The following is a 102,775-nucleotide window of genomic DNA, read 5'->3' as shown; positions in this document are numbered from 1 at the left end:
TTGAAAGATGAAATGAACAGCAATATACTTGTATACTAGGAACATCATTTCACAACTTTGCCATGTCACTGGTACAGTATTTGCTCTTTTTGTTGCGTATGGGCCTATATAAATTACAGCTGTATTTCTATGGTCGAAAATAAGTGATTTAGTATACAACAAATACAATTTTTGGTTTATGTCCACATTTATTGGAGATGCGCATCTAATGAAGCAAATATAGTACATTGTATAAATTTGGTTATTTAATATTTGAATGTCAAAGTCAACTGTCATCACCTGTCACAATTTGAAACCTGTGTGTAATTTTTTCATATTTCCATAAACTAATTTGCTGAAGATATGTACATGTATGTGGTGGAAAATCATTTCATTTGGTGGAAAATTACGAACAAAATTATAGAAAATATCTAAAATGTACCAAACAACTATATAGCAGCTGTTGAATGTTTTAATATTTAAGTATTTAAATGAAATGAAAAATGTCATAAAATAATATAAAAAAGAATAGCAATTTCATTGTTCCTGTGGAAAATTAATCTTATTAGCAGAGTTATCGCCAATAAATATTTCTATTTCATTGGATACTGAGGATTGTCACAGTCACAATCAAACCTTTTCTTTTCCGTCCCTTAAAATTGTCTATTGACAATTTTTCCTGTCTATAAAAAAATAAACTCCATTTAAATTGATAGCTGAAATAATGCTAAAATACTATACGCGTAATTTAGTGAATGCATCTTCTTCAATCCCTTCACTGCTTAGTTTAGAAAAGTTTCTTATACTATTTTATGTAAACATAAATTTATAATCAAAATTGCAACTTTAATGCTGGCATTTTGTTGTATTCAAGAATAAACAATAAGTTGTATTATTTGTAATTGTTGTAATATGTGTGCAATTGAACATCCCTCCTTCCTGTCTTGGTGATTTTACAACTGAGGAAGCCCTGTGTCTCAGTGAATTTGAATTTATTCCATATGTGTTTTACTGGATGCTAATAATGGTTGTCATCTGGAAGATGAAATGTGAACCATTTCAAGGTATTTCTAGTTCAATGCCATGGATACTTCTTGTACTAGGACTTGCATCCATACTGAGAAGGCATTTTGATAATGCAGTCCACAAGGGGTGGGTCATTCAGTTTAAGGTTGAGGCATTAATTTGAGAGAAATGGGAAGTGTTTGGTGTCTGATACACCGAATAAGTTTATTGAGAACATGAGAACACATGAAAATTTCCCAGGAGGAATAAAAAATGGTAACGCAGCAAAAATACAATAAAAAGATACCAGTAACACCATTAGGTTGCATATTTACCTTGCTATCATGTGAAGGTGCAAAAATCCCCCCCTCCCCCAAGCAAAAATGCTTGACCCTAAAGCAGGGATCAGTTTCTGAGAGGCAACATACAAATTGATCAAAGCTTGGGATAAAATATATTAGTTACTGTCAATAACACAGGGAATCTCTCGAATACCAGCCATGTTATCTCAAGTTCAAAGTGCTAAACAAGCAAACTGTAATGACAGTATATAGACTGTAAATGCCTTGACCATAATTCTCCCACTTTGGGTGTTTAAATGTACAAGTATTCATAAAATTGTATTCTTAGGGTCAAGGTTAATTTAAACTGCAGGAGTTTGTACCCCCAATTCCTTACCATACATACTTTCACAAAGTTAAATTCAAATCGAATTACTGCAAAAGCTCAAGCTTATGGGGAAAATTTCTAGACTTTCATCATGAGTATAATGATTGTAAAGTCTTATTCTTCAATTTATTTATTTAGCCAAGTGAAGGGTAAAATTGTTTCTGATACCAATCTCCTATGTCCAGGTCATTTCACTAATTTGTTGATTGAGAAATACAACCATGGACAATGAAGATCATTCATAGTGTATGCAGGTAATCTCGATTACAGCAAACATAGCCCCAGGTATCAAATACTTCCAGTTATAACAATCTATTTGTCCGGCTCCAATCTCACTGTCTTGAAATGTACAAACAACTAAAATAAATAAATAGACTGTGTTACATTTACAGTTCTATTGGTCCCTTGGGAGACATTTTTTAACAAGTCAATAATTCAGTCTACTTAATCTTGCTGTCAAGAACAATCTTATATAGTGCCTCTAGTCATCCAAAATAATCTGGTTAGCACTATTTCAGTATATGATTCATTCACTGTAATGTGACACACATGCAGCTGACTAGAACCATACACATGTGTGTCTCTTTAAAAGAAGCAATATCTGTAACTATCAATCTTTTTTTCCCCCAACTTCTATTTTTAATAAAACATTTCCTGTGTCATTAGTGCCAATTTGTAATGGCCATTGTCGAAATGTGAACACTGGAAGCATAGCTTATACGTTATAGAATGACGTACATTAAATCACTCGTAAAAAGATGGGGACAGGGTTGTCCAGAGCGCACCATCTATTGAAATCAAGTTTTATCAAGCGAACCAAGGAATTATGTACATGATGACAACTTATCGGTGAAATGTCAACAATACCTAGCAATGTTGTGAGCCTAAGCCTCTCTCAGACGGTCTCTCACTGATGATATTATGTGTTGTAATGTTCTATGGTCCTCATCACATGACCAATTTCAACAAAATGGTGACTACTTGACCCTTTGTTTTCACATTGTATTTTTATAAAACTTTAGCCTTGTGTGGGGTTACTTTGCCATGTAATATTTGGTAAGATTTGGTCTTCTTTGAAAGCATAAGCTGTTTTTTAACGAATTATTTTTTTAACCAATGTAGTACTGGGTATTGAGCCAAAATCACATGTACCCTTGTGAACTGAGTGATATGTCATGCAATGTGGTATATATATTTATGAAAATAGCCAGAATAAAATTTTTTTGGTTTTCCAAAAATATCTAGGTGGTGTTCACATACAGTGTATGCATGCCATAAACATTCTAACATGTCATTTCATTTTTTAGCTGTCGACTTAGCTTATAATATGAGTGATCGTCCTGCGTCTGTGTCAACTTTTTACTTTTTCGACTTCTTCTTGAAAACTACATACTTATTGCTTTAATACTTGGTGTATATGTACCTTTGAAAGACCTCTCTTAGATTTGTTCATTTCATGATGATAACTTTAATTCTTTAATAAAAGTGATATTTTTGACTTCTTGTTGGAAACTGCAAGTCGGATTGCTTTGATATTACATATATATGTACTACATATAGACCTCTCTCAGATTAGTTCATTTCGTGATGATATCTTCAATATTCTACCACTAATTTTGATGAATATTTTTGGTAAAAAGTGATATTTTTAACTTATGTATGCTTGCTTTGATATTATATATATATAGGTCCTACATGTGGACCGCTCTCAGATTTGTTCATTTCGAGATGACATCTTTGATTCTCTGATTTTGATGAATATTTTTATCCCTTTTGGTAAAAAGTGTTATTTTTGACTTCTTGTTGAAAACCGCAAGTCTGATTGCTTTGATATGATATATAAATGTATAGGTACAAATGATAGTCCTCTCTAAGATTTGTTCATTTCGTGATGGTATTTAAATTTTCTAATTTTGGTGATTATCGGTATATGTATCGCCAAAAGGGTTCCCAAAATCACCACTTCTGTCTGTAAAGGCTATGATATTTTACCCTGTCTGTCTAAAAAGGGGTATTCTTTTTTCATTATTTCTGTCTGAGAAGGTGTCCATATTTTCCAAAAACTGTCTCTAGAGCTTGAGTGATCAAACAATCAGGAGAATGAAGCTGAATTTTTCTTTCTGTAACTTCATTTCAATCGTCATATTGCATTTTTTCTTTCAAGCCCACCTGCTTTTCCCTTGGTACCATATATGCTTACCCTATTTGGAAAGGGGTGTCAAATATCAGTTTGTCACAAAAGGGGTAGGGATTTCAAACAACCAGCAACACACCCCTGTCAGTATTTTTTGCAAGTACCCCACCCCCCCCCGAATATATAGGTACTACATGTGGACCGCTCTCAAATTTGTTCATTTCGAGATTATATTTCTGATTCTCTAATTTTGCTGAATATTTTTGTGATTTTTGGTAAAAAGTGATATTTTTTTAATTCTTGTTCAAAACAGCAAGTTTGATACTTTGATACACATTTTCTAATGATATCTTCTGTTCTTTAATTGAAATGTGCATTGCTAACAGCAGAGCTATCTCAGCCGAGAGGCTGCTTGTTGTTCATTTAGTACAAGGTTCATTTTGGTTCATTTACAAATTACAATATGAACACATTTTATCAACACTTTAAATTGAAGTTTAATTGATCACCTGACCATTCATTGGTATGTAGTAAGTGCCACCATCAATTGCAATGGAATCTGTCATGTAATTGATACACACCTCAATTGATTGGCCCACTGTTCCTGCTTGTAAAGTATCACTGAAAGTACATACCAGTATATACTGGTACTGTAAACATTTAATTTTCAAGGTTTGATGGTGCTATGTATGTATATTTTTTCCATTAGAAGCACATGTTTGTATAAAAAAAAATCTTAATAAGTTAGTAATAATAAATCAAAACATAGTGTTAGATCTCAGTGTAATAAAACCCAAACGAAAATGTGGCTTATATGTGCACATTGGAAATGTGCTCTAAGAAAAAGATGTCTTCTAACAGCAGTTATTTATAGTTAAGAGTTGATTTGTTATATTGAGTCAGGATCAGGGGTTGCCAAGGGCAGAAACGTCTGCCCATCAAGTTGTTGGAAAAGTTGTGAAAAGAATATAAAATAACTTTTTGATTCAAATAATCAATTATAATCAAATGAATTTACAATTTCAAATGTGTATTTATTCACATTAAAGGTGAAATCCAAGGGATTGTACCAGAGAATCTTGTGACCACCAATCTTTATATTGATTACCTAGTGGGCCGGGTTTCACAACACTTTAATAACTGATTGCCAATTACTGTATTTAATAAAGGAGCATATAAATAAAAAAATTAATTGTATACTTGAATATTTTGAACATAGACATTTATGTTAGCACTTGCACTACTATAGAATAAATATGATAATTGTTGTTTTATTTCCTATAAACTATAAACATTACATTTATTTCAGTCTGCGTCAACAATTAGTTGAAGAAAATCTAACAATTTTTTTTGTCATGGAATGAAAATATTTATCTTTAAAGCAGGAGGACCGTCACCTGCAAAGGATCATGGGTAGATGCTTGTTTGTAAACAATGACACGCTATGGCCATCTGACGCATGCGCAAGTGGCAATTCTCCCACTTTAATAAAATATTTTATTGTACTGTGAAATACTTAATTTTTGCTTGGAAAAAAATTTTCGCTATTTCTGCTGAAGGAGTGATTCAGTGAAAATAAAATCCAGCGAATATACCTTTTTTCCTATATTTTTCATTAAACTCGCCAAAAATCAGTGAAAATAAATTCCATGCAAAACACCTAAAGTCTTTTCAGCGAAAAATAATTCCAGCTTAAATAAAGTATTTTACAGTATTGTATTGATCTGCATGCTCTAAATGGATTTCTTGTATTTGTACTTGTTCATGTTTACTTTGATTTATGAGTTTCTAACTCAAAGATTCCTATTTTCAGTGTTCAGACAATTATATCAAGGTCAATCAGTTCCATGATGAATTCTTCACTGAAATGATTAGTTTTTATGGCAACCTTTATTACATATATTGTTCAAAAAACAAATAGTAATCCACAATGGGATATGAATCGCCTAGGTGGGTGGCCCCCATGTCTGGACAAAACTACATGTGCCACAGAGCCGACTTGACTACCTTGGTACACAATTGTTATCAGTGGTTTTAATTGGTTCTGTGTTCATACATGTATAAAAACTAAACTGAGCCGGTGTTGATGCCGACTTAACTATGCTGTTCTCCAAACTAGCGTTTTGGCACGTGTATGAACACAGTGTATGTGTGAAGAGTACCAGGTGTACCATATGTAGAACTTGTTTGTTGACTTGTTAATTTAATAGTGTCGTCCTTCGTCCGTCCTTGACGTTGCATATGACATGTTGATTTGTTATAAGCACTGGAATGAATAGAGTTGGATTTAAAAGTACATTAGTACATGTACAATATGGACAAATGGTAATTTTTCATATTTGTATTCATGAAAATTAAAAATAACTACATAGTAATTATTTTTGATAATTTGGGCATAAGCTGCTGCATTTTTTCCAAAAAATGTTTAATCTATGTAATACTGCATAAAAAATAACCTGAGTAGTGCCAGATGAACACACATCGATAAAATGTTTGAATGTTTTCATCTATTTTTATTCTATTATCATAAAGATATACCCATGTTACATAACAATTTGTTTACTTATACAAAGGTAATTTTGGCTGGGTAGATTAAAAAATAAATTGGTAAAAAAATACAAAATACTGCATACTCAATTATAGTGTAAGTTAGTAACAATTTAAGGTTCAGGCCTGCCTTGGTCATGTTTGGTTTCAGTAGTGTATATATATATATATATATATATATAAATCAATATAATACAAGATAACAAAGTTCTAATCAGCTGCCTTGGTGGTTTTAGTAGCTTTACTAGCGTACATAATATGACCATTAAGATTCAGCTCTGCCTTGGTGCTTGTGTTAATTGGTTTCAGTAGCCTAGGTAACATTAAATAACCTGGCTCAGATATAAGTGGTATTATGTTCTGTGAGTCTAGGTCAGAGGTCAAACACTGGAAGCTGATCTGTTCATTCCTTGGTTCTTCTAGAGTAATATTCAGTCTATGTATGATTCATAAATCACAATGTATGCTATATGATGTCAACCTATATTCTGTAACTTTCTTATGTATATGAAACTTCTGCATTATAACTAATGAAAACCAATAGATTCCTACCAATTAACAATTATTACATATCTCATATGTATAGTCCAGTTCCATCTAGGGTTTGACATGTAATGCCAACTTTGCACAGCCAGATAATTCAATAATAATAACTACGGAACCATCAGCGAGTTTAGTATGGTAAAAAAAAGGTATTACAAGACTAGGACAATTCTAAATACAATACAATAATAAAAAATAAGAATAAAACTAAACTAAAACTAAATTTTGTCCCACCAAACCCTCTCCCATAGATGAAGTGATTAAAAATTCAATGTACATTGCTCACAAGTTATGATCAAATTGTTGCAAAGAAAAACACCTTTATATACATATACTTTATATACATATACTTTATATAAATAAAACACCTTTATATACATATACTTTATATAAATAAAACACCTTTATATACATATACTTTATATACTCATATACTTTATATACATATATACTTTGTATAAATAAAACACCTTTATATACATATACTTTATATACATATATACTTTGTATAAATAAAACACCTTTATATACATATACTTTATATACTCATATACTTTATATACATATATACTTTGTATAAATAAAACACCTTTATATACATATTTTTTTTACTTATACAGCTTTGATTAAAACCTTACAGCTGCAGTCTTAAAAACAAATTAAAAACTTTTTTCATTATGAGAAAAAAAAGAAGGATAAGTTAAATACAATTATTGTCAATTTTTTTTCAATAATAAATATTTCAAGGTTTTCAGAATTTAAAAAAAAAAAAAAAAAAAAATACATCTATGTCTTGCTTTTATAAGAATCTTTTTTGAAAAATAGAGAATATAAGCTCACATAGATTTTGGAAAATTAACCAGAAACTTTTTCTCAGGCTCAATTGTCAAATTGAGAAAAGACTGCAGTTTAACACTACAGCTGGCCCCATTACGTGTTTAGAACTTTGACCTACTCAACCGTGTTACAGGCTGCATTAGCTCATTTGGGGAAAAAAACATCTGGTAGAATATATTATGGTTTTCATAATAAATTATTAAATTATAATACAGCAAATTTATTTTTAGTTGAATAGCCATTTACTGCTTAGTAATATTAAAAACATCACAAGTATATGTAATTATCATAACTTATAGTGCTAATGAATATATCTCAATATACCGTATTTACTCTATTAGATGCGCATCTCCAATAGAAGCTCATATAAATATAACTTATAGTGCTAATATGTATATCTCAATATACCATATTTACTCTATTAGAAGCGCATCTCCAATAGAAGCTCATATAAATATAACTTATAGTGCTAATGAGTATATCTCAATATACCATATTTACTCTATTAGATGCGCATCTCCAATAGAAGCTCATATAAATATAACTTATAGTGCTAATATGTATATCTCAATATACCATATTTACTCTATTAGAAGCGCATCTCCAATAGAAGCACATATAAATATAACTTATAGTGCTAATGAGTATATCTCAATATACCATATTTACTCTATTAGATGCGCATATCCAATAGAAGCACATATAAATATAACTTATAGTGCTAATGAGTATATCTCAATATACCATATTTACTCTATTAGATGCACATCTCCAATAGAAGCTCATATAAATATAACTTATAATGCTAATGAGTATACCTCAATATACCATATTTACTCTATTAGATGCGCATCTCCAATAGAAGCTCACATAAATATAACTTATAATGCTAATGAGTATACCTCAATATACCATATTTACTCTATTAGATGCGCATCTCCAATAGAAGCTCATATAAATATAACTTATAGTGCTAATGAATATATCTCAATATACCATATTTACTCTATTAGATGCGCATCTCCAATAGAAGCTCATATAAATATAACTTATAGTGCTAATAAGTATATCTCAATATACCATATTTACTCTATTAGAAGCGCATCTCCAATAGAAGCTCATATAAATATAACTTATAGTGCTAATAAGTATATCTCAATATACCATATTTACTCTATTAGAAGTGCATCTCCAATAGAAGCTCATATAAATATAACTTATAGTGCTAATAAGTATATCTCAATATACCATATTTACTCTATTAGATGTGCATATCCAATAGAAGCACATATAAATATAACTTATAGTGCTAATGAGTATATCTCAATATACCATATTTACTCTATTAGATGCGCATATCCAATAGAAGCACATATAAATATAACTTATAGTGCTAATGAGTATATCTCAATATACCGTATTTACTCTATTAAAAGCACATCTCCAATAGAAGCTCATATAAATATAACTTATAGTGCTAATAAGTATATCTCAATATACCATATTTACTCTATTAGATGTGCACATATCCAATAGAAGCACATATAAATATAACTTATAGTGCTAATGAGTATATCTCAATATACCATATTTACTCTATTAGATGCGCATATCCAATAGAAGCACATATAAATATAACTTATAGTGCTAATAAGTATATCTCAATATACCGTATTTACTCAATTAAAAGCACATCTCCAATAGAAGCTCATATAAATATAACTTATAGTGCTAATGAGTATATCTCAATATACCATATTTACTCTATTAGATGCGCATCTCCAATAGAAGCTCATATAAATATAACTTATAGTGCTAATAAGTATATCTCAATATACCATATTTACTCAATTAAAAGCACATCTCCAATAGAAGCTCATATAAATATAACTTATAGTGCTAATGAGTATATCTCAATATACCATATTTACTCTATTAGATGCGCATCTCCAATAGAAGCTCATATAAATATAACTTATAGTGCTAATAAGTATATCTCAATATACCATATTTACTCTATGAGATGCGCATCTCCAATAGAAGCACATATAAATATAACTTATAGTGCTAATGAGTATATCTCAATATACCGTATTTACTCTATTAGAAGCACGTCTCCAATAGAAGCTCATATAAACTATAAATTGTATGCTGAATCAATTAAATATTATTTAAATATTTGATAGAATAGAATATTTGTATTTGGAACATATCAAAGAAACCTTGAGGTTGTTCAATAACAACAACAACAAAACTAAACTTACAGAACTAAAACATATCAAGAGTATAACAAATTAATTTTGCAAAAATGCTAAAAATGAAAGAATCATTGCATGGAATAATGATCAATGCCAAAATCTTCCAACTTCAGAGCTGCAAGGAATCTAGATCTTTGTTCTTTGATTTGACAGTTATTACAATATAAAATGTAATGTTTCTCATCCCCTACTGCATTACTTACATGGAGATTACATTGCCCTTTTCCTTTCAAAACATATTTGTATGGGTAAGTGCATAAAAGAGCAAATATGGTAATTGTTTTTTCTCAGTAATAATAAACATGCTATCATCATGATGCTGTTATTATAGCATTTCAGACTTCATAGATTGTGACATTAGTTCTTATTTATTTATTTATCTGTTAAGTTGCACTACTTAGACATGTTTCTAAAATAATTACCTGACTTTGTTTAAGTCATTGACCTGAAAGCTATATATGACTATGTAAATTATCACTGTTAGAGATCTCTTGTTGCTATAGTTACGTGAACCACTGTGATCAGCAGCACTGTCTTGATGATCCAAGGCTATTCAATTTATCCAATAAGCTTTTAAGAATATGTCAGAAAAAGAATTCAAGCATCCTGAAACTGTTTTTACTGAGTGACTGCATCTGATGAAAAGAAATGATAATAGTAAGGGATCAAGCAAACATGAAAGAAATAGGGATAAACCAAACATGGATAAAATAGGGATAAACCAAACATGGAAGAAATAGGGATCAAGCAAACATGGAAGAAATAGGGATCAACCAAACATGGAAGAAATAGGGATCAACCAAACATGGAAGCAATAGGGATCAATCAAACATGAAAGAAATAGGGATCAACCAAACATGGATAAAATAGGGGTCAACCAAACATGAAAGAAATAGGAATCAACCAAACAAGGAAATAACAGGGGTCAACCAAACATGGAATAAATAGGGGTCAACCAAACAGGGAAATAATGGGGATCAACCAAACATGGAAGCAATAGGGATCAATCAAACATGGAAGAAATAGGGATCAATCAAACATGAAAGAAATAGGGGTAAACCAAACATGGAAGAAATAGGGATCAACCAAACATGGAAGCAATAGGGATCAATCAAACATGAAAGAAATAGGGATCAACCAAACATGGAAGAAATAGGGGTCAACCAAACATGAAAGAAATAGGGGTCAACCAAAAATGAATAAAATAGGGGTCAACCAAACATGAAAGAAATAGGAATCAACCAAACAAGGAAATAACAGGGGTCAACCAAACATGGAATAAATAGGGGTCAACCAAACAGGGAAATAATGGGGATCAACCAAACATGGAAGCAATAGGGATCAATCAAACATGGAAGAAATAGGGATCAATCAAACATGGAATAAATAGGGGTAAACCAAACATGGAAGCAATAGGGATCAATCAAACATGGAATAAATAGGGGTCAACCAAACATGGAATAAATAGGGGTCAACCAAACATGGAATAAATAGGGGTCAACCAAACATAGAAGAAATAGGGGTCAACCAAACAGGGAAATAATAGGGGTCAACCAAACATGGAATAAATAGTGATCAACCAAACATGGAAGAAATAGGGATCAACCAAACATGGAAGCAAATAGGGTCAACCAAACATGGAAGAAATAGAGGTCAACCAAACATGGAAAAAATAGGGGGTCAACCAAACATGGAATAAATAGGAGTCAGCCAAACGTGGAAGAAATAGGGGTCAACCAAACATATAAGAAATAGGGGTCAACCAAACAGGGAAATAATAGGGGTCAACCAAACATGGAATAAATAGGGGTCGACCAAACAGAGAAGAAATGGGGGTCAACCAAACATGGAATAAATAGGGGTCAACTAAACATGGAATAAATAGGAGTCAGCAAAACATGGAAGACATAGGGGTCAACCAAACATGGAAGAAATAGGGGTCAACCAAACATAGAAGAAATGGGGATCAACCAAACATGGAAGAAATAGGGGTCAACCAAACATGGAAGAAATGGGGGTCAACCAAACATGAAAGAAATAGGAATCAACCAAACAAGGAAATAATAGGGGTCAACCAAACATGGAATAAATAGGGGTCAACCAAACATAGAAGAAATGGGGAGTCAACCAAACATGGAAGGAATAGGGGTCAACCAAACATGGAAGAAATGGGGATCAACCAAACATGGAAGAAATAGGGGTCAACCAAACATAGAAGAATGGAGGGGTTAACCAAACATGGAATAAATAGGAGTCAGCCAAACATGGAACAAATAGGGGTCAACCAAACATGGAAGAAATAGGGATCAACCAAACATGGAAGCAAATAGGGGTCAACCAAATAGGGGTCAACCAAACATGGAATAAATAGTGATCAACCAAACATGGAAGAAATAGGGTCAACCAAACATGGGAGAAATAGAGGTCAACCAAACATGGAAAAAATAGGGGGTCAACCAAACATGGAAGAAATAAGGGGCAACCGAACATGGAATAAATAGGGGTCAACCAAACAGGGAAATAATAGAAGTCAACCAAACATGGAATAAATAGGAATCAACCAAACATGGAATAAATAGGGGTCAACCAAACATAGAAGAAATGGGGGGTGTCAACCAAACATGGAATAAATAGGGGTCAACCAAACATGGAATAAATAGGGATCAACCAAACATGGAAGAAATAGGGATCAACCAAACATGAAAGCAAATAGGGTCAACCAAACATGGAAGAAATAGAGGTCAACCAAACATGGAAAAAATAGGGGGTCAACCAAACATGGAATAAATAGGAGTCAGCCAAACGTGGAAGAAATAGGGGTCAACCAAACATATAAGAAATAGGGGTCAACCAAACAGGGAAATAATAGGGGTCAACCAAACATGGAATAAATAGGGGTCGACCAAACAGAGAAGAAATGGGGGTCAACCAAACATGGAATAAATAGGGGTCAACTAAACATGGAATAAATAGGAGTCAGCAAAACATGGAAGACATAGGGGTCAACCAAACATGGAAGAAATAGGGGTCAACCAAACATAGAAGAAATGGGGATCAACCAAACATGGAAGAAATAGGGGTCAACCAAACATGGAAGAAATGGGGGTCAACCAAACATGAAAGAAATAGGAATCAACCAAACAAGGAAATAATAGGGGTCAACCAAACATGGAATAAATAGGGGTCAACCAAACATAGAAGAAATGGGGAGTCAACCAAACATGGAAGGAATAGGGGTCAACCAAACATGGAAGAAATGGGGATCAACCAAACATGGAAGAAATAGGGGTCAAAAAAACATAGAAGAATGGAGGGGTTAACCAAACATGGAATAAATAGGAGTCAGCCAAACATGGAACAAATAGGGGTCAACCAAACATGGAAGAAATAGGGATCAACCAAACATGGAAGCAAATAGGGGTCAACCAAATAGGGGTCAACCAAACATGGAATAAATAGTGATCAACCAAACATGGAAGAAATAGGGTCAACCAAACATGGGAGAAATAGAGGTCAACCAAACATGGAAAAAATAGGGGGTCAACCAAACATGGAAGAAATAAGGGGCAACCGAACATGGAATAAATAGGGGTCAACCAAACATAGAAGAAAGGGGGGGGTAACCAAACATGGAATAAATAGGAGTCAGCCAAACGTGGAACAAATAGGGGTCAACCAAACATGGAAGAAATAGAGATCAACCAAACATGGAAGCAAATAGGGGTCAACCAAACAGGGAAATAATAGGGGTCAACCAAACATGGAATAAATAGTGATCAACCAAACATGGAAAAAATAGGGTCAACCAAACATGGAAGAAATAGAGGTCAACCAAACATGGAAAAAATAGGGGGTCAACCAAACATGGAATAAATAGGGTCAACCAAACATGGAAGAAATAGGGTTAACCAAACATGGAAGAAACAGAGGTCAACCAAACATGAAAAAAATAGGGGGTCAACCAAACATGGAATAAATAGGAGTCAGCCAAACGTGGAAGAAATAGGGGTCAACCAAACATATAAGAAATAGGGGTCAACCAAACAGGGAAATAATAGAAGTCAACCAAACATGGAATAAATAGGAATCAACCAAACATGGAATAAATAGGGGTCAACCAAACATAGAAGAAATGGGGGGTGTCAACCAAACATGGAATAAATAGGGGTCAACCAAACATGGAATAAATAGGGGTCAAACAAACATGGAAGAAATAAGGGGCAACCAAACATGGAATAAATAGAAGTCAGCCGAATGTGGAAGAAATAGGGGTCAACCAAACATGGAAGAAATAGGGGTCACCCAATCAGGGAAATAATAGGGGTCAACCAAACATGGAATAAATAGGGGTCAACCAAACATAGAAGAAATGGGGAGTCAACCAAACATGGAATAAATGGGGGTCAACCAAACATAGAAGAAATGGGGGGTCAACCAAACATGGAATAAATAGGGGTTAACCAAACATGGAATATATAGGGGTCAGCCAAACAGGGAATAAATAGGGGTCAACCAAACATGGAAGAAATAGGGATCTACCAAACATGGAAGAAATAGGGATCAACCAAACATGGAAGCAAATAGGGTCAACCAAACATGGAAGAAATAGGGATCAACCAAACATAGAAGAAATGGGGATCAACCAAACATGGAAGAAATAGGGGTCAACCAAACATGGAAGTAATAGGGATCAACCAAACATATAAGTAATAGGGGTCAACCAAACAGGGAAATAATAGGGGTCAACCAAACATGGAATAAATAGAGGTCAACCAAACATAGAAGAAAGGGGGGTTAACCAAACATGGAATAAATAGGAGTCAGCCAAACGTGGAACAAATAGGGGTCAACCAAACGTGGAAGAAATAGGGGTCAACCAAACATGGATGAAATTGGGATCAACCAAACATGGAAGAAAACGGAGTCTGCCAAACGTGGAACAAATAGGGGTCAACCAAACATGGAAGATATAGGATCAACCAAACATGGAAGCAAATAGGGGTCAACCAAACATGGAAGAAATTGGGATCAACCAAACATGGAAGAAATAGGGATCAACCAAACATGGAAGCAAATAGGGTTGACCAAACATGGAAGAAATAGTGGGTCAACCAAGCATGGAAGAAATAGGAATCAACCAAACATGGAAGAAATAGGGATCAACCAAACATGGAAGCAAATAGGGTTAATCAAACATGGAAGAAATAGGGATCAACCAAACATGGAAGAAATAGGAGTCAGCCAAACGTGGAACAAATAGGGGTCAACCAAACATGGAAGAAATAGGGATCAACCAAACATGGAAGCAAATAGGGGTCAACCAAACATGGAAGAAATTGGGATCAACCAAACATGGAAGAAATAGGAGTCTGCCAAACGTGGAACAAATAGGGGTCAACCAAACATGGAAGAAATAGGTATCAACCAAACATGGAAGAAATAGGGTCAACCAAACATGGGAGAAATAGAGGTCAACCAAACATGGAAAAAATAGGGGGTCAACCAAACATGGAAGAAATAAGGGGCAACCGAACATGGAATAAATAGGGGTCAACCAAACATAGAAGAAAGGGGGGGGGTAACCAAACATGGAATAAATAGGAGTCAGCCAAACGTGGAACAAATAGGGGTCAACCAAACATAGAAGAAATAGGGGTCAACCAAACAGGGAAATAATAGGGGTCAACCAAACATGGAATAAATAGTGATCAACCAAACATGGAAGAAATAGGGATCAACCAAACATGGAAGCAAATAGGGTCAACCAAACATGGAAGAAATAGAGGTCAACCAAACATGGAAAAAATAGGGGGTCAACCAAACATGGAATAAATAGGAGTCAGCCAAACGTGGAAGAAATAGGGGTCAACCAAACATATAAGAAATAGGGGTCAACCAAACAGGGAAATAATAGGGGTCAACCAAACATGGAATAAATAGGGGTCGACCAAACAGAGAAGAAATGGGGGTCAACCAAACATGGAATAAATAGGGGTCAACTAAACATGGAATAAATAGGAGTCAGCAAAACATGGAAGACATAGGGGTCAATCAAACATGGAAGAAATAGGGGTCAACCAAACATAGAAGAAATGGGGATCAACCAAACATGGAAGAAATAGGGGTCAACCAAACATGGAAGAAATGGGGGTCAACCAAACATGAAAGAAATAGGAATCAACCAAACAAGGAAATAATAGGGGTCAACCAAACATGGAATAAATAGGGGTCAACCAAACATAGAAGAAATGGGGAGTCAACCAAACATGGAAGGAATAGGGGTCAACCAAACATGGAAGAAATGGGGATCAACCAAACATGGAAGAAATAGGGGTCAACCAAACATAGAAGAATGGAGGGGTTAACCAAACATGGAATAAATAGGAGTCAGCCAAACATGGAACAAATAGGGGTCAACCAAACATGGAAGAAATAGGGATCAACCAAACATGGAAGCAAATAGGGGTCAACCAAATAGGGGTCAACCAAACATGGAATAAATAGTGATCAACCAAACAAGGAAGAAATAGGGTCAACCAAACATGGGAGAAATAGAGGTCAACCAAACATGGAAAAAATAGGGGGTCAACCAAACATGGAAGAAATAAGGGGCAACCGAACATGGAATAAATAGGGGTCAACCAAACATAGAAGAAAGGGGGGGGTAACCAAACATGGAATAAATAGGAGTCAGCCAAACGTGGAACAAATAGGGGTCAACCAAACATGGAAGAAATAGAGATCAACCAAACATGGAAGCAAATAGGGGTCAACCAAACAGGGAAATAATAGGGGTCAACCAAACATGGAATAAATAGTGATCAACCAAACATGGAAAAAATAGGGTCAACCAAACATGGAAGAAATAGAGGTCAACCAAACATGGAAAAAATAGGGGGTCAACCAAACATGGAATAAATAGGGTCAACCAAACATGGAAGAAATAGGGTCAACCAAACATGGAAGAAACAGAGGTCAACCAAACATGAAAAAAATAGGGGGTCAACCAAACATGGAATAAATAGGAGTCAGCCAAACGTGGAAGAAATAGAGGTCAACCAAACATATAAGAAATAGGGGTCAACCAAACAGGGAAATAATAGAGGTCAACCAAACATGGAATAAATAGGAATCAACCAAACATGGAATAAGTAGGGGTCAACCAAACATAGAAGAAATGGGGGGTGTCAACCAAACATGGAATAAATAGGGGTCAACCAAACATGGAATAAATAGGGGTCAAACAAACATGGAAGAAATAAGGGGCAACCAAACATGGAATAAATAGAAGTCAGCCGAATGTGGAAGAAATAGGGGTCAACCAAACATGGAAGAAATAGGGGTCACCCAATCAGGGAAATAATAGGGGTCAACCAAACATGGAATAAATAGGGGTCAACCAAACATAGAAGAAATGGGGAGTCAACCAAACATGGAATAAATAGGGGTCAACCAAACATAGAAGAAATGGGGGTCAACCAAACATGGAATAAATAGGGGTTAACCAAACATGGAATATATAGGGGTCAACCAAACAGGGAATAAATAGGGGTCAACCAAACATGGAAGAAATAGGGATCTAACAAACATGGAAGAAATAGGGATCTACCAAACATGGAAGAAATAGGGATCAACCAAACATGGAAGCAAATAGGGTCAACCAAACATGGAAGAAATAGGGATCAACCAAACATAGAAGAAATGGGGATCAACCAAACATGGAAGAAATAGGGGTCAACCAAACATGGAAGTAATAGAGATCAACCAAACATATAAGTAATAGGGGTCAACCAAACAGGGAAATAATAGGGGTCAACCAAACATGGAATAAATAGGGGTCAACCAAACATAGAAGAAAGGGGGTTAACCAAACATGGAATAAATAGGAGTCAGCCAAACGTGGAACAAATAGGGGTCAACCAAACGTGGAAGAAATAGGGGTCAACCAAATATGGATGAAATTGGGATCAACCAAACATGGAAGAAATAGGAGTCTGCCAAACGTGGAACAAATAGGGGTCAACCAAACATGGAAGAAATAGGGATCAACCAAACATGGAAGCAAATAGGGGTCAACCAAACATGGAAGAAATTGGGATCAACCAAACATGGAAGAAATAGGGATCAACCAAACATGGAAGCAAATAGGGTTAACCAAACATGGAAGAAATAGTGGGTCAACCAAACATGGAAGAAATAGGAATCAACCAAACATGGAAGAAATAGGGATCAACCAAACATGGAAGCAAATAGCGTTAATCAAACATGGAAGAAATAGGGATCAACCAAACATGGAAGAAATAGGAGTCAGCCAAACGTGGAACAAATAGGGGTCAACCAAACATGGAAGAAATAGGGATCAACCAAACATGGAAGCAAATAGGGGTCAACCAAACATGGAAGAAATTGGGATCAACCAAACATGGAAGAAATAGGAGTCTGCCAAACGTGGAACAAATAGGGGTCAACCAAACATGGAAGAAATAGGGATCAACCAAACATGGAAGCAAATAGGGGTCAACCAAACATGGAAGAAATTGGGATCAACCAAACATGGAAGAAATAGGAGTCTGCCAAACGTGGAACAAATAGGGGTCAACCAAACATGGAAGAAATAGGGATCAACCAAACATGGAAGCAAATAGGGGTCAACCAAACATGGAAGAAATTGGGATCAACCAAACATGGAAGAAATATGGATCAACCAAACATGGAAGCAAATAGGGTTAACCAAACATGGAAGAAATAGTGGGTCAACCAAACATGGAAGAAATAGGAATCAACCAAACATGGAAGAAATAGGGATCAACCAAACATGGAAGAAATAGGTATCAGCGAAACAGGGAAATAATAGGGGTCAACCAAACATAGAATAAATAGGGGTCAACCAAACACAGAAGAAATGGGGGGTTAACCAAACATGGAATAAATAGGAGTCAGCCAAACGTGGAACAAATAGGGGTCAACCAAACATGGAAGAAATAGGGATCAACCAAACATGGAAGCAAATAGGGTTAATCAAACATGGAAGAAATAGGGATCAACCAAACATGGAAGAAATAGGAGTCAGCCAAACGTGGAACAAATAGGGGTCAACCAAACATGGAAGAAATAGGGATCAACCAAACATGGAAGAAATAGGAGACAGCCAAACGTGGAACAAATAGGGGTCAACCAAACATGGAAGAAATAGGGGTCAACCAAACATGGAAGAAATAGGGATCTACCAAACATGGAAAAAATAGGGATCAACCAAACATGGAAGCAAATAGGGTCAACCAAACATGGAAGAAATAGGGATCAACCAAACATAGAAGAAATGGGGATCAACCAAACATGGAAGAAATAGGGGTCAACCAAACATGGAAGTAATAGGAATCAACCAAACATATAAGAAATAGGGGTCAACCAAACAGGGAAATAATAGGGGTCAACCAAACATGGAATAAATAGAGGTCAACCAAACATAGAAGAAATGGGGGGTTAACCAAACATGGAATAAATAGGAGTCAGCCAAACGTGGAAGGAATAGGGGTCAAACAAACATGGAAGAAATAGGGATCAACCAAACATGGAAGCAAATAGGGTCAACCAAACATGGAAGAAATAGGGATCAACCAAACATAGAAGAAATGGGGATCAACCAAACATGGAAGAATGGAGGGGTTAACCAAACATGGAATAAATAGGAGTCAGCCAAACATGGAACAAATAGGGGTCAACCAAACATGGAAGAAATAGGGATCAACCAAACATGGAAGCAAATAGGGGTCAACCAAATAGGGGTCAACCAAACATGGAATAAATAGTGATCAACCAAACAAGGAAGAAATAGGGTCAACCAAACATGGGAGAAATAGAGGTCAACCAAACATGGAAAAAATAGGGGGTCAACCAAACATGGAAGAAATAAGGGGCAACCGAACATGGAATAAATAGGGGTCAACCAAACATAGAAGAAAGGGGGAGGGTAACCAAACATGGAATAAATAGGAGTCAGCCAAACGTGGAACAAATAGGGGTCAACCAAACATGGAAGAAATAGAGATCAACCAAACATGGAAGCAAATAGGGGTCAACCAAACAGGGAAATAATAGGGGTCAACCAAACATGGAATAAATAGTGATCAACCAAACATGGAAAAAATAGGGTCAACCAAACATGGAAGAAATAGAGGTCAACCAAACATGGAAAAAATAGGGGGTCAACCAAACATGGAATAAATAGGGTCAACCAAACATGGAAGAAATAGGGTCAACCAAACATGGAAGAAACAGAGGTCAACCAAACATGAAAAAAATAGGGGGTCAACCAAACATGGAATAAATAGGAGTCAGCCAAACGTGGAAGAAATAGAGGTCAACCAAACATATAAGAAATAGGGGTCAACCAAACAGGGAAATAATAGAGGTCAACCAAACATGGAATAAATAGGAATCAACCAAACATGGAATAAGTAGGGGTCAACCAAACATAGAAGAAATGGGGGGTGTCAACCAAACATGGAATAAATAGGGGTCAACCAAACATGGAATAAATAGGGGTCAAACAAACATGGAAGAAATAAGGGGCAACCAAACATGGAATAAATAGAAGACAGCCGAATGTGGAAGAAATAGGGGTCAACCAAACATGGAAGAAATAGGGGTCACCCAATCAGGGAAATAATAGGGGTCAACCAAACATGGAATAAATAGGGGTCAACCAAACATAGAAGAAATGGGGAGTCAACCAAACATGGAATAAATAGGGGTCAACCAAACATAGAAGAAATGGGGGGTCAACCAAACATGGAATAAATAGGGGTTAACCAAACATGGAATATATAGGGGTCAACCAAACAGGGAATAAATAGGGGTCAACCAAACATGGAAGAAATAGGGATCTAACAAACATGGAAGAAATAGGGATCTACCAAACATGGAAGAAATAGGGATCAACCAAACATGGAAGCAAATAGGGTCAACCAAACATGGAAGAAATAGGGATCAACCAAACATAGAAGAAATGGGGATCAACCAAACATGGAAGAAATAGGGGTCAACCAAACATGGAAGTAATAGGGATCAACCAATCATATAAGTAATAGGGGTCAACCAAACAGGGAAATAATAGGGGTCAACCAAACATGGAATAAATAGGGGTCAACCAAACATAGAAGAAAGGGGGTTAACCAAACATGGAATAAATAGGAGTCAGCCAAACGTGGAACAAATAGGGGTCAACCAAACGTGGAAGAAATAGGGGTCAACCAAACATGGATGAAATTGGGATCAACCAAACATGGAAGAAATAGGAGTCTGCCAAACGTGGAACAAATAGGGGTCAACCAAACATGGAAGAAATAGGGATCAACCAAACATGGAAGCAAATAGGGGTCAACCAAACATGGAAAAAATTGGGATCAACCAAACATGGAAGAAATAGGGATCAACCAAACATGGAAGCAAATAGGGTTAACCAAACATGGAAGAAATAGTGGGTCAACCAAACATGGAAGAAATAGGAATCAACCAAACATGGAAGAAATAGGGATCAACCAAACATGGAAGCAAATAGGGTTAATCAAACATGGAAGAAATAGGGATCAACCAAACATGGAAGAAATAGGAGTCAGCCAAACGTGGAACAAATAGGGGTCAACCAAACATGGAAGAAATAGGGATCAACCAAACATGGAAGCAAATAGGGGTCAACCAAACATGGAAGAAATTGGGATCAACCAAACATGGAAGAAATAGGAGTCTGCCAAACGTGGAACAAATAGGGGTCAACCAAACATGGAAGAAATAGGGATCAACCAAACATGGAAGCAAATAGGGGTCAACCAAACATGGAAGAAATTGGGATCAACCAAACATGGAAGAAATAGGAGTCTGCCAAACGTGGAACAAATAGGGGTCAATCAAACATGGAAGAAATAGGGATCAACCAAACATGGAAGCAAATAGGGGTCAACCAAACATGGAAGAAATTGGGATCAACCAAACATGGAAGAAATATGGATCAACCAAACATGGAAGCAAATAGGGTTAACCAAACATGGAAGAAATAGTGGGTCAACCAAACATGGAAGAAATAGGAATCAACCAAACATGGAAGAAATAGGGATCAACCAAACATGGAAGCAAATAGGGTTAATCAAACATGGAAGAAATAGGGATCAACCAAACATGGAAGAAATAGGAGTCAGCCAAACGTGGAACAAATAGGGGTCAACCAAACATGGAAGAAATAGGGATCAACCAAACATGGAAGAAATAGGAGACAGCCAAACGTGGAACAAATAGGGGTCAACCAAACATGGAAGAAATAGGGGTCAACCAAACATGGAAGAAATAGGGATCTACCAAACATGGAAAAAATAGGGATCAACCAAACATGGAAGCAAATAGGGTCAACCAAACATGGAAGAAATAGGGATCAACCAAACATAGAAGAAATGGGGATCAACCAAACATGGAAGAAATAGGGGTCAACCAAACATGGAAGTAATAGGAATCAACCAAACATATAAGAAATAGGGGTCAACCAAACAGGGAAATAATAGGGGTCAACCAAACATGGAATAAATAGAGGTCAACCAAACATAGAAGAAATGGGGGGTTAACCAAACATGGAATAAATAGGGATCAACCAAACATGGAAGCAAATAGGGGTCAACCAAACATGGAATAAATAGGGGTCAACCAAACACAGAAGAAATGGGGGGTTAACCAAACATGGAATAAATAGGAGTCAGCCAAACGTGGAAGGAATAGGGGTCAACCAAACATGGAATAAATAGGGGTTAACCAAACATGGAATATATAGGGGTCAACCAAACATGGAATAAATAGGGGTCAACCAAACACAGAAGAAATGGGGGGTTAACCAAACATGGAATAAATAGGAGTCAGCCAAACGTGGAAGGAATAGGGGTCAACCAAACATGGAATAAATAGGGGTTAACCAAACATGGAATATATAGGGGTCAACCAAACATGGAATAAATAGGGGTCAACCAAACATGGAAGGAATAGGGATCTACCAAACATGGAAGAAATAGGGATCTACCAAACATGGAAGAAATAGGGATCAACCAAACATGGAAGCAAATAGGGTCAACCAAACATGGAAGAAATAGGGATCAACCAAACATAGAAGAAATGGGGATCAACCAAACATGGAAGAAATAGGGGTCAACCAAACATGGAAGTAATAGGAATCAACCAAACATATAAGAAATAGGGGTCAACCAAACAGGGAAATAATAGGGGTCAACCAAACATGGAATAAATAGGGGTCAACCAAACATAGAAGAAAGGGGGGTTAACCAAACATGGAATAAATAGGAGTCAGCCAAACGTGGAACAAATAGGGGTCAACCAAACGTTGAAGAAATAGGGATCAACCAAACATGGATGCAAATAGGGGTCAACCAAACATGGAAGAAATTGGGATCAACCAAACATGGAAGAAATAGGAGTCAGCCAAACGTGGAACAAATAGGGGTCAACCAAACATGGAAGAAAAAGGGATCAACCAAACATGGAAGCAAATAGGGGTCAACCAAACATGGAAGAAATTGGGATCAACCAAACATGGAAGAAATAGGGATCAACCAAACATGGAAGCAAATAGGGTTAACCAAACATGGAAGAAATAGTGGGTCAACCAAACATGGAAGAAATAGGAATCAACCAAACATGGAAGAAATAGGGATCAACCAAACATGGAAGCAAATAGGGTTAATCAAACATGGAAGAATTAGGGATCAACCAAACATGGAAGAAATAGGAGTCAGCCAAACGTGGAACAAATAGGGGTCAACCAAACATGGAAGAAATAGGGATCAACCAAACATGGAAGAAATAGGAGTCAGCCAAACGTGGAACAAATAGGGGTCAACCAAACATGGAAGAAATAGGGGTTAACCAAACATGGAAGAAATAGGGATCAACCAAACATGGAAGCAAATAGGGGTCAACCAAACATGGAAGAAATTGGGATCAACCAAACATGGAAGAAATAGGAGTCAGCCAAACGTGGAACAAATAGGGGTCAACCAAACATGGAAGAAATAGGTATCAACGAAACAGGGAAATAATAGGGGTCAACCAAACATGGAATAAATAGGGGTCAACCAAACACAGAAGAAATGGGGGGTTAACCATACATGGAAGAAATAGGAATCAACCAAACATGGAAGAAATAGGAATCAACCAAACATGGAAGCAAATAGGGATCAACCAAACATGGAAGAAATAGGGATCAACCAAACATGGAAGAAATAGGGGTCAACCAAACAGGGAAGAAATAGGGGTCAACCAAACATGGAAGAAAATAGAGGTCAGCCAAACGTGGAAGAAATAGGGATCAACCAAACATGGAAGAAATAGGGGTCAACCAAACATATAAGAAATAGGGGTCAACCAAACAGGGAAATAATAGGGGTCAACCAAACATGGAATAAATAGTGATCAACCAAACATGGAAGAAATAGGGTCAACCAAACATGGAAGAAATAGAGGTCAACCAAACATGGAAAAAATAGGGGTCAACCAAACATGGAAGAAATAGGGTCAACCAAACATGGAAGAAATAGAGGTCAACCAAACATGGAAGAAATAGGGGTCAACCAAACATATAAGAAATAGGGGTCAACCAAACAGGGAAATAATAGGGGTCAACCAAACATGGAATAAATAGGGGTCAAACAAACATGGAAGAAATAAGGGGCAACCAAACATGGAATAAATAGAAGTCAGCCGAATGTGGAAGAAATAGGGGTCAACCAAACATGGAAGAAATAGGGGTCAACAAATCAGGGAAATAATAGGGTCAACCAAACATGGAATAAATAGGGGTCAACCAAACATAGAAGAAATGGGGAGTCAACCAAACATGGAATAAATAGGGGTCAACCAAACATAGAAGAAATGGGGGGTCAACCAAACATGGAATAAATAGGGGTTAACCAAACATGGAATATATAGGGGTCAACCAAACATGGAATAAATAGGGGTCAACCAAACATGGAAGAAATAGGGATCTACCAAACATGGAAGAAATAGGGATCTACCAAACATGGAAGAAATAGGGATCAACCAAACATGGAAGCAAATAGGGTCAACCAAACATGGAAGAAATAGGGATCAACCAAACATAGAAGAAATGGGGATCAACCAAACATGGAAGAAATAGGGGTCAACCAAACATGGAAGTAATAGGAATCAACCAAACATATAAGAAATAGGGGTCAACCAAACAGGGAAATAATAGGGGTCAACCAAACATGGAATAAATAGGGGTCAACCAAACATAGAAAAAAGGGGGGTTAACCAAACATGGAAGAAATAGGAGTCAGCCAAACGTGGAACAAATAGGGGTCAACCAAACATGGAAGAAATAGGGGTCAACCAAACATGGAAGAAATAGGGATCAACCAAACATGGAAGCAAATAGGGGTCAACCAAACATGGAAGAAATTGGGATCAACCAAACATGGAAGAAATAGGAATCAGCCAAACGTGGAACAAATAGGGGTCAACCAAACATGGAAGAAATAGGTATCAACGAAACAGGGAAATAATAGGGGTCAACCAAACATGGAATAAATAGGGGTCAACCAAACACAGAAGAAATGGGGGGTTAACCAAACATGGAATAAATAGGAGTCAGCCAAACGTGGAACAAATAGGGGTCAACCAAACATGGAAGAAATAGGGATCAACCAAACATGGAAGCAAATAGGGGTCAACCAAACATGGAAGAAATAGGGATCAACCAAACATAGAAGAAATGGGGATCAACCAAACATGGAAGAAATAGGGGTCAACCAAACATGGAAGTAATAGGGATCAACCAAACATATAAGAAATAGGTATCAACGAAACAGGGAAATAATAGGGGTCAACCAAACATGGAATAAATAGGGGTCAACCAAACATAGAAGTAATAGGGGTCAACCAAACATGGAAGAAATAGGGATCAACCAAACATGGAAGCAAATAGGGGTCAACCAAACATGGAAGAAATTGGGATCAACCAAACATGGAAGAAATAGGAGTCAGCCAAACGTGGAACAAATTGGGGTCAACCAAACATGGAAGAAATAGGTATCAACGAAACAGGGAAATAATAGGGGTCAACCAAACATGGAATAAATAGGGGTCAACCAAACATGGAATAAATAGGGGTCAACCAAACATGGAAGAAATAGGGATCTACCAAACATGGAAGAAATAGGGATCTACCAAACATGGAAGAAATAGGGATCAACCAAACATGGAAGCAAATAGGGTCAACCAAACATGGAAGAAATAGGGATCAACCAAACATAGAAGAAATGGGGATCAACCAAACATGGAAGAAATAGGGGTCAACCAAACATGGAAGTAATAGGAATCAACCAAACATATAAGAAATAGGGGTCAACCAAACAGGGAAATAATAGGGGTCAACCAAACATGGAATAAATAGGGGTCAACCAAACATAGAAGAAAGGGGGGTTAACCAAACATGGAAGAAATAGGTATCAACGAAACAGGGAAATAATAGGGGTCAACCAAACATGGAATAAATAGGGGTCAACCAAACATAGAAGTAATAGGGGTCAACCAAACATGGAAGTAATAGGGATCAACCAAACATATAAGAAATAGGTATCAACGAAACAGGGAAATAATAGGGGTCAACCAAACATGGAATAAATAGGAGTCAGCCAAACGTGGAACAAATAGGGGTCAACCAAACATGGAAGTAATAGGGATCAACCAAACATATAAGAAATAGGTATCAACGAAACAGGGAAATAATAGGGGTCAACCAAACATGGAAGAAATAGGGATCAACCAAACATGGAAGCAAATAGGGGTCAACCAAACATGGAAGAAATTGGGATCAACCAAACATGGAAGAAATAGGGATCAACCAAACATGGAAGTAATAGGAATCAACCAAACATATAAGAAATAGGGGTCAACCAAACAGGGAAATAATAGGGGTCAACCAAACATGGAATAAATAGGGGTCAACCAAACATAGAAGAAAGGGGGGTTAACCAAACATGGAATAAATAGGAGTCAGCCAAACGTGGAACAAATAGGGGTCAACCAAACGTGGAAGAAATAGGGATCAACCAAACATGGATGCAAATAGGGGTCAACCAAACATGGAAGAAATTGGGATCAACCAAACATGGAAGAAATAGGAGCCAGCCAAACGTGGAACAAATAGGGGTCAACCAAACATGGAAGAAATAGGGATCAACCAAACATGGAAGAAATAGGGATCAACCAAACATGGAAGCAAATAGGGTTAACCAAACATGGAAGAAATAGTGGGTCAACCAAACATGGAAGAAATAGGAATCAACCAAACATGGAAGAAATAGGGATCAACCAAACATGGAAGCAAATAGGGTTAATCAAACATGGAAGAAATAGGGATCAACCAAACATGGAAGAAATAGGAGTCAGCCAAACGTGGAACAAATAGGGGTCAACCAAACATGGAAGAAATAGGGATCAACCAAACATGGAAGAAATAGGAGTCAGCCAAACGTGGAACAAATAGGGGTCAACCAAACATGGAAGAAATAGGGGTCAACCAAACATGGAAGCAAATAGGGGTCAACCAAACATGGAAGAAATTGGGATCAACCAAACATGGAAGAAATAGGAGTCAGCCAAACGTGGAACAAATAGGGGTCAACCAAACATGGAAGAAATAGGGATCAACCAAACATGGAAGCAAATAGGGGTCAACCAAACATGGAAGAAATTGGGATCAACCAAACATGGAAGAAATAGGAGTCAGCCAAACGTGGAACAAATAGGGGTCAACCAAACATGGAAGAAATAGGTATCAACCAAACAGGGAAATAATAGGGGTCAACCAAACATGGAATAAATAGGAGTCAGCCCAACGTGGAACAAATAGGGGTCAACCAAACATGGAAGAAATAGGGATCAACCAAACATGGAAGCAAATAGGGGTCAACCAAACATGGAAGAAATAGGGATCAATCAAACATGGAAGCAAATAGGGTTAACCAAACATGGAAGAAATAGTGGGTCAACCAAACATGAAAGAAATAGGAATCAACCAAACATGGAAGAAATAGGGATCAACCAAACATGGAAGAAATAGGGATCAACCAAACATGGAAGAAATAGTAATCAACCAAACATGGAAGAAATAGGGATCAACCAAACATGGAAGGAAATAGAGGTCAGCCAAACGTGGAACAAATAGGGGTCAACCAAACATGGAAGAAATAGGGATCTACCAAACATGGAAAAAATAGGAATCAACCAAACATAGAAGAAATGGGGATCAACCAAACATGGAAGAAATAGGGGTCAACCAAACATGGAAGAAATAGGGATCAACCAAACATAGAAGAAATGGGGATCAACCAAACATGGAAGAAATAGGGGTCAACCAAACATGGAAGAAAATAGAGGTCAATCAAACATGGAAGAAATAGGGGGTCAACCAAACATGGAAGAAATAGGAATCAACCAAACATGGAAGAAATAGGGATCAACCAAACATGGAAGGAAATAGAGGTCAGCCAAACGTGGAACAAATAGGGGTCAACCAAACATGGAAGAAATAGGGGTCAACCAAACATGGAAGAAATAGGGATCTACCAAACATGGAAAAAATAGGAATCAACCAAACATGGAAGCAAATAGGGTCAACCAAACATGGAAGAAATAGGGATCAACCAAACATAGAAGAAATGGGGATCAACCAAACATGGAAGAAATAGGGGTCAACCAAACATGGAAGTAATAGGGATCAACCAAACATATAAGAAATAGGGGTCAACCAAACAGGGAAATAATAGGGGTCAACCAAACATGGAATAAATCGGGGTCAACCAAACATAGAAGAAATGGGGGGTTAACCAAACATGGAATAAATAGGAGTCAGCCAAACGTGGAACAAATAGGGGTCAACCAAACATGGAAGAAATAGGGATCAACCAAACATGGAAGCAAATAGGGGTCAACCAAACATGGAAGAAATCGGGATCAACCAAACATGGAAGAAATAGGAGTCAGCCAAACGTGGAACAAATAGGGGTCAACCAAACATGGAAGAAATAGGGATCAACCAAAGAGGGAAATAATAGGGGTCAACCAAACATGGAATAAATAGGGGTCAACCAAACATAGAAGAAATGGGGAGTTAACCAAACATGGAATAAATAGGAGTCAGCCAAACGTGGAACAAATAGGGGTCAACCAAACATGGAAGAAATAGGGATCAACCAAACATGGAAGCAAATAGGGGTCAACCAAACATGGAAGAAATTGGGATCAACCAAACATGGAAGAAATAGGAGTCAGCCAAACGTGGAACAAATAGGGGTCAACCAAACATGGAAGCAAATAGGGTCAATCAAACATGGAAGAAATAGGGATCAACCAAACATGGAAGAAATAGGGGTCAACCAAACATGGAAGAAATAGGGATCAACCAAACATGGAAGAAATAGGGGTCAACCAAACATGAAAAAATGTATTATATTATCCACTTTATTATAATAAAGAAACCATGAATTCTGAAATGTCAATAACCTTTGTCTCATGCTTTAGTTAAAAAAACTATTATTTCCTGGTGTTAGTTTGAGTAATGGTCATATATAATGTAAACCAGGATGTAAACCAACTCTACATAGGTATCTATTATACATGTAGTTCCTTCTATATTTATTGACATACAGGGAAGAATTATAGTCGTTTACACATACATAACCTCTGCTTTTTCACTCACGTTTACTGTTTGTATGCGGCTGAGATGAAAGTGCATTTGAGTTGTAGAAAGCTTGTGTAGGTTCTATCGGGAATGCTCCACTCACTCGATAAACAATGTTCCATTGTAATAGAGCAATGTCAGTATTTATCAAGGGGTGTTGAATTGTCTATAAACCAGTTACTCTAAAATTCCCCTAATTTTTCGCTTGGAATTTATTTTAGATTAAGGGATGATTTAGTGAAAATAAAACCCAGTGAATATTTCACATTCAACTCAATGAAAATAAACTCCATACAAAACACACAAAAAACTTTTTCAGCGAAAATTAATTACTGCTAAAATAAGAATATTTTAAAATACAAGCTTTTTAGTTGGTTAATAAAGTTGGCCACTAAATTTTGTATATTTGTAATAATTTATAAAGAAAAACGACTTAATTTAACTTTTAACAATTCAAATCTAAACTATGTGGTTGGATTGCTACTGCTCTATACAAAAATTCTCATGCCACATCATGATTAACTGTACTAAGCCAACAAATCTTAATGCCTTTTCTTAACTGCCGTTTTGCATTTATAAATAATTAAAAACGATATGTTAAAATATGACATTTCTGCCGTAGAACTATAATTTCGATCACTATTTCTGGCCCTGGACTTTTGCCAAAGGCGGTCTATTCGGCTACCGACTGCCATACTTGTAAATGCATAGTTCTTAATACGTAAATATAATACACCATGCCTCAAGTTGTATCGCACATCAAGGGCCTTTCACAATAACCATAATTTTCCGATTAACGCATTTTGATAAAATAACATTTGACATTAATGCACGTATACATGTGCCCACAAACATGTATGTTTTTTTATATTTTTTACAATACCGGTAAATGTTGTCGTAGTTAAAAGGAACATTTATACAGACAGTATTATTAATCTGTAAATGGGCGGTGGTCGTCGCGTAGCACGTGATTCACGTAAATAAACAATGTATTTTACACGCGTTGTGTAAGTCGCTGTGAGTCCCATATCGAACGGGACGCGACACGACGAAAACCACCCTTTAAACTACAAGAACCATTTTATATAACGAGTGTCCCATATACAGTAACTGTATTTATATGAAGTCTGTAAGCATTCAATAATAATAATATGCTGTATCAATATTGATACAGACATGAACACTGACAATGTTCTGACATGCATTGCAGACTGGATCCAGGTGTGTTTGTTTTAACCATTATATTGTCGGCACTTTTGAATTTTTGTTCGGATGTCATGGTAATCTTACCCGATTATACATTGTAACTTTGCCATTGTTGCCATTTTGAATATTTATGTCCACCAGCAAAATATATATGAAGGTAATTGTTAAGTTAAATTTTTTTAACCAAGTCAGTCTGTACAAGTATATAACACCATGTGTACTGCGTATTTCGTTAGGGTTATGCCGCACTGTGAAACAGACTGACTTGTACGTTGTTTATTTTCCATGTGTCCAAGTAACTCCCGTGGGAAATCTCGGTTCAAGGTGAAGTCATTGTCAGCTGCGTGGCTATGTCCTACACCTGTGTGTACAGGGATTTATTGATTCTACAGGGATTGTATTTTTTATGAGTTTGTACTGCAAAACAAAAGCTGAAGTGGCATTACTCATACATAGCTTTATTTAAACAAGAGTTTCATTTCATCAGGTATGGCCACTGAAATGTGGGGGTGGTATTGGATGGAGAGTAAACCATTATGGAGGAAAATGTTAAATAACAAAAATGTTTCATTGTCCCGTCCCTCAATATAATATTTATGTTTGTATTATATATAATTTGAAATGTGAAACGAAATTCTGGGCCAGACAGGTTAATGAAGGTCATAAGTGAATAAACTGAGTCCAATAATTTAAAACTCGAAACATGTTTATTTGAGGGGACTACCTTCAATCTACTCAAGTAATTTGTATGTTTAGTACAACAACAACTTGGGAATAACTTTGCACGTACATGCAGGGAATGTTCATAAATTTGAAGTGAAAACAAAATGATATCCGATTATTACGAGATGATAATTTGATACAACGATATCTCTCCAGTGGACTTTTTTTACACACAAACACAGCTGTGTTTAAATTCAACTAACACCTGTTATGACGATCTAGCGTTAAATATTTTATCTTACAATTTATTATCTGTGCATGAATATTACCATAATAGATTGTAACTGTACCATTCCACTAAGTAACTTATAAAGTTATACTCATCTATACACCAACCCTGGCCACCAACTACGAAAGCCTGGAGTGGGTGCAGTGGTGTTGAAATCATTAGTTAATAGACATCATAAGTTTTATTTATTTTTCAAAATAATTATGATTATTCACGCAGTATGGAATCTTTAAAGGGCGGCAGTCGCCGTGCCGCGTCCTGTTCGACATGGGACTCATAGCGACGTATACAACGCGTGTAAAATACATTGTTTATTTACATGAAATTCGAACACACGCAGCGCGACGACTACCGCGCTTTAATCTGTAATATATTCAGATAGTTTTGATGAAGGGTCAACTAATACTCGAAGCGTCTGATTATATTCAAGAATTACATCTCCTGTTACTGGTTGATTAAAAGGGTTATACATGGATTGAAAAATAAAACAATTGTGTCCAATGACAGTGAAACAAATACCAGTGGTTTTCAATAAAAAAAAAGAAAAAGTTCTAGGATTATATACATTTCTTAAACTGATCCGTTCCACCCAATGTAATTGATTCCATGTGTTCATACAACACAGATACAATACCATATTGTGAAATGTTTGATTTCGACATCTTCATTAAGTGGCCCATCGTGTTCCGAATATAATACAACCTATGTAAACCCAACATCCATTGGAATGGATGAAAATCGATACATGACAATAATAAAAAATTAAACAAAAATACAATACAAACATTAATAAAAATAGCTAACTACAAAAGAGAAAAACAAATCTTTAGGAGAAATATTTTGAAGAAATAAACTATAACACTTGTTTGTGTGTGTGCCAGGCGAAAGTTCCGGACATTTAATGTCACTGTTGTCTCTCCTGACTTTTTTTGTATGTGCAAATTGCAAGTGACAGTGCATTTTTGTCACAGAAGTCATATTCATGTTTGGGACTACATGACAGGGCTGTGCGGCCATCTCCCTATCAAATGGCAGTTTAATGCGCTACCCTGGCGTCAACCAGGCTCGGTCGAACACAAGCACCCGCGGACCTTAACCATTGACCGGTCTTAAGCTATAACACTTATACATTATTAATAGTAAGCCAATGTATAGGTGTAGTTCTTTTATATAACCAGCCATTTGGAAGAACATAGAAATCAGACTGGTTCTTAACCTCAGACCACTTTTAGTTGTCAGCATGTCAGTTGCCGGCGTGTCTTTATCAGTTTTACTTTGAGCCACACACATTGGATATTGGCCTTTTGCCAGTCTGAAATAAGTAACAGGAAATGACAACAAAGAACCAATATCTGTAAAAAATAAAGACCACTGTGAAGTAGGTGACCTCAGGTCAACGACACTGCATTGGGGTTATATACTGTCAGATAACAATTCTGGTTTAGAACACAAGAGGGCAGTATATACATTATTGGTAAAGATCTGGGAGAATGTTCTTTAATAAAGCCAATTCCGTTTACAATCACGACCACAGACGTGGGAATTAGTCATGACAACCCGTATACCGGTATGGGATAACTAATAACTAAAGTATTAGTTGTCTGAGAATAAACTTATTTAAGTTTGAAAGATGCTAGATAAAGGTATGGAAACAATTAATGAGTAAAATTTAGCAATACTCATTAAAATGACATCAACTGGCAGGATTTTCATATGGACAGACTCTCAGCCCGTTCATATTTGAATTAATGAAAAGTGTAAAGCCAAAATACTGTTCAATAATAATAACTTTATTGTCTCCGTGCAAAGAAGAGTTTTAAAATAATAAGATATATGTAAGAATTGTACAAAAAACAATACAAAAGGACTCAACTAGTATTTAAATGTTAAATAAATCTTTGTGTTGTGTAAATATAATTGGCAAGTTTTATAATTATTCCAGGATCTTGAGAGTATATATGTGAACTGTATATTTTTATTGTTGGATGAAAGTAGTGTCATAATTTTTTGAATGAAATTTTCCCTGTGTGTGTTATATTTTGGGCAATTCAATAGAAAATGTTCTTCATCTTCAATTGAATTTGTGTCACAGTTATTGCATATTCTTTTATTTAAAGGTTTCTTAGGAAATAAATCTTTGTGTTGCTAAACAATACTGCCCTCTACAGGCCAATACCATAAAACTGGTGGAAAAGGTTGGAGTCAGCTGGACGATGAGTGAGACTGAAAGGTGAGTGAGCCACCCCCTCCTCACCCCCAAAAAATACTTTTTATGTTATTATTTATTATCTTGGGAGATGAGATATGCACATTGAATTCCATATTACTGATTTGTTGAATTCTGTATGCAAGTCATGCAGTCTCAATTAACTGCTTTCAAGAAAAAACACAATTATACACTACTTTGTCTATCACTGTATTCTCTAAAATTAACACTTGTAAGGAAAAAACAGAAATAATTAAATAGTACATATAGATGAGGGCGCTCTTTAACTAACACAACAAAATTGTGAGTGCAAATTTGATCAATTTTATGTTCTATTCACCCAAAATTGAGATGTTAATAACAAACAAAGCTTTATAAATAGATTATCAAATAGGGACTACATTGTTAGAGCTTAATAACAAACAAAGTAAAATTTATGTCAGGTTTGCTGCACATACACACTACGTAAAGATTTGTGTACTTGCTACTGACACTGGTTAGTTACAAATAATTCATAAAATTTAGATTTCTGGGTAACTTTTTTTAAACATGGACATCAAATATTTTATATGCTCTAGCAATAAAGAAAGGCAACCCACTAGAGTCAGTTTAAAATCTGTATCTCGTGCATATTTAATTTTTTTGCAATTCAGCATACTGGTAAAAATGTGTCACATAAAGTAGAATGGGGAAATGTTTGTTTTTTCTGTTTCAGAGGATGTGCTGTCGATCCAAATCAAGTTTCATTAATAAATGTATTTAAAAGCATAATTTGAAAATATGTTAATTGTTGAGAGAAAATATGTGTGTTTTTCATTTAAAATGAGAAGTTCCCATTTATTATAGGGTAAAATGTGAAATATTCTCTTGATACAGATTGATGTTGTAGGAAACATTTGTAATTTACTAGTTCGTGAAGGATACATTCTATTAAATTAAAATATTCTGTGGGTTTTAAATAAAAACATTTACAGTACAGGGAATATTATCGTTTTATTTAATTTGAACTCAGACTAAATCTATAAACCTTTCTGCCTGCAGTCAGACATAACGCTGTACTAATCAGTTTTCATAATCCATAATATTACTCTAATGTTCAACACATCAGTGTTGTACATGAGATGAATTCAATATTCTTTAAATTGCCTCCAGTATAAATTTTATTTCTAGATCAATCTTCAGAGAGATGAAATAACAAAAAGCTAGTGAATTTTAAAACAGTCCATCATAGGTAGACAAACAGTATATAGTGGTTATCGATCAAATTTAAACATTAATATCAGAACTGTATTTTTCTTCCATAATTCTTCTCTTAATACTTGAAAGATGTGGTTGCTATGGCAACCAGTAGACAGATCGCTTCAAACTTTGAGTGATTCTTAAAGGCTACCATATTGGTTTCTTCCTTGAGGACACTGACAACTAAAAAAATAATATGAACAACTATATTTGTCATAAATAGACACATTGTTTTATTACTGTTATTTATAATAAAGTGTTGTATTGCTGAAGACATGTTAAAAGCTTTCAAGCTATTAACTGGTGTAAACTAACAGTGAAACATGGCACCAAAGTATGTGTATATTTATAAATATATTATAAATATTTACAAGAGACTCAAAACAATAGAAACTGTCCGATCCGAGCGACCTGGGTTTCTTGAAAATCGAGTCTTATCGCCCTTGCGTTTCCAAGCAAAAAAACGTTGAGGCAAAAAACGAGCGATTTTCGCCCAATCTTCTATGAATTTTTCATAATTTAGCTAATTCAGTCCAGCGGTTAGATAGGATATTTATTAGAGACGCCAAGAGAACCAAAATTTGGGACGTGAATTGCTCTGTCGATGCAAAATCGGCGAAAATAGCCAAGGGGGTGAGGGACTGCTTTTCAAAAACATATTTTATATATAGGGTATATAATAAACAAAATTCGTTTTTATTCGTCAGTCTCATTCACATCAAAAGAAGCGGAGGGATGTTCATGTCATGATCTGCTAAGATGAGCAATGGTATTTTTGTTTTCTTCACTTAGTTTTGAGTTTAGATTTCTTTTGTAGGATGATCTTGCTGTAACAAAATTGTCTGTGCTTTCTTCTATTTCTTTTCATAATAGTAGCAGCTTTTCAGCTTTCACCTAAAATTTTTCATATTTTTGTTAACCCCCAATTTTCTAATGGTCAGTCCCTTAGCCTATTTAACTGCATGGTTCATTACCAACCTAATCCATACTGGTAGAATTAAAATCTTCTTTATATCTGTCTGTTTCTATACATATTTATCATCATCTATTAGTCTCATTGGGAGTATTGCAGCTGGACAAAACAACATCTTACAAACTTGTTTGGACGCCTTTTTTCAAAGGGAAATTGAATTTTGAATATACAGCTGCCTGTTAATATATGCATTGATTATTGGGGTAGACATCGAGAGTATGTGGTGGCACCCAAGTAAATGTTACAGTAGGCTGGTGTTTTGTTTCTCTAACAGCTGTTTGAATAATAAGGATCACAGTGTCATACTGATAATTCACAACAATCTGTCGGGAATTATTTTTTAAGGATGCAGCTGTAAGCGATGAAGATTGGGTAGCTTTTACTACGATTAAAAGCGTAATCTTGAAGCACTTCTGTTGACAAGGGATGGATCGATGCACAGTGATGAGTACAAGGCAATAAATAGTGTACAGAATTTTTATTTGCTCTGAATAAAGAGGAAGAATTATCATTTCCTGCAGTGCATGATTCAACCTTTGCAGGGATTTTTTTTAAACAAGGGAACAGGGTTGCAGCACCCACTTACCCTGGGGAGCAGATCCTCTGGCAACCATAAAATTCTGATTGACCAGGGATCACATGTGGCCACAGTCTTCAACTGTGACCTGTCTGATAGTAATTTTGGCCTCAAGGAAGCCATAGAATGCTCCATTTCAACTTAGAATTATCAAAAACTCCACACCCTGGTAGGGAGAATCCTATCTCCCCCACTTAGTGGCTCCGCTGAATTGCAGTGCTCCTTCTTGCATTTTTTTCTAGAAAAACCCCTGCTTTGATTCAATTTGTTGAAGATATTATGGAATTGACATCGCTGTGTTCATTTCAGTTGTAGATTGCATTGAAGGATAGTTTAGAGCACTTTTTATCGCATCCTTCCAAAGAGTACCTTTTTCTCCATGTGATACTAAGCTTCTATTCTGGGTAAATCTTCAACCTTTAAATTAAAAAAGAACACAAAAACTATTGAAGACAGTATCAGTATCAACATACTTTTGGATGATATAAGCAGTATTCATTTGAATGTACCTTGGATTTACTATACTGGTAATTTGAAGTACATCTGTGCTTGCATTTGAAATTGTATATTTTACAAGTTTATTGAAAAAAACATTGCCTCTTTAACCCATTCAGCACCAATTCCAAGCAGCATCCAAATAGTTGTATTTATATTTTTTCATGTAAGATGTGAAAATTTCAAATTCTTGGATTGAAATTTAGAAGCAATGTCACATTTTGTCTGTTTGGTCCAAAATTAAGATTGAATTCAGTGAAAATTACAGAAAATGTGAACTACCGGTAGTAATGAAATAAACTCATTGATAATGTTGTAACTGGCAATCTAAACATTATGTTTTCACTGAGAAAAAAATAATTCTACAATTTTTTCTTAAACTTTAAATGTGTATTCTTTTATTTGGTTGATGTGTCATGAATTATATAACTCATTTTCGACTCATCTAATTTGTATACGTAACAAATTAAATTTCATATTGACCTCCTATTCTCTGTGATGTGATTGGTTTACATAACCATGGCAACCCATGCTTCCCTACTGATAACTTTTCATTACCACATGGTGTCAGTGTGCCCACTAGAAGATGATAATCACTATCCTGGAATCACCTTGGCAACCAGAGAATGAGGATGTGTTGTTTTGTTGCCATAGAGACTGTTACTACTAAGATGAGCACTATTCAGTTCATCAGAATCAGGAAAGTAATAACCCTGCAGTTTTCATTCACATTCACAGTCTTTTTAGAAATTCCATGATAAACACATAACTTTTGAAGTGCTGCCAATGCATGGTGTAAATGATGTATGGAAGGTACAATGCATGTATTTGTTTGCCCAAATTCAAACAATGCATTGCGCAATTAATGAAATAATTTAAAAAATTGGTAGATATATATATACAGCTTATTACATTCTATTTGAGATGTATTTATACTGTAATCATTTTGCAGGAGTAATCAAAACATATTACTTAAAACATACTACACATTTTTTTCAAATTTGATAAATTGACAACTTTCTTGGGAGGTAGTTTACATTTCCTTTGTTTTTTTCCATTACCATGGAAATGGAAAACAATAATTGTTTGTCTCTCCAGGAAGTTACTAACAATTGAACCAACGGACATACGGATGTACCTCAAACATGCAATTCCATTCTTATCGATGAATGTTGCTATGGGCACTTCGGTTCAAGTACTTAAAGTGTTACTTCCTTTTTTTGTAATTGCATCTACGAGGGGGAGATGAAGAATAGAGTGGCGCCATACTCAATTCGTAAATGAACCTAGTAAGCAGATTGTTGCTATAGTTATAGCTTCCACTTCAGTTTAATCATGTTAACATTCAACAAAGTGTTTTGTGCGTACCATCAGTCAGTCTCAAGAAGGTTTATCCCTCATCAAAGTAATTGATGATGCCTCCACATATGATTGGTGTTATCACTGTCAATAAATGTAAGGCCTGAATCTTTATATTGAACCTTCACAATCATGCAACTACTCCAATTATAAATTCAACAACAAGAATGTGAATATATAAGTATAAATTAATTTACATATGCATAGCTCACTCAAGTTCTAGTACAGAATTAAATTGGGTCATAAATACAAATGGTTCTATTGTGTGTCTCTGTTAACAATGTGTGTTCTAATCCTGCTACTTGTTTCATTGATTAAGGGGTCTTATTCTAAAATCAAAACTTGCAAATTTCAGAAAGTATATAATGTCCTTAGGGAAATGTGTGAAGTTTATAATTGTTTAATGTGTGGTGTTTACATTATGTAATGTGTGACATTTACATTGTGTAATGTGTGGTGTTTACATTGTGTAATGTGTGGTGTTTACATTGTGTAATGTGTGGTGTTTACATTGTGTAATGTGTGGTATTTACATTGTGTAATGTGTGACATTTACATTGTGTAATGTGTGGTGTTTACATTGTGTAATGTGTGGTGTTTACATTGTGTAATGTGTGGTGTTTACATTGTGTAATGTGTGGTGTTTACATTGTGTAGTGTGTGATATTTACATTGTGTAATGTGTGGTGTTTACATTGTGTAATGTGTGGTGTTTACATTGTGTAATGTGTGGTGTTTACATTGTGTAATGTGTGGTGTTTACATTGTGTAATGTGTGACATTTACATTGTGTAATATGTGGCATTTACATCGTGTAATGTGTGGTATTTACATTGTGTAATGTGTGGTGTTTACATTGTGTAATGTGTGGTGTTTACAATGTGTAATGTGTGGTGTTTACATTGTGTAATGTGTGGTGTTTACATTGTGTAATGTGTGGTGTTCACATTGTGTAATGTGTGGTGTTTACATTGTGTAATGTGTGACATTTACATTGTGTAATGTGTGGTATTTACATTGTGTAATGTGTGGTGTTTACATTGTGTAATGTGTGGCGTTTACATTGTGTAATGTGTGGCATTTACATTGTTTAATGTGTGTTTTGGGTTGTGAGTACTACATTTTAATTAAAATGAATTGAATTTTGTTTGGTGTACTGCAAATACTGCAAATCAATAAATGACTATGCTAAAAAGTAATTAATATGTATAGTGTTGGTTACAACATTTACAAATCCACATTTGCATATCGAAGTGTCAGTGAAATAAAATCACATATTTCTGCCATGCCATGATTATGAATATAATTTAAAACATATAATAGACTAACAGAGAAGAATGAATACAAAAAGCTTTTCATCACTTTGTTTTGTATCCATGGAGACCACACAAATTTATTGTAAGTACTTTTTAAGAAGCATTAAACAAATTGTGTATGAACTAATATGGTACGTGTGAAGTCAAAACTGATTTGTAAAATACTCCATGAATATATTAAAAATGAACAAAAACTGAATACGTAGAGCAATTATTAATAAATTAATATTCTGTAAATAAAAAACCCATTAGTGGTGTATTATAATTTGATTGAGATAGGAATGCCACACATCGTTCAGAGTCTCTTCATGAAGGAATATCCAATAAAGATAGCAATGTTTGTCTTATCTTTTATGTGCTTGTATGCATAATAGTCTAGCTGTGTTTTTAATGTAGGTGCATTTTATTCCTGTCATTTTTAATCATGATTCTGTGCTGTAGATATGTATATTGCTTCTAAGAACGCAGAGAATATAACATAGGAGTGACCATAGGGTAGAGGTGACAATAAGTCAGAGGTGACCATAGGTTAGAGGTGACCATATGATAGAGGTGACCATAGGATAGAGGTGACCATAGGGTAGAGGTGACCATAGGGTAGGGGTGACCATAGGTTAGAGGTGACCATAGGATAGAGGTGACCATAAGTCAGAGGGGACCATAGGGTAGAGGTGACCATAGGGTAGGGGTGACCATAGGGTAGGGGTGACCATAGGTTAGAGGTGACCATAGGATAGAGGTGACCATAAGTCAGAGGGGACCATAGGGTAGAGGTGACCATAGGGTAGAGGTGACCATAAGTCAGAGGGGACCATAGGTTAGAGGGGACCATAGGGTAGGGGTGACCATAGGGTAGGGGTGACCATAGGTTAGAGGTGACCATAGGATAGAGGTGACCATAAGTCAGAGGGGACCATAGGGTAGAGGTAACCATAGGGTAGAGGTGACCATAGGGTAGAGGGGACCATAGGATAGCGGTGACCATAGGGTACGGGTGACCATAGGGTAGGGGTGACCATAGGGTAGGGGTGACCATAGGGTAGAGGTGACCATAGGGTAGATGTGACCATAGGTTAGAGGTGACCATAGGGTAGAGGTGACCATAGGGTAAAGGTGACCATAGGTTAGAGGTGACCATAGGGTAGAGGTGACCATAAGTCAGAGGGGACCATATGTTAGAGGGGACCATAGGGTAGAGGTGACCATAGGGTAGAGGGGACCATAGGATATAGGTGACCATAGGGTAGGGGTGACCATAGGGTAGGGGTGACCATAGGGTAGGGGTGACCATAGGGTAGGGTGACCATAGGGTAGAGGTGACCATAGGGTAGATGTGACCATAGGGTAGGGGTGACCATAGGGTAGAGGTGACCATAGGATAGAGGTGACCATAGGGTAGAGGTGACCATAGGGTAGAGATGACCATAGGGTAGGGGCGATCATAGGGTAGAGGCGACCATAGGATAGAGGTGACCATAGGGTAGAGGTGACCATAGGGTAGAGGTGACCATAGGGTAGAGGTGACCATAGGGTAGAGGTGACCATAAGGTAGAGGGGACCATAGGATATAGGTGACCATAGGGTAGGGGTGACCATAGGGTAGGGGTGACCATAGGGTAGGGGTGACCATAGGGTAGGGGTGACCATAGGGTAGAGGTGACCATAGGGTAGATGTGACCATAGGGTAGGGGTGACCATAGGGTAGAGGTGACCATAGGATAGAGGTGACCATAGGGTAGAGGTGACCATAGGGTAGAGATGACCATAGGGTAGGGGCGATCATAGGGTAGAGGTGACCATAGGATAGAGGTGACCATAGGGTAGAGGTGACCATAGGGTAGGGGTGACCATAGGGTAGAGGTGACCATAGGGTAGAGGTGACCATATGGTAGATGTGACCATAAGGTAGGGGTGACCATAGGGTAGAAGGAACCATAGGGTAGAGGTGACCATAGGGTAGAGGTGACCATAGGGTAGGGGTGACCATAGGGTAGAGGTGACCATAGGGTAGAGGTGACCATAGGTTAGGGGTGATCATAGGGTAGAGGTGACCATAGGGTAGATGTGACCATAGGGTAGGGGTGACCATAGGGTAGAGGTGACCATAGGATACAGGTGACCATAGAGTAGATGTGACCATAGGGTAGGGGTGACCATAGGGTAGAGGTGACCATAGGGTAGAGGTGACCATAGGGTAGATGTGACCATAGGGTAGGGGTGACCATAGGGTAGAGGTGACCATAGGGTAGAGGTGACCATAGGGTAGAGGTGACCATAGGGTAGGGGTGACCATAGGGTAGAGGTGACCATAGGGTAGATGTGACCATAGGGTAGGGGTGACCATAGGGTAGAGGTGACCATAGGATACAGGTGACCATAGAGTAGATGTGACCATAGGGTAGGGGTGACCATAGGGTAGAGGTGACCATAGGATAGAGGTGACCATAGGGTAGAGATGACCATAGGGTAGATGTGACCATAGGGTAGGGGTGACCATAGGGTAGAGGTGACCATATGGTAGAGGTGACCATAGGGTAGAGGTGACCATAGGGTAGGGGTGACCATAGGGTAGAGGTGACCACAAGGTAGACGTGACCATTAGGTAGGGGTGACCTTAGGATAGAGCTGACAATAGGATAGAGGATTTATTGATATCGTATCCCCTCTGAGATATAGATTAGAATACAATGAGGACATAAGGAACAATAAAATACATAAGAAATAATAATAACAAAAAATAGTAAAATAAATAGTAATACTGTGAAAATATTATTATATAAATAATTTGGTGTTATTTTGAGGCAGCTGGTAAATTGCTTATCATGAAGTTCTCTCTTTTAGTAAAACAGTCACTGATAAACTTGGCTTTTGCTTGGACAGTTTTAGAATTTTTGTTATTGAGAAATGCTTCAAGATTATCGGATAGTTTAAGTTTTCGAACAAAGCATCTCTTTCAGATTTGTACAGGTTACAATTGAAGAGGAAGTGTTCTTCGTCTTCAATTTCATTGGAGTCACAGACAGGACGTGTTCTATTTAAGATATCTATGTTGTGATATCGCCCAACTTCAATCTGAAGTATGTGGGCACTTATCCTCAGTTTAAACATAGATGATGATGATCTGTGGATGGGGTTTTTAATAATTTCAAGATATTTTTCAAGTGCAAAATCAGTTTTCAGCTGTCTGTAGGTACGAAGTTTATTTTTGTGATTAGTGCCTTTATTGTCATTATGCATAATTTGTTTCTGTGCATTTTTTAGTTTTTTGTAGCTAATGAGATAATATTATTACTGATTTGTTCGCAAACATCACTAATTTCTAAAAGGTTCAGTAATTTGTTGATGCCTGTGGTCCAATTACTGATATTTTTTTTGTCCAAATTGGTGCCAAGTTTATAGTGTTTTCATCTATGTTTTATTTTCAGCCAGTAGTTAATCATACGTTTGATGCTTGAGATGATAGTGAATATCTACCTAGTTCAAGTAAACATGCCAAGTTTGTGGCTTTACAGTTTACTTGTAGTATGTACTTACACATTTTGTGATGTAATTTTTTCATAGGCAAGGATTGTTTAAACAAGTCTGTTGAGTGCATGTTAATAATATCGCTTGTCCAGATTTCACTACAGTAGAGTAAAATTGGTTTAACCATAGCATCAAACAATTTCAGATGTGTTTTGATTGGAATATTTGGGTCTGCATAGAGTAATTGTTTTAGTTTAAAAAGTTCATTCATTGCTCTGTGACTGAGGTCTTCTTGAGCTCTGTTCAGTTTTCCGGTAGCATTGATTTTAACACCGAGGTAAGTATTTGATGAGACATTTTCCAATTTTTGGCTTTTAATTTGAAAACTAAACTTACTTAGTATTTTACCTGGCTTGTTGAAAATGATAATTTTTGATTTTGACACATTGATATCTAGTTTCTATTGTTTGCAGTATGTTTCCACTGTGCGTATTGCATTTTGCAGACCATTTTTAGGAGGAGGTCATCCGCATACATCAAACATGACAAATGATTGTTTAAAAGTAAAGGAGGTTTATTATTGGTTGATTCTAGCTGGCATTTGATATCATTAATGAAAAGATTGAAAAGGAGTGGGCTTAAACCATTGCCCTGTCTGATACCCCTTTGAACTGGAAAGCTAGCAGTTAAACCACCTTTTAGTTTAACACAGCCAGTGGCATTCTGATAAATAGATTTAATTATGTTGTGAAATTTTCCTGAGATTTTGTTGTTGTGAAGTTTATACAAAAGACCAAGGTGCCAAATAGAATCAAACGCCTTCTTAAAGTCGATGCAAATAAGTAGTTTCCTTTATTAAGATATTTTGTTATTAGCTGTTTGAGAACAAAGATATGGTCAGCGGTGCTGAATTTTGGAAGGAAACCAATTTGCTTTTTAATTATGATGTTATTATTTTTTACATGTTTTGTCAACCTTTGTTTTAATACAACTGTGAAGAGCTTGCTAAGACTGTTTAAGAGAGTTATCCCTCTGTAGTTGCCTGTATATGAGAATTGCCACAGTACAATGGGTCACGCAAATGAAGTTTAATTAAATAATAAATTAATTAATTATCCCAAAACTCTTTAATAATAGCGGACTATAATTAAGCAGTGACTGGGCAATCACACTTACAAGTTGATATCAATTAGAATATCATTTAAAAATATGAAGCATGGAGCAGCCAAAAATACACTCAGTAAAAAAAAAATTGTAAATATAATCAAAGAAAGCTTAGAAAGAACTCCCATGCGCTGAGAGTATTGTAACACATTAAATATAATTTGGAATTACTTAGGGGAAAACTAATTATGCAAATCAGAAAATTAATATGAACAGATTTTAGTGTAAAACTAATGAGGTCTGCGCAATGTAACAGAAAATCTATGTACCAAGTTTAATTGAAATGTGATTAGAACCAAAAAATTATGAATTATTATGCTAATTAGGGAATTAATATGAACAGATTTTTACCCCAAACTCTATAGGTTTGTACATTGTCCTTGAGCATCTTTGTACTAAGTTTCATTGAAATGGAATAATTAGTACTTTAGATATCAGTGTGAAAGCTTAAAATTGGTTAATTATGCAAATTAGGTAATTAATATGTACAGATTTTAACCCACAATTATCAAGGTCTGTCTATTGTCCTACTGTAACAGCATCCATGTACAAACATTCATTGATATGTGATGATTAGTACCTGAGATATCGGAAAGTTGGAAATTGGTTAATTATGCAAATTAGGTGATTAATATGCACAAATATTTACCGAAAACTAATTGGGTCTCTGCATAATTCTAGATTCATTAAAATGTGATGATTAGTACTTTAGATATCAGTAGAAAAGCTGAAAATTAATTATGCAAATTAGGTAATTAATATGCACAATTATTCAGCCTAAGGTCTCTGCATAGTCCTAAAGGATCTATGTACCAAGTTTCATTGAAATGCGATGATTAGTACTTGAGATACCCGCAGGAAAGCTGAAAATTAACTAATTATGCAAATTAGGTGATTAATATGCACAAATATTTATCCAAAACAATCAATCTCTGCATAGTCCTTGAGTATGTAAGTACCAAGTTTCATTGAAATGTAATGCTCACTACTTATATCAAAAGCTGAAAATTATATGTACTGATATTACCATAAAAACTATCAGGTCTGTGCAGTGTCATATGACATCTATGTACCAAGTTTCATTGAAATGTGATGATTAGTATCAGTGGAAATCAGATATCAGTGGAAAAACCGAAAATTGACTAATCATTATGCAAATTAGGTAATTAGTATCCACGGATTATTACCAAAAACTAATCAAAACCTAGCATTAGTTCAGAGCATCTATGTACCAAGTTTCATCAAAATCCAATGAGTGGTTGCTTAGATATCAGTGGAACAGTCATGGAACCACTAAAAAATAGCTAATTATCATGCAAATTAGGTAATTAATATGCACGGATTTTTACCAAAAACTTATCAAATCTGTGCATATGTTCAGAGCATCTATGTATCAAGTTTCATCAAAATCCAATGAGTAGTTCTTTAGATATCAGTGGAAAAGTCATAGAACAGCTAAAAATTAGCTAATTATCATGCAAATTAGGTAATTAACGAGCATGGATTTTTACCAAAACCTAATCAAATCTGCGCATTGGCCCAGAGCATCTATGCACCAAGTTTCATCAAAAACCGATGTATGGTTCTTGAGATAGCAGTGGAAAAGTCGGACACACATACACACTGCACACACATACACACACACAGACACACTAACTGCAAAGACTCCCATTATGTGCTTCGCACATGGGAGTCAAAAACAAAGAGTCTAGTGTATTTACAGGAATAATTAAGCAATTCAGTGTGTTAAGTCTGATCTCTAACATAGCACACTATTTTGTCTGTTCTGATGATAATTCCCTCGCAACAATATGATAATAGCTGAGCAAACACTTGAATACTGATGCTAATTGTACAAAACAAATCAGATCAGCGATGAGTATAGCCATGGAAACTAATTTAGTTTTACTATATCAACTTCCAGAGTGCTCTTCTCACGGCATGTACTATTTCGATAATTATGTAAAATGCAATTGACCAAAAAGAGAAAAAAAAAAGCAACAACAAAAATGATTAGTAAGCACATCATGAAGTAAATCTGATCAATTACTGATCTCTGAGTGAGTGCAGCGATGTACATGATTGTTATCTGTCTGTCAACGCTTCTAGTTTTGCCTTAAATTCTTCTATAAAACCCAGACAGGTATTTCTAGTTTTGCCTTCTTCTCTAAAACCTCCAACAGGTATTTCTAGTTTTGTCTTCTTCTCTGAAACCTATAACAGGTATTTCTAGTTTTGTCTTCTTCTCTGAAACCTCCAACAGGTATTTCTTGTTTTGCCTTCTTCTCTGAAACCTCCAACAGGTATTTCTTGTTTTGTCTTCTTCTCTGAAACCTCCAACAGGTATTTCTTGTTTTGCCTTCTTCTCTGAAACCTCCAACAGGTATTTCTTGTTTTGCCTTCTTCTCTGAAAATGCCAGCAGGTACATGTAGTATGTACACAGTTAACACACAAAGATTATTTTGCTTTTTATTAAACTTGCTAGAAATATTTTATTTAGGGTAATGTATATTTCTGCATGGTTATTATGTAGCTTTTTATGTAGACTGTTTACTGGGGAATTGAAAGAAAAGTATAAAGTGTTTGAGAGTGTAAATTACCACCAGTTAATGCAGCAAACAATGTCTTATGTATGACCTGAAAAGCAAATTAACTTAAAATGTCAGATTTCACTTTTCTAGAGAGCATCAATTCATAAATGTACGAGAATAAATACTTAATACATTGCCCACAAATTGTTATTGCTTTGCCAACCATAAAATTTAACAATTTGGATGTTATTTTGTGTTTTATTACCATGTGTTCCTTTTTTTATTTGCTCTATATAAATGTATAGATGTACAGCTACGAATGTTTTATAAAGTAAAAGCTGACAGCAGTACATGTCCACCATCATTGAAAAAAGGTAAAAATGTGAAAAAAGATTGTGGTTGCCATGCAACCATGTGGGTTGATGTCAAACACATTTATAGTAGAGACAACCACTGCCCTGATATTGACAACATGTTGAATACTGTAAAATACATTGAAATTATAGCTACATGCCATTTTAGCAAATTTGACTCTAGTGCATTAATTAACAGAATTTTAATTACGTAAAGTGCCAACAATAACTCCCTAACCTTAATACCTTTTAATAACTTGAATATTTAGCTCTAATTAAGGTTGCTGAGTTCATTTCTTCTGTATTTTATACAGGTTTTCAGTCTGTTAAAATCAGTAGCATGTACTGTATGTTAACCTGATTGTCACCATCCTATTGTTTTGTGGGCCGTGGATGCTTTCAGCAGTAGTCTGGAGATTTCATAATTTGGGATACTTAACAGTGATTGGCTGATAAATATAGTATGCGGTTAATCTGAATATGCTAATTTTTAAAACTATGTGTGACAATTATACGTGATGTACATATTAACTGATAATTGCCATAGTGACATGCAAATAAATTTACGTGGACTCGTGCATGAATGCAGAAAACAATGTATGTCGGGTGAGCACCTATAGGAATTGGTAATTTATTCTAATGTCCCATTGCATGACTTACAAACATTATCAGACAATTTAGTAATTAAATTACCTGAACTTTGCAAATATTATGAGTTATGTATACATATTAACACAAAGACATTGCTTAATTTATATTTATAAAGACAGCTGACATTTATGATATATTTTATAATACACAGTCCTAGAGGAAATTAAGTAATACATATGAGATATCAGAAAACTGCCGATACAAAGGAAAGACACTGTGTGTGTTTGCATGATATATAAACTGATTGTAAATACATTTGGACCATTATAAATATTCATTAACTGACGTCAGGGGTATATTAAATAAAAAAAAAAAAACTACCGGGTACTCATTTAAACCTCAAGGTTTCTATGAAAATCATGTGGCTAATAAATAATTATTCAATCTGTAATTGTTTTTGTTTTTTTTAAAGATTAAATTTTCCATTGAATCCATACACAGTACTAGCTCTATTTGCTCATAGACCCTCAAAGAATGAAGTAGAAGACAAATACCATTTGCCATTTTTATTTTATTTTTTATTTATTTATTAACACACAACATCCCCCGGAGGGGATGAAAAGGGTTACAAATCAGATATTAGTAAAAGAAAAATAACCACATAAAGAGTAAGGGAACAAAAAGGCATAAAAAAAAAAAAAAAAAAGATAATAAGTTGAATACAAGGAATGTATTACTGGCTTAGTTTATGTAGGTGCTGCTGTCTTGTATTAAAACAGTTTTTTAAATATTGCGCTAAAGGAATAGACATTTTCTCGTCACTTAGTAATGATATGAATTTATTTTCATTACTAAATTTGTCAAAATTTGGTATACGTTTATTAGCTACAATGTAAAGTTTTAATCTTATTTCATTGTAATGAGGACAATTTGTGACAAAATGTTGTTCATCTTCAACATGGTCATTGTCGCACATATTGCAGACTCTGTCTTTAAAATCCAATCCTGTATGCCGGCCTGTTTCAATTTTCAGACAGTGGTTGCCAAGTCTAAATTTTGTTAAGGATTTGCGAAGTTAACTGTTTTTCATAATTGTTAAGTAGTTTTCTTGTTCTATTTTGGTTTTAAAAAGTTTGTAGGTTCTTAGTTTATTTTTAGAATTTGATTTTTTCCTATTGTCATTATTTATTTCATTTTTCCACTCAGTTGTAAACTCTTCTTTTAATTTCTCATCAATTGTTTTTAATTTTGATAATGAGATAATATTTGTTTCATTTAAAAGATAAGAATGGTTAATATTATTTAATATCAGATCAAGTTTTTTAAACCATTTACTTTTAATAATTTTATTGACATAGTATGCTTCTTGAAGTAGAGTATTTGTGGAATTTGCAATACGATTGGCATATTTTATCATTTGTTTCTTAATAAAAGAGTCAAGGGGTAATTTTCCCAATTCACTATATATTGCCATGATTGGTGTATTTTTTGAGATACCAAGAATGTACCGATAGTATGTAAGCTGAACATCCTCTACAATTGATTTTGTAGAGCTTTCTTCTCCCCAAATGTCACTCCCATACACAATAACTGGTCTGATAAGTTTATCAAATAGTGACAGTAGTATGGACATGTCCAGATTACCAGATCCAATTTTGGTCTTTAATGAGAATAAGGCTTTTATTCCTTTTCTTTTTAGGTTTTTCATTGCATCTTTAAATTTACCATTTGGACTCATAGTTAAGCCAAGATAATTGAAATCTTTAACTATATTGATTTCTTTTCCTTCATAAAAGAATATTTCCTTGTTAAGGAGTCTGTTACACTTATTGAATATCATTATTTTTGTTTTATCTGTGTTGACAGACAACTGCCATTTTGATGTGTAGGCTGATAGTTTATCCAAACAGTTTTGTAATCCCCTTTTGGATTTTGAAAGAATCACAATATCATCTGCATAAAGAAGGCAATTAATGGGTGTGTTGTGTAACAGTGTAGGGTCACAATGATCATTATCAAAAATATCAGGCAGGTCATTAATAAATAAATTAAACAGACTTGGGCTAAGGTTGCATCCTTGTTTTACTCCGATATTTGAACAAAATGATTCTGTTAAACCATTTCTTGTTTTTACCTTATATTTCACATCACCATACATATCTTTTATAATTTTGTACATATTACCATTTACACCATTTTTCAACAATTTATAAAAAAGACCTTCATGCCAAACACTATCAAAGGCTTTTTTGAGGTCTACAAAGCAGGCATAAATTTTATTTGATGTTTTCAATTTATTTTTATCATTTGCCTGATGGATGATCTCCTTGTCCTGATGGAGGTATTTATTAATAATAGTTTTCAGGATAAACAGATTGTCTGTTGTCCGACAGTCTTTCCTGAATCCAAATTGTTTATTAGAGAGGATATTATTTTTTTCTAGATATGAAACTAGTCTTGTGTTTAAAATACTATTAAATAATTTACCTAAACAACTTGAAATTGCTATTCCCCTGTAATTAGAAGGATTCAATTTTGATCCAGATTTGTGCAAGGGTACAATAAGACTAGTATTCCAAGAATCGGGGAGTTTGCCAGACATGAACACTATGTTAAAAAGTTTTTGTAGTGCGTCTGACAGGTAATAACCACCACATTTAAAAACCTCATTACTGATTTTGTCTTCTGCTGATGACTTATTATTTTTTAATTGGCTAATTGCTTTTTTAATTTCATTTTTTTGAATAGGACCATTCAAAGATTCTGTATTGACTGCGTCCACACTTTTCTCTAAAGTTTCTAGATGTGTTTTCATATTAGAGTGAACAGTGTTGTTTTTATTTAACAGTTTTTTAAAGTAAATTAACCAGTCCCCAGGTGAAATAGGTTCATTATCTGAATGTGTTATACTGTCATTGTTTAAATCATTCAGTATTTTCCAAAATTTAGATGTATCACTTTTTGATTTTTCAAGCTCATTCAGTTTTAACTGTTTTAGGGCATGTTTCTTTTTCCTGACTAAATTTTTGAATTGCTTTTTTGTTTTGAAGTATCTACCACGAATAATCGGGTCTAGTGGATGTTTCTGCAGTAATTTTGAAATATTTTTTAATTCTACGCGAAGCAACCAGCAATCATTATCAAACCATTTTTTCTTTTTTAGTATTGTTTTGTTTTTCTTTTTAAAACACTTTGGAGTGATTTTTTTAACATTTTGGTCTGTGAGAGATAATATGATTTTTTCAAAATCTGAAGAAGCTGTTTCTGAATCATTGTTATATTGTTTTAGGAGAAATTCCGTAATTTCATTTTTTTCACTGTAATGCAGAGAGGCCAAGAATTTATTTTTTGTATCCACATCCCAAATATATTTTGCTGGTAATGGATCCAATTTATTTTTGTTATTATTTTTTTTCAGGGCATTATAGATGATTTGGTTTATGGCTAAAGACAAAGAGATAGGGCAGTGATCCGAAATATTAGATAGCTCATAGCGATCAAAGAAAGAAATTATATGAATAAGCTGAAAAGCAAACCATGAATGATTTCACAGATTTGACAGAAGAGAACAAATTTATAATGATAATGGAAAATAAAAACATTGCATTGGCCAAATTTATAGAAAACAACTTGATCATAAGACAGCAACACTTCTTGCTGGCATAGCATAATCATCATTTTATGTTTGTTTGTTTTTTCACAGTTCCAGACTGTAGTTTTTTGTAAGAATTTCATTCTGTATTTAGTTTTTTTGTTCAATGTAACCATTTTGAGCAATTTAAATAAATAAATATACATGTACCTATTAAAAGTGCATCTCCAATAATAGGACGAGACAAAAAACAATATAGTGCTGCAATGTTATTAGCAAATAAAGCTCATACTGTTAAGCTAGTTTTGCCAATTGTTGATTAATTTTGGTTCCAGTGGCCCTCAATAATTATAATTATATTACTACAGTGGTTACCGACTTTTTTTAATTTTATTTATTGTACATGTACCATGTAGTATCGGTAGTATCTATTATCATGTGATTTGTAATGAAACTCCTCAGGTAATCGTGAAACACAAAGCTAATTATGTTTTACACATCATAGTTTTGTGATCAATGATATACTCATTAAATTGACTAGTAGCCATGAGACTATTGCCTTCAGAAAAGAAAAAAAACATTGAATTACAAATAAACCAATTAATAATGTATTGGTGTCTACATTAATCAGAAGGTGACACTTTCACGCTCTAAGTCTCAAACTTGTTATCCATAATGAGTTATAAACTTACTAAAAATGTAAGTCAATTGTGAGAATTAATATATACATATACCCGGTACTAGATGTATGTGATAAACAACAATACAATAATTATTCAACAGTCATGATATAATATATATTATAATACATCTGTCACTGTAACGCCATAAGTTATAGCGTGCCGTAATTTTACGGTATTTTACAATGTATTTTCATCCTACCATATTAGGAAATGCGAATTCCTAATATGGAATGATTATGCGCGTAACCATTCTCTAATAATAAAAACAAAAATGGCTGCCATCAGGGTTTGACTGGACTCCACACAAAGAAGTTCGCTGATTCTGTTCTAAACTTTTTGGATTTCGGCATTCCCATGATGTATCTTGGAAGGAAACGATGTATAATGATAGGGTTATTATGAGGATACCTCAAAGTATGCACTGGGTGTACTGTCTTCGTGCATATTTTGAGGTATCCTCGTAATAACCTCATAGTATCATTAAAGCCATGTCAGTAATATTATTACACAATGTCAGCATCGACAATATAGCACTAGAAAATGCATCAGTAGATGAAACAAATAAATTATTCTGAATTACGTGTACTTTTCACTTGTACTGTTTGTTGAACTAGGTCAGTGTTAAAAGCAATACATATCACCAATACCTAAATTATGTGTCATCATCTCCAAGTGTGCATGTGCATGTTGAAAATCACAAACATATATTAAATATTTCAAGGTTTGGGAAACAAAGAGTTATATCTTTAATCTTTTAAGTAGCCAAATTGCGGCCGGAGGTTTCTGAAAATATCCTATAAAAGAAAACAAACTTGAAATATGTGAAATGTTGTATGCTTGAAGTCAATTACTAATCATGGTCCCTTTTAAATATATTTCTCATATAGGAATTAAAGTATTGGATCAGCAGTTTTGATAAAATGAATATACAATGCATGTATACATGTGTAACATGTTATGTGGTGATGACATGTTTATAAAACAATATAACACCCCAGGAGATTTGTAGCTATATAATGCTAGTGGCACAGTATAAAGAATACACCTTGGGTGGTATGACAATAAAGCTGTTGACACTCATGAAGTTACAATCAGAAGTCATATCACAGCATGCTCAATGATGTAGAAACAGCTAATTCTGAGAGATGACAAAACAAACGATAGTGAATGAAAGATATGATCTGCAATGACAAGTTAGTGTTTTTTCAAGTTTATAGCATTATGTAAGAAATGCAATAAAATACTAACTGCATGTCATAAAAAATGATCACACTGTGCTTAAACTACCTAGGCCATCTTATATTTTACAGTATGACAATTTGCTCATTGCAGGAAATCCTCACTTGGCATCGATGAATTTTTGGTAAACACACAATGTGTTTGACATGTGTTGTATTCATTGGTGTTACAGACTATATCAGGCCTGATTTGAATATGATGCAGCACAATGACTACAAATCACCCAAAGTGATGATATTTTCACTCATAAATTGTCATTTCGAGATCTGATCTTGAAATGCTGAAACTAGAAAGTCATTCAGGATCAAGGACTCACTAATACTGGGTTCTAGGTAATTAAACTGTACCTATCTTACATGTATAATGGGAACAACCCTTAAAGAAATCGACTAATTGGAAATACGAGTAGTTTAATCTTGCAAATGGGTTCTGTGATTAGTTTCTTGACTTGGCGAAGAAAATCAGAGTGAATTGTACACACATGTATTGTGTACATATTGTGTAAGAAGTATGTTGTTGTGGATTACGATGGTGTTCAAAGATGAATTCATTCAAAAGGTGATGATGTCACTACATTGTAAATCCAAAAGAATATCAGAAAAAAATGTTTTGTTTACAATATTTGTTATCATATACAATGATAGAAGCAATTCATTTGCAATACAGCTTGTTTCAATATTAACATTTGTGCGTGGGATAAAGTGAGTGAAACAAATTTCCATGAAACAAACAATTTACCCCAAATTATGTATGAGCTGTCTCTCACTGTTTTAACAGATTTTGAGAACTATAAAAAAATAAATCAGTCAAAATGTTGTTAGGCTACATATGTAAGGGAGAAAATCATATGCAGTAAAAAGAAAGATATATAGTCATTGTTTATTATGATGAAATTCTGATAAATACTATTTTTTCGGAATACAAAAATGTTATTTTTTGCATTTATTCAGGCAGTTTAAAAAATACTTTTTACTGGAAAAAAACCCTAAAAAGCTGATGACATGCATCTAAACATCTTCTATATAGTCCATGTTCTCAATCAATTATGTAAAATTTTAGAAACAAAAATCATATTTTTTACCCATATTAACTATGAATAACTATGATCTACCTTACGCATGAAATCATTACAGATTATAGTTTAGACATACAAAATTGCATGAAATATCAAATTGATTGGGCTGGTAGTTTTTACCCCAAATTACCAAATATTCGTGTTTGAATTTGTCATCACGAAAATGATTCAAAATATGAAGGAGCCCTAAGTACCTATATAAGCGTGTATTAATGAAATTGAGCAGTCAAAATTACCAAAAATTGAAAAAAAAACATCAGCCTTCAGGATGTCATCCTTCCGATTTCCTGACAAATACCTCTAGGATTTTGTCCCTCAGATTTACCCCACCAATACATATGGAATGCCATATGACTCTCTTATCTCATCTCATTATGTGATAGGCATTCTTCATTGCATTATAGGTATTCACCATTGCATGATAGAGCTTTATCATTAAATGGTAGGTATTCACCATTACATGATAGACATTCACCATTACATAATAAGCATTCACCATTACATGGTAGGAATTCATCATTACATGATAAACATTTACCATTACATAATAGGCATTCACCATTACAACATTCACAATTACATGGTAGGCATTTGCGACAACATGATAGGCATTCATCATTACATGATACGCATTCACCATTACATGATAGGCATTCACAATTACATGATAGGCATTCACAATTACATGATAAGCATTCACAATTACATGATAAGCATTCACCATTACATGATAGGCACTCACAATCACATGATAGGCATTGACCACAACATGGTAGGCCTTCACCACAACATGATAGGCATTCACAATTACATGATAGGCATTCACAATTACATGATAAGCATTCACAATCACATGATAAGCATTCACCATTACATGATAGGCACTCACAATTACATGATAGGCATTGACCACAACATGATAGGCATTCACCACAACATGATAGGCATTCACCATAACATGATAGGCATTCACAATTACATGATAAGCATTCACAATTACATGATAATCATTCACCATTACATGATAGGCATTCACAATTACATGATAGGCATTGACCACAACATGGTAGGCATTCACCATTACATGATAGGCATTCACCATTACATGATAGGAATTAATTCACAATTACGTGATAAGCATTCACCATTACATGATAGGCATTCACAATTACATGATAGGCATTCACCACGACATGATAGGCATTGACAATTATATGATAGGCATTCACCATTACATGATAGGCATTCACAATTACATGATAGGCATTCACAATTAAATGATAGGCATTCATCACTACATGATAGGCATTGACCACAACATGGTAGGCATTCACCATTACATGATAGGCATTCACAATTACATGATAGGCATTCACAATAACATGATATGCATTCACCATCGCATGAAAGACCATCACCATGACATGGTAGGCATTCACTATTACATGATAGGCATTCATCACTACATGATAGGCATTCACAATTACATGATAGGCATTCATCATGACATGATAGGCATTCATCACTAAATGATAGGCATTGATCACAACATGGTAGGCATTCACCATTACATGATAGGCATTCACAATTACATGATAGGCATTCACAATAACATGATAGGCATTCACCATCACATGAAAGACCTTCATCATTACATGGTAGGCATTCACCATTACATGATAATCATCCACCATTACATAATAGGCATTCGCCACAATGTGATAGGCATTCGCCATCACATGGTAGGCATTTGGCACAACATGATAGGCATTCACAATTACATGATAAGCATGCATTCACCATTACATGATAGGCATTCACAATTACATGATAAGCATTCACCATTACATGATAGGCATTCACCATGACATGATAGGCATTGACAATTATATGATAGGCATTCACAATTACAGTTTTCCAAAGGTCCAGGAAACAGAAGGGCTACAAGACCGTAATTGCAAAACAAAAACCTAAAGTTTGAGAATACATGAATACATTTCTTGACATTATGGAATAAATATCCAGAAAATATACATATGGCATCTGAACCAAGCTAATAACAGTAAACACAATGTTTTTGAATGATTTTGAATGAAAATTTTCCCTGTATTTGAACCGATGTGGCAGTCAACCTTCTAATGCCAATATTTATTATGCTTTGCTAATAATGGCAAATATTGTCTAGAATATAAACTTCTCATCTGTTTTATTATGTTTATTAATCACTTGTATTTAATAAAAGATTGTAATTGATTAATGAGTGTGACAAATATTAATTATTTGAAACGCCAATTGAATTAGTTGAATGTTGACATGCGTCATATGTTGAATAACATTGTAGTGTAATGAACACAAAGAAGCTGTCATTATAGTAATTAGTTTCTTTGGCAGTTTCGAAACTTTGAATAGAGATTAAATTCATATTTATAAATGATATTCATCGTTAAAAAAACATGATGAATAACAGCATGGCTGGTGAAAGTACATATCAGTAAAAAACACAATTTGTAATTATACTTAGAAATATTAGCTATCACTGATGCTAAGCTTTATAAATTTGAAATAAATTTATTAAAAAATAAACATTTCTGTTTTAGCCAGCATATGGAAACTATTATACTATCTATGAAACACATTCATTCAATTTACTTCATTGAGTTGAATTATTTTGAATGAAGAAACAAAAGTGTTGGATATTTATTAATAGAACAACATATCTTATTATACCTTATGAATGTGACAGCCAATCAGATTCGCACATTACAAGTAGACATATTCCTGTGTCGACCAGCTGACATATTTGTATGTCTACATTGTACCTCCATCTGGGTACCTTCCTCTCGAATTTACCTGATTTATAACCTGCCCAATAACTTGGTTAGTTTGCCAGGTTTGCGTTCACTATTTGACTATCTTATTAGAAAGATAACAGGGATTTTGTAGCGATTTCACATGATTTTTAGTCATGCTTGCGTGAGTTTCGCCAGCATGCTCAGCTACGCGCTTTGAGACATTCGATCTGCGATTACGTAGTTCATCTACCTAAGAATCTCAGAGTCATGGATTTTGTTCTGATTTGTTACGTATTTTGTTTGTTTTGATAGTATACCAACTTATTATATACAGTGTATTTGTTGACATAAACCTATACTCGCGTGCACCACGCCTTAAGGATTTTGTCCCTCAGATTTACCCCACCAATATCTTCAGGGTAACGTCCCACAGATTTACCCCACCAATACCTTCAGGGTGTTGTCCCTCAGATTTACCCTATCAATACCTTCAGGGTATTGTCCCTCAGATTTACCCCACCAATACCTTCAGGGTGACGTCCCTCAGATTTATCCCACTAATACCTTCAGGGTGATGTCCCTCAAATTTACTCCACCAATACCTTCAGGGTGACGTCCATCAGATTTGCCCAACCAATACCTTCAGGGTGACGTCCATCAGATTTGCCCAACCAATACCTTCAGGGTGTTGTCCCTCAGATATACCCCACTAATACCTTCAGGGTGATGTCCCTCAAATTTACTCCACCAATACCTTCAGGGTGACGTCCATCAGATTTGCCCACCAATACCTTCAGAGTGACGTCCCTCAGATTTACCCCACTAATACCTTCAGGGTGATGGGTCCCTCAGATCATGGAAGGTACTAATGGCTCAGATTTGCCTGACAAATACCTCCAGGATGTTGTCCCTTAGATTTACCCTACCAATACTTTCAGGGTGACATTCATCAGATTTACCCACCAATACCTTCAGGGTGTTGTCTCTCAGCTTAACCCCACCAATACCTTCAGGATGTTGTCCCACCAATAAGACAGCCCTCAGGATGTGAATAATTCCTCTCAGCTAGATTCGCCCATCAATACCGTCAGGATGTTGTCCCTCAGATTTTTCTTCATCAAAATGCCAGCCTTCAGTATATATGTTTCTTTCAGTTCACACTGCCAACAAAACGACCATTTACTTTAACTGCAGATGTTTCATTGCAAATATTTCACCAGTCAGTAAATTATGTGCATTTAATGATAAAAATATTAAAAATGAAATTAAGCAGATATATAGAGGTCTACCTTGCAGTCAAAAGTGATAATGGCAGCAAATCCCATCAGTTGATTGCCCTTATAGAGTGCAAGCTCAAACCATTTTCCTGACCACAGGGGTAGCAGGTTTAATGATAGCACTATAGAAATATCAACCATGATCCTAATGAGTCCACTCTATGATTTAAAAAAAAAATATAAAAACATACAAATAAAGATTTGATTAAAATAGCACATCTCTGTAAATCTATTAGATTGTTGTCATAGTAACACCTATAATTTGTAGGCATCAACACACAAGAATTTACTGTACAGTTACTCTATTGGTTAATGCTATGAGTGTCAGTTTGTTTTGTGATTTGATTTGATTGAAAATGACGACTGTCTACTTGGTCATGTTGATTTTGTTTTCAACTGAGTAATTTCTTTTCTCCTTTTTGACCAATCCAGCATTTTAATTAAACTTAACCAAATAGATTATTAGGTTAGATAGATATTAGATTATTATTAGATAGATTATAGATTAACATCAGAGCAATGTTATTTTTCAATTGTCCTTCACCTCTCCTATTTTAGATCTGAAAAATGTAGTTACAGGAGCTTGTAGAACTAAATTTGCATATGATTATATTAATACAACAAGTGACCTGATGGTCAAAACAGCACTGCTGTTTCAGTAGAGTAGTCTCGCAATAATAAGTGCATTTTTTTTAATTATCTAATCTTATGTTATTTTAACGTTCTGTTTTTTACTTACTTTTTGACTTAACTTTTATTACTTTCAGCCAAAAATGAATTCGTAATTTCATTACGATGTAATAAAACTGTATTATTATTATCATTATGTAGTTATCTTAACATCATAATAGACATACAAATACCTTGGCTTCCACTCCACTCCAATTTTGTCACCATCAAATGTACAATGCCTGTCTGGCAGTCATCTTGTCAACAAATACAGTTCCCATGGATATATATCTATATCTGGACTACAAAATTCCCTTTTTAAATTACAAAACTATTGTATTGGAAATTAAATGTTAGTGTAAAGAAAACAAAAATTCTGATTATGAACAAAAAAATTGATAATTCAGAGAGTTTCTATATTGATAATGAAAAGATACAGATTGACAATCAATTACCATATTTAGGAATCAATTTTAACTCAAATAGTAACTTCAAAACCTGCATTAAATCATTGACTCTGAAAGCACAAAAAAGCTACTTTTCAATTAGACAACAATTCAATATTTATGCCAATACCCAAATTAACACACTATGTTATTTATTTGACAGCATGGTAAAACCAGTTTGTATATACGGGAGTGAAATTTGGGGTGCCTATACCATCAACAATTTCGAACACAAAGGGACACTCAAATCAATCACAAATGACAATTTGGAATATGAAAAACTACATTTAAAATTCTGCAAGAATACATTTGGAGTCCACAGAACAAGCTCAAACATTGCATCACGGGGCGAATTAGGTCGATACCCCATACATTTGGAGGTAATTAACAATGTGTTCTCCTACTGGGCAAGGATAGCACATGGAAAGTCCCCGATTCTGACAAAGATAGCTTTACAAAATGAACTGGATCTACACGAACAAGGACAGAAATCATTTGTAACTTTTATAAAACACATGTTAGAAACACTTAAATGTAACAAACTCTGGGAAGCTAATAATCTAAATTCTAAAAACATAAAAAGAATTATTCAAAATAAACTTAAAGATACATATAATAATGAATGGATGAAGCAACTCAATAAAGACAACAATCAAAATGTTGGCAACAAATTAAAGACATACTCACTGGTAAAGAAAAATTACAAATTTGAAAATTATCTAAAAGTAATTTGGAATTATAAAATAAGATCAGCAATTACAAAATTAAGAATTTCAAGCCATAACTTGCCAATTGAGAAAGGGCGATACAATAATATCCATCAACAACAAAGAATATGCAAATTGTGCGACTCATCTGAAGTGGGTGATGAAAAGCACTATGTTATGAACTGTTCAAACTCAGATATTAAATCAAATAGAGAATTTGTTTTTCACAATATTAGCTTTCCAGAATTTGAAAAACTAAATCAAGAATGTAAATTCATTTATTTGTTAAGTGCTTTGTATACTCATCTTATGATACCTTTCGCCAAATATGTTAATTCAATTTTAAATGTAGTTAATAGTTGTATTTAGTGGCCATACTGCTGTATTGTACTATATCGGTGTTGTGTCAATAAATTATTATTAAATTATTAAATCTATACAAGCCTGGACAAATCAATTTTAAACTTCACACATACATCACACCTACATGTATAATACAAACATGGACACTGACATTGACTTGTTTTTTTTTATGTAATAATTTTGCGGCAGCTTTCTGTTTTCTAACTAGACTAACTAGTCACTCAACTAAGTGATAACACGTGTCTGACAATTGGCTGCTGGCTGGAAGACTCAAACCCACTATCTTTTGAAGCATAATGCTGAAAGTTTCCTATCTGTGGTAATGTGTTATAATATGAGATTATTACGCGGGTAGCAAAAAGTATGCACGAAGACAGTACAGCAGGAGTATCCACCGACGCTGCGTGTTGGTCGATGCAAAGGCATACTGTCTGACCTTATTATTATACATTTATCTTCCAATGATACATCATGGAAATTCTGAAATCCAAAAAGTTTAAAACAGAATCAACGAACTTCTTTTTGTGGAGTCCAGTTAAACCCTGGTGGCAGCTATGTTCGTTTTTATTTTTAGAGGACACTAATGCACGTAATCATCCCATATTTGGAATTTGCATTTCCTAATATGATAGGATGAAAATAACCCTGCAAAATAGCACAAAATTACAGCACGCTGTAACTTATGGCGTTATGGTGACAGATGTATAATATTTCTTGTCAACAACAATTAAATTGTTCTAAACAACATGTAAACAACAACATTCTAAAGTAATACCCAGCAGCCCAATGCTTACATTGATATCTATAGCAAGGCTATATTGATTTACCCAGTGTGAGTGTGTAAATGTGGAGGAGAAATCGGTAAATAAAAACAAGATGAAATATTGTATTAATATACAGTATATGCTCTATTTCTGGCGAATAAATCAAAAATTGCATTTATTGTATGACGAATCAATAAAATGAGTAATTTGGATTATAAACACATCTTTGTCATTACATATAAGTGTATGGCCGACTCATATAATAGTGTGCCATCTGAATTAATGTAGTAGTGCCTGTAGTTACAGCTACATTGTATTGATTGATGTGATCAATAAATTGATTATACTTCTCTTAAAGTGCAAAGGACATACTAACAAAGACATACAATGTATCAAAACACATCACAAGTCTGATTTCAGAGATGATTCATAAAATCAATAAAACATTTAGTGCCTGAAGCACAGAAAATTAAATATAAATAATAAAAAAATACATTTAGTTTGTCCATAATTGTTTGCAAGACTTTAAGCTAGAATATAATTCATAGAAGCGTATAATAGGTCTGCGCAGCATCCTTTTTACTGTGTATGAAATGTATCTACTATGAAATCACTAGATATTAACCATAAAATTAGTAATGTTTTATCAGAACCTAATGCAAGTGTTAATGGGTGACCCTTATGTAAATATAAGGTGTGGGCATTAAAGGGAAAGTCAAGGCTAACAACATAATACACCCAGATAAAAGAGCTCGGCAAATGTAAGAACCTGCAATTTACAGTTTTTTTATATCACTTTTCATTCTCTAGATATTCAAGTTTTCATCAATTTATGTAGTCTGCCATCTTGATTCTTAGCAAAGGATTATGGGTAAAGTATGACATCATAGAATCTGTTGTCAGAAATTGAGAAAATGACAAACACAAATCTACTATAATGATCATTCAGGTATGTACTGCACAAACAGTACAGTTATACTGATAGTCTGGCTGACAGTCATAAAGCTGCAGAGTATAATAAATAGCTGAAATTCTAAATATGTGGTACTTTTGTGTAAGCTGTCAGCTTCACTCACGAACACAAGTTTATCATGACTTATTAGCATGGCCATGCATTCCAAGCAATTCAAAGTTCCTTGAGAACAATGTGTATATACAAATTTGGTATAAGTCCAGTATAACATGCAATATTTTGTGTTAAGCTGTCAGCTTCACTCACGAACACAAGTTCATCATGACTAAATTATTAGCATGGCCATTCCAAGCAATTCAACGTTCCCTGACAACAATGTGTGTATACAAATTTGGTATAAGTCAGTATAACATGCAATATTTTGTGTTAAGCTGTCAGCTTCACTCACGAACACAAGTTCATCATATTATATTAGCATTCCAAGCATTCTATTGTTTCCTGACAACCATGTTGATTTGGTATTATACACTATAAATATGCAAAATTTTGTGTGTGAGACTGACAGCCACACATTGGCTATAAGAATGCCCATTATGTCTGTTCTATTTCATGTTGCTTGTGTACATACTCATTGATAAATCGTCAACACAGCATATTATCAAAATTGTTCTGATTTGATCTGTTCAAATGGTTTTCTAAAAGTTTTCAATATTTAATATCATAACAGGTGGCATTTATGTCAGTTTATTATGTAATTTGTTTTACCCTGCTATTTGCCATAGGTGTCACATCATACTAGTTGTGTAGGTAAAACCTTTTGTAGTATAATTAACACTAGAATTAGTCAATATACTGAAGATTATAACATTATAAACAATAACCAGGCAGGATTCCGTAAGGGATATCGTACTACAGATCAGATATTTGTATTGAAAACTATTGTCAACAAATAATTGAAATCAAAGAGAAAATTGTACTCGTGTTTCATAGACTTTTGAAAAGCATTCGATAAAATCTGGAGACAGGGGCTTTTCTATAAATTACTTAATAATGGTATAAATGGTAAAATCTATAACATCATTAAAAATATGTATCTAAATACAGAATCATGCATTCGTTTCAAAAATAAAATTACACCCATATTTGAAACGACCAAGGGTGTTAGGCAGGGTTGTGTCATTAGCCCAATGCTTTTTAATTTGTTTATTAATGACTTAAATAAATCACTAGAAGATGAATCATTAGATTCGGTTACATTGAATAACTGTAAAATTAGTTCCCTACTCTATGCAGATGATCTAGTGTTAATATCTGAAACAAAAAACGGTCTACAAAATGCACTAAATAGTTTAGAAGTTTATTGTCATAAATGGAAACTTCAGGTAAATCTGACAAAAACAAAAGTTGTTATTTTCAGACGAGGAACACTGAAAAAGACAGAAAAATTCTATCATAATGAACAAAATATTACCTGTATAGATATGTACAACTACCTGGGTATAAATTTAAAGTCAAATGGCTGCTACACTGAAGCCAAACAAAATTTAGCAGATAAAGCAGCCAGAGCAATGTATGCATTGAAGCAGTTCCTACCACCAGAAACAAATTGTAGAACTTTCATCCATCTTTTTAAAAGGTGTATTCAACCAATATTATTGTACGGGTCTGAAATCTGGGGCCATGAAATTCAAGATTACAACAAATGGGACAAAACAATAACAGAAAAAACACAATTGAATTTTTACAAACAACTACTAGGACTGAACAAATTTGTGGCAAACATTGCATGCAGAGCCGAAGTAGGAGAATTCCCACTCTTAGTAGATATTCAGATCAATTTAATAAAATACTGGACTTGTATCAGTAAATTACCAGACAATAATGTCGCAAAACAAGCATACCTTGAACAAAAGAAATCCAATTTACAATGGTACTCTTCAATACAAAAAATGATGAACAACATGAACTTTTCACGAGAACAACAGAATGATTGGTTAACAAAACATATACAGCAAATTGGCAAAGTTGTCAAACAAAAATACATAAATTTCTGGAGAAAAAATATAACTGAAAAAACAAAGCTGAGAACTTATGAAAAATTCAAAGACTCTTATAATTTTGAAAAATACTTAGATGTGCTAAATTTGAAACAAAGAATTTCAATGACAAAATTTCGAACTAGTAATCACAATTTAGCAATAGAAAAAGGGAGACATATGCAACCAAAAATATCTACTGAAAATAGAATTTGCAAACAATGTTCACAGAATGAAATAGAAGATGAACTGCACTTTGTTATGAAATGTCCACAATATAAAGTAATACGCCAACTAACAAATCATACAAGACATTATATTTCCACAAGAAACCCAGGATGATCTCCAGAAATTTAATTTCTTGATGACTTCAAAAGATGATGTAATAATAAAAGAGATTGGCAACTATATTCATAATGCATTTCAATCAAGAAATAAAAATGCCATTTGATATGTAACACTTGCTTTATCTTTTTTTTTAACAACTAACTTTCTTTTTGTAGTAGTAGTTATCACAACTAATCTTTATTGCTATTAACTGATAGAAACATTGTATTTCTAAGGATGCAATAAAGTTATTATTATTACTGTGCCCACATGCCGTGATCTCAAACAACTGACTCAATATAAATAACAGAATAATCAATTAAATTTTATTTTTATGTCACATGAGTGAGATAATCTTTTATCGTATACCTTGTAATACTGGTAACGAAATGCCGTGAGAAACTTGATGAGCCAGCCTTGAAATATTACTAACTGATACGATATGGTCAAAATATTCACATATCATTATTATACATCTAGCACTGAAAATAATAGAACTTGCCATTCCACAAAAAGCTGTATAAACACTCGTTCTAATGTGTTAGCACTCATTTGAATCTTCAAATCTTTCCTTATACAGGGTAAACTATTTCACCAGCATTGGCGTGCATTTCAGGATATTGACATCACATTCGAACACTTCCCTCTGTACACATTGGTCGCAGAAGTGCTATAGCTAATGGAAATAGAATCCTGTAATTCACACAAACATTCGTACAGCACAACAATTTGCCATTGTCATTACATGCTATGATTTTAAATAAATTATTACTACAAGCAGGTAAAAGATTCTCGTGTTAACGTCATATCATTTTATGCATATTCATAGAAAAACAAAAATGTTTGACATTGCAGTATATATATATCACAGCAATATGAGGATTTCAGCCAAAATTATTCATAATGACAAAACTTGTACTAATATTGAATGAAAGTTTATTTTGAAAAAAAAATATTGCAAAAAAGGATAATATGACACCTGCAAATTCATGTCCACTGACACACTTACACATCATGTTTAATTAGCATAAATTAGCATAAATTAGCATAAATTAGCATATGGGACATGTACATGTTGTACACAAGACCATATTCCATGATTTATAGTCATTAATGCTATTAACCTGTCAGGATTGGCTGTAAAACATTTAGGCCAGGAATAACAACCCACGCATACAAAGTATGTAAATTGTGCACCACTGGATGAGGTGTCTCATCATCTTCAGCTTCATCATGATAGCGAGTGGTTATATATGTGTACATCATTTTGTTTCATGGTTTGAATCAGATGACGAAATAGATTTGTATAAAATTATATTACTGCAAATATTTTTATTCCACTAATTATTATAGTTTTAATGCACCCAATAATATTTCCCACAACAATTTTGTTGGTTATTTCATGTATTTTTTGATAATTTTGAACCAAATTGACAAGAAAAATTTGATAAAAAATCACAAATAATGTACCCTTTTATTGAAAACAAAATAGATGAAATTCCCTGGAATCACCAAGTGACAATAATGATAACAATTCATGTCTATCAATTAAATTAGAAAGAAAAAAATTGATGTCCCTATGTTATTAAAAACATAACTGACTGAAAGTATAAATAGACCAAATTATTCTATAACCATATAACAAACAGATAAATATGATTGAAATTTGTGCTCAATTCTGCTATACTGTTTTACATTCATTTATTAGATCATTTCAATCCAGTTTTGTTCATTGTTTTTGAATGATTTTGATTTAAAAGAACAACTTTATCTTAAGGTTCAGTGTTAGTGTTAATAGTAAAGCAGCAAAGTAGAAATAGGAGTTAAACCAATAATCTTTCATCATAAACCACCAAATTAATTAAATGAGTTATGATTATGTGATAAAGTGAGTTTGAGAATTTTAATTGAAGCAAGTCATAAAAAAAATTGAATAGCAGTTATTCTCGTACACGCTATCCTATTGTTCTTTTTACTGTGTGGTCAGAACTACAATGTTTATTAGCTAGCACTACACACGCAATATTGAAAGTAACAAGCAGCCTATCGGCTGAGATAGCTCCGCTGTTAGCAGTGCACATTTCAATTAAAGAACTGAAGACATCATTAGAAAATGAACAATATGTATAGTATCAAAGCAATCGGACTTACAGTTTTGGGCTAATCTGCACTGGCTCGAAAGGTTGTAAATGATTAGCTAGTTTGAATTTCTAATTTGCATAACATTACTGAGAATGAACGTGCATTCAACGCCACAAGTTTTTTGTTTTTTTAGCCAATCAGAATTCATCTTCCGAGCCAGTGCAGATCAACAGACAGTTTTTAACAAGAAGTCGAAAATATCACTTTTTACCAAAAATGACAAAAATATTCACCAAAATTAGAGAATTGAAGATACCATCACAAAATGAACAAATCTGAGAGAGGTCCACATGTAGTACCTATATATGTAATATCAAAGCAATCAGACTATTGGTTTTTTACAAGAAGTCGAAAATATCACTTTTTACCAAAAATGACAAAAATATTCACCAAAATTAGAGAATTGAAGATATCAACATGAAATGAACAAACCTAAGAGAGGTCTGCCCAAGGTACATATACACCAAGTATCAAAGCATTCAGGCTTGTAGTTTTCAAGAAGAAGTCAAAAAAGTAAAACATTGACACGGACGACGACGACGGACGACGACGACGGACGACGACGGACAATCACTCATATGATAAGCTCCGCTCGACAAAGTTGACAGCGGAGCTAATAAAAATGTTACAATATAGATAACGAAAATGGCAGATAAAGGAGTACCTCGATCGATCAACAGATCATGTCAGAATCAAACAAATTGAGCTGTTTGTGGTGGTAGAATTGAAAGTGCAAAATCTATATTATTCCCATTAAGTTTGTCATAATTTAGTAGATAATTGACTAATTTCAAAATGATTCAATGTAAATGCAGGAAAAGGTGCGTGTCATTTACCTCAATGTGGCTCAATTAATAGAACCATTATTTATAAAGTAGACAGATCTCATTGTAAGAATATACTAGCTGCACTGACATGTCTTATCATAAACTAAGATTTTAATTTCAATATGCTGTTTTTTTTATCACAGTGTGCTGTATGCAAGGAATGGTTCTATATACATGATGTACTAAATAACGCCAAGAGCATTTTCTCTGTCTTGGTAAATTGAATTAAATGTCTAGTCCATACAATTGTAATTCATCACAACATGCAACAGACTGAATCTGTTAAGAAAAGGAATTAAATTGAGTAGCTATAAATGACAGAATGATCATGTCTCCTTGACAACAACTATAAATTAAGTGATACCCTATAGATTTCAGTTTAAATAGTTAAACACAGATGAGTGCATTTATTTTTTGTACTCAACTGTTTGAACATAAAGAGGGAATATAATAGTCTCTCAAATGAATGAATGAATCACAATTATATGCATAACGTTCAACAAATGATAGATGGTTGAATGAATCATAATTATATGCATAACTTTCAACCAATGATGAATGTTTGAATGAATCATAATTATATGCATAACATTCAACCAATGATAGATGGTTGAATGAATCATAATTATATGCATAACTTTCAACCAATGATGAATGTTTGAATGAATCATAATTATATGCATAACATTCAACCAATGATGAATGTTTGAATGAATCGAAATTATATTCTTAACTTTCAACCAATGATGAATGTTTGAATGAATAATAATTATATGCATAACATTCAACCAATGATAGATGGTTGAATGAATCATAATTATATGCATAACATTCAACCAATGATAGATGGTTGAATGAATCATAATTATATGCATAACATTCAACCAATGATGAATGGTTGAATGAATCATAATTATATGCATAACATTCAACCAATGATGAATGTTTGAATGAATAATAATTATATGCATAACATTCAACCAATGATAGATGGTTGAATGAATCATAATTATATGCATAACATTCAACCAATGATAGATGGTTGAATGAATCATAATTATATGCATAACATTCAACCAATGATAGATGGTTGAATGAATAATAATTATATGCATAACATTCAACCAATGATAGATGGTTGAATGAATAATAATTATATGCATAACATTCAACCAATGATAGATGGTTGAATGAATCATAATTATATGCATAACATTCAACCAATGATGAATGTTTGAATGAATCATAATTATATTCTTAACTTTCAACCAATGATGAATGTTTGAATGAATCATAATTATATGCATAACTTTCAACCAATGATGAATGTTTGAATGAATCATAACTTTATGCATAACATTCAACCAATGATAGATGGTTGAATGAATCATAATTATATGCATAACATTCAACCAATAATGAATGGTTGAATGAATCATAATTATATGCATAACATTCAACCAATGATGAATGTTTGAATGAATAATAATTATATGCATAACATTCAACCAATGATAGATGGTTGAATGAATCATAATTATATGCATAACATTCAACCAATGATAGATGGTTGAATGAATCATAATTATATGTATAACATTCAACCAATGATGAATGTTTGAATGAATAATAATTATATGCATAACATTCAACCAATGATAGATGGTTGAATGAATCATAATTATATGCATAACATTCAACCAATGATGAATGTTTGAATGAATAATAATTATATGCATAACATTCAACCAATGATAGATGGTTGAATGAATCATAATTATATGCATAACATTCAACCAATGATAGATGGTTGAATGAATCATAATTATATGCATAACATTCAACCAATGATGAATGGTTGAATGAATCATAATTATATGTATAACATTCAACCAATGATGAATGTTTGAATGAATAATAATTATATGCATAACATTCAACCAATGATAGATGGTTGAATGAATCATAATTATATGCATAACATTCAACCAATGATGAATGTTTGAATGAATAATAATTATATGCATAACATTCAACCAATGATAGATGGTTGAATGAATCATAATTATATGCATAACATTCAACCAATGATAGATGGTTGAATGAATCATAATTATATGCATAACATTCAACCAATGATGAATGGTTGAATGAATCATAATTATATGTATAACATTCAACCAATGATGAATGTTTTAATGAATAATAATTATATGCATAACATTCAACCAATGATAGATGGTTGAATGAATCATAATTATATGCATAACATTCAACCAATGATGAATGTTTGATGAATAATAATTATATGCATAACATTCAACCAATGATAGATGGTTGAATGAATCATAATTATATGCATAACATTCAACCAAGGATAGAAGGTTGAATGAATCATAATTATATGCATAACATTCAACCAATGATGAATATTTGAATGAATCATAATTATATGCATAACATTCAACCAATGATAGATGGTTGAATGAATCATAATTGTATGCATAACATTCAACCAATGATAGATGGTTGAATGAATCATAATTATATGCATAACATTCAACCAATGATGGATGGTTGAATGAATCATACTTATATGCATAACATTCAACCAATGATAGATGGTTGAATGAATAATAATTATATGCATACATTCAACCAATGATAGATGGTTGAATGAATAATAATTATATGCATAACATTCAACCAATGATAGATGGTTGAATGAATCATAATTATATGCATAACATTCAACCAATGATGAATGTTTGAATGAATCATAATTATATTCTTAACTTTCAACCAATGATGAATGTTTGAATGAATCATAATTATATGCATAACTTTCAACCAATGATGAATGTTTGAATGAATAATAATTATATGCATAACATTCAACTAATGATAGATGGTTGAATGAATCATAATTATGTGCATAACATTCAACCAATGATAGATGGTTGAATGAATAATAATTATATGCATAACATTCAACCAATGATGAATGTTTGAATGAATCATAATTATATTCTTAACTTTCAACCAATGATAGCTGGTTGAATGAATCATAATTATTTGCATAACTTTCAACTAATGATAGATGGTTGAATGAATAATAATTATATGCATAACATTCAACTAATGATAGATGGTTGAATGAATCATAATTATATTCTTAACTTTCAACCAATGATGAATGTTTGAATGAATCATAATTATATGCATAACTTTCAACCAATGATAGATGGTTGAATGAATAATAATTATATGCATAACATTCAACTAATGATAGATGGTTGAATGAATCATAATTATGTGCATAACATTCAACCAATGATAGATGGTTGAATGAATCATAATTATATGCATAACTTTCAACTAATGATAGATGGTTGAATGAATCATAATTATATGCATAACATTCAACCAATGATAGATGGTTGAATGAATCATAATTATATGCATAACTTTCAACTAATGATAGATGGTTGAATGAATCATAATTATATGCATAACATTCAACCAATGATAGATGGTTGAATGAATCATAATTATATTCTTAACATTCAACCAATGATAGATGGTTGAATGAATCATAATTATATGCATAACATTCAACCAATGATAGATGGTTGAATGAATCATAATTATATGCATAACATTCAACCAATGATAGATGGTTGAATGAATCATAAATATATGTATAACTTCCAACCAATGATGGATGGTTGAATGAATCATAATTATATGCATAACTTTCAACCAATGATAGATGGTTGAATGAATCATAAATATATGTATAACTTCCAACCAATGATGGATGGTTGAATGAATCATAATTATATGCATAACTTTCAACCAATGATAGATGGTTGAATGAATCATAATTATATGCATAACTTCCAACCAATGATGGATGGTTGAATGAATCATAATTATATGGATAACTTTCAACCAATGATAGATGGCTGAATGAATCATAAATATATGTATAACTTTCAACCAATGATGAATCGTTGAATGAATCCTAATTATATGCATAACATTCAACCAATGATAGATGGTTAAATCATAAATATATGTATAACGTTCAACCAATAATGGATGGTTGAATGAATCATATTTATATGCATAACTTTCAACTAATGATAGATTGTTGAATGAATCATAAATATATGTATAACATTCAACCAATGATAGATGGTTGAATGAATCATAATTATATGCATAACTTTCAACTAATAATAGATGGTTGAATGAATCATAATTATATGCATAACATTCAACCAATGATAGATGGTTTAATGAATCATAATTATATGCATAACTTTCAACTAATGATAGATGGTTGAATGAATCATAATTATATGCATAACATTCAACCAATGATAGATGGTTGAATGAATCATAATTATATTCTTAACATTCAACCAATGATAGATGGTTGAATGAATCATAATTATTTGCATAACATTCAACCAATGATAGATGGTTGAATGAATCATAATTATATGCATAACATTCAACCAATGATAGATGGTTGAATGAATCATAATTATATGGATAACTTTCAACCAATGATAGATGGCTGAATGAATCATAAATATATGTATAACTTTCAACCAATGATGAATCGTTGAATGAATCCTAATTATATGCATAACATTCAACCAATGATAGATGGTTAAATCATAAATATATGTATAACGTTCAACCAATAATGGATGGTTGAATGAATCATATTTATATGCATAACTTTCAACTAATGATAGATTGTTGAATGAATCATAAATATATGTATAACATTCAACCAATGATAGATGGTTGAATGAATCATAATTATATGCATAACTTTCAACTAATAATAGATGGTTGAATGAATCATAATTATATGCATAACATTCAACCAATGATAGATGGTTTAATGAATCATAATTATATGCATAACTTTCAACTAATGATAGATGGTTGAATGAATCATAATTATATGCATAACATTCAACCAATGATAGATGGTTGAATGAATCATAATTATATTCTTAACATTCAACCAATGATAGATGGTTGAATGAATCATAATTATATGCATAACATTCAACCAATGATAGATGGTTGAATGAATCATAATTATATGCATAACATTCAACCAATGATAGATGGTTGAATGAATCATAAATATATGTATAACTTCCAACCAATGATGGATGGTTGAATGAATCATAATTATATGCATAACTTTCAACCAATGATAGATGGTTGAATGAATCATAAATATATGTATAACTTCCAACCAATGATGGATGGTTGAATGAATCATAATTATATGCATAACTTTCAACCAATGATAGATGGTTGAATGAATCATAATTATATGCATAACTTCCAACCAATGATGGATGGTTGAATGAATCATAATTATATGCATAACTTTCAACCAATGATAGATGGCTGAATGAATCATAAATATATGTATAACTTTCAACCAATGATGAATCGTTGAATGAATCCTAATTATATGTATAACATTCAACCAATGATAGATGGTTGAATCATAAATATATGTATAACGTTCAACCAATAATGGATGGTTGAATGAATCATATTTATATGCATAACTTTCAACTAATGATAGATTGTTGAATGAATCACAAATATATGTATAACGTTCAACCAATGATGGATGGTTGAATGAATCATATTTATATGCATAACTTTCACCTAATGATAGATTGTTGAATGAATCATAAATATATGTATAACTTCCAACCAATGATGGATGGTTGAATGAATCATAATTATATGCATAACTTCCAACCAATGATGGATGGTTGAATGAATCATAATGATATGCCAAACTTTCAACCAATGATAGATGGTTGAATGAATCCTAATTATATGCATAACATTCAACCAATGATAGATGGTTGAATGAATCATAAGTATATGCATAACTTTCAACCAATGATAGAAGGTTAAAGGAATCATAATTATGTGCATAACTTTCAACAAATGATGGATGGTTGAATGAATAATAATTATATGCACAACATTCAACCAATGATAGATGGTTGAATGAATCATAATTATATGCATAACTTTCAACCAATGATAGAAGGTTGAAGGAATCATAATTATATGCATAACTTTCAACAAATGATGGATGGTTGAATGAATCATAATTATATACATGTACACAACTTTCAACCAATGATGGGTGGTTGAATGAATCATAGTAGGATAAAATCTAATCAGGCATAAATGATAACTCATTTGACAACTAATTGACACTTAATGCATGCTAGATCATAAAAATATAACATTAACATTTTGATCACAGTCATTCACATGATATACTAATAGAAACAATATGGTAATTTATTTTTAATATGCAAGATAAAAAACAGCCACACCCAAACTAAAAATGAATAACCAACCAAATAGTCCACCCAAAATACGTATGATGAATGTGTACATTTAGATAAGACTTGTATTGGTGAATGATTATTTACCACACAACATGTTTGGTGGTCCGTGATATTTTAATGAGTAAGAAATACCAAGGCCATTATTTCTATTGACATAATAATAGTTTTGTTCATTTAAGTTTTTACTACATTAAGCAAATAAGAATGATTTTTGTTTATTCTCGTGTTATTTCCTTTTGCAAACTGTCTGGGTTTATGCAATTAAATTGAACATTGCACTGATATGCATGCACAGGATATTTTGGAAATACAATTAATTGCAATATTGTTATTGATGACATGCCCATATTTCCACAGTGTGACATCACATACTATCAGTCTTTGTTTTCAGTCTCATAGTTGCAGAGTGTATTAAATATTACATGGTCTATATTGGTTATTTATTTTCAGAACTATTTTTCAATCTCCACAAAATCAGTTTAAATTTGGAGCAAGTATCACAAACCTCCACACAGCTTACATAGAGGATATGCATGACTGCATCCAAAGTAATATTACCTATGGCTTGGATTAAATCAAAGCTCTTGCAGTAATCATGTTCCTACATACGTCAAACTAAGATAGTATGGGGTGGGATTATAGAACATTAAATAAAGTTGTATGTTTTAAATGCAGTCTGCAAGCCCCTAGGCTGTCTATATCTGCACAATTTGTTTAATCTTTGTACTAAATGTAGCAACAAAATTAGGTTACTGTAGAATACTTTATTTCAGCTGGAATTAATTTTCGCTGAAAAGACTTTTTGGGTGTTTTGTCTGGAATTTATTTTCACTGATTTTTGACAAGTTGAATGTAAAATATACGAAAAAAGGTATATTCGCTGGATTTTATTTTCACTGAATCATCCTTCCAGCGAAAATAGCGAAAATTAATTCCAAGCGAAAATAAAGTGTTTTACAGTATGCACCAACATTCTGAATGTGAATCGATCAGTAACTGGCTTGACAAACTGAAGAATCTTTAAAGGCAAGATGGCGGATATCAACCAACTTGACACAATCATGACAAAGCTCGATAACATGTCCTCCCTTGAGAAGAAATTAGTAGAGCTGCAAACGTCGGTAGAATTTATCAGTAATTATTTTGAGGATTATAAACATTGTATGGAAGATCTTGAAACGAAGAATGAGTTACTGAGTAATTAACTCCAAGTTACACAATCCTCACTAAGCGCTACAAAAAGTGAGTTACAGGAATTACAGCAGTACACCAGAAGAAACAATATCGAGATACATGGAGTGCCTGAACAACGAAATGAAGATACCGATAATTTAGTTGTGAAAATTTCTGATGCTGTCGGCATTAAGATTTCACAAAATGACATTGATGTCAGTCATCGTCTGCCCTCGAGAAACCATCAACAACCTCCACCCATTATAGTAAAATTTGTCAGAAGAACCACCAGAAATAAAATTTTCAACTCCAGGAAAAACATAAAAAACAAAACTACAAAAAGATATGAACATTGATACAAATGTAAGTACACGTGTCTTTATCAACGAAAATCTCACCCCCGCTAACAAACAGCTATTTCACACCGCAAACCAGAAGAGAAAAGAAGCCCAATGGAAATTTATATGGACTGTAAATGGAAAAATATATGCCAGGAAGAATGAAGGAAGTAGTCCTATTAGGATATTATCAATCAGCGACATAGACCATATCCGTCCAACATAGACTGGAATTATTATCCTGGACCACCAATATAGACTGGACTCATTTTCATGGACCCTCTTGATACACACCTAATAACATATAACTGTAAACAGTACTCCATTGATCAATTTAATACAGGTATAGTTCCATTCCGCCAGCATTTTGCAATTTTTCATTCTAATGTCAGATCACTGGGAAAGCATTTTGATTACCTGGGTTACCTTTTAAGTGTCATCAAACAAAAATTCGCTATCATCGCTCTTACAGAAACTTGGTTACGAAATGATTCAGACTTGTCTCTGTTTAATCTCACGTCCTATCAACTTGTTACATGTAACCGTGAACATTCCCAGGGTAGGGGAGTTTCAATGTATATACACAACTCATCGTCTTTTTCACGCATTAATACTTTTGAAATTGCCCACTGTGAATCATTATTTGTGGAAGTCTTCATTGGCCAAAAAATTATTGTTGGTGTAATTTATAGGCAGCCAAATACCCCTTTACAGGAATTTCTCGACACTTTAGAAAAATGCCTCGACAAGTTCTCTTCTGCAAATAAAAAATGTATGATTCTTGGTGATTTTAACATTGATGTCAGTTTGAATACTCAATCCACTGCAAATTATATTTCACTCCTAAACAGTTACAATTTTACCCAAACAATTAATACCCCAACTAGATGTACATGTACTGCTGATACCAATACTGTCATAGATCACGTGATTACTAACATTACCTACTGATCATTATATCGAATGTGGCAGTATTCAAGCTGACATCAGCGATCACTACCCCACTTTTTCAATAATTAAAAACCTTGACCACATTTTTAATCAGAACACTACTTATCGCAAATGTGACTTTTCTCGCTACAATCGCGATGACTTCCTCCAAGATTTGGACAATATATCATGGGACCCCGTTTTTAACATAAGTGACCCCAATAACGCCTGCTCCGTTTTCTGTGATATTTTCTATTGTGTAATGTCGAATCATGCACCAACAATTCAAATTGAAAAGAAGTGTAAATCTATTCGCAAACCTTGGCTAACAAAAGGTTTAATTATATCAGCCAAAACTAAATATAAATTATATTGTAGTACCGGTATGTTAAAGTCACCAGATAATACCGAAATCAGAAACAAGTATAAAAGATATCGAAATCATTTGACAAAACTTCTAAAAGCGGCCCAAAGAAGATATTATTATTCGAAATTTTCTAGTGCCAAGGGTAATTGCAATGCAATCTGGAAAACTGTTAACGGAATTCTTAATAAAAACAAAAATATGTCCTCACCAAAAAACATTAAATCTAATAATAATACTGAAAAGATTTTATCGAAAAGTATCGATGTTGCTGAACAATTCAATGAGTATTTTACAACTATTGGCCCCAATCTTGCAGCAAAAATAATTACTAACAATGACTTTGAGCATTATCTTAATCCAGCCTCATTCTTTTTTCGGCCAGTCAATGAAAATGACATTGCCAACGAAATATTTCGTTTGGATCCCCAGAAAGATATGGGACAGGATTGCATACACCCCCGGCTTATAATTGACGCTGCTTATCATATTTCTCGTCCTCTAGCACACATTGCTAACTCTTCCATAACACAAGATATATTCCCAGATGCCCTTAAAGTTGCTAAAATTATACCATTATATAAAAAGGGGTCAGCTTTAGATGTTAGTAACTACAGGCCGATTTCAATTTTACCTGTCCTTAGCAAGATAATAGAGTCTATTATTAACAAACAACTAATGTCTTTCCATGAAAAATACAATATTCTTCTGCCATCTCAGTATGGGTTTCGGAAAAAATTTAATACAAAACTTGCCCTTGCCGATTTAGTATCTGATATTGTAGATAAAATGGATGAAGGCTTTGTAACATTTGGTATTTTTATTGATCTAAAAAAAGCCTTCGATACAATTGACCATCAAATTCTCCTTAAAAAATTAGCATATTATGGGGTCAGGGGTCTCCCACTCAAGTGGTTTCATAGCTACCTTTCCAACCGCCAACAAGCAGTAAATATCGATAGCACTATGTCAGCGCAATGACTAATTAAATGTGGGGTTCCACAGGGTTCCATTTTAGGACCAATTCTTTTCCTTCTTTATATTAATGATATTAACCAATCCACTAATGCATTTGTTGTTCGTTTATTTGCCGATGATACTAACCTGTTTAAATACATGAAAACACATACTATTGACCTTAACACAATTAACAACGACTTTGGTAAAGTGATAGAATGGTGTAATGCTAACAAACTAGTGAGTGTAGACAAGACTAATTACATGATTATGAAAACGCCCCAAAAACAAACCCAAATAACAGGCCATCTAACTATGACGGGCACGCCGATAGAGGGTGTACAGTCAGCTACATACTTAGGTGTTTCTATCGACCCCTCACTTACCTGGAAATCTCATATAGAAAAAGTGAGACAAATTATTACTCCCAAAATTGGTATTATATCCCGAATTCGTCACTATATTCCTCGTTCTATACTAATTTTACTATATAATACATTAATCCTTCCTCATCTAACATACTGTATTGAAATTTGGGGAAACACTTAATATCCAACTTTACTTGAGCCAATTCTTTGTCTACAAAAAAAGGTAGTTCGACTTATCACTTTTTCCGACTTTCATGCTCACTCGGCTCCCCTTTTTCGCCAACTTGGAATTCTCGATATTCACAAACTCTGCAAACTTCAAACATGTTTATTTATTTTTGATTTCAAACACGACCGTTTTGCCCGTAGTCTTAGGTATTATGCAAGCAATCCGTCACATACTGTAGCTACCCTACTAAAGCAACAACTGAAGGAAACCTGTCAATTCCGAAATTACATTTGTCCATTTCCCAGCATAATTTTAAATATGCAGCTGTTACACATTGGAACTCCCTCACAGTTTTATTAAAAAGTTCAAATAATAGAAATCAATTTAAATCAGATTTAAAGACCCATCTCATTAGTAGTTAACTGGCATATCCATCTTTCTTGACTATTATTAGTATTTTAGTTACTTTATTTTCTTTGTGTTATATTTGCTAACCAGGGCATATTTGTTACTTCTTTGGAAGATTTTGTTTATTGTTTTTTTCCCTACCAATTCATTATTTATACTTCTTATTTTTGTTTGATTAGCAGTTTGATTCATTTAATTGTTTCATAACAGATTAATTAATTATTATATCAACTCGTTGCTTGGTTATTTATTAATTTTTTTTTGATAAATAGTTATTGATTAATTGTATTTTTCATCTATTTTGTTTCCTAATATAGATTTAAAATTATAAATAATTTCTGTCTGTCAATGACCTATGCACATAAGTTTACTAGCATGGCAGGGCTGTGGACTAGACTAGTTCAGTAGAACTATTTTCACAGTCCTCATGAGATTTTTTTATTTTATCTATTTAATTACTTGTATTTTCATTTTTTTTTCTGATGAAATAAACATAAACAAGAATATGTATCAAATCAAATTTTACGAAACAAAGCAAACAAAAACTACCACGACATAGAAATTAAGAAGCTTCAAACTGTATATAAGCAAACTATTCATCAACTTGAAGAAACTTACATGAAACAATTAAATAATAGACAGGCAATAGACACTATTTATTTAAACTGAGTTTTCACAGGCTACATATTATTAAAAGCAGGCAGACATATACGGACAAAATCTTGACAATAGACTTGTTGATGTTTACATACATGTTCAACTCTTCTGCAACATTTAGAAATAATTATATTGTTGATCCTGTAATGTCAGATAATATTTTTCATAGTTTTTCATACTACATACAACAAATGTGTCGTTAATTGTTGTGGTATAAATGTTGACATTTGACCTATTAAGAGGGATGACAAATTTATCACAATTTGTTGTTTCAGTCATGTTAGTTTTATAACGTCACTTCCAGTCACTATATTTGTAAGTAATTATTTTAAGGATTAATAATCAAATAAAGGCTTTATATAAACCACTGCTAACCTTTGATATGAGAAATGGATTATGTTTGACCCCTTTTTTGAGCAAAACGTACAGCTTGGTGACCTTAATAGTTTTAATCTGGGTTTTGTGGACAACAGCATAAAATACAACCACATTGATAACAAATCTTTAATTGTGTGACAAATTTGTATGAAAATATGGATGACTAGGAAATAAGTATACATGTGTACTTCCATTGTGATTGATTTGCTTCATAATAGTCCTTAATAATTGATTGTATGAATATGAATTCTAAGGTTACATTACTAGCAGCAACATTCACATCTACCGGAATGATTGAGGATCAGAAGTGAGATAATTTGATTACTGTAAACTACTTAATTTTTGATGCTGGAAATTTTGACAATTTGATGACTGGATGATTGGATGGCAATCGTAAAGACAAAAGTCACTCACAATCTTTGTCGAAGTACAGCAAAGAAATTTTCACTGCTACAAAATGTTGTGATTTTCACTGGTCTGCAAAATTTATTCTCTTACAAAATTACAAACTATTGTTATGGCAATGGAGTTAAGAAGTCGCACTCCGACAAATGCGTGTGTCAGATTCTTCCTTTCTATCATTTCCTGACCATGTACTCAAAATAAACTGCATTATAGTGAGATATTTTTCTTTTAATGTAGTTTGAAATTTTCCATCATAGGGCATTCCTCGTGAGGAATTTACTGGATTAGTTTCCATATTTTATCATTCCATGTGAAATGCCAATTAACCTTTCGAGCACCAATGTCAACTTTTGGCACCACCATCAACAAAATTATTATGTATAGTCTGGTTGTCCACAATTGAAATGTTGATAAAGAGATAAACATTTTGATCAAAAACAGCAATATCTGAAACTCTCTGTATGGTCTGAAAATATTATAAAATTTAATGATAATTTTACAAAATGTGAACTGAATTTTGGCGGGAAAAAATATCTGGCACTCAAAGCTACCATATATATGACTGTATATATATATATGATTTATTTCACAAATAATAATAACAATTCTAGTAATCTTATATTAATAATAATAATAATAAAAATAATTCTTCAGATTTCCTTGAATTTTATAATGTTTAATTTCAAGTTTTTTTTTACAAAATGCAAATGTATGACCATCACATAAGCTATTTTTCAGACAAAAATATGGGTCAACAATACATGACAATTCACCATTTGTTACACATATGGTAAAACCATCTCATCATGGTTAACAATTTTGTTTTGTTTTGTTTGCAAAAGATTCATAGGTCATGTGTCTGCATGATCAAATATGGGGCATACCAACCACCAAATTGTCTTGAATGGCCATGCAGTTCACTACAGTGTCTCAGCGATGTCCAAATGGACTCATGTACATTTTGTACTGTATGAGGTTGAGTGTGATTCGTCACAGATGTAAACATTCCCACTGCACTTTATTAAATCACGCTACTATAAAATTGTTAGATTTTCACAGACTTACGAAAATTTGACTCTTTAAAGCGCTGTATTGTCAGGGGTATGATAAGAAGTACGTGGCACTGTAACAAAAGAACATGAATTTCTCTACTATAATATAACTGAATTATTGATCACAGCCTGGCATGTCTCAGGTGAAGAGTTGTTCTGTCAAGTGTCTGATCTTGTCACGGCATTTGTCCGAGGGACAGAAGAAATGTATTGCATGGTTACTACATGTAGCTTCCATTCCCAGGTTTTAAACCAGATGTTGGATTATCTCTATACCGAGACTTTTCATACAAATACCCCTCAGACATGCAGTTGAACTATACCACAGCCTTACATATTTCTGTGAACACCAGTGGTACTGAACAAAGTCTAATGGAAGCGCATTAAATTATAATCTGTTTTATCACAGATCTCAACTCACTGATTTGCATTATAATTTTTAGAAATTTAGGTAAATATTGCAATTTTTTGATTACCACATAATTTGTGTAATATTGTCAAATGACATCTTCATCGTATAACACATATATTTTTACATGAACCCATTTTCAAATCTTTGACAAGCAAATAAATGTCCTTTAGAATATCCAACATTTTTTACTAATGAAAAGGTCACTCTAGATTTCTGTCTGCACAAGATTTCACATTTTACATCATATAAAAGATTAGTTTTCAGTACAATAATGACAAAATAGACACTATACTGTAATTAAGCAATACTGAATAGCAGGGAGTCAAATCCATGTAGAGTTAACATAATAATAATAATGAACACTATTCATCCTAAGTAATAAATGCCCCACAAGTGTCAATAATGGTTCATCTATATATGTAGTAATTATCACAAGGAAGACCATTCTATTTTTAATATATTGAAAGAGATGTCGCCTTTTGTACCTTTCTTTACAAGAGTTTTATCTTAGTCTCAATTTATCTAAAAATGAGCTGTAAGGGTGTCGCAGTCTTCTAAGCTGCGATCACAGAAATGTACTAGCTGTGTCATATAGTCTCAATATTCAATTAACTTGTGAAGTTAACGGAGGTTTTAATTTATGATCAGTTCATCTACAAATGACAGACCAAACAAATTAGAGCCCTAGAGTTTAATGTAATCACAAACTTATCAAAGTGAAATTAAAAAGTGAAAAAAATCATATACATATTCTACCATATATGAAATTGCAATTATTTTAAAATTCTGTTCTGTATGGTATGGTCGATGTTGTCCAGTTTTTCAGAGATGACAAAGAAGAAACTGATGTCCTCTCCTACCCTGGGAAGCTTTAAAGATGAAGGAAGGAAAGATGAGAAATGTTACCTCATGAACTTTTTAAATTCTTTATGAGGTGTTCTATGCTGTGCAGCTTGTGAGATTGTCATATCCTGAACAGTTGTGTTAGTTTTAATGTCCTGCAGCTACATCTCAATGCCTGTCATTTCCCGTCATGGCATTGTGTACACAAGTTATTGAATTTTAACATTATTTGTGTTTAGCATTGCTTTTGATATGCAAGATAAAAATTATATATTAATGGTCCACTACATTGTTGAAAAGAATTTATTTATGAATTTAATATTCAAAATCATTATGTTACTTTTAGTTTTATTATAGAATCATCTATGTCATTTATATAAGCATGTGTTACAAACAATGTACCAATAGTGTAAATACAGTACATGTATATCAGATTAAATAACAGTTAATGATAGATAATGATCTAACCATGTATTCTGTTCATTTAGATGATAGATTTTCAGTGACAGCTATACAGTAAAAAGCAATGGGTTTATGCTATGGTTTAACTGTACTTTCACAGAGTCGTATAATGCTGCACAAAAAAAAATGTGATGTATTAATTCCTCCTAGAGGTAAAAATATTTTTCATACTAGTAATCTACTCCGTGTATTTGAGTGAAATTAACAATATCAAAAACATAACAAAAAATGTAGAAGATCTAAGTTCGAATGAGAGTAAAATAGTTATAATCTAGAGTTTAATGAGGTTCATAATGATTGACATTACTACACAAAATACCTACTAAATAAATTGGCCTTAGAATGACATTGATGTGTAAACTTATTTTATTGTACCAATTTAATAAATTGGTCCAGAAGGTTTATAGAATTATCAGATGACGTTCACTCACCGATGAAATTGTTGTCAAATAATCAGCATTATAATCTGAATCTTCTTCAGATTGGCCATGAATCTGTGAGCTCAATTCTGATTGATTCGATAGAACTCACATGTAGGTCAGCTAGTGATTGTAAACTTGATTGAATGATTCAAAATACCATCAACATAAAGCAGAGTTTTGATTTGCGGGGAGGTCTTGCATGTTGCATTTAAACTAGCTACCATATTTGCTCTATGAGAGGCGTACCTCTAATAAAAATGCATATGAACCAAAAAATCAAATTGGCTGTATCCTAAAATCAGTGAAATATTACTTATTTTGAAAAATCTTTGTAATTTACATAAATGCATGTGCTAATAGAGTGAATATGGTATATTGAGTTTGATGATATTGTTATTTGTTGGAACTAAATGTTGGTGACCCAATGGGATTATAATTTACTGTAAACTAAAAACACTATGCTTTATATGAAAAATGAAAAAGCTCTCTGGTTGCTACCATGTTAACCATAGTGATGGATGCAAGGGATTGGCTCTCTGGTTGATATCGTGTTAGCCATAGTGATGGATGCAAGGGACTGGCTCTCTGGTTGCTACCATGTTAACCATAGTGATGGATGCAAGGGATTGGCTCTATGGTTGATATCGTGTTAGCCATATTGATGGATGCAAGGGACTGGCTCTCTGGTTGCTACCATGTTAACCATAGTGATGGATGCAAAGGACTGGCTCTATGGTTGATATCGTGTTAGCCATAGTGATGGATGCAAAGGACTGGCTCTCTGGTTGCTACCATGTTGACCATATTGATGGATGCAAGGGACTGGCTCTCTGGATGCTACCATGTTAACCATAGTGATAGATGCAAAGGACTGGCTCTCTGGTTGCTACCATGTTAACCATAGTGATGGATGCAAAGGACTGGCTCTCTGGTTGCTACCATGTTAACCATATATGGATGCAAGCGACTTGCTCTCTGGTTGCTACCATGTTAACCATAGTGATGGATGGAAGGGACTGGCTTTCTGGCTGCTACCATGTAAGCTATAGTGATGGATGCAAGGGATTGGCTCTCTGGTTGCTACCATGTTAGCCACAGTGATGGATGCAAGGGATTGGCTCTCTGGTTGCTACCATGTTAACCATAGTGATGGATGGAAGGGACTGGCTTTCTGGCTGCTACCATGTAAGCTATAGTGATGGATGCAAGGGATTGGCTCTCTGGTTGCTACCATGTTAGCCACAGTGATGGATGCAAGGAACTGGCTCTCTGGTTGCTACCATGTTAACCATAGTGATGGATGCAAGGGATTGGCTCTATGGTTGATATCGTGTTAGCCATAGTGATGGATGCAAAGGAACTGGCTCTCTGGTTGCTACCATGTTAACCATAGTGATGGATGCAAGGGATTGGCTCTATGGTTGATATCGTGTTAGCCATAGTGATGGATGCAAAGGACTGGCTCTCTGGTTGCTACCATGTTGACCATATTGATGGATGCAAGGGACTGGCTCTATGGTTGCTACCATGTTAACCATAGTGATGGCTCTATGGTTGATATCGTGTTAGCCATAGAGATGGATGCAAAGGACTGGCTCTCTGGTTGCTACCATGTTGACCATATTGATGGATGCAAGGGACTGGCTCTCTGGTTGCTACCATGTTAACCATAGTGATGGATGCAAGGGACTGGCTCTATGGTTGATATTGTGTTAGCCATAGTGATGGATGCAAAGGACTGGCTCTCTGGTTGCTACCATGTTGACCATATTGATGGATGCAAGGGACTGGCTCTCTGGATGCTACCATGTTAACCATAGTGATAGATGCAAAGGACTGGCTCTCTGGTTGCTACCATGTTGACCATATTGATGGATGCAAGGGACTGGCTCTCTGGATGCTACCATGTTAACCATAGTGATAGATGCAAAGGACTGGCTCTCTGGTTGCTACCATGTTAACCATAGTGATGGATGCAAAGGACTGGCTCTCTGGTTGCTACCATGTTAACCATATATGGATGCAAGCGACTTGCTCTCTGGTTGCTACCATGTTAACCATAGTGATGGATGGAAGGGACTGGCTTTCTGGTTGCTACCATGTAAGCCATAGTGATGGATGCAAGGGATTGGCTCTCTGGTTGCTACCATGTTAGCCACAGTGATGGATGCAAGGGACTGACTCTGTTTGCTACCATGTTAGCCATGGTGATGGATGCAAGGGATTGGCTCTCTGGTTGCTACCATGTTAGCCATAGTGATGGATGCAAGGGACTGGCTCTCTGTTTGCTACCATGTTAGCCATAGTGATGGATGCAAGGGATTGGCTCTCTGGTTGCTACCATGTTAACCATAGTGATGGATGCAAGGGATTGGCTCTCTGTTTGCTACCATGTTAACCATAGTGATGGATGCAAGGGACTGGCTCTCTGGCTGCTACCATGTTAGCCATTGTGATGGATGCAAGGGATTGGCTCTCTGATTGATACCATGTTAACCATAGTGATGGATGCAATGGACTGGCTCTATGGTTGCTACCACGTTAGCCATAGTGATGGATGCAAGGAACTGACTCTCTGGCTGCTACCATGTTAACCATAGTGATGGATGCAAAGGACAGGCTTTCTGGTTGCTGTGGTGTGGTTGATACCATTAGACGACCGTGTTGTCAGTATCAGGGTTACCTGCAAGCAGCCATGTTATCAACAACAGCGGTAACTGTAGGCAGCAGTGATGCCACCATCATTGGTACAGATGTGTCATATATGCCAGCAATGGCAGTAACTGCTCCCAGTCATCACAGATACTGAGTTCTATGCAGTTTTCACTTACATTATTTTCATCATAATCATCATGAAATGCCTGTATGAAAAATCTGTCTTTACACGTCTTGGCAATATATATTCATTCATTTCAATTCAAGGCAGTTATCATTTGGTTGCTAGGCTACAGATCATTTTTCATACAGTTTGCTGCTGGTTTTCCCAAGATAATTCAGTAGAATTGGTTTGAGTTATGTCATTATTATCTCATGAATATGTATGAGATATACTGCTTTCCTGTGATATGATGTGATAATGTGTCTCTTCATTTGATGTTTTGACCATGATGACCATAGTTTGAACCTGATTAACTGTTATCCAAAGCATGGTTTTCCGGTGGTCACTTTTGTCTTTTTGTGACTATGTTACTCAAAATCAGATAATTTGAATGTTCACCAGTGACCACAGTCAGTCATAAATATTTTATTCAGAAAAACAAAGCAGTGAAAAAAAAACTAGAATGGTAACAGACATGTAACTGTCGTGGTATTGAAATAATTTTGCAATATCTTTGTTGAAGTAGTAAAACATCCCTGGGATGTTTACCAAATCACTGAAGCCAAAATGTATTGCAATTTAATTTTAATAAGATCATATTTTTGAAAATCTAAAACTCATTACTAAAAAAGACTTCTTTTCTTAAAAGAATTAAGCTCCCTGCTGAATATATCATAATATAAAGCATATATGCAGTTTTAGAATTCCTCACATTTTAAAGACATTTTATTATGACTTATTCAAAGCCTTTAAAATGTAAAAATGAATAATGACATAACAACCAAGCCAATAAGATAATGTGTGTGTTATTTAATCAAACTGTGGCAGATTTGTCAGGTACTACCGGGGTACAACATATGGTCGATGAATGCATATCAATGGAGATATTATTAACACAAAAAAAACATATGTTTTAATATGCAATTCAGCTGTCTAAAACATGTTTCATATTTATCATAGTGAAAGAAACCACCAACTGTTCCTATAACATTTTTTATTAATTGACTTGTGAAAAAATAACAAAAACAACAATTTACTAATAAATTTCAGCTGTCAATTTTGTCAGCAGAAGACACGTACATTTTATGCAAAGCATATTTGATGTCAGTAATGTTAGATAATATACATTTTTGATGCAAAACTAAACTATCCTCAGCTTTTGTGAGTATAAGTGAAAAATACAAACATATACAGAAAACAGAAAATATTGTCACAAAATGAACAAATCTGAATGAGGCCGCCTCAAAGCAACTATAAACTAAATATCAAAGTGTGTAAAGATTGGTTACTTAGTTCAGGTGAAGGTATAGTTGACAAAATGTCTGTCACCCATTGTTGGTTTCTTAGGGGCACATCTATGTGAACATTGTGCATGTGATCTATCGCATGTTTATGAATAATTGCTGTTACTATACGTCATTTGATACCTTAGGTGGATTTGTTCATTATGTCACATCTTCAAGACTCTAATTTTGATGATTTTTTTTTTATTTTTGATAAAAAGAGGGATTTTTGGCTTCTTCTTACAAACCGCAAGTCCAATTGCTTTGATATTTAGTATATATGTACCTAGGGTGAACTTCTCTCACATTTGTTCTTTTTGTGATGATATCTTCAATTCTCTAATTTTGGTATGTTTTTTTACTTTTTTTTTATATAAAAAGTCATATTTTTGATGTTTTCTTGAAGCCAGATTTATCTCTCAGATTTTTTCATTTCATAAATATATCTTAAATTTTCTAATTTGGGTTAAAAATGATATATTTTGACTTCTTTGACTCATTCAATAGACAATTGTCCATTCCCTACAAAATTACATATGTGACAGACAAAGATCATAGAGTTGCAGTGGAGTCAAAACATCATGTGGGATTTGACGAACGTGGAACTATTTTGTGGGTGTTTCCATGCTTGACAAGCCATGCATGGCACAGTCCCTGTTAGTTATCCAATTTAAGATATATAGTGTTGTTTATAGTAATATAGCAGGAATATAACCATATCAGGAATATGATTATTTAACATTAAAATGATTGACATTTGTATCTGATCGTCAAACAAGTACTTATCCATATTGAAAGATATTGCTCTGGAACAGCACTCAAAATCAGCCATTTTGAATACATGTATATATATTATATAACATGATGTATAACGAATATATAAAATTTGAATATAATCAGTCAAAGCATTTAAGAGATATGGCTCTAGAAGCTTAATGAATTTTTAGCACAAAAATGGCTGCCATTCAGCCATCTTAAATCAGATCGTAAAACAAAATGACATGAACCAAGGTCCTATAATGTCTAAGGTATATACCAATTTTGAACAAAATCCATCTGTAAACAGCCGAAAAATGCTTGATTTTGATGATTTTTAGCAAAAAATGGTCGCCAATCAGCCATCTTGAATCAGATTGTGAAACAATATGTATAATATCATGTGTGATGTATGTGTGAAGTTTGATTGTGATTGGTCCAGGCATTTCTAAGATACAGGTCCGGACGCACGCACGCACGCACGGACAGACGGACACGCGGAAGTCAAAAAATAAGTCCCTGTTTTCGGACTGCGTCCGAACGGGGACTAATAATGTACCATACACATTTTATGATGGTCAATTTTCATGAAGTAAAGATATCTCAATGGCATATTCCTACCTTGAAAGATGGTTATTTCAACATTGCATAATGATGATCATGTGCATAAACATTCGGCGAGACAAATCCAGTTACATGGATCTCTCAGACTGGTTCATTTCTTCTAAGAATGCTCAAACTTTTTATTTAATAGATGATTATTTTAGCATTATCATCACTATCACTGATATTTTACACCACAATATTTTTAACTGTCCCTTCCTTGCTACGTACCTTTCCCAACTCACAATGTTTGATGTGTTTGCCAAAAAGCAAGGCTACAATAGTTTACCTATGATTTTCAAAAAGAAGACAGAAATGTAGTAGTTCTGACCAAGAATCATGAAACTATTACCCCAAAACAGAACAATAACCTAAAATAAAAAACTGAAGATCTACATGTATATACTATAAATGCATTAATTATTCACTAGGTTTTACTCTCGCTATTTTGTGGATATAAGTAAAAATGTCTATTAAATTAAATTAACACATGTAAAATAACAATGAAACAATGTTTCCCTGCAGAATTTGTGAAATTAAAACCCAGTGAAATTGCTCAAAACATTAAAACAGTGTAAATAAATGGTTTGACAGTATGCCAGAATATATCAACACAAAATTAAGAAAGTGGTAGTTACAAGGTACATACTTACATCAGTATCAATGTGATGATGTCAAATATACAGTCAGATGGACAATCAGTAATATGAACAGATTTACCATCTTCTCATCGTTGTTAAACTTGTTCCAGTTCTTACATAAAATATAACCACTATCTATGCAAAAACATCTGCAAACAATAACAAAAACAAACAAAAAAACAAACAATAAAATAGATTTGTAGACAAATAAAAATAATTATTTTCTGCAGCTAAGGGCCACAGTAAAATATTAATTGTGGTGATATACAGTTCCTCATTTCAGTCTGTTGAATACATATTTCCCATACAAGTCTATAAATGCATATAGGCACTTATGTGAATGACATACTAGGTGTGTTTACAGCAAATATTAGTCATATTCTAAGATTTTTAGTTTATGTGTGCTTTGAAAATGAACATGCACTTCAAACAGAGCAAATACAAATTACTTTTACTGAAAAAGTAAAATCAATTAAAATCCTCCCTGGAATATCTAGGGAAACATGGATGAGAAAAAAAGACATGATGACCTTATATAGACCTACATGTATCTATGCATATTAAAAAAGATTTATCAATGAATACCCCCTATATCATGAAATTTGAGCATGGAGGCAATGAGACATTTCATGAACAGAAAAACAATTTTTTTTTTATATATCATGAACTAATTCATGTAAAAGCACAGTCCTACCCTTGAATGAATTCCAGACATAGAGATACTGGATACACCATATGCATCATAACTTTCTCATATTCTATATTTAGTTGAAGAGATGATTTATTGACAATATCAGTGAAAATTGAAAGCCATTGATTACTCATCAATTTTGATTCTAATTCGTGATTCTTGATTCAAGGCAACACTTAGTGACTTAAATTACTGGACATAATCAAATAAAGGATAAACAGAATATAATTATCACAAATGTGATCTGTATACCAACACAGGCAGACACTAGTTCAATATCAAAGTGTCAAAGTATTGCACCATTTCATGTATGGTACGAGTCCAGCAATATACACAATGCTAATGTTAATGATAATTTATACAAAGAAATTCAGCCACATTCAATTAACAAGCAGCCTGTCGGCTGAGATAGCTCCGCTGTTAAAGAACAGAAGATATCATTAGAAAATGAACAATATGTATAGTATCAAAGCAATGGGACTTGCTGTTTTTAACAAGAAGTCGAAAATGTCACTTTTTACCAAAAATTACAAAAATATTCACAAAAATTAGAGAATTAAAGATATCATTACAAAATGAACAAATCTGAGAGAGGTCCACATGTAGTACTTATATATGTAATATCAAAGCGATTGGACTTGCGTTTTTTAACAAGAAATCAAAAATATCACTTTTTACTAAAAATGACAAAAATATTCACCAAAATTAGAAAATTAAAGATATTATTACAAAATGAACAAATCTGAGAGAGGTCCACATGTAGTACTTATATATGTAATAACAAATCAATTGGACTTGTGGTTTTTAACAAGAAGTCGAAAATATCACTTTTTACCAAAAATGACAAAAATATTCACCAAAATTAGAGAATTAAAGATATCATTACAAAATGAACAAATCTGAGAGAGGTCCACATGTAGTACTTATATATGTAATATCAAAGCAATTGGACTTGCGGTTTTTAACAAGAAGTCGAAAATATCACTTTTTACCAAAAATGACAAAAATATTGACTAAAATTAGAGACTTGAAGATATCAACATGAAATGAACAAACCTAAGAGAGGTCTACTCAAGGTACATATACACCAAGTATCAAATCATTCAGGCTAGTAGTTTTCAAGAAGAAGTTGAAAAAGTAAAACATTGACACAGACGACAGACGATGACGAACAATCACTCATATGATAAGCTCCGCTCGACAAAGTCGACAGCGGAGCTAAAAAACATGGACTTGTGTAGCAAGGAAGATTGCTCTGGGGGGTCATATAACACAGAGTTTCATTGACTTTCATGAAATGTTATTTTTTCAAAAACAATACAATCATCAAATCTCAAAAATTCCCAGCAATTGAAATTGTCTTGATGTAATGTTGTATTGTTTCAGAACTCTTATTTTAACTTTTGCCAAAGATAAGATTTTACCAGGCAGCAAATAAATTGTTAGTTTGTACCCAGTCTTGAAATTGAGTTTTTATTTGTTATTTTTCCTGAACTTACATTTAAGCAATGTTTATTTGTTGCCTATATAATCCAAATGAAATAAAAAGATTGTAGCTTTAATAATAAAATACTGACCAATGTGTCAGCCCAAAAAATTATCTATACTACCATAAGAAGAAAACATATCAGGTTACTGCATTATCTAGTATGACTTCCTGGAGAATAATTATATTTCGAACATCTGGTTTCTATGATCAGCATAGTATAAATGCCTATGTTTAATGAATGCTCAGTTTTTGCTTTATAAACTGAATGAAAACATAGTTTAACTAGTACAACCTTGCCAATTTAGAATCAAGATTAAATAACAAATAAATAGACGAATACAAACTAACGATGCATGATCTTTTCTTTGCATGGTAAAAGTGAGTATAAAAGTCCTGAAATAATATATCTAAACATGTTTTCATGGAAAATACATGCTACTTTAGGTGAGAACAATTTAATTCACACCATACGATTTGATTGATTACAACTGGATCATACAGACGGATTTAAAGGTGTGCGGATGTTTATAACTGAGAATTTCTAGTCGACAACGATATCGTTGCTGACCGAGTAATAAAGATACAACATGTTGACATGTGAAATCCTGTCTAGTGCCCATGCAATCACCAACTATCGAAGACTAGCCAATTATATGGTTTACATTTATCATGTGTCTTTCAATTTGTTACTGAAAAATAAGACAAAACGTTGTAGTCGTCGGAGAAAGATGAGCGATTTTTTAACTATAGGTATATCAAAATGATTGATAAATACATTGGACGTACATTGCTGATGTCTTTCCTGTATCTGTATTGTCAATATCAGGTCTAATTCTGATTAGAGAGGAGACTAGACCACATGAAATCATCAACTTAGGGGAAATAAAACATGTGCAAGCAACCACTAAGTTTAAAAAATAGATAGGTAGCATGTGTTTCATCTCGAGATAAAACTTTACGTCTCATGTCATGTGCAAAGTGTGCATGCGTCAATGACGAACGAATCATTTGCAGTTGTAACATGTGTGGATGTAATTAAGCTTGAAAATCGGGTCATAGAATAATTGCAACAAAATCGGCAGGTGTGCATCAGCTTTATGTAACTCGAAATGTGCAAATCTGACCCAGACTGCATGTCTAATGTATATATGAAAAAAAAAATCAATAATTTTTTCAATTACTTAAAATATGTTATTGAGGTACTGCAGAGTGAGTGAGCTTAGGGAAATTGGTACATGTGATTTGTTGTAGTTTCTCTCCTCCAGTCAATCAGAGTCTTGGGCTATGATTTGTTTTGATATATTTCTACTCATAAAATGTAAGTAGGTACAGGGGAGTAGTGAATTTTGCAAGTACAAATCTAGCATTACTCTGACAACTACTACCCTTCAAGCATGTTTGCTTTCCAAATTGGCTTTTGTTACTCATAATTGTAAAGCATATATTGACTCAACATTCAAACATGCATTACTCCAAGCACACAATATGTACGGTAATTTAGATTTAATTTTTCTATATTCAATAAAAAATTTTGATAATTTCATATTTGACTAAATAAATTTTTAGCGAAAAAACAGGAAAAATATTGAAACATTCGCAGGTTAATGTTTATTGCAAACCACCAGGTAAGAGATTGTTGAGTTACGTGGTATTGTACGTGTATGGCATAATCCTGCAATATTGCAGTAACAGTTAATTCTCAAAATTTGTTTTTAAAATGCAAATACTGACCGTTTTAAGTACTTTTTGAGAAAATACAATGCCTAGATCCACCTCAGGATACATAAAGCATAAATGAAAGTGAATGGTTGCCATAGTAATACAATTCATCTACAATATTTTAATTGATATATTAATGTATTTGTATTTTATCAGAATACAGTCCTACAAGTGAAGATCACTGCATTGTATTTGCCAACCATATGTCACTGACATTGCTCATAATGTCAAGTTCACATCCATGGTTGTTGAGATAGATGAGTGTGTTCAGCTCAGCGTGGATCTAGGACAAACATTTATCTTGGTTTGTGTGAATGGTTGAAGTAAAATTCAAGTACAAACCACTAAAGGCATGCAGTCATTATACTTTTTTTGAAAATTAACATATTCCTTTTTTGGTGTTTTTTCAATAAAATAAAATATTATGGCAGTGTATAAATGGAAAAAATCAAGAGAAATAAACAAGAGACTTGTGATTCTTGCTGATGCCTGCGGGCAACACCGGTTTTGATTGTCACTTCACTGGGTTCTGTGCATGATGCAATGATTGACAGGTTCATTAATATTCCACCAATGAGATTGGAGTTAAATTTTCATGAACAAACATTTATCTGAATAGTTCATTAGAACAGGCCGAAACTGAAATTTTGCACGCTTTCATTTCACAATATTCTTTGAGATTTTTTGTTATGATGGCATTGCAAGACTGAAGGACTACTAAAGATACTAGGCATTGAGAATACCAACGGAAGGAGCATACGCTTCTGGGCAGGATGTTGGTGGTTGTTGGTCTATCTAACAGTTTGTATCACACAACTGACTGCCAACTCAATTCCTTCAACTGGCAAGCGTCTTCTGGCATGGTTATCCGATTTATATTTAACCCACATGACAATTCAAATGCATTTCTGAGTCCTTGGCGAAACATCAATACTGTTTACATTATAAACACAACATCTAGTCCTCATGCCAGGTCATGCTTGATATAATACATGTAAAGTTCTAACATGCTACGAGTACATTCTACTATTCTAATTTCCATCTTCTGCTCTTGTGTTGATTTTTACAAGTCATATGTGTAGTTCATTAAAATCCAATAAACGTAAACATTCATCTCAGTTGTAATAATAATACTTTACCATAACAAATAAACATAACCTCAACCAATCATAATATTGACAATTGTTTGTATATACTAGCTTTCCTGTAAATACACAAGAGGCTTAATAAATTTTTAGCTGATTTCAAATTCTCTTGATTTGCTTATTGCTCAACTCTGACTGAAATTTGGAAAAATATGTTAATGTTAGAAAAATGGGGATGTTTTTTTCTCCACTAAACTAGTATACATACTTTCATTTATCACATGCAAACATATACATTAATTTTCTAATTCTTCGATTTACTGATAAAACTAACCCATAATTTAGTTTACATGTTGCCAATGTGACTCTATATCCTTAAATACAATGATGGTTTAGTTTAAAATATTTGTTTGTATAAATTCAATAAATACCATATTGCACGCTCACTCATTGGAAAATGAGACTCATTATTAAATTGATACTATAAGCCATATAGTTAAATGACTTTTTCCAAGATCAAACATCTTTCTGAAATTAGTTTGAACACTGTTGATATATTAATTTTCATATTTACCAGTAATCTTCATCGCTCACTTAACAGTAGACAACTCTGATCACTGCTTTAGTTCAAAACAGATTTATACATTCTGTTAAATTTGTTGAATACAGAAGTCAGCTTTTTCCACCTTTCGCAACATAAATATGCACAAAGTTTCCCACATTTGTTTTCAAAACTTTTGAATAAAACCTGTAACCAATGAAAAATTACATCTATTTCGTCGAAAATTAACAAAGTCGATGTTTCCAAATTTTGGTGGGTAAAATGATTTTCAAGTTTATTAGCAATGTTCATTTCTAGTGCAAACAATCATATCATTGCTGGGAGTGTATAGAAAACTGCAGTTGGCACATTATCTTTAAATCCACCTTTAGGTCATGTGATCCATTTGTTGAGGCTATACATGCATTTTAGTCAATCCACACCCTAACAACAACCTGCATGTCATTTACAAAGTGTTGACCCCAAAACGTAGGCCTACCAATCACTCTAACTCTCGTCACTTTCCGTTTTCAGGAACAGCTCTGATATAAGTATAGTTGAAGTGTTCAATTCCAGTTGACGCGGTTGAGACAAGGAATCGTTACTACTTCGTCACCAAACACTCTTGAAGCCTTATAAGAAAAGACTTAATCAATTTCAGCACTTGTTTGCCATTTAATGACACAAATGTTGCATAATGAATAAAATACTGCTGTCAGTCAATTCCCTTCAAAACATTGATCAGTCAAATCCCAATTTTTTCATCGATATTCATTTTATTTTTACATAAATACATGGAAACGATTTTTTATTCCTTCAGAAAATTTATTTTACCATTGATTTTCTCAAACCAAACTTCAAATTATGTTTCACATTTTCTGTGGAATATAGTTAAAAAATCAAGTACAAGTAGGTTCTGTTCATGTAAGTCCACTGCATTAAATCCACCTGATATTCTTTTGTAGACTTGTCTTGTACTGATTTTATTCTAACTTTACAAGATAGACATCTTGCGACAAACCTGCGATTGATATGATTTATCCATGTGTTGGTTTTATTCAAATTTGGTATGAAGATCAATAATTCATTCATCAAATTTATCGATGGCAAAGCCGACTTCTGTCACCTATTACAAAATTATTCTTGATAATTTTATTCCATATTTGTTTTTTTCAACTGTTTGGATCAAACCCTGTAGGAAACGGAATATTCAGTCCATTTGGTCCAACAATGACAGAAAAATGTGCAAAATGTTGCAAAAAATGCAAGAAAATCAGTGTGTATACTTGTTAACCATCTATTGGTGAGGTGGTGATCATTGTTACAAACTGAATTCAGAAGACACATCAAGAAATATAACAGCTAATGTGACATTTTAAATACAAGTTCACTGTGCAGTCAGTCAGTCGAATACAGTTCCTCACAATGCCAAATCACAAAAAACAGTTATGATATAGCATTATAAGTATACATTATTTTTACACTTGGAAACCAGTGCTCCGAAGGAAACGTAATGGGTCATACGGACAAACAGGAGCCATTTTAAATAACTTGCATGCGTACATTGAATGAATAAATTATGACTCGTCAATTTCCTCTGCAGAGAGAAGGAAGACAATCCAATTGGAAATATAGGAAGTCATCGCGTTATTTATTCACTGGGGAAATACAGCTATTGTGATAACGAAGTATGCCCAAGGCGATAAAGTCCATTGATGTTCATTTCCCTATCATTATCGCGCATGTTCTTTTTTTCGCAATGAACAAAATGTCATGATATGCGATTATTTATACTGATCAGGGGGCGTCTAATGATCAGAGCTTTATGCTTGTCATTACTGACATGGTATTGTTATCTATCTTTTAACAGGCTACAATACATTTATATCATTCAAATATATGTTGCCATGGAAACTAGTGATTTGTTATTAGATGCTGTCAATCTGTACCCATGCAAGCAATAATGTGGTTTCAATGTACTTGGTAGCTCAACCACATTCTATTGTCTGTTTATAATATAAGTATAAGGAAAAATAATCAGACTAATTTTGACAATTTCTGACATTGCTCTTGTATATATATATATAGCCAAGTTTGTCTATTTCCTGTTGTGACTATGATAAATTGTTTTTTGTGCTCAAAACAATTTGTCCATTGTTCCAGACCTGTTAATTGTAATGAAGGGATGATTTTTTTATGACTACGTAAATGAGCAGCTGGATGTTAACCGAGTAGTCACAATACACGTACCAGTTTTTGTTGAGCAATCACTGGGAGTCAGAGGTTAACAAGAGATGACAGTTCGTTAACCATCATTTCAACTCTCATCACAGCTACTACACAAGACGATACACGACTCCTGACTTCATTATTGGAAATATGCCTCAGGAATGAATTTTCACTCTTGCTGTCATATTCTGTCCGTACGTGTATTGTTACCATGGTTACAGCACTACTTAATTAGATGACCAATGTTACAATGTCTTATTACATGCTATATCAAATCATAATTTGTAAGTATTTCTTTTCCTAGTAATGGCAAAATATTGAGATACATATAAGAGGTACAATACAAATATTGCATTGACAATTACTGAAAGCATTAAATTGAACTATATGTATACTACAACTGTAGTTAGTAGTGGATTTCTAAACTGGTAACTGCTACACCAGTTTACACTAGTATGACACACAAACAGACAGACATAGACAGGCAAACAGACAATTAAGAGACTTCATCAATACTCCATCAGCTCACAGTAACGACAATTTGCAAAACTGTCCATTCTTACAATGTTACTTTTCATAATTTTTTTTTATACATAGTGACTATATACAGCAAAACATGTTGATTAAGATACTCACACAGTAATATATATTTCAGGAGTTTCAAGATAATAAAGTTTTCACCATATTTAATATTTTGAAAAGGGTGTTTGCATGCATAAAAATTTAACCTTTGTAGATGTTTAATTTCTTTCAATTACCATAAATATAAGTTATCAGTCAAAATCACATGAAAAGTTCAGTGACCAATCACTTGTTTGTTTGTTTGTTTATTGCAAAGCAAAAGGCCATCGGCCCAAAGAGCAAATACAATTTCATTTAACAGCATTAAGTCCATAAAATGGTAACAATGAAATACATTCAAGTTCTGCTTTTCATGGTGGTAAGTAAGTGGTAAGTGGGGTTAGAGAAAAAAAACACAGGCAAAAATTCTGCTTTAAACGGTGATAATTGGGGCAAATAGCTATAAAATATACAATTGATTACGTTCAACATAGTATTCACAAAATCTATGATCAATATGCAAATTGTTAGAAGAACAATGTAGCCTTGACAACGCAGCTCTAAATTTGGAAACATGTATGCAAGATAAATATTTTTTCTTCATCAAGTGACGACTTAAAATTGTTATAGGATCGGAGTTTGAGGGAAGAATCAGTGTCGTCGTGCCATACTTGTTGCGCACAATCTTTAATTCTCTGTGTTAACTGTGAAAGAAACACATTTTTTGACCCCACACCTTGGTTCAGTCATACACGTCCGAAAAGCAACATTTACCCATTAAATGCTCAATTTACCATTTATGAGAATATCTATTAGCTTAGCATCCATCTGTAATAATCTCAGCCAGTAGCTAATGCATTTTTTAAAGAAAACCAATTACTTTGATCTGAAAAGCCTAAAGGCCAATCAACATGACCAATCACTGTAATCTGAAAATCCCAGTGACCAATCACGATCACTATGCTCTGAAAGCACAAAGACCAATCACTGTGACCTGAAAAGCCCAGGGACCAATCACAATCACTATGCTCTGAATGCACAAAGACCAATCACTGTGACCTGAAAAGCCCAGTGACCAATCACTATGCTCTGAATGCACAAAGACCAATCACTGTGACCTTAAAAGACCAGTGACCAATCACTATGCTCTGAATGCACAAATACCAATCACTGTGACCTGAAAAACCCAGGGACCAATCACTATGCTCTGAATACACAAAGACCAATCACTGTGATCTGAAAAGCCCAGGGACCAATCACTATGCTCTGAATGCACAAAGACCAATCACTGTGACCTGAAAAGCCCAGTGACCAATCACTATGCTCTGAATGCACAAAGACCAATCACTGTGACCTGAAAAGCACAGTGACCAATCACTATGCTCTGAAAGAACACAGATTAATAACTGTGATCTGAATAGCCCAGTGACCAATCACTGTGGATCTGAATACACAAAGACCAATCACTGTGATCTGAAAAGCCCAGTGACCAATCACTATGCTCTGAATGCACAAAGACCAATCACTGTGACCTGAAAATCACAGTGACCAATCACTATGCTCTGAATGAACACAGATTAATCACTGTGATCTGAATAGCCCAGGGATCAATCACTGTGTGTCTGAATGCACAAAGACCAATCACTGTGACCTGAAAAGCACAGTGACCAATCACTATGCTCTCAAAGCACACATATTAATTACTGTGATCTGAATAGCCCAGGAGCCAAACACTATGCTCTGAAAGCACACAGATTAATCATTGGGATCTGAAAAGCCCAGGGACCAGTCACTATGCTCTGAATGCACAAAGACCAATCACTGTGATCTAAAAAGCCCAGTGACCAATCACTATGCTCTGAATGCATAAAGACCAATCACTCTGATCTGAAAAGCCCAGTGACCCAATCACTATGCTCTGAATGCACAAAGACCAATCACTGTGACCTGAAAAGCCCAGTGACCAATCACTATGCTCTGAATGCATAAAGACCAATCACTCTGATCTGAAAAGCCCAGTGACCCAATCACTATGCTCTGAATGCACAAAGACCAATCACTGTGACCTGAAAAGCCCAGTGACCAATCACTATGCTCTGAATGCACAAAGACCAATCACTGTGACCTTAAAAGACCAGTGACCAATCACTATGCTCTGAATGCACAAATACCAATCACTGTGACCTGAAAAGCCCAGTGACCAATCACTATGCTCTGAATGCACAAAGACCAATCATTGTGATCTGAAAAGCCCAGTGACCAATCACTATGCTCTGAATACACAAAGACCAAACACTGAGATCTGAAAAGCCCAGTGACCAATCAATATGCTCTGAATGCACAAAGACCAATCACTGTGACCTGAAAAGCCCAGTGACCAATCACTATGCTCTGAATGCACAAAGACCAATCATTGTGATCTGAAAAGCCCAGTGACCAATCACTATGCTCTGAATGCATAAAGACCAATCACTGTGACCTTAAAAGACCAGTGACCAATCACTATGCTCTGAATGCACAAAGACCAATCACTGTGACCTTAAAAGACCAGTGACCAATCACTATGCTCTGAATGCATAAAGACCAATCACTGTGATCTGAAAAGCCCAGTGATCGATCACGATGCTCTGAATGCACAAAGACCAATCACTGTGATCTCAATAGCCCAGGAACCAATCACTATGCTCTGAATGCACAAAGACCAATCATTGTGATCTGAAAAGCCCAGTGACCAATCACTATGCTCTGAATGCATAAAGACCAATCACTGTGATCTGAAAAGCCCAGTGACCAATCACTATGCTCTGAATGCATAAAGACCAATCACTGTGACCTGAAAAGCCCAGTGACCAATCACTATGCTCTGAATGCACAAAGACCAATCACTGTGACCTTAAAAGACCAGTGACCAATCACTATGCTCTGAATGCATAAAGACCAATCACTGTGATCTGAAAAGCCCAGTGATCGATCACGATGCTCTGAATGCACAAAGACCAATCACTGTGATCTCAATAGCCCAGGAACCAATCACTATGCTCTGAATGCACAAAGACCAATCATTGTGATCTGAAAAGCCCAGTGACCAATCACTATGCTCTGAATGCACAAAGACCAATCATTGTGATCTGAAAAGCCCAGTGACCAATCACTATGCTCTGAATGCATAAAGACCAATCACTGTGATCTGAAAAGCCCAGTGATCGATCACGATGCTCTGAATGCACAAAGACCAATCATTGTGATCTGAAAAGCCCAGTGACCAATCACTATGCTCTGAATGCACAAAGACCAATCACTGTGATCTGAAAAGCCCAGTGACCAATCACGATGCTCTGAATGCACAAAGACCAATCACTGTGATCTCAATAGCCCAGTGACCAATCACTATGCTCTGAATGCACAAAGACCAATCACTGTGATCTGAAAAGCCCAGTGACCAATCACTATGCTCTGAATGCACAAATACCAATCACTGTGACCTGAAAAGCCCAGTGACCAATCACGATGCTCTGAATGCACAAAGACCAATCACTGTGATCTCAATAGCCCAGGAACCAATCACCATGGCCAATCACTGTGATCAGAAAAGCTCAATGACCAGTTTCCATGATCAGAAAGGTTCGATGATCAGTCACTATGATCTGAAATGCGCAACTGCCAATCACTCAGACCTATCAAATCTGTTTCAAATCAAATTCAATATGGCTGGCACATGTTTATCATGATAGAATATTAAATCAGTTAAATTAGTCCAGAATACGTTGTAAATATTAGCAGTAATACTATGTGAGGATATTAAGTGAAATAGCCTGTGCATTCTGATGCTACATGTAGATCATGTTGCAATCCAATTCATCTTTACAGATATTGAACGAAGATTAACAATACACCATCTGTTATTGATAGAATCATAGCTACAAAGTACACGTTATATAGATTGTTTTAAAGTGACAATACAAAGTAGCTGTGATTTTGAATTTTTTTTTTTAGGGGGGGGGGGGGTAAATACCGGTATAACCACATAATGATGATCAAATCTTACTAAAATGTTGTTTTAGGCACAATTGCATGGATGAAGTGATCCTACACAAGACTAATGTCACATAAAATGTGATGTTAAAACTAAGGGTCGAGTAACCACCATTTTGATGAAACTGGTCATGTGACAGGAACCTACAGAAAAACATGACTCACAACACACCCTTTTATAGGAAATGAAACATAAGCTTTGAACTTTGAATAATCATGAACTTGGCAACTTATAAATTGTCATCTAGCTCCAAAAATATTTTGTGATTTAATAATTTGGGGTATATTTAAGAAACTAAATTTCATGAGATTTTCAGACTAAATATTTTTATGAAACTTGTCTCACTGAAATGTAAGCACTTTGAAATATGCAGACATTCATAGTGTCTATATGTATATTATATTAATTATTATTGATACACAGTAACATAATTTGTGTTAGTAACAAAATCTTACACACATACCATGCCACTATTTATAACTCTCCGCAATTAAAAACAGCTATCTATTTCAAAATACTCTTTCTTATCACCGTTTTTCATCATGTTAGTTCTAT

At 34.1% G+C, this 102,775-nt stretch overlaps 1 long non-coding RNA gene across 1 annotated transcript; it reads left to right on the top strand.

Annotated features, from left to right (window-relative positions):
- The first annotated feature begins 34,053 nt into the window (after positions 1-34,053).
- LOC144357831 (uncharacterized) lies at positions 34,054-94,277 on the top strand. The gene is made up of 3 exons (XR_013421731.2): positions 34,054-34,116; positions 62,574-62,634; positions 93,928-94,277. It is a non-coding gene; the product is annotated as an uncharacterized LOC144357831 (long non-coding RNA).
- Positions 94,278-102,775: the final 8,498 nt, after the last annotated feature.

Source organism: Saccoglossus kowalevskii, chromosome 3 (genome assembly GCF_978046115.1).
Source record: "Saccoglossus kowalevskii chromosome 3, keSacKowa6.1, whole genome shotgun sequence".
NCBI lineage: Eukaryota > Metazoa > Hemichordata > Enteropneusta > Harrimaniidae > Saccoglossus > Saccoglossus kowalevskii.
The sequence above is the reverse complement of the archived record's forward strand: the minus strand, read 5'-3'. Positions and strand labels throughout refer to the sequence as shown.